At 47.2% G+C, this 142,540-nt stretch overlaps 4 protein-coding genes across 5 annotated transcripts; 2 read left to right on the top strand and 2 right to left on the bottom strand.

The window, feature by feature from the left end:
* Nucleotides 1–28,873: 28,873 nt before the first annotated feature.
* Nucleotides 28,874–29,773, top strand: TMEM119 (transmembrane protein 119). The gene has a single exon (XM_077834896.1). The coding sequence runs from the start codon at nt 28,874–28,876 to the stop codon at nt 29,771–29,773; it is 900 nt and encodes a 299-aa protein (XP_077691022.1).
* A 14,465-nt stretch (nt 29,774–44,238) lies between these two features.
* On the bottom strand, nt 44,239–49,031 carry ISCU (iron-sulfur cluster assembly enzyme). Its single transcript, XM_077835227.1, has 5 exons — nt 48,897–49,031; nt 47,640–47,753; nt 46,662–46,772; nt 45,803–45,881; nt 44,239–44,793 (listed from the first exon to the last, which is right to left on the bottom strand). The coding sequence occupies exons 1-5, from the start codon at nt 48,996–48,998 to the stop codon at nt 44,696–44,698; spliced, it is 504 nt and encodes a 167-aa protein (XP_077691353.1). The 5' UTR covers nt 48,999–49,031; the 3' UTR covers nt 44,239–44,695.
* A 2,215-nt stretch (nt 49,032–51,246) lies between these two features.
* Nucleotides 51,247–75,853, top strand: SART3 (spliceosome associated factor 3, U4/U6 recycling protein). 2 transcript variants are annotated; one of them, XM_077835513.1, is made up of 19 exons: nt 51,247–51,450; nt 53,952–54,078; nt 54,846–54,950; nt 58,463–58,647; nt 59,643–59,748; nt 60,735–60,859; nt 61,391–61,546; nt 62,494–62,632; nt 63,099–63,206; nt 64,561–64,638; nt 64,882–64,940; nt 65,704–65,813; nt 66,050–66,162; nt 66,644–66,720; nt 68,070–68,238; nt 70,157–70,617; nt 71,868–72,020; nt 73,915–74,102; nt 74,836–75,853. In XM_077835513.1, the coding sequence occupies exons 1-19, from the start codon at nt 51,262–51,264 to the stop codon at nt 75,014–75,016; spliced, it is 2,829 nt and encodes a 942-aa protein (XP_077691639.1). In that variant the 5' UTR covers nt 51,247–51,261; the 3' UTR covers nt 75,017–75,853. The 2 variants fall into 2 exon arrangements, with proteins under 2 accessions (XP_077691639.1, XP_077691640.1); XM_077835514.1 differs by lacking the exon at nt 73,915–74,102.
* A 442-nt stretch (nt 75,854–76,295) lies between these two features.
* On the bottom strand, nt 76,296–81,794 carry FICD (FIC domain protein adenylyltransferase). The gene is made up of 3 exons (XM_077835254.1): nt 81,734–81,794; nt 80,373–80,720; nt 76,296–79,312 (listed from the first exon to the last, which is right to left on the bottom strand). The coding sequence occupies exons 2-3, from the start codon at nt 80,704–80,706 to the stop codon at nt 78,237–78,239; spliced, it is 1,410 nt and encodes a 469-aa protein (XP_077691380.1). The 5' UTR covers nt 80,707–80,720; nt 81,734–81,794; the 3' UTR covers nt 76,296–78,236.
* Nucleotides 81,795–142,540: the final 60,746 nt, after the last annotated feature.

Below are 142,540 nucleotides of genomic sequence, written 5' to 3'. Positions count from 1 at the left end.
CACTTGATGGTTATGTGTTCTGTTCATTCCTTCTGGGGCACCTGGCATTGCCCACTGTCAGAAGACAGGATACTGGGCTAGATGGACCGTAGGTCTGACCCAGTCTGGCCATTCTTATGTTCTCCAGAGAAGTTGTGTAGGTGGCTAGAAGGCGTTCCAATCCAGCTGTCACTGCCCCTGGCTCGAGAGCTCTGAGTGCTGTTTCAAGTCTTAGATTGGTTTCTGCCTTCTGAGGGTCTGTCCAGGGCCCCCCTGAGTTTTACAAGCCAGCCAGATGGGGAAGGAATTGGCTCTTCTCCTTAAGGATAACATCAAAAGGGGGCCCTCCCTTGAGGGGACAATGCCAGAAAGAGGGGCAGATCTCAGAGGGTTGGTGTTTGGAGCAGCACCCAGGAGTGCTTCTCTGGCCAGCCCAGAGCTCCAGAATAGGGCAAACCCACGAGAAACAGGCCCTGCCTTCTGAGCTTGCTGATTTTCACCTCCTTCTGTGGCTTTGGAAATGGCCCAAAAAGAGTCCCTCGCGCCGTGTTTCTGGTCCCGCCAGCGCTGAGCGGGGAATGAAAAGCAAAGGGGAAAACGGGAAATTAGAGGCTAGGCCTGATGGCAGCTCTCACTGGTTCTAAATTAGCCCAGCTTGTTTGCACATCCCTTTTTACTCTCATTACCCCCCCCCGGGGCCGGCCTCTCTGCAGCCATGTGTTTCTGCCCCACATCTCCTCTTTGCATCGCTTGATCCCTTACCACGGCTTTGCCATTGCAGTTCTCTGTTGCAAAGCGAGCTCAGAGAACTACAGCATCCAGACCCTGGGCTCAGCTCGGCTCCCCGGCTGGCCCATTCCCCAGCTACTCTGGAGTCTCAAGCCCTGCCCTGGGGCTGCTCCAGAACACTGCTGGCTTTCCCAGTGGGGCCTTGTCCCCTCGATTTCCTGCTGATAGGGATGTGTGGGGAACTGGTGCTGAACAATCTGATCCTGCAAAGTGAGTCTCTGGCAGAGGATCAGACCGAGGAAGCTGCAGGAAACCCGGCCCCCGTGTGAAGCCACAGGGGAGCAGGAGCTGGTGGGAAAGAAACCCCCACATAACCCCACAGCTGGTCTGATTAGCAACGGGCAGCCCCTGTGCTGTGCGTGCGGAAAGCCCCCAGGGAGGCCGGGCGGGTGCTCCTGTGAACTGCCTGGCCTGTGCCACCCCCAGCGAACGGAGCAGGCTGCTGATAGTGCAGGAGGACATTTACCTGAACCGGAGACTGCTCAGCATGACAACAGGAGCTTCGCTAAGTCCCCTTTCCACGCCCAGGAACCTTCCTCACACCCAGGACTGTAGCCAGGAACTGGGCCCAGCCCCATCCCCAGCGTTAGGGCCGGGGGGGTTCAGCACTCACATAGGGGGGCCAGTCTCCCCAGCTCTGTGCCGGCCAAACCAGCGGCCGAACTCGCCGTGACTTCAGGCTATTCTAAATCCGGCCGGGAATGTGTATAGCTCCGGCCGTGGTGAGCCAAGTCCAGCCCGGCTGGGGCTCAGCAGAGGACATTAGTTGAGAGCCTGGGTGGGAAGACTGATCAACGGCCGTTGTGCGATCCAGCCTTGAGGCTGCCTCAGGGAACAGACCCGCGGTGTCCACCCGCTGGGATTTCTTGGGGAGTGGAGCTGGCCGGGGGCGTCTGTTTAAATTCCCACAACCGATTTTTACCCACTGCAGGAGGAGACAGGTGGGGATAAGACGTGATTCTCCGGGGCTTTTGTGGGGGGGCAGCTGCCAAAGGGTGGAGCTGTTGGCCATACTCTTGTTTCTAGCGGATCCTGCTGATGAATTGTTTGATCTTCGGATCACCGAGATCAGCCCTGGTGCGGATGTTGGGATAACAAGCTAGATAGCCCCAGAGTGCTGAAGTGGTGTAACTCCCAGGCCTCCAGCAACATCTCCTGTCCTCCCCTCTACCTGCAGCTTGCTCAGTGATTCCTTCCTGGGGCCTGCGTAGGTGCTGAGAGGGGCCTGGGATCCCGCCCCTCCTTCCTAAAGACATGTTATGGTGCCAGGCAATGCGCCCACCTGGTTTAGCCTGGGAGCGAGTGCGTGAGGCTGACTTAGTGGAAGCAAAGACCGTGATGGTCGAGAGTGCGGCAGTGTGCGGAGGGCAGATCATGTTGGGGGAGCGAAGAGAGCGGCCTCCGGCTGCAGATGGTGGCTCTGGTTCTCTGCCGCCGCTCAGAGCGATACAAACGCCCTGCTCACGTGCAGGGCCTCCAGCAAGCATCGTTCAGCCTGCCAGGCCTCTTTGGATGGGGCTTTAGGAAAGTCACTGAACTGACTTTGCTTTCCCAGTAAAGTCACCCAGCTTGTCAGCTGCAGAACCAAGAACGGAACTCGGGAGTCCTGGCTTCCAGCCCCCTGCCCTGGCTCAGAGCCCCTGCACTCCCTCCTTACAGTCGCGATGGTATGAAGGATCCTAGTCTCAGACTCCTGTTCTAAGCCCGGGAACCCTACGCTCCCCCTTAGGGTCAGGACAGTACCCAGAAGTCCTGAATCCCAGAGCCAGCTCTAACCCATAGTCCTCACTGGCGCCGCTTGCTCTGTTGGATTATTATTAAATATTTGGGATGAATGTAACATCAGGGAAAGGTGCTGGACTGACCCCTCCGTCAATAGCTCCCCCGCCTCTGCCAGCATTCCTGGGCCCGGAGGGGCCATGTTGAGCTTTCAGAGGGCAGCTTACTCTGCAGGCCCATCAGTCCTTGGCCTCTCAGCTGAAATTGCCAACAGGGGAATTTTTCTGGCGTGGCCACCTTTGCCTTGGGTCATGCACTGAGCTCATTTCACTCAGGCCCCCGATTAGGGAGAGTCACTGCTGACTTAAGCTGGGTTTGAACCGGCAATTTAACACCAAAGGGCTCTGTAGTCTACTATCCATTTCGTGGAGGTATCCTGTCCCGGCTGCCAGCCGGCGTGAGTGGACAATACCCAGCTGAGTGCTGCCTGGGTTCAGAGACCCTCACATTCCTCTAAGGAGTGTGTTAGAGGGAAAAGGCCATTTTGTGCTAGCCCCACACATCTGGTTGTCACTTTTTCTGCATTAGCCACATGGCCAGCAGCAGCATTCCTCAGGGTAATGTGTAAAAGCAACCAGTGCAAACTGTGATTTATGCAGGGAAAGTGACTGAGCTGGAGCCTCAGCTGGTATGAGTCCGGACGGTCAGTGGAACGACAGTGATTTCCATCAGCTGGTCCGGTGTTATTGTTTATACACATCCCCTGGGTGCACCTCTGTGGCCCAGTAGCTTCCCCTTTGTGGTGTCAGAGTATGGAGGGCATGTGACTTGAGCCTGGAGCAAGAGGCCGCTGTTCGCTCGGAGAGCCATGAGTAATACTCAGACGGTGACTGTCCAGCGTCATTCGGGGCGGTCTGAGCCCCCCTGGCCATGTTACTGCCGTGGACTATTGACGATGCAAGAGAAACATCCGTGAAATCCTCGGGCCAGATCCCCTGCTGGGGTCAGTTGGACTTCAGCTGGGTTCTGCTGATTGACACCCTACTCACGGAGTCGTCCATCCTTCCATCTTCACCCATTCTGTTGTAGGTGTTTTCATAGAGCCTTTCACTGGGGTGTCTCAGGGCTGCTGCCTAGGTGAGTTTTCGAAGCTGGTAGTGGGCATTTAGCAATGCAGCCGTATGGGCAGCTATCACCTGGGGGGCTTCTCTCGATGTTCCTAGAGCAACAGAGTCCTGATCTCAGCTGAGCCTTCAAGGTGCTAGTGGAATAGTAATAATTCTCTTTTAATACAGTAGCTGGCTCATGGTCAGGTCCATTTGTTCCCTGGAAAAATCAAGAACCAAACCAAGGGCAAACCGGGAGGACTGCAGAATGTCACTGGCTGATGGCCCATACCCAGCGATCCCAGCTCTACCAGGTTCAGATAATGGACTCTTTGTGCATGGGGAAAGGAATCTCTCTGTGCCCTGCAAATTACTTTTCTACCTTCAAGTAATTAAAAATCACATGCTACGAATATTCCATTGTGAGAGTCATGGATAGACGCCAGCGTTTGTTTCTGCCCCTTTATCGAAGGCTTTGGCTAGCGAAGAAGCAAGTTTCCAGATAACCCCCCTTGAATTCTTTCTGTAAGTCAAAGCAGCCTGAGTCCACCTCATACCCCCAATGCTATCTCCCTTTCACAAAGCACAGGACTCTGTTACTGTTTGCAGGAACACAGATAGTGGCAAGCCAGCTTCTAGACATAGAGAAATGCAAAGCTATTAATTATAATTTGCATTTTCAGCTGGGATTCATGGGTGTGTGCTATCAGCAATGCAAGGTAGTGATATGGCCTCCATCACTATCGCATCAGAACCCCATGCATGCTTTACCTTGTGCTATTATCCCCAGTTTATAGATGGGGAACTGAGGCACAGAGACTAAGGGACTTGCCTAAGTTCATACCAGGAAGTCAGTGGCAGAGGAAGAAATTGAACCCAGGTCTTTTGTGATCTTAGCTAGGGCCCTAACCACTGGACCATCCTTCCTCATATGCCTAGCTCACAGTTCTGTGTACAAATTCAGCCTGTCAGCTGCAGTGTGAGGTACGTAGGCAGGAAGCTGTTCTAGCCCTTCTACAAATGGGGCTCCCAAGGCACCATGAGTTGAGAAAATAGTCCAACGTGTCCACTGCAGAGGTAAGTGTGGAAGCCAGCAGGATGGCTCTTGTTTCTCTGTTGTACCCACCAGACCTAGTTCCCTCCCAAATACCTGGGACAGGAAACTCTGGCATGTGGCATCTCCTAGGGCTTCTCTCCGTGTCTCTGGGGCATCATTCTGCTGGCAGATGTTTGGTTCTATGGGGTTTTGCTCTGAGCTGGTTTTTGTGTTGTGTTGTTTATCTGCCAGGCAATAAGTATCTGAGCATCCACTTAGCACATGGGCTGAAAGGAAAGGCTTTGGAATGGCGGGATTGGGTTTTGAGTGCAGAAGAGTCCAAGAAATACTGCATGGGGGGTGGGGGGGAAGGTGTCTTTGTTCCAACATTACTTCCAGGAGATACAACTTCTGCTCCTACAAGCCTGACCTTGTCCTCTGCTAGCAGAGGAGACAACTAGCCCATAACTCTCTGATCTGGCAGGCGGCTACTTCTCTTACAGCTCCAGGGGTATGGTAAGGGGAAGAGGGAAAACGATACTGCTAGGTGGCTGAATGATAACACTGAGCATCTCCCAGAGCTTTGCACTGGCAGAGCCTCTCCTATCCAAGGATCTCAGAGCTCTTTATGGATAGCAGTTAATAACCCGCACAGCTCTGCTGTGAAGGACAGAGCTGAAACCTGAAATTCCCCTGTGTTTTGTAGGGCATTTCCCGCTTTGCAGGGTGAGTTCCACTGAATTACTAGTCAAAAGACCCTCCCTTCTGAAGGAGAGGGCTTTCTAAGATTCCAGGGCTGTGGGTAGTAAGTGTTTTTATCCCCATTTCACAGGGAGGGAAATTGAGGCACAGAGATTATTGAAGATGAAGGTCACACAGTACATGTGCTGGCCCTGTGATGAGCACACAGGAGGTCCTGTCCTCACACCTGTTCTTAGACCATGAGCACGTGCAACTTTCTCAGCTTCAGGTAAGGAAAGCACCATGTTTCGCTGCGCTGAGGCTGGTTTTGTTGCTCTCAGCTGTCCCTCATTCTACACCCAGGTTTATCTCCATCCCATAAAACCCTCCTGGCAACTTCCTGATACTGCAGACCCCCTAGAGCTCAGGCGACAGAAGATGCGGTTTATGCAAATCAAACTGATGTTGTTTGCGGCCTCCTGTCCTGGTCACTCACTTGTGCCCATCATTGAGGGCAGGGGTGGGCAAACTTTTTGGCCTGAGGTCCACATTGGGGTTCCGAAACTGTATGGAGGGCCAGGTAGGGAAGGCTGTGCCTCCCCAAACAGCCTGGCCCCCGCCCCCTCCCACTTCCTGCCCCCTGACTGCCCCCCTCAGAACCCCTCACCCATCCAACCCCCCCACTCCTTGTCCCCTGACCATCCCCTCCTGGGACTCCACCCCCATCCAACCTCCTTGTCCCCTGACCGCCCCCTCCTGGGACTCCACCCCCATCCAACCTCCCTGTCCCCTGACAGACCCCCCCGGAACCCCTTTCCCCTTATCCAATCCCCCTGCTCCCTGCCCCTTTACCATGCTGCTCAGAGCGACCAGGACTGGCTGCCATGCAGTCTAGGGCCCCAGGGCAAGCTGGCGGCTCTTGCAGCCCCGCTGCCCAGAGGCTGTGGGGGAGGGAGGACAGCGAGGGAGGGGCCGGGGGCTCAAGGGCCGGGCAGGACAGTCCCGCTGGCCGGATGTGGCCTGCGGGCCGTAGTTTGCCCACCTCTGGTTTAGGGCCTTTAGATGCTCACTGGGGCCTTGCTGGGATGGGGAAAGGGGGAAGAAGCCTGGGTAACGACGAGCTTTTATGAGCCTCCACAAAGAGTAAACTCTCTGCTACCCTTGGAACGAGAGCCTGAGTTTAGAAGCGTGGCATCGCCCTATTTGGCGTCGTTAATGACTCCTATGTTGTTTGCCAGCTTGGCGCGCAGAACAGAAGAATCTGAAAGCCTAACGCTGCCGAGCCAGTCGGCTCTCGTGAGCTCACTCGCTGTCTGCACTGTGCGTTTGTTAGCATTGGCTGGGCTGTGGTTTTTGTTAATAACCAGAAGCTTTTGAAACTGCAGCTTCCATAGAAATGTCGGCTGCAGGCCTGTAGCAAACAGCCCATGCTGCCTTCGGAACACGGGGCTTTTTCCAGTCGTGGAAAATCAGGGGGCTCTGGGCATTGTGCTGTATAGAGATAGTGAAAATGGCCTTGGCTGCTACTCAATCCTTCTGCCTACACGTTTCCGGGCTGGAGCATGTGGGCATGGAGAACGATTCTGTATTGTTATGAAATGGTTAGTTTGTTATTTCGATAGCGCCAGAGATAGGCCTGGCACTTTGCAAACACATTGGCAAGGGTGTTATGCTCCTTCTAGCTTACGGGCCATGTCCGATGAGGTGCTGGAGCTGAAGAATCTCAGGGTTTTGCAGGATCAGGCCCTAGATCAGACCTATAACGCAGGAGTTGAAGAGCAGACGTGAATGGGAGCAGCGGCGATGAATAATGGGAAGGGAAGGGAAAGGTGGCAGTGAGGTCAGTTTGTGCACAGGAATTAGGGGTGTGTGTGTGTGTACACACGTTCTTTATGCTATGCATTGGGCAGCAGTATAGGCAGCCTGTGGTGCACACAGCTTGGTAAGTTCTCCACGGAGCTCTGCAGTGAGCCGTGCCAGCAAACATCCACCGAGAAAAGCAAATGAGAAGCAGAGAGGGGCTGAAATTTGTAAAATTGCATGGTAGAGCTGAGCCTGGCTTGCAAAGGGACCCACGGAGCCCAGACAGCGGCAGGCACCCGCATTTCATCTGGGCTAAATTACAAAGCAGGAGTAGAACAGCAAGACCTGCCCAGTGTCGGAAAGCTGAGCCACCCCATCCCGCAAGCTAAAACGGCATCATAATGCCTGGGCTGCAGTGCCTCTGCGTGTGTCGTGTCCAGGCTGTCACGCATGGCTGCTGGGGGCTGACAGTTCGGCGGGACCTCGCCCGTATGCAGCAGAATCAATGTGCGGCTGCTGGGATCTGCTTCCAAGTGCCGAGTGGAGGAGGGGAAGTGTCTTAGAGGCCCCATGTGGGTAAATGAAACAAACTGATGATGATGTTGATGATAAAAGGGGACTCTCTGGGCTCTGTTGGGCACCCCCAGTCACAGCATCCTCTTCAGCGTGGTTTTGGCCTGCAAGGAAACTCCAGGGTCATTCTGGGTGACCTTGGGCCAGCGTCTTCCCACTCTCTGTAATGTGGTGATAATGACACTGATCTCCGTTGTAAAGCGCTTTGAGAGCTACTGATGAAAAGTGCTACAGAAGAGCTCCGGATTAGTATTTTCTTCTCCATACTCTACACCTGTTTAGTGCATATTCTATACAACGCACCGTGGGGTGCGCAGCCTGGCTGAGACCTCACTGGCTCCTGACAGCTGGGCCAGCAGACACAGAATGCATTTCCAATGGCACTAGCCCAGCTCGGTAAGCTAAGTTTGTACAGTTCAGGGCCAAAACAGCGAGCGAGTGGACGAGCCATGGAAAACACCCATGTCATAGAATCATAGACTATCAGGGTTGGAAGGGACCTTAGGAGGTTATCTAGTCCAACCCCCTGCTCAAAGCAGAACCAATCCCCAATTAAATCATCCCAGACAGGGCTTTGTCAAGCCGGGCCTTAAAAATCTCTAAGGATGGAGATTCCACTACCTCCCTAGATAACCCATTCCAGTGCTTCACCACCCTCTTAGTGAAATAGTGTTTCCTAATATCCAAACTAGACCTCCCCCACTGCAAACTGAGACCACAGCTCCTCGTCCTATCATCTGCCACCACTGAGAACAGCTGAGCTCCATCCTCTTTGGAACCCCCCTTCAGATAGTTGAAGGCTGCTATCAAATCTCCTCTCACTCTTCTCTTCTGCAGACTAAATAATCCCAGTTCCCTCAGTCTCTCCCTCATGTCCCCCACATGGAGGATGGAGGAGTTGGACACAGTGTCACACTTGTCTACTTTTACCTTTACAAGGTTTTTTTAATGGTCAGAAAACTGGTGGGGGAGTCAATGATATGGGACATGCCTTACAACAAAGAATATTTGACTCAAGCAGTGGAGAAATCGAGTTGTCAGAGGGACTGTCGAAGCCTTGGAGTTTTTGCAGATCTTACTGATGGGGAGGAAGGAGCCACTGGAGATTTCCCGCTGTCGTGCTTTGTGGCCCGGCTTCCCAGCATTCTTTGGGCGTGTGGTTTGGCTGGTTTGCATGTGGCATCAATATGGCATGTGTGCAGGCTGGCTAAGCATCTGGCCAGGCTGTTGTTGACGCTGCCCTGGCTGAAATGGTCCTTCAGCATTCAACACAGCTTCTCTTTATTAAAGACAGGAAAGAAGTGAACTTTAGTGGTAGGGAAAGGGCTCTGGGGGCTGGAATCTCCTAACTGTGGACTGGACAGCAGCAGCCCAATGAGCTTCCCCGCATATGCCTTTTCTTCCTGGAATTCGCAGCCTCATCTGGGTTGGAGCTTTGTCTCCCTGCCCTCAAGCAATCCCTCCGCCTCTGGGCTGAGCCCCATCTGGGCCGACTGGTGCTATCCTGAGAGAGGCCCAAGCTGCAAAATTCAGATCCAGATCCCTGTGCTGATTCCAAACCCTTTAATGGTCACGGGGGGCAGTCTGGGGAGTTTCAAATTCAGCCTCTTCTGACAACAGTGTGGTGTTTTTTTTGTTTTTGTTTTTTGTATTAGTTTTTTTTAAACCCCACAAATCGATCTTGCTTTTCTCCCTGCTTCTTTTTTGGGGCAGGGTGGAAGATGTCTTCTTTGTTTGAAGGTCTTTATTTGTCATTTATCTGATACCTCCTGTTCTGTTCCTATTGTAAAAGGTCTGGATCCCTAGGGAAGGGAAATGAAAATAAAGTTATTCCAAGGGATAGTGCATCCCGGTGAGCTCCGGGAGGTAGAAGCTGGGACACCTGTAGATTTGAGGCAAGGAGACTCTTTAGCTGTGAGAAGAGATGATGGATGGAGCATGACTGGCTCAGCAGAACCTAGTGATTGTTTCTAGATCAAACCTGGATGGTTCAACTGTAGGGCCCTTTCTCAGCCGTGCCCTGGCTCCTTGACCAGTTCAGATGTGTGTTTTAGTACTCGGAGATGTGTGTGCTCCACGATGCTTTGACGACTCAGTTGTATATTCAACTGCTTCAGATGCCTGGTTTGATGATCCTGCAGCATGTCGTGGATAGCGAGTTGATAGCTGTTTTGCCACCCAACCATCAAGAGCTCCATTAATAAACTACGAGGACTTCATTTTAGTGGCTGAAATTGTATGCAGCATATTAAGCTTCATTGCATCCGATGAAGTGAGCTGTAGCTCACGAAAGCTTGTGCTCAAATAAATTGATTAGTCTCTAAGGTGCCACAAGTCCTCCTTTTCTTTTTGCGAATACAGACTAACACGGCTGTTACTCTGAAAATTGCCTGAACTGTGTGCTTTATGGCAGTTGCTGAGTTTTAATATACTCCATTGGTCCAGCTGTTTGTGTGTCTCTCTTTTTTTTTTTTAACCCGAAACATTGTCCACACCAGAATGACCAACAAGGATTGGATAATCTACTACTTAATGGGCAAATGGTATAATCCTTACTCAGCCTAAACACCCATTGTAGTTTGCCTCAGGAAGGACCTCAGGATGTTGCCCTCAGTGAGTAACATGTACACCCCAAATAGTGGAAAATGCAACTTAACTTGCAACATACACAGCTTCACACAGGTGAGTGTGTAACTCCACCAAGCAGGAGTTAACGGGCTTCCAGCACTTGTTTTCCTTGTTCTATGTTAAAGGTAAAACCAAGAGAGTGAAGAAGCCAAATTAAAATTCATGCTGTAATGCCTGTCGATATAAAACCAACTCCGTTTGCGCAGAAAGGGAAAAATCTGCATCAAATCCCGAGAGAGAGAGAGAGCGAGACTGAGAGCCGTGCTTTCCAAGTGCAGTACGCTTTGGAAACCTCGTCAGCTCCAAATTCCAGGCAAGGATGTGGGAAGCTTGATTATGAAAGCACCTTTGTCAAAGTGGGAACTAGCAAAGAGTGCAGGTCAGTAGGTGAAATATGTAGCTTAATCAGCAAGTTATGGAAACAAGCACAAATCAGGTGCATGATGCAGCCCCTGTGCCTGGCAAAGAATGCAGCTTAGGGATAGCATAAGAAAATTCAGCTACTGAAACACTTTGCTCAGGCTGATAAGCATGCAAATACTCCACTGCTATGTTGTTCAGACAGCAAAACACACCGCTTGGATGATAAAGCATGGAATTTAGCTTAAAGGGACTTGCTCTTTGCTGCAGAAATATCTTGCTTTCTCCAGGGTGAGACCAAACAAAGGCGAGGCAAACAGCCTCCAGTGACCAGCCTGTGATTTTAAAGCCTGCCATGTCTACGTAGGGCTGGAGGTCCCTTTGGCTTGTCGCCCTCAAACCAGAGTCTTTCCAATTCTGTAGAATTGCACTGGGGTCACTTCACCTCTACTGACAGGGACACCACAGTCTTTTAAAAAATAATTTAAAAAAAACAGTTAGCTTTGCCGGTACAAGTCCCTCATGCCCAGCCTCTGAAGTCTAAAAGTCAGCTCTTCTTGGTATCAGAGTAGCAGACAAAGGCGGCTTTTGACTTTGGAGACTAAAGTGAAGAACAGCATGATTCCTGTTCTAAGGGACAAGGAGAATTCCCCTTGCTGACTGAGAACTGCCTTAGAAATCCCCGTCAGCAGAGGAGTGACAGCTTATTAGCAGGGCTGTTGAATAATCGCAGATAACTCATGTGATTAACGCAAAAAAAAATTAACTGAGATTAAAAAAATTAATCCAGATTAATTGCACTGTTAAACAAGAGAATACCAATTGAAATTTATTAAATATTTTTGGATGTTTTTCTACGTTTTCAAATATATTGATTTCTATTACAACACAATACAAAGTGTACAATGCTCACTTTCTATTATTTTTGATTACAAATATTTGCACTGTAAAAAAATGATAAACAAAAGAAATAGTATTTTTCAATTCACCTTATGCAAGTACTGTAGTGCAATCTCTATTGTGAATGTGTAATTTACAAATGTAGATTTTTTTGTTACATAACTGCACTCCAAAACAAAACAATGTAAAACTTTAGAGCCTACAAGTCCACTCAGTCCTACTTCTTGTTCAGCCAATAGCTCAGACAAACAAGTTTGTTTACATTTGCAGGAGATAATGCTGCCCACTTCTTGTTTACAAAGTCACCTGAAAGTGAGAACAGGCGTTTGCATGACACTGTTGTAACCAGTGTCGCAAGATATTTACGTGCCAGATGCACTTAAGATTCATATGTCCCTTCATGCTTCAACCATCATTCCAGAGGATATGCATCCATGCTGCTGCTGATCGTTAAAAAATAGTGTGTTAATTAAATTTGTGATTGAACTCTTTGGGGGAGACTTGTATGTCCGCTGCTCTGTTTTACCCACATTCTGCCATATATTTCATGCTATTCTCGGATGATGACCCAGCACATGTTGTTTGATTTACGAACACTGTCACTGCAGATTTGATAAAATGCAAAGAAGGTACCAATGTGAGATTTCTAAAAATAGCTACAGCACTTGACCCAAGGTTTAAGAATCTGAAGTGCCTTCCAAAATCTGAGAGGGAGGAGGTGTGGAGCATGCTTTGGAAGTCTTAAAAAAGCAACACTCCAATGCAGAAACTACAGAACCATAAAAAAAAAAAAACAAAGAAACCCCAACCTTCTGCTGGTGGCATCTGACTCAGATGATGAAAATGAACATGCATCGGTCCGCCCTGCTTTGGATTGTTATTGAGCAGAACCAGTCATCAGCATGGATGCATATCGTCTGGAATATCTTGCGACACTGGTTACAACAGTGCCATGTGAATGCCTGTTCTCACTTTCAGGTGACATTGTGAACAAGAAGCGGGCAGCATTGTCTCCTGCAAATGTAACCAAACTTGTTTGTCTGAGCGATTGGCTGAAGTAGGACTCAGTGGACTTGTAGGCTCCAAAGTTTTATATTTTATTTTTGAATGCAGTTATTTTTTGGTACATAATTTGACATTTGTAAATTCAACTTTCATGACAGAGATTGCGCTACAATACTCTTATTAGGTGAATTGAAAAATACTTTTTTTGGTTTTTTTTACAGTGCAAATATTTGTAATCAAAAATAAAGTGAGCACTGTGCACTTTGTATTCTGTGTGTAACTGAAATCAATATATTTGAAAATGTAGAAAATATCCAAAAATATTTAAATAAATGGTATTCTCTTGTTTAATTGCATGATTAATCCGGCTTAATTTTTTTAAATCGCTTGACAGCCCTACTTATTATAGTTAGAAATGATGGGTGACAGCCCTGCCTAAACATTTTGAATACAGAGAGCTGGCCACTTAATTCAGTCACTGGTGAATTTGATCCAAACCTCTGGACCCAAATAGTTTCTGCAATACAAATAGCGCAAATTTCACTCTTTGTTCTGATCACTTTCAGGAAGGGATTACAAGTTAGTTCTCAGTTGTAACCTAGATTAATTCTAGATCTAATGCCTAGAGAAAGTTGTTGCATTATTAACAAGCAAAGAGGACAGACTTCAGACTAAAAAGGAGCCAGGAGGAAGCCAGGGTGATAACATTCTGCAATGGAAATCTCTGCTGTTCAGACTTTACCAAAATTATAAGCTCAGTGCCCCAGGCTCTGAAGTTGATGGGAGCTTTTGCCTGTGGCAGCTGCAGGACCATCCAGTTGAGCTCCCTAGCCTCTGCCATGTACAGTACAAGCCATGACCTCCCTGTGCAGGCATAAAAGGATCAATGGTTTTATTTCTAAGCGGCTAGAAACAGACTTGGTTAGAATCAGAAGAACGGACTTGACTGGAGAAAGGGTAACGGCGCAGCAGACCAGAACTGGGAGGGCACACATTAAAAATATTTAGCACTTCTCTAGTGCCTTTCACAGGATCTTAAGCACTTTAGATCTATAAATTAAGTCTTGTAATGCTCCTGTGAAAGAGGTAGTTATTTTTGTCCCAATTTTATAAGGGGGAAACTGAGGCAGAGAGCGGTCACATGGCTTCCCCCAACGTATCATGGTAAATCCATGGCAGAACTAGGACTTGAAGCAAGATGTCTTGACTGTCAGTCCACGTCTTAGCCACAAGACCATCCTTTCCTTTCTTCCCGTGAGGGAATGCAACATTCACCAAACTGAAACTGGCATTCCTGTTCAGATGGGCTGGGATGGGAGCTGCTGTTCCCTGTCATCATGGTGTCACTCCAGTGTGTTTCAGGGTGGGTTGCTGTAGCACCCAGCTCCTCTCCATGCGTTTAGATCCTCACGCCAAAGGCAAGGGAGAGCGACCACCTTCAGAGATGGCCCTTTTCCAGGCTAGTTAAATGCTGAGGTTTTCTGTTCCTGAGGTGGTGTGTTTTTTTTTTTTTTTTTTTATTAAAGAAACTGACAACTCAGCTTCACCCAAAGCATCTCTGCCATCTGGAAAACTTTGCAGTAAGGACTGACCGAAACCACAGAACCTGTTCTCGTGTTGGGATTGGTCACTACGGGTTAATGATGGACCAGACCTGAATTATAACATCTCTCCAAGCGGTGCGTCGGGTGCAGGGCGGAATTAGTTGCTGTCTCTGGGGCTGCTGTCCGAGGTGTTGTCACAGAGGCACCCGGCAGCTCAGCCTGGAAATTGAGGACAGGCAGGAAGTCTCCCAACAGTGCCAGGTATCCCTGGAGCTCTAGCCAAGCTGACCCATTTCCCCATTCTATCCCAGATTCCTAACCATACATTTCTGGAAGCAGAGTCTTGAAATCTTTGGAGCGCAGCCAAATTAGTTCAGAGAAACAGAAGACTCTCCACAGCTCTCTTCCTTTTCCCCATCTTTCTTTCTCCTTCTCTGTTTTCCTGGAAGGGTTGGGCCTAGTGATTTGACGCACAGAAGAGCGTTCCCAGCAGCTGGGGTAAATTATGCTGCTGGATGCAATAATCGGACAACGCATAAGACTAATTATTTCTGAAAGAAATTAATTTGATTCAGTTTGGCAACATGGATGAAATCTGAAACCCAATGGCTTTCCTTTGAATTGCCCTGGGACCCAAGTATAGTACTGGAAAAATTCCAGCAGGGAGGGTCAAGGATCACAGGGCTCATATTTCCATCCCAAATCATCCTAGCAGTGCAATAAATGTCCCGGGTGCAATATTCTCACAACCTAGATCCCCTCAAGGAGGCATGTTCACTCCATTCCTTTGGGAAAACAAAAGGGGAATGAAGTGAAGAAAGTGTTTTTATCACAAGCTTTTTAGGGGGTTATTTAAACAATGCTGGGAAAAAGCTCAGAAATAAAATACCAAGTCGATGAACTCACCCAAGGACAGTTAATGTGTGTCCTAAACAGTTTCGCTCGTTCCAGTGAACCACGTACTTTTTCAATGTCCCATGCAATGTTATGGTCTTGTTTGGGGAAAAAGTGTTAGGAACCTACAATCACCCATTGTTAAAGCCCAAAGTAACCAGGGCACTTCTTAGCCTTACGCTATAACTGTCTCTTCTATTATAGCTGTAACTTTGTTCAGGTTGTGCCTAGTATTTACACACCCCAGGGTTTATTACTATTTTGGCTTTTTTATTCAGGGCTCAGTGACCTGAGCCTGAAGGCCTCGATGTGCCTTCATGACACAGCAGCCTGTTCAAAGCTAATAGGCGATCTGCCCAGATAAACTCCAGAACAGGAGTGAGGACACTCCAATTTCTAATAAATCCAGGGCTGCTTTCACTGAGTGTGCAAAATGTGCAAACACGTCAGTTTCACATGCACAATACCAGCATGTGTGGGGGCAAAATGACGTGGATTTTTTGCCCACTGATCCCAATGACGAATACAGGAAACACCCAGCTTGGATGAGCTTAGCTGAGAAGGATGCCACGGAGGGGCTGTGGGGAAAATACCCTTGGTCCGTATAAAAAGAGAGAGCATCATATGGGCCCCAATCTGTACCAGTTTTGCCAGTGGGGAGAGAAATGCATTCTTCTTAGTACAGGGTGCTTTCTGGCTCGAGCTTTTGGGAAATGGCCTCTCGGAAACAAGGAGTTCGGTGCCTGTTAAACTGTGTCATACAGGAGTGACTTTTCCAGCAATGCTTCCAGAAGAAATCCAGACACCCTTCCTCTTCATGAGTTTAACAGCGCTGCCTTGGGTTACGGCCAGGAAGGTAACTTTTTAACTCTTTATTTCTCCTTTGTGAGCCTTGCAAATCACTGGTTCTGAATGCAAGCCTGGCTCTGGAGAGCGATTCCCCTTCCCCCATGTTCTGTACCGCTCTGTCTCCATTGGGAGCAGCGCTGGGTGGCCTGCAGAACATCGAGCTAACTGGAGATACACTTTGCTGAACTCTGTCAGTGGCTCGATGCTAAACTCTTCTGCAGGTGATTGGCAAGTCCAACAGCAATGGGGAAACCAAAAGCAAGGGAAACGGACTGATGGAAGCAGCCCCAGGGTTAGCAGGTCAAAGGCTGACCTTTTGCTTCTGGAATTTTGGATCAAATCCACCCTTAGTTCTCAAGCCAGATGTCTGACCTCCGTTCGGTCTCTGTTAAGCAGTGGTTTAATTAGCAAGGGACCAGCTCCTGAGAGGGGTTTCACGGGGGCTGTATCCTGAAGAGCCTCCTGCTGGCAAACTTCTGTTGATTTCAGCAAGAGCGCGAGGGTGCACTGGGGCCTTTCCGGGGCTGCCCACCAGTTGCCCTGAGCCTGGCAGCCTCTTCTCCAGAGGCCTTGTGGAGGGCCCTAGAGGAGGCCAGAGCCACCCCTAGGGAGTGGGGAGCAGAGCAGCTACTTGCAGAGCCAATGGCTGGTGGGGGAGGATTGTGGGAAGCGTCCTGGGAGAGGAGTGGGGGGGTCCCCTGGAGGGAGGAAGCATGGAAGGAGTGCAAAGCATCTGCTGCTTCCAGGTAATGTTATAGAAGTATGGATGCCCAGAAGTGGCTGAGACTCTGAGCAGGCTAGCAAGGCCCAGATTTTGCCCAGTTGAGGGCTGCACTGGCAGCTTGCTGGGCACCCTCGGGGGTGGAGCGAACGTGCATCAAAAGGAGCAGTTGGCAGCCGGCCTCCCCTGGATTGCAGAGTGTCTGCCTGCAGAGGTGACCAGTCCCAGGGGCGCTTCTACCGTACGGGGCCACATGTGCTTCGGGGGCTGGGGAGATAGTAATACTGTACCTGGTTTTTAAAGCCATTGGTTTGCATGCAGGGGAACCAAGGGGGTGGATGGGAGAGCAGAGGGGGTGCATGTCCCCAGCATGCTGCTCTCCTTTCTCTGAGAACAGGTGCCCTGGCAGACGTGGGCTCCTCTAGGCCAGGACTGGGAGGAACGGAGGTGGGATGGTGACTAGAGCATGTGTTGGTTAAAATACCTCGCCTGCATGCTGGAGGTGACCTACCCCCTCTGAAGATAACCTCCCCTCAGCATTTTCTTGGGAGGGGGTTCCCCTCTGTATGGGGAGTCCTGTCCTGACAGTGGGGGCTCAGGAATGTCCAGCCACGAGGGACCACATGGGAGCATCATGCTGGGCACGTTCCTGGCCGCTGAGCTCTCCTTGCAGCTAGGGGACCCACGGGCAGCTCTCCTAATGTGCTTGGCTTTCTTGGGAGTATGTCAGAAAATCCATAGCCTTCTGCTGCTGGTATCTTGGCTGGAGCCAATTAGCCCACGTGGACAAGGTGAAGAACAGCTGTGAGGGATGGCCAGGCATGCCAAGCCAGGGTTTTATTCCTCCCCCCTCCCCACACTTTCCATCAGAGTATGTAATAAAGCCTTTGTTAGACCCTCCAGCCCCCATCGTCACCCCTAGAGTAGTTCAATAGTGGTGCTGTGAAGGGCGTTTGATTCCTGTTCTATCGTGGTGGTTAATGAAGGGGAACTACGAGCGAGAGAGATTTGCTGGAAGGAATTAAAGACAAAACTTTCCCCAGATTGCTTTTGTCTGGGGCTGCAGCTTTGATGGGGCTCGGGCTTTGCCTTTGACAGATCTCCAGTAAAGAACAAGCTCCTTGCCTCTGCCTGCTTCTCTGCCCGCCCCCCTAGCTCCCCCTTTGCAGATGTGGGAGTGAAAGCTCAGGGCTTCCGAAGATTGGAGGGAGCTGCCAGCAGGCGGGGGAGACACTGAGGGTCTCCCCCCCCCTTCTCTCCCTCCCTTGTCCCCACATGAAACCAGCCTAGCCTTAATGAAAACAAGCTGCTCCAATGCGATCCTAGCCAGTGAGCTCAAGGCTGCAGAGGAGGAGGGCTCCAGGCTGGGCTCAGATAGACACCGTCCCAAGGAGCCAGAAGAAACTGGGCTAGGAGTGCAGGACAAGCAAACTTTTCCCCTTTGCTTTTACATTCTTTCAGGCCCTGCAGACGGACACCCCCCCCCCACCCCCCGGCAGGAGGGTGCTGGGAGACTTTAACCTACAGCTGGTGAGTACATGCAATGCCCCCATCTTTCAGATCCTTCACTTCGCTTTACAATATTTAATCTACAAACAAAATTGCATTGGATTCCCCCCTCCCCCCAGCAACCTTCTCTTTTCCTTTTTTGAACTCCTCACTGCAGCACAGTCCTGGGCTGGTTTTATTGTTTGTTTCTTTGCCATAGATCTAGATATTTATTTTTCCCAGTGTGTTGATGTTAGGATTTCATGCTCATCTGTGAACCAAGTTGAGTGTGCTCAGCTAGACAGGCATGTTGGCGGAGTTCTGTTTGGAATAATTGTTCAGCATGGTGCATACATTTCATATTGGAGTTGCTTACAGAATACCAGTGAAAGACAAAGGGAGCCAGATGCTTCGCTTTGGACCCTTCCAAGAAGTTCTCAAGTGCCATTGAAATGAGCCGACTGAGCTTGCTGGGCAAAGCAGGGTGCCTGTGTGAGAGGCCAGATATGCATTTGCATGAAGGTAGCAGAACTCAGTGGGTTGTGGGGGGGGGGGGGGGAAAGGGGGTTGCCAAAAAGAGGAAAATTGCGTTAGATTTGCTTCCTTTGCTTTGCAGTTAAAAATCTCTGCTGTGGATCGAAGCAGGCATTTGCGGGGAGAGGAGTGTGCTGGGGGCTCAGGGGGAAATTTGGGGGGGGTACATTATGGTACTGGGGAGGAGTTTGGAAGTGGATACGATGGGACTCAGGGAGGGGCTTGGGGATATATAGGGTGTGATTGGACAGGAGTTTGGGGGCAATATGCTGGGGATTTGTGCAGGAGGGCTGGGGGAGGGAACGCACTCTGGCTTTTGGATGGGCAATGTGGCGGAGAAATGAGCTGCCTGGACAGCGGGCGCTCAGCGTTCCACGTCTCCGTTCTTTCTTGTAGTCCAAGGAACATGGCCCAAGCAGCGTGTGCTGAGGGGTACGACGGCTGGGTAGGACCGACCCACCTAACGGGGAGTAATTTGGGTGCAGGCAGGTTTTGGGTGGCAGGGGAAGAGAGTGAAAATTTGCAGCTTCCCCCTGTTCTCTTTTTGCCCAACCTGCACGTGGCAAACCGTTGAACAGAGTTGAACATTTTAAAGGTGGGGGGAAGAGAAGTGGGGCTTGGCCTTCTCTTTGCATTAAGCTTCAGTGGCTGAAACCTGCTGCGGCTCCCTTCATAGCTCAAGGCTACTAGATGGCTTCTTAATTTTGTTGAAGCCAGGAGGGCCAGAAAAGTCCCTGTCGGCTTTCTGTGCCGCCTTCTCACTGCTGCACCAACGGAAACTTTGGGGGGGGGAAGCCAACACTGAACTAAATAACACAGGGGGGAGGAAAACTTCACTGCAAACGGAGCTTACAACGTAATCTAAGTGGTACTGAAGCCATTCAGGGCTTCGGGTCTGCTGCAGCAAAACTGGCTCTGAGATGAATGTGGCGTCAATGCAGACTCCTGGTGAAGCCAGTGGGAGTTTTGCCTGAATAACGACTGCAGGCTGGAAGTATAATATCCCTTATCTTGGCGGAAGTGGGGCAAGCCATAAAGTTTAGCTCCAGATCTGAAGCTTCCCCGCCCCCCCCCCCCCGAATTTAGGGCGTGGGTGGCTTCATCATGTTGATCTGGGCCCAGGTCTAGTTCCTTAATTCCGTTTTTGTTCAGTGCTTTATAATGCTGTGTGAACGAAGGCTAAGTGGTAATCATGATTCGTCTCCTCATTTCTCCTGTTGGTCCGTGCTCGTGGCCTTTTTTGCTATGTAGTTAAGGGTCGCAATGCAGCTCCTGGGTCCAGGAGAAGAAGGTGGGGCTGGGGGACAAGGCGACTAAATGGGAGTTACAAAACAAACAAGTGTTCACAAAATAAACAAATCTGATTTAAAAAAATGCCAGTAATAGCAGGTAAGAAGGACCCTAGCGCCCCTGAGAGCGGCTGCTTGCTTTGCTGGTTGCCATGACTCTGGCCTTCATAACAAAACCCTGGCTCCTCTGGCTGACTTTGGAGAAGTTGGGATCTGGATTCAAAGTTTGCAGCTTGAGCTGGTCTCAAGCACGCACCTGGGTGACCACAGCATCAGGTGCTCCTTTCCTCCTTGCTAGCTGCAAGCCTCTTTGCAAAGATGGGAGAGGAGAGACTCTGGTCCTTTTTTCTGTGTTTGAATGGGAACCGGATTTCGGGGGGAGTTACTGTGGTGTGTTTTTAAAGTGCAGCTTCTGTTTTCTTTTAATTTTTTTCAAAATATGTTTTCTTTTGTTTAAAATCAGCTTTTTTTTAAAAAAGAAGACGAGGGTGGGGTGGGGGGCATTGAAACTGGGGATGGGCACACTGGGAATGGAGAGCAGCTAGGTCCTGGGGGTTCCCTGTGGGCTGACTGCTGGGGCAAGGAAGGCAGGGGACTCTCCTGCTGCTGCCCGTCTATGGAACGTGGACACGCTCCAGGGTGGCCGGGTGACTGTTCTTTGTAGCCCATCGCATGTAGAGAGGGAAAAATAGAACCGCTAATGGCTAAACTAACCCAGAGCAAGGCTGTTGGTTCTTTAGCTATTTCTCCGGCACCTCAAGATCTTTATCCTCAAAACACGCACCCCTGTGAGGGAGGACACTGCCTCAGTTTCCCCATCTGTAAAATAAAGCTAGAGAGTGGCCTAAGTTGGCACAAGAGATCTGGGAAATGAACCCTCATCTCCTGCGCCACGGGCCAGCACCCTAACCACAGGGCCATCTTTCCTCTGAGCTCTTTCACTGAGCCAGCTGGTGATCAATGGAGGTGAGTTCAGGCTTATAATTGCTTCTCCTTTAGGAGCGGGACAGTGGCGAGAGCTGGGTGAGGTGTTGGCTGAAAGCTGACTCGGCTGTGAGGATGCTAGATTACACCCTGCCTGACCACATGAGAGCTATGCAGATCTGGGTGGTGTGGGGGGAGTGACAACACAGCAGGGCTGAGGTGTGGATTGGCATGTCTGTTTGCATAGCTCTGTCTAGATTACACTGATCCCAGGTTAAATCCATCCCAGCAAAGAGAATGGGGGAGGATAACACAAAAGGGCTGAAACAATGGAGGGGAAACCCCTCCCTAAATTAATCAGCTAGCTGGGTTGGTCTAGATACACCTAGGTGCCCATCCTTGGGTCAATACTTGTGAGCATTTAGCTATCTGAGACCGCATGGTCTCAGCATTCCCTCCTGTCCTGACTAGGGGAGAGGTGAGATCAGAGGTGGAGTGTGCTCCCAGTCGGGGAGAAATACCTCTTCCTTGTGTAGTTTGCTTGAGGGAAGCTACAGGTGTCCATTCTGGTCTATCCGTGTCACTGATCATCCCTCGGTGGCTTGCGGCCCATGCTGCTTGGAGAGCAAGAAGCTGCCTGTGTCTTTCCTGTTGAGGGTTAAAGCTGGTTGCCTGGGAGGTGTGGGGACAGCAAATATGGACCTTGAAGTTGCCAAGCCAACTGTTTTACGCTGGTCCTGCCATCCCAGATCCTCCCATATGAACTGGCAGGGTGCAGTGACCCCCATGCAATTCGGGAGTGGGCAAAAGGGGAAATGCTGTTTGTTGCGATGACCTGCAGCAGGGTCAGGTCATGAAACAGCCTTGGCAGAACATGGAGATCTGAGGTCACACTCAACACATCTCGAGAGCTGTTCCTGCCTCCTGCAGGGTAATGCACATGCATCCCCGCTCACCAAGCACCACTGCCCATTGCCTGGTGAGCCAAAATATCTGGCTCTGTGATTGCAGGGAAATCCGGGTTTGCTGGCAGGGCAGGCGTCCCCCCCAGGCTAACCTTGCCTCTAGCATGAAGGGGCTAATCCCATTCAACAGCAGCTGGGAGAACTGAATGATTCTGCCAGTACAGCTCCTGCGCTATTGGCCAGGGAGGGCTCACACCCAGGATCGGGGTAGTGCAGACAAGGCTCCAGCAGCTTCTGGTGGCGGTTTTTGCCTTCTGCACCCATTTACCAACGAAAAGGCCGTTTGCACTCGTCACTCCGGTAATGGAACGGGGACCCACAACTCACTTCACACAGGCTTGTTCAAGGGCCAGCCGATGCGGCAGCATTTGGTTACTGTCTGTGCCCCGGTACCCGACGCCATCCCGTCCCTGTTGCACCACTTCTACTGATGTAATGCAGACATTCGACAGGGCAGCAAGGAAGCTGGGAAACGGCCTTTGTTATCGCTTTAATATACCCCCAGTGCCCACAGGGAAACATAACTTGTACAAAGAACTGCCAAAGGTCACGTGTAATGTCCTTCTCTGCTGGGCACAGCCCCGTTTCCTCCAGACAAATGAAAAAACATAAGTGCATCTTACATCTTATTTTACATCATTCCTGATGAAGAGTGTGGGGGCACTGGCAGCCTTTGTTCGTTGAACACGCCAGGTCTTCCTGTAATGCCTCTGTTCAAGCCACACGGGGTCAAGACAGCAAAAGTCACTGCTCTCATAGGCACCTGGCAAACATTACCCTCTTGTCCTCCACCGGATCAAAAGATGTAATATACTTAAGTGGTCCTGCTGGCAGTTTGTTTCACGGCTGCTGGTGTAAGTGCCGTCCGGGCTGTCTGAAATGCTGTTTGTAGCAAGGATCCTGGCAACTGAGGCATTGTAGGGGTGTCTGAGGATATTCTCCTGGCCCACTAGGTGCTAATCTGAAGTGTTGGTCATTGGGAGGGTCTTGATGGTGGAGCTGGTAGCGGGGAGCCTGCAAACATCTCTCTGTCCCTCTTAGGTACCAATCTGGGTTGTGCTGACCACAGTGCTCTGAAGAGCTGGGCAATCCTAAATGCATGAGAATCTCTCCTTCTAGCCCTGCAAAGCCTGCTAATTTAGGAGAGAGATTGAGTGTGGGGAGGGGAAACCTTTGTGTAAATTGTCCCTGTCCTTTAATGTGGATCAACTCAAAGAATCGGTGAAGCTCACGAACATAAGAACATAACAATGGCCATACTGGGTCAGACCAAAGGTCCATCCAGCCCAGTATCCTGTCTACCGACAGTGGCCAATGCCAGGTGCCCCAGAGGGAGTGACACAGGTTGACTAACTGGTAATGATCAAGTGATCTCTCTCCTGCCATCCATCTCCACCCCCTGACAAACAGAGGCTAGGGACACCATTCCTTACCCATCCTAGCTAAAAGCCATTAATGGACTTAACCTCTATGAATTTATCCAGTTCTCTTTTAAACCCTGTTATAGTCCTAGCCTTCACAACCTCCTCAGGCAAGGAGTTCCACAGGTTGACTGTGCACTCAGTGAAGAAGTTCCTTTTATTTGCTTTAAACCTGCTACCCATTAATTTCATTTGGTGGCCCCTAGTTCTTACATTATGGGAACAAATAAATAACTTTTCCTTATTCACTTTCTCCATACCACTCATGATTTTATAGACCTCTATCATATTCCCCCCTTAGTCTCCTCTTTTCCAAGCTGAAAAGTCCTAGCCTCTTTAATCTCTCCTCATATGGGACCCGTTCCAAACCCCTAATCATTTTAGTTGCCCTTTTCTGAACCTTTCCTAATGCCAGCTGAGATGAGGGGACCACATCTGTATGCAGTATTCAAGATGTGGGTGTACCATGGATTTGTATAAGGGCAATAAGATATTCTCCGTCTTATTCTCTATCCCTTTTTTAATGATTCCTAACGTCCTGTTTGCTTTTTTGACTGCTGCTGCACACTGCGTGGATGTCTTCAGAGAACTAGCCACGATGACTCCAAGCTTCCACTGGGTTCTTATTAAAGCAAACCAGCTCTCCTATGAGCTGTGTGAGTGATCTTGCAAGGAGCTGCAGGCAGAATCGCTTCCACTAATTCCATCCCAGGTTTGAAGCCTGGCATGCTCAGATGGAACAAATCACCCCGCCAGATTTCAGTAACGATCTAATAGGAAATGAGAACACTTCGCATTGGCTGGGGCGCCAATTGCAGCCAATTTGAAAAAGGCCATCTGCACAATTTTAGATTGGGAGGAGGTATCTGAAGTCCCATTTCTGCCCCTGGTAAAACTGAGAGCTTCTTCTCGTTGCCTGGAGTTTTGGCGGTCTGTGATCTGTCTTCCACCAATGAGTTATCTGAAGCTGACCATGCTTATATGTGCAGCTCACATCTTCCAGCACCCACGTTACACTCCGCTTAAAATTACTGCTGTGGTTTTGTCCGCCCTGTTTCTTTTGTTGCTCTTCTCATGCTTTCCAAACTCCCAGAAAGCCATGCTTCAAACCCAGAGCTACTCTGGAGTGGGCTCTGGCTCTCTATCGGCATGCAAGAGGTCACTCAGGCAGCAGTTCAACAAGCGCTTCCAGAAATGTGAGCTCTTAGCCCGAAAAGCTTCTGACTTGCTGTTTCTCCTAGCCCTAGAGCTGAAATGTGTTTTTCATACCCATTTGTGTAAAATGTAATAAATGATAGAATACGTGACGTGAGCTGGTTCGCTCCTAGTGGCCCCAGTTCAGGAAAACATCCCCATCCAGCGCAGCACAATTGAATTCAATGGGACTTAAGTGCATATTAAAGTTAAGCACGTGTTTAAGTGCTCTCCTGAATAGGTATGAACCTTAGCACGTGGCCTTGCAAACTTGAATGAACTACAGATGCAGTAGTGTCGCTAGCTAAGGGATGAGGGGCAGTGCAGCATCAGAAACTTGCCCTGGTACCTGTGCCGTGGATGTTCTCCGAGTGGTGCCATTCTGGGACTATTTACAGCAATAATGTTCGTGGGGAGTTCAATCATTGTCTGAATCTATTTCTAACCATGCATGAGGCTGATGATCATTGCACCATTGTTTACTAATTGTCAGAGCCATGTGTATAGCTAGAACAAAGTGTGGAACGGATCAGTGGAGCTGCACGTTTGCCCTTCTGCAGTTAAGTCTGTTCGAAGTTTCCATTGTCAATCTCAGGTTTCAGGAATTTATTAATCAGCCAAACTAATTTTGCTTGCGCCAGAATCTTGGCAGGCAGCACTCCCACCCCAGCAGTGCATTTATAAAGAACACTAAACTTAGGGGGGGAAATCGTTTCATCTGTTTTTCATCTGGTTTTCAAGTATGTCAGCGTAAAACAAATGGAATGTTGCACTTTACGATGTTTCTTTGCAATCACAAAAATGAAATCAAAGTTCAGGCTAGTTTTTCTTTAAGAAATGTAACTTGGCAAGTAACTCGGTGCCTAAAATAATCAACAGGCTTTTGTTATTTTGGAAATAAATGGCAAAAGCAATGCCATTAAACTTTTCAAAGGGGCTGCTTGGTCGCTATCGTGTCTGCTTTGAATAGGATAATGTATGCATCCTCCTTTTAATAGCAAATTTATTTAAGTAAATGCAGTTTTGTCTCAGACATGATTTAAAAGAAAACGCCCTAATTTTCACTCCATTGGGGTTTATTGAATAAATAACATTTTTAAAAATGTGTCTTTAATGGCTAGATCAGACTCCATCTCCATCAAAATGTTCTGATCTTATTGGTTCAGTATCCCTATAACCGATTTGATAGGTAAACAGATTGCAAAATTCTTGTATTGGTCATTTGCAAATATTCAGGAATTTCTGAGTGAAATTCCCTCTATTTTTGCTGCCTGTTGACGCACTGATTTCAGGTGAGCTTCTCTTACTAGATGTTCCATTCTATGCATCTGATGAAGTGAGCTGTAGTCCACGAAAGCTTATGCTCAAATAAATTTGTTAGTCTCTAAGGTGCCACAAGTCCTCCTTTTCTTTTCACAGAGTAAGGTGCTAGTCAGCAATGAGTAGGGGTAGCAGAATCGGATGCTCTCGGTGAAATACACTCCAGCATAATGCCCCTTGCAGATCTTAGATGAGCGCTCGGCTCTGTGCCAGGCCAAAGCGAACAGCTCTCCAACAGTGCATTGCAAATATTCAAAATGTGCAGCTTACTCCATGTTGGGTAAATGGTGTCCATGTTCCCTGATTGAAAGGTTTCTGAGCCAGCCAGGGCTGTGTGAACGCTGGAGTTTATTATTAATACATTATTAGTCATTGGCATTTGCTTGTGGCTCCTGATTCGATGATTGATGTGACCAGCCAACGCTGTGCAAGCTGCATATTGTGAATCTTGGATGTTGTTATTGAAAATTGTCCCGGGAAAGAGAGTCCTACGGCAGGGTGGGGTGGCAGTGCTCTGCGTGTGTGTGTGTGTTGTGGGGGTGGAGAGGGGAGTCCCTAAGGGGTTGCAGACCTGGCAATAAAAAGGGTGTTTCCTATTGAGCTGGGTTGCTGTAGGGTGCAGTGCTGCTCCCAGATTAAGATAAGGACCACTTAAAGACCTCTACGGTGGGTGATAAATCCAGTCTTTCGGTGCCATCCGCTGGTGGTCTGCCCAACCGTGTGTTCTGCCCAATTGTATGGCAAGAACAACCAGTCAAGCATACTTTAGTCTGGCAGCCTGGAGGTCGAGACACCCCTTATCAAGGCCTGTGAGCAAGGGGCTGTACCTGGAAGGGCGTGGCTGCTGCCACCAACAGTCGAGGGATTAGTTAAAGGGCTAAAACCATGGCTGGGCAGGTGTGCACTGGGCCCCCCCCCCCCCGACACACATTCACATCGCGCAGTGTGGCCCGCTCCCAACCCTGGCCACAGACAGCTCTCCCAGGGCCCGATCCTTTCAAGGCCCAGGGACCCCCAGAGTCCCTCAAGCTGCAAACGCACTACACAGGCTACTATTTAAAGAGCCCGGCCTCCTGGCTTCCCCATCTGGCTTCTGCTTGGTCAGGGAAGAACTGTAATCGACAGGGGAGCGCAGCGTACGCTTCTTCCCCATAAAAATAAGTAAGCGGGAATGATTTGTCAGTTTCCTGGGGTGTGCCTGTGTGTTATCTTTTGCAAATGCACTTTCTGTTGTGAGACATGCCCAGGCCCCACGGCGCTTAAAGTAATTTATTGCCAGGTCTGGTTTCCACCAGAAGTATCTTTATAGCTGCTAGAACGCACAGAGCTTCCCAGGGTCTAGTGCAAGCTGCACAGCATCAGCCTCCCAGCCCTTCCCCTCGTTAAAGGTGGGTTTGAGAAATAGCCCGGCACAAGCAAAGTCTGGTCGCTGGGAGTTCCAGGGGGTTGTAGCCTCCAGAACAGGGGCCTCATCAAGGAAGCAGGATACACTGTGTTTGGAGGTCTTGTGTCAAACCACTGCTTAAACTGTGCACCCTGTTTTCTGGTTGGCCTGGGAGGCTTCCTCCTAGCAGAGGTCCCCGTGGTTGGAAAACACGCGGGGCTGAGTTAATGCTGCAGTGGTGGTCTCCATTGCGAGATTCCTTGGGCGTGGCGGTGGTGATGCATCTTCTGACAGTTGCACCCTGCCACTGGCTGAATGTCGTTGCTCGTCAGTGAGGGGAGGAAACAGTGGCTGGGGAAGTTCCAGACAACTTGGTCAATGGGCTGAAGGGTGGAAGCCCAGCCCCGCTTTCTTGGAGGTGCAAATCGGAGCTGCGCTCCTGAAAATTGGCCCCAATCGTCTTCCCTACGGAAAAAGGAAGCAAAATGAAGTAGAGGGTTTGGAGCTTGTTGGGTAGGAGATTTTTGGATGCATGTCCACCCGTGTCATGGTTGTGTGGGAATGCACATGTACGAGGGGTGGGCGGGGGGTTGGTTCTCATAGTCTTCTCCCATCCCCAAACTGAGGAAACTGACCAGAGGGAGTCACTCCCTGCACCTCCCTTCCTCGGCATTCAGCGAGCTGCCTCCACAGTGCTCCTAGGCCGTGGTGAGCCACCGAAGGGACCAGGCTTAGGATCGGAACTCGGTTCTGGCGAGGGGCAGGTGTCCCATTGCCACGACTCGGCTGTGGCGTCTGTCATACGCAGTGTTTGCCCTTTATTGCTGGAGATTTCCTATGGGCAATACATCTATGCAACATGAATAATGAAAAGCTTGTGATGTAGCTAGCGGTGTAGAGGTCATTGGGGTGGGGGGGTTGAAATATCAACAGTAGCCATGTGCTTTCTGCAAGATCATGACAATTTCACTCAGGATGAGCAGGTGCTGAGGGCCCAGGGGCTGAGACGCACAGCTCTAGAAAGTGCCACTTCTTCCTCCTGCTTCTCTGTCCTCACCGTTTCCTGAAGCTCTGGCTGATGTTTAAAGCAATAATGTCCCGAGAGCTGCTTTTCCCACCCTTTCTCTGTAATTTATTATAGCGGTACCTGATAGCCATTCTATAGTTAAAGTTACGTTTTAATGTGGGTTGATCATGATTTATGAATTCCTGTTTCTCTCCGAAAGCCTGAGGCCAATCCATGTGAAATTTCACTCTGGGTCCTTTGAGTTTTCTGGCCAGGGTTTTCTTTGGTTTCTCATCATAAATGTTTAATAGAAAGTCTCTGAAATGGGGCTGTGGCTGAAATTTCTCCTTGGAAGCCCTCCTATGTCTTAAAGACCCATGCCCCCCAAATAAACCCCCCACCATACTCCAGCTACATAAAAACGTAGCAGAGGGATGAACCTACTGCGCCCCTCCCCCAAACTACCCACCCCCAATTAAAGCGTCAAAATAAACCTAGGAAATGAATACACCCGAATGGTTGCTGAGAAGCAGCCAGGGTGGCTACACAAGCAACCTACCTGGCACAAACCACAAAATCAAGGGCATGAAAAGTGAAGCTACCTGCCACGTGACACCCTTCATTCTTTTACCCAGAAGCACACGCCATACCATTGTCACAACTCCCAGGCACCGAGACCAGGTACTGGAACTTTGCCCAGGACAGATACTAACTTGTCCCTGTTTTCTCTCTCTGTTTTGTGGCAGATTCCGGTCTGGGAAATGGCTGCTTCAGCTATGGTCTGTGTGCTCCTTATGCTCATGACACCTCTGTGCACCACGCGATCGACACGCATCCAGGCGACTGTCCTGGATGATAACGGTGGGAGTGGAGACAATCCAGGTACCTCCATCCCCCCCTCTGCGAGCGTGAATTTGGGGGTGAGTCCTACATCCGGGACTATTGCTGTGAATTCTGTCAATGGCACCTTGACTTCAGTCAACATCTTCAATAGGATTGTGAATTTCTTTAAAGAGTACATGCTGCTAATCATTGTGGTGGGGTCCTTAGTTTTTGTGCTGCTCTTCATTATATGTGCCGCCGTCATCGTCCGGCAGAAACACAAGGCCTCTGCCTATTACCCATCATCATTTCCTAAGAAAAAGTACGTGGACCAGAATGACAGATCAGGGGGTGCCAAAGCTTTCAACGAAGTTCCTGAAAAGGCTCCTGAGACCCACCCGGAGGAGCCCGTGGACTCATCCAAGCAGCTGCAAGCTGATATTTTGGCTGCTGCCCAGAACTTGAAATCCCCAGCCAAGGTCTCCATGGCAAATGGAGATGGGACCAAAATAGAGGATAAGCCCCAAAAAGAACAGGAGGAAGGGACCAAAGTGGAGGACGACAGACAAACAGCTGAGTGCGTTTCCAAAGAACAGGTGGCTCCCCAGGAGAAAGCTGAACCAGCAAAAGAGATGCCAGCTCCAAGTTGCGCAGCAGAAACGGAGACCAAAGGAGAAGAACCTCCCTCCACTGAGGAAGTTCAGCAGGCCAATGAGTCCTCGCCAGAAGAGCCCAAAGAATGCCCCGTGGCTGCCGATCCCATCGTGCAAACCCCTGAAGGTGAGAAGCAAGATGTGTCTGTTCCGGCGGCTCCCGATACCAGTGTTGCCGGTGTCTAACACAGGAACTCGGGCGCTAGAAAAACGGACCTTCGTTCTTGAACAATGCTAAAGCAGCGGACAATCACCATTCATCAGCAGACCACGTTATTGATTTGGAAATTGATTCAACACGCGACAGACTATTTTTCTATTAAGTGGGCACAATAGATACCCCTGTCATTATACCAGCCATGGTGCTCAGCTGAATATCAAAACAGATTCGATTTAGTACACTGTATTTTACATTAACAGACCGTTCCGTTACTGTGTAATTGCTCAGTAGCTCTCACTTTCAGTAAGTACATATGCAGGGGTTAGAGGTGGGCGTGATCAGAATCCATGACCTAGCTTTCAGGGTGAGTGACAGATCCAGAATGAAATGTTGGGGCTTAAGCCTGTCTTGAATAGTGGCCTTTAATTATAGATGGTATGACCAGCCATTTATATGGCACAAATCCTACAGGTCCTTACCCAGGTATCTAGGGGAAATCAATGGGAGTTTTGCCTGAATAAAAACTGTGTGAGCATCTATGGATTTGAACTCTACTTGGTGGGAAATCTAGGGCTTTTATCCATTAGGGTCAACATATAGTTCCAGAAGAATTTCCAGGCAATTCTTTGTTCTCTGTAAAATAAGCTGTTGCTGGCTTTCTTGCAAATGTTATTTTTCTAATTCATTTTTATACTATTCGATGGAGGACTTTGGGTGGAAAAGAAATTGTGTGTGTGGAGTGAGTGACTCTAGATGGGATTTTTGGATCTCACCCTCTCGACTAGTCTGAAAAGAGGGGGGTGCTTCATACAAGGGGCAACTGGACCATGTAATTCCATCTAGTGTGAAGAATCTTGTTTTCAAACATAACTTCAGACTTTTTGTCTGGCATCGTAAAGGCTTTACCAATATTTATGACCTTCTGTGATATTTTTTTCCCCAAACATCCTGATCTTCAAAGAACTATAAGATGGAACCTGCAGCTCTTTGTAGACTTCCACAACTGATAGACTTTTACAGTTGTTTTCTTTGGCCTCCATATTTTGTTGCAGTGTATAATAATAATAATTAAGAATAGATTAAAAAGAGTAAGCTTCTTTATATCCACTGATTAACTGTTCCATAAAGATGTTAATATGACTCAAAGAAATATATTTTACTCAGGGTTTCCATTTAAAAAAACAACACAATCATAACAACTTGACTAAAGATACTAGGTAATGGAGGGCGGAGAAAGCGAAATCTAATGCTAAGAAGTTAGCGTTTAATTTTTATGCCAACATTCCACTGATTTCTTAAACAAGAAAATTCCTGTTTGCAATTTTATTTGTTTTTTTTCTTACCTCCCTTTTCTACCATTATTAATAAAGAAATTTTCTATGCAGATTTGTTTTGTTTCTGTGGCCTTGAAGATGAGGAGGGTGACTTGTTAGTCTGGTAATTGTATGTTTGTTTTATGGGGCTGCTAAGAGCCCTTGTCATGCTGTCTGGAGTAGTTCACAACCATGAGTGCCTACCTCAGGGCGGACGGTCAGAAACAGGGCAGACACCTCCACTGGCAGTATGTTCTGTAGTGAAATTTCACCAAGCCAGTAAAGCGCTCCAGTCGTACACATGACAGTCCTACCAGGGAGTCGCAGACCGTTCCCTTAGACTCTCCAGTCTATCTTGCCACCCAGGCACGCCGGACTTAGTGACAAATAGAACAGGAGGACTTGTGGCACCTTAGAGACTAACAAATTTTTTTGAGCATGAGCTTTCATGAGCTACAGCTCACTGCATCGGATGCATTCAGTGGAAAATACAGGGGGAGATTTATATACATAGAGAACATGAAACAATGGGTGTTACCATACACACTGTAAGGAGAGCGATCAGGTAAGGCGAGCATTACCAGCAGGAGAGAGGAAACAAACAAAAAAACCAAACAACCTTTTGTAGTGATAATCAAGGTGGGCCATTTCCAGCAGTTGACAAGAATGTGTGAGGAACGGGGGGGGGGGGGTGTGTGTGTGTGTGTGTGTGTGTGTGTGTGTGTGTGTGTGTGTGTGGGAATAAACATGGGGAAATAGTTTTACTTTGTGTAATGACACATCCACTCCCAGTCTTTATTCAAGCCTAATTGGTCACTTACACCAAAAATCACTAAATATTCAGATTGCTTCCAGTCCCAGGAGACCAGTCACTTACCCAGACCAATTGGTACCCTAGATCTTACACCAAAGACAACAAGCCAATCCTGTAATAAACTATCTAAAGGGTTACTAACTAGGAAAAAGAAATGAGAGTTTTTTACAGGTTAAAGTAGCAAACATATACACAAAGGAGTTACCATCTAAGGTTCCTAAAGATGACAGAGACATGGTAATCTGTCAATTCAAAATGTCTTTCAGGACAGACCCATGGGTAACCCCAGGGGTTCTCTGCCTTAGTTCAATATCTCTGGCCCTGTGAGAGTTCAAACAGTATAGAGAGGAAAAATCTTCATGTCAACTATTTTTATGTCCCTCTTCCGGCAGTCAGATCAATAGGACAAGGCCTTCTGCACATACTTCTCCATGGGTGGATGGGGCAATTAACAAAGTTTTTGTTTTATGATGGGGGGAAAGGGGTAATTCCCATTCCTGGATTCACAAGTGCAGAGCAAACATTTTCAAAGTTATAAATCAAAACCAACATATTTCCTTATAGCGTGGAATATAGGCATTACAAGTGAGATTAATGCATGCAGCAATTTACACACATTTCATAGAGTCTAAATACTTTCTCATAAGACTAACACCTATTTTGAACAAAACTAATCTAGAGGTGAGCTGGTTTGGTTTCCAGCTATGAGTTTGCCAGTTCTTAGCTAATGCCTATGCCCTTGGCCAGAGCTGGCACTTGGTTTACTAGTGTCACAGTCCCAACCAAGAGCAAGGCTCAAGATTTTGTGCATACATTGCATACAAATATATGCCTGGCTACACCACATCAGGCAATCTGCCTACCAACTGCCACCCCACCCATCCCTTGTGATTCATTATCTGTCCAGCTCTCCTAGACATCCTAAATAGTAGCAAACAATTTTAGTGGCGACTTCTGCTTAAACCTCAGAATGTCTCAGTGCCACGTCTGGAAAAAGCCGCCTTAAATATGTTTCTCCCTTGGGATTAAAACAGGAAATAGCTGGCATAGCTCTGGCCATAGGAAAGAGCTGAGTGGGAACAGCTGAAAGGCCTTAGGACTGATTTCCTTTGCTTTTAGCCTGGTTCTCTGCAGGCTAGTAATGCTGGAGGGCAAGGGGAGCGTGAATGGGGATTAGTCACTGCAGTAAGACAGGACTCGTTCCTGGAAGACGACAGGTTTCAGAGGAGCAGCCGTGTTAGTCTGTATTCGCAAAAAGAACAGGAGGACTTATGGCACCTTAGAGAGATTTTCAAATGGATTTCTCTCTATTTCAGTCCCGGTGTCGCTGCAGCAGCTGCCCAATTAAAGAGTGAGCCAGCAAGGCTGAGATAAAGGGTACAAGCAAATCAGCACTTTTTCTACTCTCCAGATTTTGGGCGATGTTCTGCTCTCCATTTCACCTGTGTGAATCCCCCACTGGCTTCGCTGGTATGAGGGATTCACAGCTGTAGAACAGCAGAGATTGGCCCTTGGCACGTTTATTGTGTTCCTGGGGGACCCCTGCGGTCAGGGCCCCCTCTCAGCCCACACCTACAGCCTCCTTCACCTGCAGTTTTGCTGCAACCACTCCTGACCTGATGATCCAACTCCCTGATCCTACAGTGAGCTATGAATGGGGAGAGCATGGCAGGACTGGACCTTAAGGGCTCAGGCCCAGATCCTCAGAGGTATTTCCATAGGTTAGGCTTCCATAGGTTAGGGGATCTGGGCCTCAGGCTCTACCCCAGGGCCAAGCATTCCACCAGCTGATGTCAAACGTTCAGAGCTGGATCCAAACACCTCCCTTTCTGGTTTGCAGGAGTATCTGGAGCTGGGGCTTTCTTTGGCCTCGCTGCAGAGATGGAAATCAGCAAGGATGTCTGGAGCTGGATTCAAAACATACAGAGTTTGGAGTGTCTTGGAGTACCCTGTCAGCTGGAGTATGGTGTAAATCTCAGAGGAAGGATAAGGGAAGGGGAAATTTATTGAGGGTTGTACCCCTAAGTGTAGTGGATGAAATGAATAAAACCTTGGATGGAAAGATCAGGATGAACTCCATGGACAGTGGGATCATCTCTCAAGTGAAGAAGAGGGGGAGCTCCGATGCTTTGAATGTCTGAACTAGATTGCACAGATCCCTGGAGAGTAAGGGACATCCCGAGTTCCCACCCTCTCTCCAGGAGGTGGGCTAGATGGGATGTAATAAGCCTCTTCCACCTCTAATTACTATAGTCTTCAGCTGTGGACAATAATGAATGCAAATAAGACCTCAGCAGAGCTGGTCAAGGGGGCAAAACAAGAACATAATCCACACCTGAGCCCAGCAGTTCCTGCTCTATCCAAAGCATGTGTGTGTAGCTGGAAGGCAACTGCAATCTTTGTCACATGGAAAAGCACAAAAGAGGTAGGGGATATTCATGAGTCAACTAAGGTGTTATAAATACAGGGGAGTTTTTTAAAGTCCTTTTAGCTCTGCAAAGAAGTAGCTCCTTACTAAACCCTGGAGTCTTAACCAAGCTGTTGCAAAACTCAGAAGCTCCCCTGGTTGGCCCCTCGCTAGGAGAGTGTGGGGTGGGGGCAGCGTATGAGGGGTGGACACATCTGTGAATGTGTGTAGGTATGGGGGAAGTGCATGCTGGCACGTGGGCCATGTGTACATGCCTGTGTGTGAGGCTGTGCCTGTAGGTAGGCACGTTTGCGGGGGCACGCACAAACCTTTCCCGTTGTTCCTCCTTGCTGGATTGAACCATCGCATCAGAACCTCTCTCCCAGCTGGGATGACATGGCTTTCTGAAGCGTTCCCTTGGCTTTAAACATTCCCTGTCACACCTGTGGTTTAAATAGAGCCATTCTGAAGCAATTGTGGTCACTTTAATAAACAGCTGCAACACAATAAAATTAATAGTCAAAATGCTCTTAATACACCTCCTGTGTGCCCGGCCAATGGAACCAGAACAGGGCCACTTCCACACGCTCCCTCCACTGACCCACCTTCCCTGCCTCTCTACATTCTCTGTGTTTTATTCCAAGGCCTTTGCTACAACTCGGAGTTCTCCCCCACCATTCAACGCTCAGTTCTGCCATAGGCCTCGCTCCTTTCAGTGCATTTCTATCATTAGTTTACAGTCGCTTCCCCTCTAATATGGGAGCGCTCAGACTCTCCCCTCCAGTGACCCTAAACCTGGTCTCGGTTTAGTGACCTGATTACCCCACTCCCACAATTCTTTGTGGTCAGATCCCACAACAATTTGCACCCATAACCTACAATCCTTTTCACCTGCTTGGTTCTGAATGTGTGAGGAGTGAGTGGGAGATGGATTTTGGGTGAGGCTGGCAGAATGCTGGGAGTTTGGATTGAGGGAGGGTTAGATGTGGGTCTTGGGTGTTATAAGCCACTAGCTGATTTATTTATTTTTTGTCCAGGGGGGATTTGGGCTGTGACCCCCTGGACGCTGGTGACCTAGACAAGAGAGGGAAAAGCTGGCTTTAAGCAATTTGAACCCTTCACAATAGAAAGCACACTCCAGCATCAAATGCTATGAGGCAATACGTGCGCGTGAGAGAAGGAAAGGATTGGAACCTGTGCCCAGGGCATGGTGTTCGATCTTGTAGAAATGATCAAAGGCTGATGACACATCAAGGGGGACCAGATAAATTGCAAAGAAACCCAGCAGCCCTTTGCACATAAAGTGCCTCTTTTTTTTTTTTTGTTGTTTTTTGTTTTAATTAACCAGTTACCTTGAGGAAATCTGGCAGTACAGAATGCAGTTCAGTTCCATATATCAGCTCACTGCTTTGATGACACAGAGTGGAAGTGAAAGATGAAACATTTGCTAATGGACACAGCATATAAACAAGGTCTGGCAAAACGCAACGGAGCTGCACTCAGCTTTTCGGTAAGTTTTATGTGCTCTGGGATACGGATTAACGGCCATTGCTCGATATTTGTGTGTGGTTTCCCCCTGCGTTGGAACTGGAGGGCTTTGATAAATGCGTTGAGACAAGGCTTAGTTTCACTGTAACCCCGGCTAGTGCCTTTGCATCTTGCACCTCTCTGCAATTCATACAGCACCCGTCTTCAGTAAGGGCCTGTTCCTTCTCCTACTAAAGTAAATGGCAAAATTCTACGGCACACTACGTGTAAAACTAGCAACCCAAACCCCTTCTTCAGAACCAGATTCCATATAATTCCAGTAGTGGAAGAATCCCAGGAGATTCAGAGCTTAGATGATTATCCGAACCTTCAGAGGATCCACCAGGTTTCACAGGGCTGTGTCCTCATAAAATCCTTCTCCCTTCCTACCTGGTGGTTTCCCTCTCCATCGTCTTTGCTGGATGGACCTACTATCCCTTTCAGTGGCTAGAGGGGTCCACTAGATGGGTTGGTGACCCCCAAATTCCTGGACCTTGTAGGTATGGGGCAAGATAAACAGCCCTCTCCATGATGCACAGAAATGAATAGAGAGCCCCCATCAGTCACAGTCAGGTTTGATGAATCCAGCACCAGTCACTCAAGTTCATGCATACCTGGTTCCTAACAAGCACAAGGCATATGCTTCCGGTTATAATATAGATAGCGGCTAAAAATGACCCTAAATCCCACAGTGCAAACATACAAACAAAACTACTCAGGATCCACCTTTCTGCTAAATTTTGTTTGGAGAGAGGAAGTTTTTTAAAGGGATAGCAGTCAACAATGAAAAGTGGGGCTGCAAAGCAAAAATCTGAGCCAGGGACCAATTTCAAAGACTTTCTTTTAAAAAATGTATGAAGAGAAACCAAACTGAAAACTCCTCAGAAACGCCAAAGGGGATAAAAACTAACCCTATGTGAAATTCCACACCAGTGTCCTCCTGCTGCCAGAGAGAAGCAGGCATTTATGCTCCATTTTAGAACACAACCCAAACTATGGAGTCACGATCAGAATAATGCTGTGCCTACATAACAACTGAACCAGAGGAAGGACAGGCCCCTTCAGGGTGGGTAAAGGAGCTCTCAGCAGGGTGTTTTAAACCATCTGCCAGAGCTTTAGGAAACTGTCAGGACAGAGACTCAGAAGGAAGAAGTCCCAGCACTGCTAATACGTCCCATCTACACGGCTAGCTGCCTCACTGCTACACTGCCCACAAGAAATCTCCAATGATAAGGGGCAAATGTTGCGTACGACAGACACCACAGCAGAGTCGTGGCAATGGGACACCTGCCCCTGACCAGAACTGAGTTTGATTCTAAGCCCAGTCCCTTCTGCGAGTCACCACGGGTTAGGAGCACTGTGGAGGCAGCTCGTTGAATGCTGAAGGAAGGAGGTGCAGGGAGCAGTGAGTGACTCCCTCTGGCCAAAGCTTGTGTATGCTCAGTTAGAGGAGGCTTGGCCTGACCCAGGACTTTGCAGGGCATTGGCAGGAGAGTGAAGGGGAGAATGAACAAACGTGGGATCTCTAGACACATATCATGCTTCCTTCACTAGGCCCAAGTTCTGGAGGCTACAGAGACTTTTAGCTCAGAATCTCTTTGCTTTTGTGGGTTTATTTCTTAGAAGGGATTTACATTTATTATTATTATTATTATTATTGTCAGGAGGGTTTTATAATACTGCAAACCCCAACCGTTCAAATATCATGAGTCAGGCACCCCTGAGGCACACAATACTAACTGGGCTTTTTAAATTGCCTTCTGGTTTTCAAACCTTTATGGTGCACTTGCTTCATGATTATGAAGCTCTTCTCTGCAACCTCGCGGGCTAGAATCTTGACTTTGAAAAAAATGAAACTGAGATTCTCATGATTCCAGCAACTGGGGATTTAAGCAAAACACCAATTATTACACAGCTGGAGATAAAACCGTGCGAGGTGACAGCGCCAGATCCTCTTGCAATGGGAACTACGTTTTGACTTGCAGGTGATGCTGTCACTAGACCCTGAGAAGTGACCTGCTCTGTAGTATCTGTAAAGACTTTTCTGTTGGAAACTGGAGCTAGCAATGAATTATTTCAAGTGCTGCAGGGCCCATGCGCATCTCACACCTGCAACCGGTCTTTTAAAATACAACACAGGTGCAGTGCTGTCAGCTCTTGCGATTTCTACGCCAGTCATGCGATGCAGGCTGGTAATTCAGTCTCCTCTGATTGGCTGCTTTTCCCAATTCCCCGCCTCCTCGGAAAGAGCAACCAATCATAGCTGCTGCCAGTCTCTACCCCGCCTGCGAGCAATGTGGACAGGACATTTCCTCTGGCCCTTCCCCTGCCTCCCTGCAACACCCAGACTGGGAAGGTGGGGAGGGGGATAAAGAGCCCCAAGAGCTAGAAGGGGAGCAGAGGTGGAGGGAAAGGGTCAGACTCGATGGGAAACTGGGAGCAGAATGGGGCATGGTCAGTTGGGGCTGAGAGCGCCTGCAACAGGGGCCAGAATCACCATGATACATTGGGGAGTGTTGTCACATACAAGGGGGGAAGGGGCCAGCTGGTCCTGGGGAGGGGAAGTGAGGGGACCTGTAACTACGGCACTGGGCCTGAAAGTGCTCCATCGTCCCCAGCCCGTTCCCGTCCCCAAACCTGCACCGAACTGACTTGCTAAGGTCACAGGGAAACTCACGCAGGGATGGATGGTAGGGGAAACACCTTTGGGCTGTCTGTACCGTGAATGCAACAGGGGGATGGGGGATTTGCTGAGCCTGCTTCAGAGTTTTGCCCCTACCCCCAAGGCAGCCTCAGTTGATAGCATGAAGGTGCTTGAAAATGTCTGTATGCTGGCTCCCAGCTTCCCTTACATGTGTTCGAGGGTGAAGCCTGCATGTTGCTATTCCAGTCCCCTGCAGTGCGATCCCTGCGTGTGCTGCCATGCCGAGGGGGAGCCATGGACACACCTGCTGGAGCACCTCTGCCAGCCGGTATAAATGGGATTGGCCCAGTTGTGCTGCCAACGGATGGTGCCCCACAGAATTAATTGGAGCCGATTTGGAGATTATCCTCATGGGTCTGGCCTGCCCCTGTGGGTGGGGTGAAGACAGCTCTTTCCTCCCAGAGCGTAGGTTGGGATCCTCAGCATTCAAACTTTGGACATCAGCCCCGTTCAGCTTTAAGGTGTTGCTCAACTGAGCTGAGGAAAGTACTGCCCCTGGGCCGGCTTAGGGCACTCACCCCCCAGAGCTGGTTGCACTTGGGAGACTGGGAGGAGAGGGCAGGACTAACGTTGGGGGTTGGAGGGACAGGCAGATGGCAGATCTGGGGGAGAGGCGAATTGATGTGGGGCAGAATTGACCTTGGGGCCTGGAGGAGAGTCAGATGTGGGGCATGGGGGCAAATTTAAATGGTGACTGCGGGGATGGTATTGATGTATAGGAGACGAATTGATCTGTTGGGCTTGGTGCGGGGAGGCAGAATTGATGTAGTGGGCTGGGTGTGTGTAGGGGATAGCATTGCCAACTCTGACTGAAGCTATTCTGGGAGACTCCCCCCCCCCCCCCACATGACGTAATGTCATTTTCTTAAAATCTCCTATGAAAATCTCTTGGATTGCTTTCACTAGTCAATCACCAGAAGATCGATGCTGATTCTGGGAGGCTCCAGGCCAATCCTGGAGGGTTGGCAATCCTATTGGGAGAACTGATGTGGGGGGCTGGGGACCAGAATTGACACTGGGGTGAGAACTGATGTGGGTGAAGGGCGGGTAAGGGGCTAGGGGGCAGAATTGATGTTGGGGGGAGAAGTGATGAGTGGAAGAATGGGGGCTGAGGGCAGAATAATGTGGAGAACTGAGGCAGGGAAAGAACCAATATTAGGGGTGTGAGGGCAGCAGAATTATTTGCTGGGCTGGGGGATGGGCAGATGTGGGGGTAGGAGGCATACAATTAATTGGAATTTTGGGGTAAGCTGGATGCTCTGTGCCGTCAGGCAGCACTAGGAGCTCCCGAAGCAGGGGCCAAAATCCCCGTTCCCCGTAGATTTGGAAGAGTTGACGATGCAGATTGTCAGTCACACACATAGTGCGGGTGGTGGACGGCAGGGGGAGTTAAATAATCAAAAAGCAGGCTGAAAAACTCAACAGAACATTTAAACATTTGATTTTTTTGGAGCCAATTTTATGAATTTGGGGATGACGCACGATTTCTGAACAGCTGGGGCTGCCAATACTGCACACCCACCCCAAAAACCTGCCAAATAATTCCCATGTGCTTATTTCATAGGGAGGTCGGGAAAAGTGAATCAACAGAAGGGCTCAGGGAAGCCATGTGGCAGTGTTTGCTATGATACTCCATTGGCTACAGCTTTCTTCAGCCACACGCTGCAAACCACTGCACCAAGCGGAAGCCAGAGGGGGAAGCCAGGAGGCCAGGCTGTTTAAATAGTGTGTGCGGTGCATTTGCAGCTTGAGAGACTCTGGAGGTCCCTGCCCCCTCAAAGGAACAGGCCCTGGGAGAGCTGTCTGTGGCCAGGCCCTGGCTGTGCCACGCAGAGGTACAACCGACTGTGTCTGGGTGGGAGGGACCCCAGTGCACACCCTGCCAGCGCTAACATAGCCCAGCCAGGGGCCCAGCCACTATAAGTGCTGGAACTAGAGATGCTGAGGGTGGTGCTGCACCTCCTGGCTTGAAGCAGTAATAACCCAAATACATGGTTTCCACCCTTCAGGACCCTATAAAAATTGTTCCAGCATCACTGATATCCAGGCTAGCAGAGGCAGGCCACACCCCTCCCATGCCGGAGCCATGGGTGGGCTCGGTGTGGAGCCCCCACATGCTGGAATCCTGCACATGCCTCCCTCATGTGGGCAGGACCAGTGGTGCAGACTCTGACCTAGTCAACACCAGCCTACTGGAGCTGGGGTGGGTTGGGTGGATCTTGCCTCCTAGGGTCCTCCCTCTAAGCGACTTTCTCTCCCGTTTTCCCCCGTGAAAAGCCTCAGCCCCTGCAGGACTAAAGGGCCAGCACCTTCTTCTGCATTAGACCGGAGAAGGAAAGGCCCAATGCCCCGCTCTCTTCCTACGGAAAGGAGGGAATGTGTAATATTTGATACTAAAGCCCACCTTTTTCTTGATGTAACGCTGCCGATAGACCAGTGGTTCCCAAACTGGGATTTGCCAGAAAAAATTCACTGATGGCCAGAGGACCCCGGGCATTGGAGACAGCAGGTGGGACCTGGTTGCAGGGCAGACAGCCCAAGCCCCAGGGAGAGTGGGGCAGGGGAGTTGGGACTAGCAGCCTGAGCCCTATCGTCAGCGGGGGAGCTGCCCGCCCGAACCCCGGGGCTCTGCATGGGGCTCGCAGCCTGAGCCCCAGGGAGAGCGGGGTTGGACAACCTGAGCCCAGACGGTCAGCGGGACCTGCAGCCCGAGCTCAGTTGACTGGAGCGGTCAATGGGGTCCAGCAGCAGGAGCCCCACAGAGTGTGGAGTGAATTTAAACTTAAATCCCTGGAAATATTCATTTTAGGAGGGGGTTCATGAGATTTCACAATTTAGCGAAAGGGGTTAGCAGGCTGTTAAAGTTTGGGAATCACTGCTATAGACAAACATATTGTTCCCCTCCTAACACAGGCTTACAAAGTGGATGGAGTAACACCAGCTTCCAGTACTCAAAACTCATGAGACAAGACCCCACCAAACAAGGAGTTATTAATGTGTTTTTAATTTGCCTTTTTCAGATGGGAGGGAACCAGAACTTCCTTCCTGTGAAAAATTTTGCATTTCTAAATCTGAATGAAAAGTTAGAAACTCAACATCTTCTGAGGGAAGGAAACTTTTTAAAAAAACTAACAAACAACCCCAAAGGACATTTCTGGAAAAATGTCAGGTGCCATGTCAACAGCCAGCCAGCAAACCCTAGAGCCCAGGGCTGGGCTGGCCAGTTTCACGGCCCCATCTGTTGGCCCAGGGTGCAGGGCAGCCTGCAGACGGAGGCAGCTGGGGAACTGGTCTGCCCACTTCCCCACCAGGTGGGAGAGTCCTAGGTAACCACCAGCCCACCACCCAGAGGCTGAGAAGCCTGGGAGTCCCCATTCCCAAGCTCCCAACCAGGTGGGCTGCTGCAGAGCCTCTGCAACCTTAATTCAGCCTCCTTGTGCTGACGCATGATGATACATTTTACTACACGATCACAGACTTTTTTCCCCTACAAGCTCCTTGCCTCATTCAGTGCATGGGATGGATGGTGCTCACTTAATGAGCATCTATTCAATATTTTGTTGGTCAGGGTGCGGCCTCATGCTTTACTTACTGCTCACTGTTCCCACCCTGCTCTGCAGAGAGAATCAACTTTCTTATGGGCTTTCCTACAGCCTCATCACTCTAGTAGTTGAGTGCTTTGCAAATACAAATTTATTGTCACAACACTCTGTAAGAGGGGGCGTTGTCCCAATTTTACAGTAGGGGAACAGAGGCAAAAAGGATAAAGTTAAAAGTATCTGCTAATTTTGAGTGTCCAGTGTGAGTTACCTAGGACTTGAGTGATAATGTAATTAGGCTGTAACGCCTATGGGGGATGAATTAAGATTCTATAGGCAACTTTAACTCTGGCATTTCCTCTCTTTTGATTGGTGGACTTTGCAACATTAATGTAGTTGTTTTACATGTAATAGATTTCTAGGAGTTGGGGTTTTAAAACAATACAAGATCTAGTTGAGCAGATCTCTAATACCAGTGAGCAGGAATTCTATAATTAGGTGTCACTCTGAAAATGAAGACTTGCAGGTGATGAAACAGCACCTTCTATAAGTTTCTGGACTAGTTACGCTGAAGCTCTATGGTATCCTACAAGATGAACAGTGCTATCTAATGCAAGTTAAAAGCCTATCAAAAAGTGCATCTTTGCCAGTGAGTTTGTTTTAGAAGAGGAAAGATGTTCCCATTTTGTAGAGATTGTATAATATAGCTATATGTTGTACACTGCATAAGATCATTCTCCCAGCCCATTGCTAAGCCTTTCAAAATACTGCTCTCCCCTTGCTCTATTATAGTCTCCCCTCCTGCTCCCAGCTGCTCTCTCTCATTTGCTATCAAAATGTCAACTCCTGTCCCCTTTGCCCACTTGTTAAGTTTTCCAAACAAGCACCTTCATGCTTTCTTCCATACTGGCCCTTGTGTGTGGGAACAACTCCCTGTAAACCTCCACACAAGTACTTCATTCTTCAACTCCCTCCTCAGCCATAATGCCTATATAAAAAAAAAAAACCGCTCAACTCACCGGTACCACTGCAAATCATGTTGACCACTACTGTCTCACTGTTTGCTTGTTTCCCCCTAACTATATCCCTTTGTTGTCCATCCAATACTTTGCGGGCAAAACTGAAGTTTGTACAGAGCCTAGCAAAATGGGGTCCTGGGTCCCATTGTAATAAACAAATAGTTAATGTAGGATCCCTTCCTGTATCCAGTATGAAAGGCAGCATTAAGGAACTCACCGCATGCAAGCCAGTTTTACACAAACGGACATTGTACTGTGGCCACGGATACCAGCAGGAGACACTCATTGTGTATATAGCAAAGTCAAGACTTTACAAACTAGACTGCTTTTCCTCCATCAGATTTTCATCCAAGAAGGAAGGTGCAAAGGGGTAAGGTGGCTAGCTTTCCATTTGAGAGTCAGAAGCTATGAAAGTCCTAGATAGTCTGTATCCGCAAAAAGAAAAGGAGTACTTGTGGCACCTTAGAGACTAACAAATTTGTTAGTCTCTAAGGTGCCACAAGTACTCCTTTTCTTTTTGCAGATACAGACTAACACGGCTGCTACTCTGAAACCTAGATAGTTAAGTGTTTTCTTGAAGTCAGTTGTAGTACCCTGTTTCTGAAACCTGTCGGTTTCAATTGGACTTTATCAAGCCCTTTGAGAACTTTAATGATAGGAAATGGAAACAATATGGAGAGTTCTGTTTATTCCCTACATTTAGATCAGGAAACATTATAGGCTAGAAGCAACAGCCCTATGATCCCAAACAAGAATGTCTCACAAACTCAGACATGAATCCACATTAATAGGAGGGACCCAAACTTGGTAGTGACCTAGTGTTGAAAGGTCCACCTCTGTCACATTTGGTACCCCTTATTTAAACTACTGCATAGGCTGATGGTGAAAGTGGTACTTGAGCTGGAAAATCAGTATATTGTACCTGCCTATTCTTAACAGCTCATGAACATACTGCCTTCTAGTGGCCATTACCTGCTCTTTCAATTTAGTTTTCAGTTGTTAAATGCTATAGGATGAAACAGGGGTGTTTTTAAAGTAGCCTCTAAACAGATATGTTCCAAGTTTTGAAATGCTAGGAACCGAATTGCAGGGTGGATGCATATGAATGCCCCGAAGAGTCAGAATGAAATGGACTTCCAACACAACTGTACCCAACAGGAATTGTCATAGATTGTTTACGCAGGAAATTGCAGATCAGTTTTATTGCATATGCGGTACATAGTATATTAAATATTTAGATCAAGGCAAAACACTTTCCAATATAACCCATCTCTATACAAAACTTTAAGCAAAACTATACATTTAGTTTATGCATTTTAGCCCTTCCAACATTTGAAATCCCAGGATTTTCATTGCTGAAAACTCAACTGTCACACTCAAAACTCTGTCTCCCTCACCTGTACACTTATTTCAGCAGAGATGACTTCATATTAAGCTCAAAATTCCAGTAATTAGAGCACCACAACGGTGGCTTAATACACGTGGAACAGTGAACGTTGTGCGTCTCTTATGTGCGTATCTTACAGCTTCATTTAGTACTGCACTGGTTCTCATCTCTAACATCTCAACTAATTGCACTGTAAATTTAAGTGGAATGAAAGCAAGCTTTACAGTCTCACACAGTTTTAGGCTTTGGCTGCTTTCTTCTCTGGCTCTTCTTTCTTAGGATTCTGTTTCAACTTGTAATCTGCCAGAGCAGCCTTGATTGCATCTTCAGCTAGCACTGAAAAGCAAAAGAGAGAACAAGCACTTTGAAACCTGTTTGTAAGTGTGGGGGGGAGGGGTGGAATGATCCACTTTCTTAAAAAAATTTTTTTTTGGGGGGGAGGGGGTCAGATACACTGTAAGACTATACAGCAGGGACACTAGTACAATAGAGAAGGCTAGATCTTCTTGCAGGTCACAACTGAGATACATGAGAAGTGTTTCTACAGCGAAGCTTGCCCTGGCTCCTGCCTGCACTATTCCCTAGCTGAGGAAATGCTCTTCATTTTCTGAGGAATTAACTGAAGTTTTAGACAGACACTCCCCTTTCCCCCATTTGCCAACCAACTGCACATGTATCTCATTCAACAAACTTAATCTGTGTTATGTTCCTTTCAAGGGAGCCAACAAAGGAGTTTTTTTTAAAACAGAGCCTATGCCATCTTTTCTGCTTTGCCATACCAGCATCAGAAATGTCAACTCTGGTAGTCATTTGTTTCTGAACTTACACTTACATTGAGGGGGAAGGGGTACTGAATGTTTTAAGTCCATGACTAATATTTTGGAGAAAGGAAAACTGGTCAGACAAGACTCCTTCTGATTAAAGGCTCAGGTTTCAATTCTGGCTCTTTGATGTTACTTCACTAGTTCTCTAGTCACCAGAGACTCCTCTAGATGAAAGAGCTGGTTTCTAATGTAAAAATAAAAGCAGAATGTCTTCTAGGCCTTCATGGAACATCCTAAAGCAGCCAAACTCTGATTTGTTTCTTTTGCAGGTCACCTTTAAAAAGAGATCATTAGAACTGGGCACTTGACTTGGGAGAACTTATGGCAGACTCAAAAGACAAGTAACACTATGTACATCCTGATGCACCCATGTAAGTCCTCTGCAAATACCTAGAAACCTCAATAATAAGAGCTAGAGTCAAATTGCAGTAAGTTGTACCATGTTTCCGGGCTTTGTCAGACAACATAGATTTTTAGAATAGTTCAGTGTTTAAACAACCTGTATTTAACTTGTGACTTACTAGAACAGTGTAGTTTAACTGGAGGAAGGCAGAGTTCTTTAGCAATATCAGTATTTCTGATCTTCAAGGCTTCATCAACCTGAAATTTATAAACCTGTTAATATAAGATTGACTGCTTGTCACCAAACACCCAACCATCTGAGGTAGTGTACATACTCCACAGATTTGTGAAAGGGGTGTTTTGAGGACTAGCCTTCAGGATGGGGGTTCAAAGAAATGTAGGAATAATTATTTCGTTATACTCCATGATAGTGCAGAAGTATTTTAAAGGATGGTGTATAAACAAATTGACACAACCACTCCTGTCAACATCTTTCCCATTCTCCTTCCATCCCAAAATACCAGATTTAGGGAGAAGGTTTTCAAATGAACAGTCGCAGATGACCCAAGTCAAGGCACGCACAGTGTTCTAGGCTGTGACCCTACAAGGAACCTATATTGGCAGTTTGTGCATTTACATCTGTACAGCACTGTGTGTATAAGACTGACAACTTGATGTTTTAGACTGATGGGAAAAGGATAGGTAGAAACCTAAATCTCACAAGAGCTTCTTATTTGTTGGAAGAAGTCATGGTGCTCGTGCGGAAGAGAATATACATAAATGTAAGCCATAGCCATTCTGAAGCTACCCAAGCTAGCTACCCAAGCAAGATCTGCCTTTCCAGAAATGGAACTTAATCTCCCTCATTCTAGAAAAAAATTCACACTAGGTAAAATGTAAACTCCATACTATGATTTTCAGACTACTGTTCCACATATGGTCTCTGATAACGGATGGTGTAGCATTAATAGCAACCTCTAGAAACTGCTGCCAGCTCCTGTGTAATATGCTCTTTCATAGATGTGAAGTCAGTTTTACCGTTTTTCCTTTAATCCATTCTGTGGCCAATGAGCTTGAGGCAATTGCTGATCCACAGCCAAATGTTTTGAATCTTGCATCAATAATTTTTCCATTTTTATCCACTTCAACCTGCAAGAGTTTCAATGATGTCAGTTCTGTTTATATCACATTCTTGTACTCATAACACTGAAGAGGACTCAACTGGATAATGGTTTAATTTGAGCCTAGTCATGTAGAAGTCAGGGGCAAGATTCCCTTCTCATTTCTGTCCAGTGAAGCAGGATAGATAGGGCCTATGACTGAGGCAAGGAATATTGTAAAACATTTACGTTTTAGTTCTAGAAATAGGAAGTCATTTTACTAATGGTTTAAGCCTGCCATTACTGGTAGTCTTCAGATAACATAATCCACTTAAAATCTACTTAATTGCAAAAGGCAAGTTAAAAGCAGTCTGCAGGTCTGACACCTGCCCCTGAACCCTTCTTTTATTCTTTGTGGTTTTACCAGAACATTTTCCTTTTTTAACTTTTTCCCCCTGCCTTATGTTGTGTGAAGAACCCACAAAAACAACAATGGGGAAAAACGACAATACCGGGGAAACGGTGAACATTCACGAAGTGCTATCAGATGCATAAACAAGACAGAAACCTCTCTTTAGCAGAAGGTACCACTTGTAATACCATTAGATAAGAATTCTCTGACAGAAGTGTCATGTTTAGGTGGCTTCCATTTAAGACTAACAAGCTCATATTCCATAGCTTTCCATTTTGTAATGTTACTTTGTCTCATCAGCTATTCTTTCTTGCAAACAACTTATGACTGTCAACATAATTAGTGTGGTCAATTCATAATATTAATTATACTAGAATTCTCTCTCAGTGACTAGAGCTATAAATATATACAGCTTAACTTCAAGTCACTAGATAGCAAAATAAGCATTTTATTTTTTAGCCACACAGAAATAAGCAGGACATTGTTATGTATTTGAAAGCTCACCTGTAGTTTCATCACATCTCCACAGGCAGGAGCGCCCACTAATCCAGTGCCAACGTTCTTTGCACTCTTATCAAGAGAGCCCACGTTTCTAGGATTCTCATAGTGATCCACCACCTACAAGGGAATTTTATCTGCAATGACTATTGTGTCTAGGGTCCCGGCTGGGAAAGTACTCATACAGTCCGCGTGGTTTAAAACATGCATCAGTCAAAGCCCAGCGCATGACCAGATATGCAGCTGATAACCCCCACAGCTGACCCAGGCTCAAGGACAGGGGCTCTCAACCAGTGCATGGGGGGTTCGTAAGCACCCTTGTCCCCCAACAGCCAGACCCTCTTCTTGCCTCCCACCCGCATGGTCCCCATACAACTCCCAGGATCCCAACCCCAGCCCCTTCCTCCCCCCAATCCCGCCCCCCCTTCCTCCTGCCCAATGCTGCTCCCACTCCCTTCCCCCAGTCCCGCCCCCTCATCCTCCCCCCAATGCTGCTCCCACTCCCTTTCCCCAGTTCCACCCCCTCCCTCCCGCCCAATGCTGCTCCCACTCCCTTCCCCCCAATCCCGCCACCTCTTCCTCCTGCCCAATGCTGCTCCCACTCCCTTCCTCCAGTCCCGCCCCCTTCTTCCTCCTGCCCAATGCTGCTCCCACTCCCTTCCCCCAGTCCCGCCCACCCAATGCTGCTCCCACTCCCTTCCCCCCAGTCCCGCCCCCTTTCTCTCCCCAATGCTGCTCCCACTGCCTTCTCCCCAGTCCCAGCCCCCTTTCTCTCCCCAATGCTGCTCCCACTGCCTTCTCCCCAGTCCCACCCCCCTTCCTCCCGCCCAATGCTGCTCCCACTCCCTTCCCCCCAGTCCCACCCCCCTTCCTCCCGCCCAATGCTGCTCCCACTCCCTTCCCCCCAGTCCCGCCCCCTTCCTCCCCCCCAATGCTGCTCCCACTCCCTTCCCCCCAGTCCCGCCCCCTTCCTCCCCCCCAATGCTGCTCCCACTCCCTTCCCCCCAGTCCCGCCCCCTTCCTCCCCCCCAATGCTGCTCCCACTCCCTTCCCCCCAGTCCCGCCCAATGCTGCTCCCACTCCCTTCCCCCCAGTCCCGCCCCCTTCCTCCCGCCCAATGCTGCTCCCAGCCCCCTTCCCCCCAGTCCCGCCCCCTTCCTCCCCCCCATGCTGCTCCCACTCCCTTCCCCCCAGTCCCGCCCCCCCATGCTGCTCCCACTCCCTCCGCCCAGTCCCGCCCCAATGCTGTCCCCCCTGCCCGACCTTCTTGTGATACCCCGCGGGGGGGCCCGCCAGCCCCATGGGCCCGGGTCTCAGCAGAGCAGCGGCAGCGGCCCGGCCCCCCGTCGCCCACAGCGCCGCCATCTTCTCGTCACGGGGCAGCACAAGACGCCCCCCCCCCGCGCACTGTTAGGCGAGCGTTACATCACGCCCCTGCCCCCACGTGACCCGACACGGGCGCTGGCACCGCCCCCTGGCCTCGTTGTGCCGCGCGGGGCCGGGGTTCGCAGCCCGGGGCCGGGGTTCGCAGCCCGGGGCCGGGGACGTGGCCCCTCCACCTCGGCTCAGGGCCTGGCTGCCCCCGGGGGGTGGGGGGGTTCGAGCCGTGCACGACCCCCCCCCCCAAAGCCTGCACCAGATAAACCCAGGCACCAGCCGAGGGCTCTGCAGGGGCCCCCCCCGGCTGACCGCGCCGTACCCGCCTGGCCAGCGCCCTCCAGACACCCGCGTCCATCTGCGGGTCGTCCGCCACCCCATCGAGCCATGTGTTCGTGCCCCCCAGGCTTGAGTACTACGGCGGTTCACAGTCGCCTCAGTCCGCCAGAGAGCGATGCATGTGGGGAGACCTGGTCTCCTGATTGTAGCGGGACGGTCCCGGTTTTGGGGGGGGGCGTTGTCTTACATGGGTGCCTATTGCCCTCCGCCCCGTATCCCGACTTTTCACACTTGCTGCCTGGTCACCCTAGACGCATGTAACTTAGGGCTGTATTTGGCGGCTAGAGGACTATATTTAGGACTGAGGCCGCAAACCCTGCAAAAGCTGCAGTGGGTACACGTGCTAACATTTATCCGGTGCCTGTTTTTGGCACTGCCTCCCCGGTGACTTCAGAGCTCACTTCTGTCTCTGTCCTACTGTTCAGAGCCCTCTACAGGACTCACCCTAACAGCTGCCTGACAGAGGATTGCCTCTCATGCTGTTTAGCCCAAGCCTGAGTTTGTCCCCCCTGAATTTGCTTTAAAGGGTTGCAGTTTGACACCTAGCTAGTGATGATTCACTCTCAGAAAGCTTTCAGAGTAGCAGCCGTGTTAGTCTGTATTCGCGAAAAGAAAAAGAGGACTAGTGGCACCTTCGAGACGAACCAATTTATTTGAGCGTAAGCTTTCGTGAGCTACAGCTCACTTCATCCGATGCATTCAGTGGAAAATACAGTGAGATTTATATACACACAGAACATGAAAAAATGGGTGTTATCATGCACACTGTAAGGAGAGCGATCACTTAAGATGAGCTATTATCAGCAGGAGAAGGAGGGGAGAAAACCTTTTGTAGTGATAATCAAGGTGGGCCATTTCCAGCAGTTCCAACAGGAACGTCCGAGGAGCAGAAAGCTAAATGCAATAGCTCGCTTGCTGGTCTGTTTTGACTGTTACTTGCTGTCTCATTTGGCTTCGGTGGGAGTGAGTGCAAACAGCGGCCTCAAGCTTTTTGATGAATTAATGTTCCCATTCCCAACATCTCTAGGACCGTGCTATCATATGATGCATTACTATTGTATCCGTTTTTTAGACAGCATCCTGAACACCCGTGGTTGGACAGGACGGGGAGAGCTTCGCAAATAGTTATTATTTTATTTTCTTGTGCAGCGTCCCCAGCCAGGGGCCAAGTGGGCTAGGGGGAGCTTTGCAAACACAGTAAACATGACTACATTTAATTGCCATGCCGTGACGCCAGTGTTGCAGCTGCGGGAACTTTATAAATACCAAAAAAAAAAAAAAAAAAAAAAAAAAGAGGACTCGTGGCATCTTAGAGACAAACACATTTTTTTGAGCATGCTCCAAAAAATGTGTTAGTCTCCAAGGTGCCACAAGCCCTCCTTGTCTTTCAGCGAATACAGACGAACAGGGCTGCTACTCTGAGACCTGGCTTTATAAATACAGTAATGAGTATTTAATTCCCTGTGCAGGGGCCGCGCGCCATGGTACCCGTACAGGGTTTACTCCATTTTCAGTTATTACAATGAACTCCGCAGCGGACGCAGCACCAGGACCGGACCCACTTGCTATGGACCGAGCTGTTCAGAAAGCCCAACCAACCTCTAGCGCCTGTTGCCACGCACAACATGGCGGCCGAGCCTGGGTCCTTCCCCTCTCGCCAAGCTATGGGGACCTTCCCTAAGGCCCCAACGTGCTCAGGGCCCGAGGCCGCTACACAGGTGCCTGTAGGAGCACGTGCACGAGCAGGCCGTGAATGCCTACTCGGAAACGGCCGTTGCCGCGGAGCTGTGTGGAGCGAGCTCCTGGCAAGTGTTCGCTCTGGTCTACGGGGGCGGTTCGGTCAGGCGCGCCAGCGGCAGCCCCACTGCTTGGCCGAGCTCGGCAGGCTGCGCAACTGAGGTAGCTGCACAAGATGGCGGCGGCGGCCGGGGCCGAGGAGGCGGCGGCGGCGGTGGCGGTAGCGGCGGAGGAAGAGCGGCGGCGGGAGGGGGCTCGCGAGTCGGAGGGGGAGTGCGGGGACGAGGGCGACTCGGACTCCTCGGCGGACGGCGAGGATGAGGAGAAGGAGAACGAGGCCGAGATCCAGCGGCTGGAGGAGCAGGTAGGGGGCGGGGAGCAGCGTGTGTCCCTCCAGCCCCGCGCGGAGCCTCCCTCAGCGGGTCCCGTCCCCGGGTCTCCCGGTCGGGCCCCCAGGGCCCCGCGCACAGAGGCTTGCCGCGGCCGTCGGGATCACGGGGGGCGGGGGGCCCGCGCTCTCTCTTCCGCGGCTGAGGCGCTAAGGAGGCGGCGGGGCCAGGTTCGGGGTGCGCGGGAGGGAGCCCCTCGTTCCCGGCCCGCCGCCCGGGGGGCCTGGCGCGTGTAACATCGTGCCCGGGGGCGGGTCCGGGCACTGCGACGCGGGGCGGGGGGGGTTCCCCCCTTGCCCGGGGCGGGAGCTGCGCCCGCCCCTCTGGCATCTGCTCCCGGCTCTCCCGGAGGACCATTGGCGCTGCACGGCCGCTCCTGGGCTTGGAAGGGTTTAGGTGGAAACAGCGTCCGCAGCTCCAGGTCTCCGTGCCACGTGCTCGCTGAGCAGGCGGTCCGGGGCTGCGGCGTTGCTGCCAGGCTTTCAGCCCCTCTGGGACGGGGGGGGGAGCCTGGCTCCCGAGGGCCGGCTGCCACCTCGCCCGCCGCTCTGCGGCCCCCATCGCCGTGGTGTCCAGGCGGGGGGCTCGTCAGTATTGTCAACGAGAAAAGACACTTTCTGTAATGTACATAAACTGGTAGTATCATTTGTCGCTCTAGTTGTCTTCATCTGTAAGGATCTTTAGGGCAGGGACTGTCTGTGTGTGTATCTATCTATCTATCTATCTATCTATCTATCTATACACACACACACACACACACACACACACACACAACAGTGTCCTTGCATGTTGTGGGTGCTACTGGGCTACAAATGATTAATGAAGTATAGATATCTCTATAGAGCAAATGAATAAATATGTGAGGGAGTCTTTATTATAGTCCCTCATTAAATATTGGGGCATAGTTAGCATGTGAAGACAGTGTGGGATTTTTGTGAACCAGTGGACTAGGAATGTGGTACTATTGATGGGTGCATTTGTGGAAGAAAGTGAGTGTACTGGATTACACTTTTAGGCGTGGGGAATTCTTTCATGTATATCCATTTTGTAGGGTTAGTCCAGGATTGTATAACTCTGCTGTCTGTTTGAAATGATTTCTTAATCCTTTGCGTTTATATATAGTTTCAAATTCTTTGATCATACCCTGGAACTGCTTTCAAAAAACCAACTTTCAAATTCCAAGTTTTATAATCATGAAATGTATGTAAATTACACTGTTCCTAATCTTGTCTATTAATTTGAGAATTGAAATGTGTACCTTCTTTGGGCATCTTGCTACAGAGCCCTTTCAGTTGGAGAGACACTCAGTATTTCTACAAAAGTGTGCTAATTGCTCTGAGTTTCAGAGTGGTAATTATGAAAATGTTATACCTGTGTAAAGGAGACCTACTATTGTGTAATCCTTCAGCAATTTAATTGCTATGGCAAGCTATATGCTAACTTCAGAGGGTTTTCTTTATGCACTGATTACTGAAATAGTTGATGGCTGCGGCCACGAGCAGCACTTTTTGAGGACTGGTATAGTTTGAGAGCATGACTGTCTGGTGCTGAAATGGACTGCAAGGTGGACCCTACAGTAACAAGGCTAGGAATTTTTCTGAGCTTGAGAAAAGGGAGGCAGAACCTTAATGAGAAGAGAACTTCAGTCTTCTGACAGCTCAGAACTAGTGTATCTTGTAGATGAGAACTGCGTTTGTTGGCTATTTCCAGTTACTGTAGCGGAAGCTGAAACTCCTTAGGTTTTTATATTAGTTTACTAGAGCAAATTCTTAGTTTTTTTAAACAATGTTATTGAAAAGTGGAGATTAACCCAGTTTGGATACATACCATCATTTTTACCATTGAAATGATGACTTGGTCAATATGCTCAACTAACCTCTGCTCAGTGAGGCTTGCAGGCATTCGCTTATTATGCTTATCACCTGAGGATCCACACTATTAAACAGTGGTTTCTTGCTCTGAGAGCCTAATTCAATCATCTGTATCAGGTTTATAAAGAATACTTCTGACATTTTCTGACATCTGAATACTTCTGTTATATGTATATATTTCCTTTTGTGCCCTGAATGCGTTTTACAAATGATAACGAATGCACTACCCCATGAGGGACAGTGGAAGGTATGTATTGTATTCATCTCACATGAACAGACTGAGGCTATGTCTACACTACCATTTAGGTCGGTATAATGTATGTTGCTCAGGGATGTGAATAAACCACCTCCTGAGCGACGACCTAAGCACCAGCTGATGCTGCTCGTTGCAGGTGGATTAATTAAATTGATGGAGAGCTCTCTTCTGTTGGCTGAGAGCGGCTGCGTTGCTGTAAGATCTCTAGTATAGCCATAACCTGAGACGCTGAAGTTCATGGAGTCGATGGCACAGTGCAAAATAGAACTCTGGAGTTCTGTATTCTAGTTTCCTGCCCCAGCTGCTAGATATACTCTGTCTTACATTTCTTTAAATCTCATTTTTAAAGCTTTCCATCAATGCATTTGACTATAACTGTCACTTGGACCTGATAAAACTGCTCCGCCAGGAAGGAGAGCTGGTAAAGCTTAGAAGAGCCCGCCAGAAGATGAGTGAACTCTTTCCACTTACTGAAGGTACAGGATAATTTCAGTGTTATCCTTGTGAACCCCCTCCCCCGTTTTTAGCAGCTAAACTGGACATTTTGTAAAATATTTGCATTGAATTTTAACATGAAGTCCATGAGACCAAATCAGACATCTTTGGGGATTACTGTTATGTGGATGATTCTGGCTATAATGTCCAGTGTTGAGCGTACAAACTCCTGCCAAAAGGTTAATATTTTGTAAACGTCTGAAAATGATGCTGTTTAAAGTTGCAGATAGCCCTTGAGCCAGAAGTTTTTTATTTATTTATTGATGGTACAGACAGCAGCTGAGTAAGCTTCCCTACACTGCCTAGCTGATGTGCCTTGGCCCTGACATGGAAGGATCTGTTCCAGAAGAGAGGGGGAGAACAGTCTCTGTGGCTATTCAGTGATTGGTATCGGCAGTGTGTTCAGAAGGGTATCGTTTGTGCTGGTGATCCCTTGTGCTATGGACCATTGTTCACCGCGAATTGAACCTGACACCAATTATACTCTTTTCAAATAGGCATCATGGTAACATTCTGCCTTCACAAATAGAAATTTGCCTATATATTTGGTGCCATGGTGGTAAAAATTGGCCAAAGCTTTAGTGAAATTAACTGTAGCTAACTGTAAAGGTTAAAAAAAAGTGTAACAAAAAAAATCACATTTTCAAACAATTCTGTTTAGTGATGCCAGGTTAAACTAATTTCTTATCTTTTGGACTCTCTTGAATATTCTTGGTAATGTACCTCTAAAGTTCCTGCTGTTTTACAGAAATTTGGCTTGACTGGTTGAAGGATGAGATAAGAATGGCTTCTGAAAGTACCGATCGCGAGAAGGTTTATGAGCTGTTTGAGAGAGCTGTGAAAGACTATATCTGTAAGTTGCAAACACTTCCTACAAAATAAACATTTGTAGCTTTGCATTCAAATCATTGCTTTCTTTTTTCCTAAGAAGGTCTTTTCTTATGGTTAATACTGAAACTGGATCAGAAGTATTAGTATGAAAAATACTCCCCCAAAGCTTTTTTTGGATCTGTGAGGAAAAGAATAGCTGTTTAAAGGTAGGTTTCAGAGTATTAGCTGTGTTAGTGTGTATCCGCAAAAGGAACAGGAGTACTTGTGGTACCTTAGAGACTAACAAATTTATTTGAGCATAAGCTTTTGTGAGCTACAGCTCACTTCATCGCTGTAGCTCACGAAAGCTTATGCTGAAATAAATTTGTTAGTCTCTAAGGTGCCACAAGTATTCCTGTTCTTTTTGTTTAAAAGTAATAACTCACAATCTGTTGGTGACATATAGTTGGAGATTTCAAGTTTGTGCAAATTGGAGAGAAGTCGTTGAATGATTCAGATAGATTGTATCATTTCATTTATTTCAGCGGGCAGCAGATGGTGAACACTACATTTTCTGCTTTTGTATCATGCTGTTACCTGATGAGGAGTATTTCCCTAAAGCTATTGAATCCTGTATCCCATAGTGAATTCTTCTATTCTTGTGTTTAGAAAGTGTTTTTAAAAGGCTTATTTTCAGTGCCTTGCATTTTTTCTGTAGCCCTTATTTTGTTAGTTCTTGCTGTCTTTAATGTATTTCATTGTGCCCACTGTCCATGAAAGCTTTTTCAGAGTGGGTTGCCATTATTACCACAAAGACACCATCCTTTATTAACCAACCTGCTAAGTACCTCAGCCAGCCTACACTTTACAGCGCTGGACCATGGGGACTCTCATTAAAGAGAGACAAATATCTGGTACTTGTTTACACCTGTTCACCAGGCGATGGCTGCTGCTAAATACCTAATTATTGCGCTGAACAACCAGGTTCGCTTAATGTATTATGGTGGTGGAGCTAGCTGTGAAATGAATTGGCAGATATTATGGAGGTATCAGTAGTGGCTTCATAGTTAATTCTTCAGATCTGCAGGCAAAGCCACTCTTGAACATCTAAAAACCATGTAAAAAGGAATTATTCCCTCACCTGTCATGATTGAATTGATCTCCAAGAAAAGTGACGGAATTGCTCACCCAGCGCTTCTTATCTCCATTTCCAACAGACCATTACTTTTTGTTTTTCTTTATTTTTTTACACTGTTTTATGATAGTTTGATTAGAGCAATAAAAATAAACACTCAAAGCTAAAGGGAAAGAGAGTGTGCTAGTTTTCTAATTTGCAATGGCATGTGGGGGAGTGGGATGTATGGGACTTGGGAGATGAATGGCCCATTGAGTTTTGTTGTGGAGCTAGGAACATAGTGGAGGGCTATAGAGTCACATGGGAGCTCTGGTGCTCCACCGTGCTGTCTGGCTCTGCTTTGCAGCTCTTCTGCCAACTTCTTTGTCCTTTCTTGCTCGTCTCTGCTGTCCCTATCAATGTCCAGCTCATCTTCCTTCCCACCCTTCCCTGAATGCATTAAGAGTTTGGAGTTTTCATAAACATTACAGAATAGAGCAGGTTGGAAAATGGATTTTCCATTCCATGAAAATTTTTTGAGCTGTCTAAAGTGTTTTTGTCTTGATTCGGGACAAAAAGCCAATTTTTTTTTTTTTTGGCTAAATGAAGTTCTGAAAAAAGCTTTGTTTTGGGACATTTGGAGTGTTTTATTTTGATTCCATCCATACTTTGTATATATTTTAATATGAATAAAGTACATTTAAAAACAAAATCAAAACATTCCATTCTAAACGTGTTTTTCCAGTTTTGTTTAGAAACAAAATTTGCCAATCTATCCAATTTTGCAGAATAATTGGTTTTCCCGAAACAGCATTTTCTGACGGAAACCTGTTTTCATAGAATTTTTTTGACCACCTGTTACAGAAAATCTTTGCATCCACCATTTTCAGCCTGATATACTTTACTTTACTTTACACATACCGGTATGGAACTACTTGCAGAACGACATACAGAGAAACTTAAGAAATCCAAACAAACCCACTACTCGTTGAAAGACATGAGTGTAATAGTTAACATGGCTGGCATTTAAGGATGCCTGTTGGTAGGTCAGATAGAAATATGTTAACTATGGGAAGGAGGAGGTACAGAAGTTGAGGTTGCAGGGGAACTGGTGAGTGGATTACACTTAGGGTTTTGAGTGACTTGCTTTTTAGGGTATGTGATGAAAAGTTATGCAGTCTCATATCCTTCACTCTCTATACCTTGCCCATTGCCAGGGCATCCGTGCCCTTAATTGGCAGAGAAATTAGAATAATGGAAGTGTCGGGCTGGAAGGGACCTCAAAAAATCAAGTCCGGCCCCCTTTGCTGAGGCTGGACCAGGTATACTAGACCATTCCTGATGGGTGTTTGTCCAGTCTGTTTTTATAAACCTCCAATGATGGGGTTTCTACAACATCCCTTGGAAGCCTGTTCCAGAGATCAGCTACCCTTATAGCTAGAAAGTTTTTCCTTATATCTAACCTAAATCTCCCTTGTTGCAGATTAAGCCCATCATTTCTTGTCCTACGTTCGTTGGACAGGGAGAACAACTGATCATCATCCTCTTTATAAGAGATCTTAATATGAGGCTTCAGCAGTGCTGAGTGGGACTGTTACCTCCCCTGTCTTACATATGACCATCCTGTTAATATACCCTAGAATATTAGCCTTTTTTGCAATTGCATCACTTTTTTGACTCATTCAATTTATGATCTGCTATGACCCCCAGATCCTTTTCTGCAAAACTACCACTTATCCTGTTATTCCCTGTTGTGTAATTGTGCGTTTGATTTTTCTTCCTATGTGAAATAATTTGCACTTGTTTTTTATTAAATTTCATCTTGTTGATTTCAGACCATTTCTCTAATTTGTCAGGATTGTTTTGAATTCTAATCCTGGCCTTCAAAATGCTTGCAACCCCTCCCAGCTTGATGTCATCTGAAGATTTTATAAACATACTCTCTGCTCCATTATCCAAGTCATTAATGAAACTGTTGAATAGTACTGAACCCAGGACGGACTCCTGTGGGACCTCACTAGATACACCCTCCCAGTTTGACAGCAAAGCATTGATAACTTCTTTGAGAACAGTTTTTCAACCGGTTGTGCACCTGCCTTATAGTAATTTCATCTAGACCACATTTCCCTGATTTGTTTATGAGGATGTCATGTGGGACTGCGTCAAAAGCCTTACTAAAATAAAGATATTGTCTATTGCTGCTCCCCTATCCACTAGGACAGTAACCCAGTCAAATTGTATTGGGGCAAGAGTGCATCATGAAATAATATTTTAGTTTCTCTTTTTCTTTGTTCAAGTGTAGGGTGCAAGGAAAGTATATTGTTAGTATATATTAGATGCTGTGTATATGCTATAAACACTAGATGATTTGGGAAGTAGAAGGGAGACTTTTTTCCCTAGGAGAAGACTTTACTTCATTGTTTCTGATGACTTTTGTTTAGGTCCTGAAATCTGGCTGGAGTATGCTCAGTATTCGATTGGTGGCATTGGTCAGGAAGGCGGGATTGAGAAAGTTCGCTCAATTTTCGAAAGAGCGCTGACTGCAGTCGGCTTACATGTGACAAAAGGAACAGCAATCTGGGAAGCTTACCGTGAGTTTGAAAATGCCATCTTGGAAACAGTACAGGTAATGTTCAGATTTTTCTGTTATCTCAGGAGTGAGCAATTGGTGCTGTCAGTTCCAATAGGCTTCTCAACAATCAATGCATCTGTTCCATTGCTGTGGAGTGGTGTCATTTGTGATGCACGCAGTGAGGAACCTCAGTCCAGATATTAGTTTCCTTCCTGCTTTTGCATTGGCTTGGCACTCAGAAAAATAGCTTTAAATTAAACCAAATATTTCATTATTAAACACTTGTTTTTTTCTCAGTAAATATTTATCAACAAAACTCACCCATATTTGTTTTCTGTCTTTGGAGATTTTCTACCTTTCCTCAGAATTCTTTCATTTTCTTCTTCTATGTGAATGAGTGTTGGATTCCAGACAAAATTTCCAGAGCATATTTTCTCTTTGAAATATGCAAGCACAAAGCCTAAAAAAATAGTCCCACAACCTGGCCGATAACATTACAACTCCTGTTTCTTGGTATTTTACAAAATAAGACATTGAAGGAGCCACTTTCAGAATGCTAATAACTATTTAAATAGGGGTAATTGGAGATCATGGTATTAAGGAATCCAGTCTTTAGTCAGGGTTGTTAGGGTACCTGGAAGTCTTAAAGCATACATTTTGTGTATGAACTTCAGGGATTTATTAAATTAGGTTAGAAACTGTCTTGCAGTTACTGACTTTGGGCTTGTGAATTGCTATTATCACATGTCACTGTCTTCATCAAGAACTGTAATAGGCTTGTTGTGATCTTAAACATAATTTACAAATGTATGTACATCTCAGTTCTTGGTGAGAAATGCTACTTGCATGCCTTAAACCTCCAGACTGAGCAGCTTTCCTGTTGTGAGCTTGTACAGCTCTGTCACATGAGCCGCTTGTTTTCCATGTCTGCTTTTTAAAGATTGTCATTTGGATCTGAGGTCTGTCATGTAAAATTGCACTTGGGTTTATTGTTTATCAACCCAGGACACAAGGGAGTTGGGTAATGCTCAGTATGTCTTTGTTTGTAGCCAGCTGCTGGCAGTATTCCCTCCCCTGAACAGCAGCAGACACTCTGTGCACAGCTTGAGAAGATCCACACGTTGTTTAGGCGCCAGCTGGGGATCCCGCTGCTAGGTAAGAGTCTATGAACTTGAGAAGACTGCATTAATAAGGCTATAAGTCCTCCTTTGAGTTGGGCAATGATTATGCCACTGAGTTCTCCTTTCGGTCATGCCACAGAAAATACTGCTGCAAGGGTTGTGTATTTTTGAAGTGATAAGTCATGGATGTGTCATTCTGAGGGCTTCAGAGACTTTCTGTGCCTCTGCTTTGTTTGGAAATATTTTGCTTACTAATTGATAACTTGATTTTGCAACTCTTAAGGAAATAGATATTGCCAAAAATCTTTTAGTGCTTTACATACTTTGGTGTAATGTGTCTTACAATTTAAACTAGGAACTTTTAAACAGAAGACAGTAAGGCATGAAAATGCCATGGCTATAGGCATGGTATAAGAGTAGATCTGGGTGGGAAATGGTTTTCTTGTCCCACTAAAGCTTTTGAGATTTCAGCCATTTTTTTTCCATTCCCCATCAGGATAAAACCGAGACCTCCTGAGGTTTTTCCAGGGGGAAAAAATATAAAAGAAGAGCCTACACCCCAAACTAGCCAATAGCCTGCTGGTTAGGGCGCACACCATTATCTTAGCTTTTGGTGTTTTCCCCCTAATGCCCAATAAGGTTGCCAGCTCCATCATGCTTTCACTTTCCTCTGTGTCCCCTTCCTTTAAGAGTCTAACCAAACCCAGATAAACACAGTTCTCTCACTTTTTTTTTTGACTTGCACGTGAAAACGATTTGGCTTGTTCTCTCTCTTCCCTAAAGCCTTAGAGTAACCCTGCTGTGTTTTTGTTCAAAACCATTGACGTTTTAAAAACAGTTCGTCTTGAGTTTGAATTAGATTGTACTATGTAGGAACCGTTACCTCAGCCCTTTAACCAAGTGGCCAAGCTATAGAACTCAGTATACAAACATGACAGCATCAAAACTCATGATGCTGAGTTCAGATTACTTAGTAAAATAATTGTTTCAGTTACTTTGGTTCTTGGTATATATTAATAGACATGGAAACCACATATGCTGAATATGAAGAATGGTCAGAGGATCCTATACCCGAAGCAGTAATAAAGAACTACAAGAAAGCACTGCAGCAGATGGAAAAGAATAAACCATATGAAGAGGCACTGGTAACTATTTTAACCATGTGTTGTGAGACTAAGCAACCTGATTTTTCTAAACAACCTCAGAAGTAAACCAGTGACTTTGAAAACCCTTTTCAGCAGTAAGCAACATAGAGGGAACTTTCCAGTTGTCTGAATTATTATTATTATAGACACTGTTGAGAATTTTGTAGCAGCTTGAAATAGTACTGTCTATACAGTGACTCCTACATCAAGAATCATTCTACAGTATCCCTGTGGTGCCCATTAGAATTCTTGTTAGTTTTCCAGACCTTCCAGACATTTTGACCTCTTAGGGATAGAAGTGTATATTTGAACCTTCCCAGAGCCTGACCTGTATTCAGAGATTGGTGAAAATCAAAGGCCATAATCCAGGTCCACTGCTTAGAGTTCTCCCAGATCTGCTGATGTTTTTGGGGCTAAACTCTTGTTCTTCAGAATATTGTTCTTGGCCTGTAAAATGCTGTTTTGATTCAAGGTTGATCTGTGTATCTTCCTGACTCTGTTTCCTTTTTGTACTCCATATTTGTGTTCTAGTTGGTTGCTGAAACACCAAAGCTAGCAGAATATCAAGCCTATATTGACTTTGAGATGAAAGCAGGGGATCCAGCTCGCATTCAGTTAATCTATGAGCGTGCTCTGGCTGAGAACTGCCTTGTGCCTGATCTGTGGGCACGTTACAATCAGTATCTGGTAAGGAAAGCAAAAGAATATTATCTTTACCCTATTTTGTAGCCATACGTGTCTCCTCAGACTCAGTGTTGGATTCTGCCTCAGTTTCCCCACTTTCATGTAAGCAGTCAGGCCAACTAATCAGACAGCTGTGACAGGTGACCAGATGTCCTGATTTTATAGGGACAGTCCTGATATTTGGGACTTTGTCTTACGTAGGTGCCTATTCTCCCCCCGCCCCGGTCCTGATTTTTCACACTTGCTATTTAGTCATCCTAAACTGTGTCAATTAAGTTTTCACCAGTATCTCTCTCCTTTTTCTCAGGGATGCATTTATTGTTCAAACACAGACACACTGACATTGATCAGAACAGGTAAATTGGGTCCTGCTCTCTGGTCGATCCCAATGTGTTTTGTGTGTGGATGGGAAGGCGGTTAGAGCCAACACCCAAGTAAGAGCCCAGGTGAACTCTGCAGTGAGGACATACCTATACTGAGCTGCTTCCTAGTCTCCTATCTTACCTCCTGGAAAGTATCGAGTTAGGTGCAGATGCTATACCTAGGTCCCTTAAAGGGGCTGTCTTATGCTGTGATGCTAAATTATTTTTTCTTTCTTGCGCTCTAAGCGACTAAGAGGTTATTGGGGATTCATTCAGTGCTTTTATTGACATCTGTCTCAGTACATCTGGTAGCATAGCAGAATGGGTTAATTGCTTGTGGTTTGTGCCCATTGAAAGTGGGACTAATATGCTACACTGTCACAGGGTGTAACATCTCCTCTCCCTTTTGAGGTGGTCAACTTGAAACTACAATTCTCAAAATTTATCTGAAATCAAAACCTGCTTTTTTTTTTTTGAAGGCAGCTTTTTTTTTTTTTTCGTAATGTACATGTCTGTGTTGGGGGCCTGTCTAATGAGAGGAGCAGTGGGCTGTTTTGCATCTTTTAATTAATCGTGTGGTTATTTTAGGACCGGCAGTTGAAAGTGAAAGAATTGGTGCTCTCAGCACATGATCGAGCTGTTAGGAATTGTCCCTGGACTGTCGGGCTGTGGAATCGGTATCTTTTAGCAATGGAGAGGCACAGAGTTGATCATCAGATTGTTTCTGGTAACAAAATACTGCTGTCATTAGTTATTTACCCTGTACAGAGCTAGCTTCCAAAGTGTTTGGACCAGGATGTTTTCTTGTAGACGAATGATGATGTGCATAGTATTGAACAAGGAATGGAACCCATTCTGAAATATCACTAGAACTAGGTTGGATTAATGGAAACACAGTGGAACCATTTTACAGTAAAGTCTTTTTCCTGCAACAATTTCACGTTTAAGCAGAGGTTTCATTATAACCATAATTGCACATTACTGAGTTGAAACAAATTTGCAGTTTTCATACTAATTTGCCAAATCAGAATATATTATATACAGGTTCCACTGCATCATTCAGTTTTTTGAAGTGTAACTTTTGATTCATAAAACCACAGAAATAGCTCCCTCCCATCCCCCAATCTAGTAATTCCAGTTATTGGCAAAGGGAACAAAAGCAAATACATGTTTGGTTTTATTTTTCTCCCTAGAAAACTTTGAAAAGGCTCTGAATGCTGGTTTTATTCAGGCTACGGATTATGTAGAGATCTGGCAGGCATATCTTGATTATCTAAGAAGAAGGGTGGATTTTACACAAGGTAACTATATATAAACTTATGAGAATAACTCTCCTTAGTTTAGAGACTAACAAATTTATTTGAGCATAAGCTTTCATGAGCTACAGCTCACTTCATCGGATGCATTCAGTGGAAAATACAGTGGGGAGATTTATATACATAGAGAACATGAAACAGTGGGTGTTACCATACACACTATAGCGAGAGTGATCAGGTAAGGTGAGCTATTACCAGCAAGCGGGGGGAGGGCGGGAAGAGAAACCTTTTGTAGTGATAATCAAGGTGGGCCATTTCCAGCAGTTGACAAGAACGTCTGAGGAAGGGGGGTGGGGGGGAAATAAACATGGGAAATAGTTGTACTTTGTGTAATGACCCATCCACTCAGTCTTTATTCAAGCCTAAGTTAATTGTAAAAAGAAAAGGAGTACTTGTGGCACCTTAGAGACTAACCAATTTATTTGAGCATGAGCTTTCGTGAGCTACAGCTCACTTCATCGGATGCATACCGTGGAAACTGCAGCAGACTTTATATACACACAGAGAATATAAAACAATACCTCCTCCCACCCCACTGTCCTGCTGGTAATAGCTTATCTAAAGTGATCACCAACTTAGTCTCTAAGGTGCCACAAGTACTCCTTTTCTTTTTGCGAATACAGACTAACACGGCTGTTACTCTGAAACCTAAGTTAATTGTATCCAGTTTGCAAATTCCCCCTGCTCTCCTGCTGGTAATAGCTCACCTTAAGTGATCACTCTCGTTACAGTGTGTATGGTAACACCCATTGTTTCATGTTCTCTATGTATATAAATCTCCCCACTGTATTTTCCACTGAATGCATCCGATGAAGTGAGCTGTAGCTCACGAAAGCTTATGCTCAAATAAATTTGTTAGTCTCTAAGGTGCCACAAGTACTCCTTTTTGCGAATACAGACTAACACGGCTGCTACTCTAAAACCTCTCCTTAGTTTAAATTCTCTGCTCTGTCTTGCCTTTAGAAATGGCAATATACTCTTCTTAAAGAGCCTCTAATAATTGTGTTTAAGATGTTGTTAATTGTGGAGGAAATAGTCATTTGGTATTTGTTAAAACACAACTTGTACAGTTCACTAAATCAGTTCTCAGATGGAGAATAGATTGTCCCAAAATTCTTTCTCTATTTTTGATCTCATGTGGCTCTATTTGTCCTTTTAAACTCCATATGCAATGACTTCTGCTGAAGTGACAAATGCTTTTTGAAAAAAAACAAACAATTTTGATAGGTGAAAGTGGATTTCTTCTTTACGCTGGACATTCGTGAAGAAACCATAGTAGGCTAAAGGAAATGGAAATCATTATTTTAAGGTGCAGATACATTTCTCTGTTTTTCTAAAGACTCAAGTAAAGAACTAGAAGAGCTGAGGTCTGCATTTGCACGTGCAGTGGAATATTTAAAACAAGAAGTGGAAGAACGTAAGTCAGAGCTTTGAAATATTCTCATTCTTTTCATTCCAAAATGGCTTCTTTTCTATTCTGTGTGTGTTACGTTGAGGCTGAGGTATATTCATTTTCTGATAATGTTCTAAGCTTGGACCACAAATGTGGTAAATCTGTAATGCAAGTCTTTTGCTATAGTGTTACAAATACTTTGCTTGTGAATCACTGCTTTTAAACATGTGTCAAACAACTCTGCTTTTTTTTTTTTTTAATCTGAAGGTTTTAGTGAAAGTGGGGATCCATCCTGCACTATAATGCAGAACTGGGCAAGGATTGAGGTAATATTTTCTTCAATCAGTTGTATTTAAATTGTGTTTATAGAGGTGTACATACTCCTTCCTCTGAACCATTGGGCCCTTGTGTCAGTGTTCTGTATAGCTGAGGCTTTCTCCCTGTTCCACCACAACCACTCCAAACTGATCAACCACTCATGGTGTACCTGAAGGCATGAGTTCAAAGACCCTTGAGTAGGCAGCAGTCTGATTCAGATTAGAAACAAGACTCATGGTATCTGTTCCTTGCTTTGCCACAATCTTGTTCAACATTGGATAAGTCGCCTCTCTTTCATTTTTTTACACGTATAAAAGGGGATATATGCCTAACTTGCACAGATATTATAATCACAACATGCTTTGGTTTCCTCAAAGGTGCTAATGAAGATCATTTCAGTAGTACTGGCTGTAAAACTTTCCTATTTAAATAGGGCATCTGTTGTATCTATAAATATGAAGAAAGATGTTTTAATGTCTCATTATTTTTAAAGGTGTTCAGTCACAATATCTGAAATTAAAGACATTCAGAAATATTTAAATAAGATGTTATATAATGTATAAACTGAAATATGTCTGGCAACCAGCGGTCAACATTGGGATGAGAAGAGCTCTAACTGTGGAGAAGTTAGCTTTCGATAGCAATAGTTTATTCTGACATTTCTTGCATGTCACTTAAAAGGTTTGCAAAGTGTGATAAATGTGCCTTTCTGGTTTCCTCTGTGTGGGTGATTCTTACTTATATTGAATTTTTTTAATGTTGCCTTTTTAGGCTCGCCTGTGTAACAATATGCAGAAGGCCAGAGAGCTCTGGGACAGCATTATGACTAAAGGGAATGCCAAATATGCCAATATGTGGTTAGAATACTATAACTTGGAACGGTAAGGACTTGGCTTAATGAAGCAATGATTTAATTTCTGCCTCAGTTTCTCCATTTGCAAGATGGGTCCAATGTGGTTCACTGGGTCATGTTTGTTTGATGTTTAAGTGCTTTTGAGATCTTCTAGGGAAAGCTGCTGTAGAATCGCTAAGTTTTATAATAATGGGTTATGCATGTTATCTGGGAGTGAAAGCAGCAAATATAATTGCTCCTTATTGTCACATTTCCCCAATTCAGGGCCCATGGAGATACCCAGCACTGTAGGAAGGCCTTGCATCGAGCTGTGCAGTGTACAAGTGACTACCCAGAGCATGTCTGTGAGGTGCTGCTATCTCTTGAGAGGATAGAAGGTAACTTCTGTAGCCCGCTATCGTGTCACTTTCTTGGTTTATTAAGTCCAAAGTTATTGCCCAGCGGAACTCCTGTGTCGTGAACTCTAAGTTAGTGAGGCTGTGCTTCTGGTGAAGTAGAATGGTAGTCCTGAATTGTTCTGGTACACAGTGCATTTTCTCAAGAAACCTCTACTTTCAGGGAAGTTCTGGGCAGGAAAAATTCTTTACTGGGTTCTGATCCAGAGCCCATTGAAGTCGATGGGATTCTTTCAGTTGACTTCAGTGCACTTTGCATCACACCCTATAAAAGGCTTCCATTGAATTTGATTTTATTCTAATCCTTTTAAAGAGCACTACGTAGATTAGGACTTTGTTTTTGCATTGTGTCTAATGATAGGTAATATTGAGGGATATTTCTAAAAGTTTCTTTTTCTTTAGTAAACATGTTTTTTTCCCCCAAATTATGGGAAGAGTAAAAATCATTTTTTGTATCCTATAGGCACTTTAGAAGACTGGGATGCAGCTGTTCAAAAAACGGAAAATAGACTAGCTCGAGTTAATGAACAAAGAGTAAAGGTCAGAATTTCTTTATATGAACTATCCGAGAAGTCAGTAGGAAACTGTTATTCCAAGGTCATCTTTACAGGAGTGTTTTGACTTAAGCTTCTTCTGTCAAGCCCCACAGATGATCTTGAAATATCTTCAAGACTAAGGCCTTGTCTACACTGGCAAGTTGCTGCTCAGAAAAGCAGCTTTCTGCTGTGTTACTCCTGAGGTGTACACACTGCCAAGCCACTAGTGCGCAGAAACTCCTCAGTTGCAGTGTTACAAAAAACCACTTAAAGCGCAGAGGCTCCAGCGCTGTATTGGCAGTGTAAACACATTACAGCACAGAAAGCAATCAGCTGGCCTCCGGAAGTGTCCCATAATCCCTCACATGTCCACTGTGCTCATTGTTTTGAATTCAGCTGCCCTGGAGACATGCTCCTCTCCCCTTTCAAAGCACTGTTTCTGACAGCCCTTGCATGCTGTGCTGATCTGCTCTGGGACACAAAGCAAACCTTTAATGTGGAATGCTCCTGCTGTTGAACACAGAGGCAGATGTGTGTATGAGAGAGAGAGAGAGAGAGAGAGAGAGAGAGACAGATTGCTGTGCAGAGAGCTGGAGAGGGAGATGGGGCGGGGGTTGATGTCGGGGTTTCCCGCTCCCTCAGGACTAGTTGCTTCCCACCACTGACTGACTGAACTTACAAGACAGCATGCTGACACAGTCTCTGTCCCCCAAAACACACTGTCTCTCCCCCGCCCCCCACTCTGCCCTCCGCCTTCAGTTGAAAAGCAGTTGTCAATGTAGTAGAATGCCCATGGAGCAATGGGATTGGGAAACCTGCGATCATCATGTGATGCTGTGCCTGCCCTATAAGGCATTGCAAACCCTTCCCAAAGCACCCTGCGGCCAGTTGCACGGTGGGATACCTACCACAGTGCACTGCTCTCTGCCATTGCAAGAGCTGCTAATGTGGATGCACTCCACTGTCACGAGCACAGTGTGGACATGCAGCAGCGGTTTAATTCCAGTGCTTTAATAAAAGTGGTATAACTTGTTGTGCAGAAATTTGCTAGTGTAGACCTATCCTAAAAATTGCTAACTTCCTAGTGTATTGATGTAACTAGTTTCTTCTGTAGCGGACGTCTAGTTGATCCTTATGAAGAGGTAAAATTAACATGACAATTAAAACTATGGAAATGACCAACTAAAATCTATGTGTTAAGTGATCCTCCCGCTTGGGCTGTGTGTATAAAGCTTAGGGGACGAATCTATATCTCATTGCTATAGATACAAGCAACATACTTCTAAAAAGAAGTGCCTCAGAAAAAATCTGCTTAGGTTTGCAGTGACTGACAAAACTCCTCAATGTTTCCAGGCTGCTGAGAAGGAAGCTGCTCTTGTGAAGCAGGAAGAAGAAAAAGCTGAACAACGAAAGCAGGCTCGGGCTGAGAAAAAAGCTTCCAAAAAGGCTAAAAAAATGAAACCTGGAGACAAACGCAAAGTAGAAGATGACGACGATGGAGAGTGGGGGCAAGAGGAGGAAGGTATAAACTGTAGCTTAACATTTTTCACCACTTAAGACAGCAGGACTTTTAGTTGCCTTTCTGCAGTCAGCACAGGTCAAGGAAGTCTTGTTGGGGTCTCCTTGTAGCTGTGTGTTCCAAAGGGATCTTAATTTATCTCCACCTGTCAATCACAAAACTGCCTCTGTTGCATTTTTTGGTCATCAGTGATCATAAAATGAAATAGTGAGTGAAGACTTAAATTACCTTAATAATTGAAATAAGTTTAAAAGAATGCTCATTAGATACGTCTCCTGGCTTACACAATTATTTCATTGCATATAAACATAAATTGAATGAGGTGGCAAAGTTTCCAGATGATACTAAACTGCTCAAGATAGTTAAGACCAAAGCAGACTGTGAAGAACTTCAAAAAAACCTCACAAAACTAAGTGATTGGGCAACAAAATGGCAAATGAAATTTAATGTGGATAAATGTAAAGTAATGCACATTGGAAAAAATAACCCCAACTATACATACCGTGTGATGGGGGCAAATTTAGCTACAGCTAATCAGGAGAAAGATCTTGGAGTCACTGTGGATAGTTCTCTGAAGACATCCATGCAGTGTGCAGCGACAGTCAAAAAAGCAAACGGGATGTTAGGAATCATTAAAAAAGGGATAGAGAATAAGATGGAGAATATCTTATTGCCCTTTTATAAATCCATGGTACACCCACATCTTGAATAGTGTGTATGCATGTGGTCCCCTCATCTCAAAAAAGATATACTGGCATTAGAAAAGGTTCAGAAAAGGGTAACTAAAATAATTAGGGGTTTGGAACGGTTCAGAAAAGGGTAACTAAAATGATTAGGGGTTTGGAACGGGTCCCATATGAGGAGAGATTAAAGAGGCTAGGACTTTTCAGCTTGGAAAAGAGGAGACTAAGGGGGGATATGATAGAGGTCTATAAAATCATGAGTGGTGTGGAGAAAGTGAATAAGGAAAAGTTATTTACTTGTTCCCATAATATAAGAACTGGAGCCACCAAATGAAATTAACGGGTAACAGGTTTAAAACAAATAAAAGGAAGTTCTTCACACAGCGGACAGTCAACCTGTGGAACTCCTTGCCTGAGGAGGTTGTGACGGCTAGGACAATAGCAGGGTTTAAAAGAGAACTGGATAAATTCATAGAGGTTAAGTCCATTAATGGCTTTTAGCTAGGATGGGTAAGGAACGGTGTCCCTAGCCTCTGTTTGTCAGGGGGTGGAGATGGATGGCAGGAGAGAGATCACTTGATCATTACCCGTTAGGTTCACTCCCTCTGGGAAACCTGGCATTGGCCACTGTCGGTAGACAGGATACTGGACTGGATGGACCTTTGGTCTGACCCATTCTTACGTATTATCTAAACCCCAATTAGCTGAAATCTCCCTATTTTCCCCCTGACTCTATGTATGTCCTCCAAGCTATTCAAACAATATGCATTTTCCTGTATTTATAACAGCATCTCAGAAGGTTGAAACAAAAGTTTCTCGTGGAATGTCCCCCAGAGGGAGGAACATGCACACAGCCTTACTCAGGCTGGTTTGAGAAGACTGCTCATTTTTGGAAAGAATGCTATTACCCACTTGTTTGTGGGGAGGGAAAAACACCTGATCATGCATATAGTTACAATGTGTGAGATGAGATAGGAAGTGGAAAAATTTGCCTGCTAACCTTGTTTCCCTTCAAAGCCTTCACTGTCCTAGGCATGCAGTCCTTATCTCTCCAACTCGAAAAGGATTGCTCTTCTTTGTGTTAGGATTTTATTTTGCACCTGCAGTTCCAGGTGCTGAGCACTTCCCTAGATCAGGCTGTTAGAGAAAGGCAGCCTTTCCCTTAATATATATGTAAATAAAACCCTGCTGTTTGCTAGAACATCTAGGTCATTTAAAGCTTTTGTTTCACTAAACAGCAGAGCAGCCCAGCAAGAGACACAAGGGTGATGGTGACAGTACGCATGCTGAAGAAGAGGTGGAAGATATGGAGATAGAAACTGGCCTGTTTGGGAGAAGTACACCTGCGAGACCAGCTGTTTCCTCTAAACAAAAGGAAAAGGCACCTGCAAGCCGAAAAGAAGCTCCCAGAGTTCTCCATGACAGTGCTAAAGATAATGTCACCGTTTTTGTCAGCAATCTTTCTTATAGCATGGCAGACCCTGAAGTGAAACTGAAAGAGCTCTTTGAGAGCTGTGGGGAGGTGGTGGAAATCCGTCCCATATTTTCTAACAGGGGGACTTTCCGGGGCTACTGCTATGTAGAATTTATCGATGAAAAATCAGCTCTACAGGCCCTGGGATTGGATCGCAGGATTGTGGAGGGGAGGCCAATGTTTGTTTCTCCCTGTGTTGACAAGAACAAGAATCCAGATTTTAAGGTACACTGCTTCTTAATCATTCAATAAATAACCTTATTGATGAGATTGTATAGGAAAACTAGCAGCATGTCTAGTCTCCAGTAATCTTCCAAGTGATCAACCCTGCGCTAACCTCTTCATACTAGCAATCCAGAATTTACGTTGAGAAATATCTGCACTAGATACGCTTGGTGCATGTCGGTGACATTTTTTGACACAATAGATTATCAATAAATAGCTTGATTGGTACCTTAGTGCAGTGGTTCTCAACCTTTTCTGTACTCTCCTGTTACTACAGGAAAAAAAATCACTCCTCTTCCCTCTCCCCCGCCCACCCTTTGCAATTTAGCCATAAATAAGGGAGGGTAATTGTGCTGCCTTGTTGATTGAGAAACCCACACTGTGATCTCTTTGGATGGTGCTAGATAAAGTGAAAGGCACTTGACTGGTTGAGCCTCCAAAGCGTTTGAAGCCCTTCAGAATTCTTGCATCTTTTCAGGTAGCTGAGCCACATGCTAGAGCTGACTTCTGCAGTGATCAGTGTATCTCTGACTGTCTACATTTGAATAAATCCTCCATCATTTGTGTACTCAGTGTAGTAACGGTACTTCTCAAAAAGCTCCCAGCTGTATATTTTTCAAATAATCTGTAATATGCTTTTCAAGAGGCTGCAGCTAGTGCTAGGTACATAACTAGTAATACAGGGAAAGGTTTGCGCCAAATACGGCAGAAGTAACCATTTGCAGGTATTGTATATAGTGAACTTTTATCCACTCATGATCCCAAAGTGCAGTGTTTGTGAAGCACATCAGCACTTCAATTGACAGCCGTGGAAGTATAGTCACTATCCTTAAAGTCTTGCTAATGTTTCTGTGTTAGATGCAGAGGGGGTGTGTACGCGCACGCAACTTGCGACGCTAGCTAGATATCATATATTATTTTAACACTCAAAATATAGCATGAAGACACAGTTAGGGAAGCTATTCCTGAACTTGGAGCAGACCTATACTATTGTAGAGACTCATTGGGGTGAAACCTTCGCTTGCTTAGAGCTCAGACTGAATTCTTAGAAGTGCGTACCTGTTAGTGGTGGTGTTGTGGTGCCTAAGAGCTCCAAGCAGGACAGAGGCCCTATTGTGTTAAGTGCTGTTATAAGACTCAACCCCCGTCTCATACTGATATTTAATAGTCTGAAATTATGGCGTAAACTGGACATAGGTTCTCTGAATGTCTGCAACTGGACAGGAATTAATGTCCCTTTTTTACCCCAGGTGTTCAGGTACAGCACTGCACTAGAGAAGCATAAACTATTTATTTCTGGTTTGCCATTTTCCTGCACTAAAGAAGAGCTGGAGGAGATGTGTAAAGCACATGGAAATGTGAAAGACATTAGGCTAGTCACTAATCGAGCTGGGAAACCTAAGGTAAGTGTCCAGCACCCATGTTAATCTAATGTTAACGTTAATCTAAATTTTAAAATAAACTTCAAAAGGAATCTCTTGGATATTTTGGGTCCAAAAGATAGATTTTTGTGTTTAAAATCAAACAAGGGAGTTGGAATGTTTTCACAAGCTATTCTTAATCCAAAACCAGATTTATATCTTTTGCGGTATCTGTAACCCAAACTTTTCAGCATTGTGTTAGTGCATGAGCACCAAAAAGTGAAACTGAGTCAGTCTGTCTTGTCCAAATTAAGTGAAATGCAAAAAGTATGGGTATAAATAGGAGAAAAAGATGTTCTGTAGAACTTTCAATTTTAGTAATAGGCACTGGTAGTCTGTGAAAAATATGTATTTTTTAAACTGATCTCACCTGACAGTATCCTTCTGATATAAGTATATGGAAATACAGCTGTGATCATAACTAGTTTTAAAACTACTTCAGTTGTTTTTAATTCTTTGACTCTAGTGATCTCAATATGTCTTCCAGCAATGGATGTGGCAGTAAGGAATTAGCCACCTCATCTCATGACAGATTTTGTTAGATTTACACCTGTATAAAATTAAGGACATTCATTAAATCAGCTGCTGTTCCCTGAAAATGTTGCCCTTCCACATTTTACTCAAATAGACATGATTAAGTGGTAGTCACTCTAACAGCTGTCGTCCTGCTAATCATGTGTAAGTTGCGTGTACTAAGAGCTTGCAGATCCATTTTAAAGCAATATAACCTTTCAAAAATGGTTCCCACTGTAGGTCTTGTAATCGATGCTCTCCACATGCTTCACTTAGCCTGAAATAGTATGTTCAGAGCTTGGCTTGAGCTGGGATTCCTACTTAAAAGCCATAGAATTTATTAAATCATTCATAGCTTAAACAAGGTCACATTTAAAACTGGATATATTTTTATGGTCCAGAATGATGTGTCTTCAGAGATTATCCAGCCTTAAGAGTGCATACAAACTATGGGGCCCGAAGAGCAACGGTAACGCAATTAGAAGGGCATAGTTTTGCACTTCGTGAAGTCGCTGCCAGTATCACTGGCCTGCTGTGCAGTGACAGCTGCTAGAAATCTCCTGTGTTGTGTGGGAGGAAGTGCCTCCATGCAGCCTCTCCTTATCCATGTTTAATTTGAAATGAGTGGGGAAACTCTCACCCACGTGGACCATCAGCAGTGTGGTTAGCAGCTGCTGTACAGTGAAACCTGAAGAGCGAACCATTGCCTTTGGGGAATGCTTTGTTACTGATGACTTAAAAGTATTCCCATGTGGTCTGTGGGACAAATTTCTCCAATCCTTCAGAGACCACTTCTACCATTCAGTGTTGATGATGTTGCCTAAAATATATTGGCTGCTCTTGAAACTAAAGTAACTGCTTATGCCATAGGGTAATGGATGTTTTAACCTAGTAAAGAATTGCAGCAGATTCCAGGTGGATCTTGCCCTTGTAGCTGCTAGATGATGCTGCATAGACTCTCACTAACTTTCACTGGGCTAACCTGTAAATCTGATGATTCTTTCCAACCCTATGGTCTCAGCCTGGTTTCAGATACTCGAGAGCTGCAGTGAGGTCTCACCATGAAGACCGCATTCTGTGGTGTAGCGCTTGAGTGACTGTTTACCTACTTGCTAATGTACAAAATACATTTTCAATTAAAAGGGGTCTCATGAGGAGCAGGTAGCAAACTCTGGTCTCTAAACAGCCATATAGCTTTGAATTTTTCAGCACACCTGCAGTTTCACTGTGAAGTGTGGGACTTCATCTCAGCCGTATGTCATGTCTATAACCTACCATTGTCACTTCAGTCATCTCAGTTGAGTAAGTTCTGTGCAGAAGCTGTCATGCAGAAAATATACACACTTACTTAATTTGTCTTCAGGGCCTGGCCTATGTAGAGTACGAAAATGAAGCGCAGGCCTCGCAGGCTGTATTGAAAATGGATGGCCTGACAATTAAGGAAAATGTCATCAAGGTGGCAATCAGTAATCCACCTCTCCGAAAATTCCCAGACAAACCTGAGACAGGGAGAACCTCACAGTCTATGGTACCACGACAGATTTATGGAGCGTAAGTATTCATGGCATGTATTGCTTGTGGATGCTTAGAAAACATCAGGTCTGCAACACAGGGATACTTAGGAACCGCACCAAGGACAGGTGAGGATAATGTTTGAAAGGTGCTATAGAAGTGCCTTACTGTTATGGTTTAGGGAGTGGCGAATTCACAGGGTTGGTAATGGGATGTAGACACTTCCCACTTCTAGATTGCTAGTTCAAATCCAGCCCAGCCCAGTGCAGCAGTGACTGAAAGGTACCATGGTGTTGATGGCTGTTTTGATGATGATTTCTGATGTGAACATTTGAGCATAAAACTGGCCTGAATTATCTGCTATTGGCAGTCTTGGCAGATTGGCTAGGGTTTGAAATGGGTAGGAAGGCAGAGCTCTCCTTTCATCTTGCAAAGGTACTCCCACAGATACGGGTTTAAGGCACGCTAGTAGACCAGGGTTGTGCTGCTGCTGTGTATCTGTTCAGTGGATAAACAGGAGATTTCGGTCTCCAGGGCTGTCAGGGTTGGTGCCTTTTGCCAGCACTAAAATACACTTTTTCAAATGGCAACAAAATGAAAGCAACATAAACACTGCATTGCCTGTTAATAAGCGAGAAAGGAACAGTAGTTAAATGGGTGTTCCTTGTGGCAAACAAACCTTTGTTTCTTTCCTCTTGATTCAAATTAATGTACCAAAACCACCCCCTCAAAACTACTTAATATTCTCAAACATGCCTTTTGGTTTTTTTAGACGGGGGAAGGGCAGAACTCAGCTCTCAATGGTGCCTCGTGCATTACAGCGCCAGAGCAATCTTGTGACAAAGGCCGAGAATGGGATGGTCCAGAATTCACCAGCAACTTCATCTGCATCCACTGAGGAGCCTAAAAAGATGTCCAATGCTGATTTTGCCAGGATGCTACTGGAAAAGTGAGCAAGAGTAAAATGAGAAATGCCTTTTTGGAAGCCATGTTGTGTCCTTATTTATGCTAGCAAGAGAAACAGCCAATCACACTCATGTGTAAATACTTCTCTGGACTGTTGCGTTCACTGAGATCCAGAACGGGGCTGTACAAATCCAGTTGTTTTATTTTTCTCTGAGAGCAAAAAGGTATGTTTCTTGTTCCGGTAAAATGGCTTTAAATGATTCCTCATATTGAGGGTAATGGGGGGGAAATCTTCACTTTACAGATTGGGTACAAGATGAAGTTTTATGGAGTATTCTTTTTTACTTTTTTAAAGAATGAGATGGTTGAGTAAAAGCTTAATGCTGTGATTTAGAGCCCCACTGGTCACAAGGGTTTGGTTGGTGATGGTAAACAGCCTCTGTGGCAACATACAACCCATCTTACACACACACACAGACTTATTTCAGAAGTCCTGGGCCCGTACACCTCCTTCCATTTAAAAAGTTCATATGACAGATGCTAGTAACTTCACCACAATGGCCTATTTTAATATTGAGAGGGGAGGGAATTCTATAAAAATGTATTCAATGGATGTTCCGCTCGAGTTGCTCTGGTTTTATATTGTGTATTTGTAAATGACATTCAAACTATTATTTTTAAGCTTCATAAACAATATTAGAGCTGGTACCTTTGTTTCATGTAAAAGCTGTATATGGTACTGCGGACCATTTTACCTTTTGTTTGCTAAATGACTATTCCATGGCTTGACAGTTGCTTTCTGTATGGTTTGCTGCTTGAATTTTGTTTTGTACACAATGTGAAGTGCGAGTTATTGCTTTATTAAACTAAAGTTCTCAAAGGTTTTTTAAAATACTGTCGCTTTTGTTTAGATGTGGTGTCTGAATTGCGTACGGTAGCAGTATATTGATACCTAGCTTTTCTCACAAGATCTTCATTTACTGTACATTTTAGTAAAGCTTTTGATACTGTCCCACATGACCTTCTCATAAATAAACTAGGGATATGCAACCTAGATGGAGCTACTATAAGGTGGGTGCAAAACTGGTTAGAAAACTATTCCCAGAGAGTAGTTATCAGTGGCTCAGTCATGCTGCAAGAGCATAATGAGTGGAGTCAGGAATTCTTGCTGTAACTAAGCACAATAATCCACATCTGCCTGAATGGAAAAAAAAAAAGTAACAACTGGTAATGACATCTAGCACACAAATTTCGCGGAACCAGGCTCTACTATGTAAAATTTAGTGTATTAAACTTGTGCTAAGTGATATTATCCCAAAACAAAGATTTACATAGTAAAATACTTTATTAATCTGTTACTAAAATAACATTTTCCACAAAGTGCAGAATCCATATACACATCTTATACTAAAATAAGCATACTTTTAAAAACAATTCCCATTGTTTACTGTCCCAGGCAGTGATGTTTAGTGCATTGAGTCATGATACATGACATGAACATGAGCTAGCACGTACGAACAGCAACACCATATCTTGATACTTTATTGGTCTCCTGATTTTATTATGAAACTTGCTATTAAATGGGATTCATGCCAGGCCTCTAGTGAGAAATACTTGTCAGAGGGTGGGGGAAATTATTGTGTATAGTAAACAAGGCAGCATAACAATTACAAGCTGCTACTTGTGACTTCAGAAATGGAGTGGCTGATACCAGTCAGTTAATGAGCTATGGAAAGATCTTACTGCATTCTCAGATTCAGGATGCTGCTGTAGGTAATCCAACTAGGATGCATTGGGCTGTTATATTTTCAGTTTGCTACAGTTTTTTGTCATACTATCACCTAACTAGCAGGGAAGGGGTCTGAGGAGCTACTGTCATGAGCTTCAAATGCATTTTTATCAAAGCAAGAGCACATGGCAGCATACTGACATTGTTTCATTAGATATTGCCAATTTAAGCATTTACAAACAGTAACTGGACTCTAGCATTAGAATGCAAGAAACAGATGTGCTTCTGAGTATTTGCAAAATTACAGCATCAGAAAGGCCCTCTCCATACTGTTGAGATGACATATATAGCTCAACCACATTAGCAGTCAGGAAATCTAGAAATTGTTAAAGCCATCAGTCAGGGCTAGTAGCCTCTTGTATCAGTTGAGGCTGAAAATGCATTAACTGGGATGTAGAGTATCTAGTATTCAAATTTGCTATCTCTACTGAAATGGTGGGGTTGGATCTTGAATCCTATCATGTATAGGAACACGTACTTCCCAGGGTTTTGCAGAAGCTAACTGTTTTCAAACACGTAACTGGAGTGTTCATTGCAAGAGGCACTTTCTATGGCATGACAACTTCTGCTGACAGAATTAGGTAAGCTGTTATCCTTACTAAGCTGCAGGAGGCAGTATAGGGTCCTTACACACAATGTAAGAAATCAACTTGCAATCCAGTTGAATTAAATTTGGACAGATGGGTTGTTCAGTTGCTCCTCAATCCCCTGGACAGTGGTCTCAAACCAACTTTAAACCTTTTCCCCCCCAGTTGCTGCATAAAACTCACCCAAATAGAGGGAACTGACACCATACAAAGTATGGCTGCACATACAAAGTTTGAAAAAACAAAACAAGCCCTAATTTTAGATGTTACCTTTAACAAAAATAGATTAGCTACCAAAAGAGCAGTATGGCACATGAGCAATGGGGCGAGGGCGGAAAGGAGATCTCTAGCCTTTGGACAATTGTAAAATAATCCCACTAACGAGCTTTTAAATAAAGTGCTACAACACTGGCTGAAGGGGTTTTTGTTGGAAAGCAAAATAAGGCAATGGTAGCAATACAATAAAATACCTTGTGACTTTTAGAAAGGGTGCTTGTGCCTTCCCTGTACAATACAAATTAAGATACACATGGCATCAAGGCAATTACAAGGTGTTGGCTTTAGGAAGCCATCCCATATAGGATTGTAGGAAGTAATTCAATAAGTTTTACTACAGCTTGGATCCCACTTGCAAAGTGGCCTCACTTTGGATTTCTCTCTCCTTTCCCCTCCAGTAACACAAGCTGGACCTAGTGCACATTCAACACTAATGCTTCACAGTTTAGCTTGGCATAAGGATAATGGATATAAAAAAGTATATTAATTTACTAAACATTAAATAAATGAAATGCTAAGAGTGATTTTCTCCTCTTGTGGAGTTGTTTCTCAACAGGAATGTTGAGTAGCTTTGTTACTCCACACATTCGTTTTGTCATTGGATCGTCATAACATTCAAGTTTTGACTGGAATAGTTTGCTTGTATCTAGCAGTGCTGCCATCAGCCTCAGGTAAACCAACTGAATATTCTGTTGTGGCAATAAGCAGCATATCTAACGTGGTCTCAGTACATTTTGCAATGAAACGTATGAAAGGTCTCACATCTCCTTCATTGGCTGCTTCTAAGACATGATAATACTCCGCCCTTTGCTCCTTACGGATTGTGATGGGTGGATAGCCTGCCTGCATTAGTATGAGATTCATTAACAGGCGTGAGGTCCTTCCATTGCCATCTACAAATGGGTGTATATATACCAGTTTGTAATGGGCTAAGGCCCCAAATTCCACAGGGTGTAAGCTCATGGCATCTTCGGAGTTGATCCACTGTACAAACTCCTGCATCTGTTTCTCAACATCTTGAGGATGGGGTGGGATATGATGTCCTACAAACACCTGGGTAGTCCGAAACCTCCCAGCTTCCACGGGGTCTACATAGCCCAGCACTCTCCTGTGTATCTCCAAAATGTCGCTGATGGTTACAGTGCCTATTCGGGATACCAGTGTGGTATTTACGTATTTCATAGCAGCATGCATACCGATGACTTCATTCTGCTCCACGAGACTTTTCCCAGGAACAGCATACCTGGTCTCAATGATATGCCGTATTTCAGAGAGTGTTAATGTATTCCCTTCAATGGCAACGGTGTGATAAATATGGTGGTAATAAGACTCTTCCATCACTCGACGCAGGGCTGAATTGCCTTTGGGGATTGACATCACTTTTTTAACTTTGCTGTCAATAATGCTAAAGTATCTCTGGTCTATCTCTTCAACCAGGGGCAGAGTTCGGTCCCGATTGATCAGAGCTTTTTCATGACAAGGAGAAATGGTCAGTGCTTTGGAGTACAAGTAGTCTGCTTGAATGATGTCTTTCTCCTCTTCAGAAAAGATGCCAAACTCATTCAGAGCATCCACGTAATCTGGATTCATTTTGAGGGCATACATGAAGAGTTTATGGGCTTTCTCACGCTTCCCCTGCCGTTTCATTTCAAGGGCTTGATTCAAAGCTGCTTTGGCTTCTAATTTGATTTCTGAAATGCACAACAACAGTACTTAGACACCACAGCGATGGGTACTAAGAGTGTTCCTTTAATACATATTAAAATGAAATTAATCAAGCCAAGAGCTATATAAAGAATTCATGTTCCAGACTTTACTGTGGGTTGCAAATACCAGAAACTCAGGCCAGGCCCACCCTACAGTGTAGATGCACTTACACTAGCAAAACTGCACTGTAGCAGGAATAGCTTCTTTCACTTGGGAAGGTGAGTGGGCTGGAATACTGGAAGAAACAGAGTTTTGCTGACAAACTCCATTCACACTTGGAGGGCTTTGCCACTACAGTATACTGCTCCAGCTGTACCAGCAAAGCCTTCCAAGGGTACACCTGACCTTAGCCTAAAGAGAAAGGTAGGTAGATCAGGACCAGCCCTGCCTGCACAGCTTGCTGGTGGAGAAGGCCTCTTGCTCCAACTACATACAACTAGCTATTACAATCAGATGACTGGTCTTGCCTAGGATCCAGTTTTCAGAAATGGCAGATGGTTCATACGATGCATGTAGTCAGTTATGCAAGGTAGGTAATGGGATCAGTATGAAGAAGCATTTCTGCAGTTTCTTTATTGAAATATTTAATACCTTTCTAGTGCACTACAATGGCAGTCCAAAATACTGTGTTCAAGATCCTGAAATTTTCATGAAGCTTCACTGGAACAGAGAAAAAGTGGGAAGAACCTCTGAAAGGACCAACAGGGCTAGTAAAATACCAGCACACACTCCTTTCGTGGTTCAAATCAATGCATGCTAGCCCAGTTATGGACTACACATCAGGAGTCTTAGCTTTTATTTTCAGCTTTGCTACTGACTTGTGTGACCTAGGTTTAATTCTTCTGTAAAACGGGGACAACTTCTCTCACTTGCCAGGGTGTTGTGGGGGTTTATTAACGTTTGTAGAGTGCTTGGAGACCCTTGGATAAGGACTCTCTACAAATGCAGAGAGTTACACAGTCAGTCACGCAGTAACCTGTGTCTGCAGCACATGCTCCCACAACATTTCCCTAGTCTCTCAAGTGCAGAAAGCCCATTTCTTACCTGGGGAGGGTTTGGATTTCAGCACCAGCAGCTCTAATCCACTTGAAGTCACGCTGAGTCCAGTTGTCTGCCCTGTGTGCCTGGTAATCCCTACATAGCCTACTCCCAATTTAGTTTTCAGGAAGGAGAGTCCTTTGAGCACTGCCTGACACTGCTCTTCTACCGCAGCCAGTGGGAGCAACAGCACCAACAGAGAGCCCACCAGGAGCATTAGCACTGCTGCCCATCTGACACGCAGCCACAGACTCATCCATTTCAGCTCAGGATCCACCACCACAGCCATCGACAAGAGATTCATCTGGCCCCAGGGGTGGGCACAAAGAGCATCTCTCATGGGCCGGGCCAGACCTGGGAACAGGAATTGCGTTAGCACAGGAGCTGTAGCCATGCCGGTATGATGCAGCAGCGAAGGCCGCGGTCTGGGACTCATGAGAACGGGGCTCTATTCCTGGCTCTAACACCAACCTGCTGGGCGATCTGGGCAAGTCACTAGCCCTCTAGGGTGCTGCTGTTTCCCACCCCACCTGGGTCTGTCTTATCTGCTCTGGCTGTGAGCTCCTGGGGGCAAGGCCCCCCAACCAGACCCCCAACGCAAATATCAAGAGAAGGGCTCCAGGGTGGGGATGGGCCATGTACGGCGTGCCACTCATCCCCGGGCTGCAAGATCCCAGGGGGTGGCCTGACTGGGGACCTGGGGCAGCAAAGCACCCAGCGACTCTGTGGTGCACCTGGCCCCAGCAGCCTGCTCCCCACAGGGCTCCCTGCAGGCAGCTGGGTGGTGCCTGGCCTCGGGGCGCCCCCCGGCTGGGGTCCCCCCTCGGAGCGCCGCCTGCTGGAGCCCCCCCCGGACCTCGGGGCGCCCCCCGGCTGGGTCCCGTGTCCCCCCCCCCGGGGCGCCCCCCTCCTGGGGCCGCGTCCTCCGGCTGGGTCCCGTGTCCCCCCCCCGGGCCTCGGGGCGTCCCCCTGCTGGGGCCCGTGTCCCCCCCCCTCGGGGCGTCCCCCTGCTGGGGCCCGTGTCCCCCCCTCGGACCTCGGGGCGCCCCCCTCCTGGGGCCCCGCCCCCCCGCTGGGTCCCGTGTCCCCGCCTCGGGGCGCCCCCCGGCTGGGTCCCGTGTCCCCCCCTCGGACCTCGGGGCGCCCCCCTCCTGGGGCCCGTGTCCCCCCCTCGGACCTCGGGGCGCCCCCCTCCTGGGGCCCCGCTGGGTCCCGTGTCCCCCCCCCCGGGCCTCGGGGCGCCCCTCTGCTGGGGCCCGTCCCCCTCGGGGCGCCCCCTCCCGGACCCCCCCGCTCCTCTGGCCTCATGGCCCGCCCACTGTCCCCAGAGCTCAGCCCGCGCCCCCCGGGGCTTCCCGAGGCCTCACCTGGCGGCCACCCCACACACGCCGGCTGCCGGCTACCGTCCCCACCCGCGCCAGACAGGTCTCCGCGCTCCGCCCTGCCCCGCCCCCGATCACCACCATTGGCTGGTCCGCCCCCGGCCTCTCCTTCTCATTGGCCTTCCGGCCTATCCGTCTCCCCTCGCCCCGCCCCCTCTTCCGGCCGTGTTTCCCGTTCAGCTCCACGTCTCCGGCGCCGGAGAGGCTCGTGGAGAGCAGCGATAGGCGGGGCGCTCACGCCAGTCTGAGCGCTAGCAGCCAATGAGAAGGCCGTTCGATCGTGAAGGGCGGGAGCTTCTATTTAAAAGCCAGGGGGCCGCCCAGCTGCCTGGGGCTGGGTGTTGAGGGGGTAGCCCATCAGTGTTGGGTAGGCAGCCGCTGCCTTTAGGGGCCTGTTTCCAAGCTGCTGTCTGCATCCCCCTGGGGCTAGAAATCTGTGGGGAAATGAATGCCCAGGTTCTTCCTTCATCCTGGGACTCCAGGAGCTGGAGCTTCAGATAAGCCCTTCCTGGGGTGCTCAGGGCTGATGGGCGGGAGGGGGTGTAGTGCTGCATGCTGGAGCCGCTTGGACATGTGTGGGGATGGAGTTACCAGAGCCCTGGGCCTCTCCTGCTGCGACAGGGTCTCCTGAGCTGTTCTCTGGCTCTGTGGCTGGCCGAAGGGCCTGGGGTGACTTGATTACGGGAGTGGCTGCTTAGGGAACAAAAATTTGACGAAGGGTTCTCTGCTCTCGCAGCGAAAAATACAATGGGATCTCAGGGCTGCAAGCTGAAGCTAGACAAATTCAGACTGGGAATAAGGTGTGAAGTTTTAGCAGGGAGAGTAATTAACTAATGGAACAATTGACCAAGGGTTGTGGTGGATTTTTCATCACTGGCAATTTTAAAATCAAGATCTGCTCTAGGGATCATTGTGGGGCAGGTCTCTGGCCTGGGTTATCAATAGTCCCTTTTGGCCTTGGAATCTATAAAGGCCTCGCAGCAGTGTCCTGCAGTGACCTTTTTAGAGCATCTATTGGCACCTGCAATGCACAGCCCACTGCCACTAAACAAACTCCTGCAGAGGGGTGTGATACACCACAGGTGAGGGAGCAAGGAAGTGCTAGGCTCGGTCCTTGTTACCATCTCTGCCACAGAAAGGTTATGGGCCACAACAGAACCGTTGGAGTCTCCTGAGCTGTAAAATGGGGTTAATTACGTGCATCTCAAGTGTTTTTTAATGCTCTTTACAAGAACGAAGTATCCTAGCAAAGCAGAAGAAAAGCCTTGGACTGCTGGCAATGCGCAGGCTGCTAGTCTCATTTGAAAAACTTCCCTACTTGTCTCATTCACCGTTTTCCTTGCTGCCCCTTATGGCTGGAACTCCCTTCCCCCATCACAGTGCCTCACAGACGTTAAAGCATTTGCCTTCACAACAAACCCAGTGTGGTAGGGAAGGGTTGTTTCCCCTTGTTACAGATGGGGAACTGAGGCAGAGAGTGTGACTTCACTCCCGGGTCACGCCGGGGTGCGGTGGCGGAATCAGGAAGATAATTTAGATCTGAGTTTTCTGTCAGTGCCAGAAGCATAAGTCCAGTTCCTCCATTATTGTACTTGGAGCCCAAGTAATGGTCCAAGACACCACTTTTTCCCCACGCAGCTGAAGAAGTGGGGTTTTGGCCCATGAAAGTTTATGCTCAAATAAATCTATTAATTTTTAAGGTGCCACCAGACTCCTTGTTGCTTTTGTCGATACAGACTAACATGGCTACCCCCTGATACTTGCAACCTTTTTCAAGGACATTGTGTGGTGTTTTCTCTTTGGGTGATAAGCTGGGGAGAAGGGGGGATACAGTGCTGCCTTCTGTGTCCTGAATATTACCAAACAAACAATAAACACTTAAGTAAAAGCATTATTAACAGGGAAATCTACTCTTAGCAGGAGGTAATGATTTACACACATGACCTGGATTCTGGGCTATTTTTCACCTGTCTTCCACTGCTCCAGAGCTGCGCTGACCCTGCTCAGCTGCAGCTCAGAGCTAGGCCACTGCTGTCCTCCTAAGGATTCCAGGGAGGGCAGAGCTCTCTGGTGTTGACATTATACGGAGGTGGGTGCTCATAGAAAGTCTACCCACTTCTTTTTGGTTCGTTTTAGATCAGAAATATGAAATGCAGTATCCACATTCTCAGTACTGGGACTTCTCCATGTGCTTTTTGACTTATTGGGATTGACAAAAGAAGCTTGATCAGCTCAATCAGATCTGCATCCCTAAAGGTAGCCTGACAGCATCTCAGCTTGGACACTGCTCAGCATCAAACTGAGCCCAAGGCAATCCCTACAGCAGGAAATTACCATGTAGTCTATTAATTTTGAACATGCCAATGTCCTTTATGACAAAATGTGGAGGAACAAGTTTGGAACAATCAAATAGCCTTTGAGAGATCAGTGAAACATTTCTTCAAAGAAGCTGTAATACAAACACCAAATGCATTGTCCTTAATTCCGTTGCACTCAAACCTAACTGGGGAATTAATGATTGAGGATTAGAAAACAATTGCACCTCAGTACATGCTGTATTTTTTTTTAAATTCAGACAGTTCCATGCTACATTCTAAGAAGCACATTTATAATCTGTCATTGGTGATCCAGTTAGATTTGATCTAATGGTACGAGCACATCACCAGTAGCCAGGAATGCTTGGGATCTATTCTTGGCTTTGATATCAACTTCTTTGAAAAGTGCTCCTTTTGTGACTCAGTTGCCATATGTGTAATACAGGGATGAAAATACCGACCCATCCCTCAACAGTGTGGTGAGGGTTAATTAGTCAGTGTTTCATAAAGTGCTGTGTACATGCCAAGTATAATGACAAATCCATGGCAGCTTAAGGACTGCAGTTGTTGATAGGTTGCACACCATCATTATTCACAGCTTCACAAGGGGTAGCAGAGAAAGAATTCCAGAAGCCCAGGCCACTGTGACATGAACTAAAGGAGGATCACCATTAGCACTATAGGGCCTAAGATGCTTCTGAACTGTTCTGATTCGGAGGCCCATGATACACCCATGCACGCTCTCCAGTTCATTAAAAATAACATTACACTTCATTGTCTAGGGCTGTATGTTTGTACATTTATGTAGCCCAGAGGTTACTTTCCTTGCCGTGCCCTTTACTCGGGTTCTCTAGACAGGAAGTAGCCAAAAGTGCGTCTGAACGTTTCACCATTGACTCCCATGATGACTCTGTTGCTCACGTCATGATGGTCATATAATTACAGATGCGTAGACTAGAAGCATTAAGACCATGTCCCATTAACAGAATTGCAAAGGCTTGATCATTATTATCATAGGCACCAATGGAGTTTTACATGGTGGAGCATTTTGTTCCTTCATCCCTGTCTCAGTACCATGCTCATCTGTTTATCCAACAGAGAAAATGTCCTTTGCAGTCACTAGATGGCAGTAATTCATTCTGCTTTTCTTCTCCCTGTAAGAAAATATTGCAATTTTTTTCCCCTTTGGACTCAGTCTGCGTTTCTGCATTTAGATGCAGTGAGCATGAAAAACAGAGTTTAAGGCTGAGAAGGGCACCAGAATGGCCTTGGGGACTGTTAGCATTGGCTGAAAGTTGCCTTGATGCTGTTTGCAATGAGCATATTCGAAATCTCTTCCTGATGAGCCGTCCTTGTTATATTGTATCTGTTAGCAGCGTGTGCGGTTTTGCCACTAGAATCAATTTTGTGATGGTGTTAATCTTTCATAACCTGTATCAGGAACTAAAGCAGCCATCTCTTACAGGCTCTCCTGGGCATCACACTTTTATTATGTGGTGTCGAAGGAAATTAAATCTTTGCAAAAATGGAGGAAATGATGCCCCTTGAATTTCTCAGTGTTGCAGAGGGTGAAATCAGGCCTGGAGGCTTTGGAGAGCTAGGATGCAGCCCAGTGCTAGGGTGAAGGGGATTTCAAACTTGCAGGCAAAGTCATTCAAAACTGTCCAGAATACTATGATCCATGTCAGAATAACACTTGGGAAAAAACACTTTTTCTTGGCAAGAATCCAGCGGCCAGAGACACCATTGACTGCAGTTAGAGACCTACATACCAAAGCTAAGTCATGTGATTTTGAACAGTTAGAAGATGGTCTAAGGAGAGACCAAATTATCTGTGGTATGTAGCTGATGACCAGGTCAGAGGAAGGTTATTGTGAGAAATGGAATAGATATCACAAAGTACAGTGAATATTTGGCAGGCTAGTGAAGACGGTGCTTCCCAGATAAAAGCATTAGCAAGCAGTGAAACATTTGAAGTGCCTTGATATGCAAGACAGGACAAAGGTAAATAAAAGGCAGAGGCCAGATTCGTTGGCTGTACATGGAGACATTTACAACACAATGCAAAGACACCCAGTACCAGGGGTGCTGTGCTTTGCATGCAATGAAAGCAACAATTTTGACAAAGTGTGTTGCTCCAAATACAAATGCCAAAGAAATCAAAAGCAAAAAACATGCATGCATATGTGGCTAGAGAACAAAGCTCTGATGAGGATGAGACAGAAACAGAGGCCTTTGTTGGCTCCCTTAATAAATGCCCAAAGCAAGGTTTTGTAGCAGATTGTTTTGTAACACTGGGAATAAATGGACAAAAAGGGAACTTGAAAAGCCCTTCTGGAGCTGCATGCTGTGTAATCACATCACACATGTACAGAATCTTCAGCGACGTCTAATTTTAACATCGGGAAGCTGGGCTTGTTTCACCTAGCAGGTTCCAAGTGACAAGCCACACTGGAACATCTAAGGATAGATCCCGCTCAGCAGAGCTTGAGAGAGTGGGACAGGAAGTCCCAGGTGGGGTGGAAGAGACTCCCTTTATTTCTTGTGCTTGCTGTCTGCCCGGTTTGCCGGTTGGCTGCAGGCTGCTGCTGGTTTGGCAAGTGCTCAAAAAGCAATAAGACACAAAGGGTATGTCCTACACTGCACACTAACCCCAGGTTCTGACTCAGGTTTGAACCCAAGCTCCTCTTCCATCCACCTACACATCAGTCGGACTCAGGTCAACAAGCATCTGGACCCTGGGTTTCAGGGTCCTGGTAGTGGGGTGGGTCAGAGCCCAAGTCCTGCTATGGCTCAGGCCCCAGCCCTGGCATTCCACAGTGTTGGCACGATACAGCTCGGGTTGCAGACCCTGGTCGCAGGGTCTCCTCGTGCAGTGTGGAGGCGTTAGCACGGCCGTGAGACCCGGATCCTGCAATTGGAAACCCAGGCTTACAAGGCAGTGTGGACACGCAAGTTCAGGCTTGGAATCACTGAGTCCACAACCCTGGGTCCCACCGACTTGGGTTTACACTGCAGTGTAGACGTACCCAAAGGGGCATGAAAAGTCTAATCTGATTCAAACCCTTGACAGATGGAACTTTGCGTGGGGAGAAGCACCATTGAGATGTCAGTGTTTTGCCTGACAGCCGGACCTTGTGTTTGAGTGAAAGACCCTCTTCACCCTCAGGAATTTGTTTTGAAGTAAAAAATGTTAAAATTTCAGAACTTGCTTTGCTCAGGAAGTGCCCCAATTCTGTTAGCTTCCCAGGGTCAGAAAGTGGGTGTTCTCAGACATGGTACATGGCTCCCCCGAAATGTTTGGGTTTGACAAATGCTTTTGCCCAGCATTTCGCGACGGCATTCGTCGTCACTTTCGTGCGGCTCAGAAAACTAGGTCACTGGGGACTCTGCATCCAACGGGCCTTAACAGAACGAACTACCAAGTGACTTTCCCTGAGCATTTGGTTCTGGGCTGTCCTTGAAACTAGTGCAGAACTGCTGACTGTATAATAACTAGACATTTTGGACGGACTGTCACATATACTTGACTAATGTGATTCCATGCCAGGCAATTTGGAAATATATTAATCCTGCGAGCTACCTTTAGTGCTGATGATTTGCATGTCAATAAAGGTACGGAAATTGCCTTCACCAATTTCCTTTCTAAGGGCTCTGATCCTGGGAAGAGCTGAACACCCACAGCTCCTATTAACTTAATCAAGTCCAAGAGGTGATCAGCACCTTGTGGGATGAGCAGGTTCGTAGAGATAGAGACTCAGACTCTTACTCACTTTCCCCCCATTGCTGACTGTGGTAGTTTGACCGAGTGAGGAGGGTTTGGCTGTTAATGTAGAAAGCTGGTGCTCATTCACAATGATTCCACATCAGACCCTCTGAAGCCCATGGATCAGAGACAGCCTGTGGCAGAAAGAGGTTTGGATGCTGCTGGTGAAAGAGACTAGCAGACTGTCACCCAAAGGAGCTTCAGACTCTGGCACTGCTTGCTGCATGGATTTGCCAGTCTGTCTTGGCAGAGACCAGTCTCCTCCGGTACCAGCAAACGGTTTGCTGTGCACCCAGGGTGTTTACACAATGGGTCTTACAGTAGCAACTAAAGGCTCTCCCTGAGGGTTGGAGAGTCATTGTGCATGGTGCAGTGCAAACCGATCAAAGGGTCCCTGCCCCAGCATGCACGCCATCTAGGCTCATGACAAGAGGGCGAAGAAAGAAGCAACTGAGACGGGAGGAAAAGATCGGCGTAAAACTAGCACTGTTTGCATGCTCATCTGGCCGTTAGCTGAGGCCTTGGCAGCTGGCAGTGCTTGGCAGGCGTCACAGCAGTGGAGAGTCCCAGGACAACATGGTGGTGGCTGTACAGACTTTGACAGGCAGTTTTTCCTACTCATACAGCAATACAGCGGGCTCGACTTACTCCAGGGTTGAAGTTAGTCCCTTTACACGGACGTGGTTTCAGCCAGAGGGAGGGGGACAAATGCTGCATTTGTACGGCATGGAGCAGCTCTCACTCTCACGCCTTGTGTACCAGTAGAGCTTCCTGGAGCTCCAGGGAGATGCTCCCAATTTTAACCCAGCATGAGATCAGAATCGGGCCCATGAGATTCATCCCATGCTGGCCAATCTCCAGGTGACAAGGACAGGAGCAGAGAGCTCCTTCTACATCTGAGCCGAAGGAGTCGGCTCTAATCCAGATTCAATCTGCCTCCTCCCCTGATCCCTCCTCAGGGTGGACTATTCCCAGCTCTGATTAATATCAGAGACTGTGGATTGTATTTTATTAATTTGTGAGGGTTTTGGCATCTGGAGAATGGGGCCCTCTTTGTTTCAAAGGGAGCTATTTCTCTGCTTCAGCAGGGACTGTCCCTCTCCTTTCCCTCTGGGAAGTTTGTGTCAATTTCAAAGGGTCTTCCCCCAACATTTGGAAATTCTGACTTTCTGGTTGTTGTAGATTTCCACTCAGAGCCTGGTGCACTGGGGTTCCCGGCAGGCTGGGGGGCCCAGCGACAGGGAGGGATGGAGCTGAAATGATTGAACCTGTTAGGCCTGGCAGCACGGAGGCAGCTACTTAATGGGGTGGGGTCTAGAGCTGCCGGCTGGATCGGAAAGGCGTTTGGAGCACCAAAAAAAGAAAAACAAATGGTGTCTGTTGAAGGTATGATCCTTGGTCCCCATAGCAACCGTGAAAAATGGAAATGAGCAAGGATGCTGCGGAGAAAAGCAGATCCCCCCACCCTTGTTCTCTCCCTGTTATTCTAATGGGGGTGGGGGGGGGGAAATAAGCAAACACACAGTCCAATGTCAGTCCAAGGGGTGAGTTCATAGGCTCAGCCCACTGGGACTCTCTAAAGAAAAACTATGGTGGAGATCAAAGGCTTTGGGTGTTGCTCCCAGCACCCCTGTACTCTTAGAAGGCAGTTAGGACCGGTGATTGACAGCCGGGGACACAACGGCCTCTCTCCAGTGAGCACGCTCAGTAGCACTGCAGGCTTTCCCCCCCTGCCGGCTTTCCCCAGCCTAGCTCTGGAGGGCCCGCCGTGAAGGGCTGGTCCGCCCGCATGCCCATTCTGTCCTTGGCCTCTCTGCTGAGATGGCTGAAAAGTGGCCACTGAATGGCAGCTTGCTGCAGTGCAGGCCAGATGCCCCATATCATTTCACTCTGAGCCCCGAGCAGCCTTCCAGACTGCTACCAAACAGCCTCTGGCAACGGCTGCTGGTCACCGTTCTGGCTGGGGCGCGTCCCGGGTCGCCGGGAGCTCTGTAATCAAAGACCCCCAAGGCTTCATGGTGAAATGGGAAACTGCTGGTTTCATGGCTCCTGTCTGCCCTGCCCAGAGATAAACACAGCACTGGGCTGGCCCAGCCCTAGCGGGAATTCACTCCAGCGCCAAGCACCCCGTAGGCTCCAACCAGATAATAAATGGGAACAATCCTTGCCTTCTACACTCCACTTGCCTTCCTATCTCCTGTCCTCACTCACCTCAGTGTCTCGTGCCTTCCTCCGCCATGCCTATTAACACCCTGGCTTCTCTTCTCACCCATTACATGTTGAATGTGTGTATGTGGAGGAACATACAGGCCCATGCTAAAGAACCTGGCTAAGCTCTCCAGGGCAGGGCCATCTCTCAGGGTGCCGGGGCTCTAGGTTCTAGCATGGTAACCGTAGCACAGCCAGGGATATGCAGGGAGATGCCTTCAGGGCATTCCAGGCTGTGAGGTGAAAGGCTGAATCGGGGAGTGCCATACCAAATTGCAATCAGCTGATCCCCCGGGGCCTGAATTCCCACATGTTGCTCCCATTTTACACTGGTGTCCCTCCACCCCAGGGTGCATGTCACAGTTTATACTGGCGCAATGAGTGGTTTGCATCAGCTCAGTTACACGGGGGCTTGGACCCCCAATGTAGACAAGGCCTCAAGCCCTTAGACTGCGGGTGCCAGCGTAACCAGCTGGTCTGTGTTGTGTGTTCCCCTGGGTGCCCGGCCTGATCCACAAGGGGTGCAAGTCTATTATGTGCCAGGGACGCTGCTTCTTTAGCTCATGTTGTAGATATTCCCCATTTCAGTCCCTGCTGTTGGCCACATGGTCATCCTTGCTCCAGGACGTTGCTAAGGCCCAAGATTCCCCATGGCCCCACACCTTCATCTGGACAGCACAGATATCCAGAGTTACCATGGTTCATGGTCACCCACACTTGGGAGGCTCGATGAAAGCCCAGGCCTCAGGGTTTAAGACAATCTCTGGCTATTAGGAATTAGCTGGAGACTTAAGGTGGATCTGCCCAATGCCAGGTTGCTCCTGACTCTCTGTGAAGCATCTGGCGGTGGTCCCTGCCCAAGACAAGATATTGGGCGAGCCGGAGCGCAGCTCCATTGGAATGGCAATGCCCACTTTTTCTGTGTCATGCCAGCATGCTTGGGGCAGATCAGGATTGTATCTGAGTACTCGCCACTTCGTTCCCCTCTTTCTAAATCTTGGGATCTGGGGGGATACACAGTGCAGACAAGGCCTTTCCCAACCCTGCTGGGTGTATATCCCACCACAGTCATGCACATGCTGTCAGAGAGCCATATCCCACCACATATGCTATCAGTCGCTCTGCAGCCCCCATCCCTTTCATCAGCAGCCACCAGGGCCTCGATTATTGTTGGTTTGCTTGGGATGCACTGGGACTTACTCAGGAGGTTTTTAATTTTTTTAAAGTTCTGACATTTCAGAATCCTGACTCCTCAATCTTTTGATCACCTTGGGCTGCTTGCCAATGCTCTTGTTAATCCGGCCCTCCCACCCCACGAGCGCTGCTTGATAATGGGAAACTTCCATAAACACGGTGTTTAAAAGCCATTTAAACATCAAAATCCCAGTGAAGTGAAACTGACACTCTGGAGCTTAAAACCGAATAAAGCGTCACTCACTCTGATGTGGGCGGAGGAAGCATTGATGAAGATAGGCCCTGGTGTTTGGGAAAAGACTCTCTTGTGGCCAGAGGATCCCGTTATACCCGGATGTATTGTAGTCCAGCAGCATGGGGAGGGTCGGCAGAGTCAATGGAACGATGCTGATTTGCACCTGGTGAGAATCCAGCCCTGTGTCTGCAAACTCTATGGGACTGGCTTCCCTGCTGCCATGACCCCAAACCTTGAGGAAGTTGGTGGCAGTCCTGGGAATGCAGGTTCTGGGCTGGAGTTAGTAAAGTGAATTGGGGCCCTTTTCTGATGAAAGTCTTACTCTAATGGCAAAGCATGATTCGAGTTGCATTTGTAGGGTAACACCCGATCAGCTGTCATTTTACTCCCAGTCCATTCAGTCCAGTTTTACTCTTCTGTCCGTTTCAGTGTCAAAAGGTAAAAGAGGTCCTGGAAGGTGCTCAGGTTTGGGAAGCTGGAATATTCACCTGGCTTTTATCTTCCCTGCTAAACAGTTTTAAAAACTGTTTACATTGACCCCATGAGCCGCAAAGCATCTCAGCAGCTGGTCCCATTTAAATGGAGATCTGACCTCATGCCAATGAGAGCAGGTACCCCAGGAGGCTCTTCCACTGTTTCCTCAGCAGCCACATCTGGGCATAAATAAGTTTGCATTTGGCTTCCACCTCTGATGTGGTAATTTCTACTTCCATTAGCCACTGTCCCACTGTCCCCAAGCTCCTCATTACCCTTACTAAAAACCAAGGCAAAGTATTCATTTAGGTGTTGGGCCCTGTCTAGATTATCTTTAATCTCCATCCCCTCTTCAGTGTTTAGGGATCCCACTTCTTCTTTCCTTGTTTTCTTTTTATTTATATGGCTAAAGAAGCTTTTACTGTTGGATTTACTTTCCATTGCGAGGTCCAACTTTGCTTGGCTTTTGGCAGTTCTCACTTTATCCCTACACTTTCTGACCTCCAAGAGGAAGCTTTCCTTGCTGATTCAGCCCTTCTTCCATTTCCTTGTAGGCTTTCTGCTTTCACTTAATAACTGGTCGGTGATACTTATTCATCCAATTTGGCCTACAACACTTCCCTATGAGTTTTCCCCCTTGCTTGGGATGCAGACAAGTTTCTGCAACTTTGACTTAAATTAAATCCAAGCCTCCTCCACATTCACATTCTGTCCACAATGAGGTATTTTACCCAGGGATTTAAAGCAAACACCACAGAGATATAGGCAGTTACACAGCAGAGCAGAGGGACGCACCTCTGCTCATATACACACGTCAAGCCTGGAAGCCAAAGGGATTGTCAACGCCTGCTTTGATGTCTTAGCTCTAAGAAGCGACTCTGTTGGAGCGTTATTATTATCACCTGCTCCTTCCTAGCAAATTTGTTCTGAGCATCTTCTCACCACGCTGTTTGTGTGTGTCTCTCTCTGTGAGTCTCTTCAGTTGTGAAATGGCTTGCAGCCTGTGGCAGGTGGACTGCTGCTGCTGTCTGTTCCTTCCCATACGGCCGCTTTTTCCCACGCTCTCGCTGGTCGGCTAAAAACACAGTTTGCCTCTGTACCGTTCCTGGCTAATGATCCGCTCAACCACGTGAATCTTCACCATGTTCTACGCGGTGCTGACTGCTTAGCCCTGCACCTGGCTTGGTTCCTGAAACCAGTTAGGCCCACATGGCATTTTGCTGTGTGGACAAGCATCCTAGCCGTGCTGCAGATTGAGAGAATGCTTTCATAGAATCATAGAATCATAGAATATCAGGGTTGGAAGGGACCCCTGAAGGTCATCTAGTCCAACCCCCTGCTCGAAGCAGGACCAATTCCCAGTTAAATCATCCCAGCCAGGGCTTTGTCAAGCCTGACCTTAAAAACTTCCAAGGAAGGAGATTCCACCACCTCCCTAGGCAACGCATTCCAGTGTTTCACCACCCTCTTAGTGAAAAAGTTTTTCCTAATATCTAATCTAAACCTCCCCCACTGCAACTTGAGGCCATTACTCCTCGTTCTGTCATCTGCTACCATTGAGAACAGTCTAGAGCCATCCTCTTTGGAACCCCCTTTCAGGTAGTTGAAAGCAGCTATCAAATCCCCCCTCATTCTTCTCTTCTGCAGGCTAAACAATCCCAGCTCCCTCAGCCTCTCCTCATAAGTCATGTGTTCTAGACCCCTAATCATTTTTGTTGCCCTTCGCTGGACTCTCTCCAATTTATCCACATCCTTCTTGTAGTGTGGGGCCCAAAACTGGACACAGTACTCCAGATGAGGCCTCACCAATGTCGAATAGAGGGGGACGATCACGTCCCTCGATCTGCTCGCTATGCCCCTACGTATACATCCCAAAATGCCATTGGCCTTCTTGGCAACAAGGGCACACTGCTGACTCATATCCAGCTTCTCGTCCACTGTCACCCCTAGGTCCTTTTCCGCAGAACTGCTGCCTAGCCATTCGGTCCCTAGTCTGTAGCGGTGCATTGGATTCTTCCGTCCTAAGTGCAGGACCCTGCACTTATCCTTATTGAACCTCATCAGATTTCTTTTGGCCCAATCCTCCAATTTGTCTAGGTCCTTCTGTATCCTATCCCTCCCCTCCAGCATATCTACCACTCCTCCCAGTTTAGTATCGTCCGCAAATTTGCTGAGAGTGCAATCCACACCATCCTCCAGATCATTTATGAAGATATTGAACAAAACCGGCCCCAGGACCGACCCCTGGGGCACTCCACTTGACACCGGCTGCCAACTAGACATGGAGCCATTGATCACTACCCGTTGAGCCCGACAATCTAGCCAGCTTTCTACCCACCTTATAGTGCATTCATCCAGCCCATACTTCCTTAACTTGCTGACAAGAATACTGTGGGAGACCGTGTCAAAAGCTTTGCTAAAGTCAAGAAACAATACATCCACTGCTTTCCCTTCATCCACAGAACCAGTAATCTCATGATAAAAGGCGATTAGATTAGTCAGGCATGACCTTCCCTTGGTGAATCCATGCTGGCTCTTCCTGATCACTTTCCTCTCATGCAAGTACTTCAAGATTGATTCTTTGAGGACCTGCTCCATGATTTTTCCAGGGACTGAGGTGAGGCTGACTGGCCTGTAGTTCCCAGGATCCTCCTTCTTCCCTTTTTTAAAGATTGGCACTACATTAGCCTTTTTCCAGTCATCCGGGACTTCCCCGGTTCGCCACGAGTTTTCAAAGATAATGGCCAATGGCTCTGCAATCACAGCCGCCAATTCCTTCAGCACTCTCGGATGCAACTCGTCCGGCCCCATGGACTTGTGCACGTCCAGCTTTTCTAAATAGTCCCTAACCACCTCTATCTCCACAGAGGGCTGGCCATCTCTTCCCCATTTTGTGATGCCCAGCGTAGCAGTCTGGGAGCTGACCTTGTTAGTGAAAACAGAGGCAAAAAAAGCATTGAGTACATTAGCTTTTTCCACATCCTCTGTCACTAGGTTGCCTCCCTCATTCAGTAAGGGTCCCACACTTTCCTTGGCTTTCTTCTTGTTGCCAACATACCTGAAGAAACCCTTCTTGTTACTCTTGACATCTCTCGCTAGCTGCAGCTCCAGGTGCGATTTGGCCCTCCTGATTTCATTCCTACATGCCCGAGCAATATTTTTATACTCTTCCCTGGTCATATGTCCAACCTTCCACTTCTTGTAAGCTTCTTTTTTATGTTTAAGATCCGCTAGGATTTCACCGTTAAGCCAAGCCGGTCGCCTGCCATATTTACTATTCTTTCGACTCATCGGGATGGTTTGTCCCTGTAACCTCAACAGGGATTCCTTGAAATACAGCCAGCTCTCCTGGACTCCTTTCCCCTTCAAGTTAGTCCCCCAGGGGATCCTGGCCATCCGTTCCCTGAGGGAGTCGAAGTCTGCTTTCCTGAAGTCCAGGGTCCGTATCCTGCTGCTTACCTTTCTTCCCTGCGTCAGGATCCTGAACTCAACCAACTCATGGTCACTGCCTCCCAGATTCCCATCCACTTTTGCTTCCCCCACTAATTCTACCTGGTTTGTGAGCAGCAGGTCAAGAAAAGCGCCCCCCCTAGTTGGCTCCTCTAGCACTTGCACCAGGAAATTGTCCCCTACGCTTTCCAAAAACTTCCTGGATTGTCTATGCACCGCAGTATTGCTCTCCCAGCAGATATCAGGAAAATTAAAGTCACCCATGAGAATCAGGGCATGCGATCTAGTAGCTTCCGTGAGCTGCCAGAAGAAAGCCTCATCTACCTCATCCCCCTGGTCCGGTGGTCTATAGCAGACTCCCACCACTACATCACTCTTGTTGCACACACTTCTAAACTTAATCCAGAGACACTCAGGTTTTTCTACAGTTTCGTACCGGAGCTCTGAGCAGTCATACTGCTCCCTTACATACAGTGCTACTCCCCCACCTTTTCTGCCCTGCCTGTCCTTCCTGAACAGTTTATAACCATCCATGACAGTACTCCAGTCATGTGAGTTATCCCACCAAGTCTCTGTTATTCCAATCACGTCATAGTTCCTTGACATTACCAGGACCTCCAGTTCTCCCTGCTTGTTTCCAAGGCTTTGTGCATTCGTATATAAGCACTTGAGATAACCTGTTGATCGCCCCTCATTCCCAGTATGAGGCAGGAGCCCTCCCCTCACAGACATTTCTGCCTGTGCTTCCTCCCGGTATCCCTCTTTCCCACTTACCTCAGGGCTTTGGTCTCCTTCCCCCGGTGAACCTAGTTTAAAGCCCTCCTCACTAGGTTAGCCAGCCTGCTGGCAAAGATGCTCTTCCCTCTCTTCGTAAGATGGAGCCCGTCTCTGCCCAGCACTCCTCCTTCATGGAACACCATCCCATGGTCAAAGAATCCAAAGCCTTCTCTCCGACACCACCTGCGTAGCCATTCGTTGACTTCCACGATTCGACGGTCCCTACCCAGGCCTTTTCCTTCCACGGGGAGGATGGACGAGAACACCACTTGCGCCTCAAACTCCTTTATCCTTCTTCCCAGAGCCACGTAGTCCGCAGTGATCCGCTCAAGGTCATTCTTGGCAGTATCATTGGTGCCCACGTGGAGAAGCAGGAAGGGGTAGCGATCCGAGGGCTTGATGAGTCTCGGCAGTCTCTCCGTCACATCGCGAATCTTAGCCCCCGGCAAGCAGCAGACTTCTCGGTTTTCCCGGTCAGGGCGGCAGATAGATGACTCAGTCCCCCGGAGGAGAGAGTCCCCGACCACCACCACCCGCCTTCTCCTCTTGGGAGTGGTGGTCGTGGAACCCCCAACCTCAGGACATCGCATCTCATGCCTTCCAACCAGCGGAGTCTCCTTCTGCTTTCTCGCCCCAGACATATCATCTGGTCCACTCTCCGCAACAGTACCTGTGGAGAGAACATGAAAGCGGTTAGTTACCTGTGTCTGTGTTACTGGAACCCGGACATTCCGCTTACCTCTTCTGGAGGTCACATGTTGCCAAGCTTCTTCACTGGCCTCTTGGCTCCTCTGTGCAACCTGCTCTATATCTTTAGAGCTTTGTGCCCCTAGAAGCCTATCCTGAGTTTTGTCTAGAAAATCCTCAGTTTCTCGTATGCAACGCAGGGTCGTTATCTGTTGCTCCAGACCTTCAATCTTCTCTTCCAATATGGAGACCAGCTTGCACTTTGTACAGACAAAGTCGCTTCTGTCCTGTGGAAGAAAGACAAACATGGCACATCCAGTGCAGGTCACAACAGCTGAACCCCCCCCTTCCATAGTACCTTCCTACTACGAGCTTCCTCAGAGCAGTATGCAAGACGTAAGCCTCACTGGGCTCACTCCAGGCGAACTCCCAGGCAAACTCCTGCTGTGAGCTGCTCTGCTGTCCCTGCTGCTCTTTGTTTCCTCAGACAGGGATTTTGTTTTCCTTGGAGGACCGGAAGAAACGCTGTGGAAACGTTGGAAGTTGTTGAGTGCCAGTCCCCTGGTGCAGAGCAAATGATTGCAGGCAGGAGTTACAGATTTTTACTCTGCGCGACATTTATAGAGTCATTCTGGTAAACCGGAGGCTTGACAAACGAGTTCATAAGCAGCCAGCGTTGCTGCATAATTCAGCACAGCTCCGCTGCTTACATCAGGGATTGGGGCCTCATATAGCTCTAATGTGTCACCTGACGCAGCCTGGTTACCGATGGCAATGAAAAGCGGAAGGATTCTTGATCTCGGTCAGGTCTAGTGTTCTTCTCCGTGTGTTTCACTCGGGAATGAAGCCACTGAGTGTGTCGCTCCACGTTGTACACCCCAGAGGTTGGGGTGAAGATGGGAAAGGAAGCGGACAGGTTGTGGATGGAGGCAGTGGGTTGGTGTAGTGTTGGGAACATCAGCTAGTGGGCCAAGAGAGTCCATCGTGACCACCTAGCTCATGCTCTGTTCTGGGGAAATGTGACCTCCCTGAGACCCGCTCAGCCAGCTGGGAGATTAAGGAAGGTGGGGCCATACAGAAACCTAGTAACTGTGGCTGAACTGGGATTCCTTGAACGTCAGGAATAAATAATGACCTAGTCCCGTATTTCCTTTGTTTGCAGATGTTGTATTGAAAAGGGTTTTGCTGGCATTGGATGTCTATGGTAAAGGCTAGGCATGCTTGCTAAAGTCCCAGAACAATAAACTCCTAATAAATGGACTTGCTGTATTTCTGTTCTTGTTTAGTTATTGCACCTAGTCTCCAGCAATTACAGAGCTGACAGCTGGCAAAGATTTGCATGGGGTGTGAAATTGAGTTCATTTTAATGTCTAATCTGCACAAAGCTCAAGTTTGGTTTCTAAAAGCCTCGTTTTGCCTCAGTGTTGCCGGCACATCTGCTTCTCGCCTTAGCCTCTCATTTCTAAAAGTTGATTTTCCCCATTTTTCTCTGGCATGAGCAATCAGTGCAGGAGATCTTTGCCGTGCCTCTTAAGTGGTTTAACGCCAGCACTTGGGAGTCTGTGGCGTTTGTAGGCAGAGTTTTGCCTACGGGAGGTTGTCGGCTGGTTCTCAGTGCTTGCCTCCCTTTGTGCTGGGCCCGCCGGAGGAGCGTTCTGCCATGAAACCCTCTTTAGGCCTTGTTATGACAGCACGTGCAGCGTTGCGTGCTGGGATTATGCAGCACCAGCAGCAAACTGGCTCCTTTCAGAGAACTCCTCTTTGGTCAGCTTCCCTCAGGTGTGCACCAGGTATTTCTAAGCCTGTCTTTGCCCTCAAAGGAGAAAGTTGGCTTCAGAAGTGGGTTACGTTATTTTGATTTACTTCCTCCTCTCTTTCGCTGCTTGTGAACCGCGCCGGGGACAGCAACCCCATATTTTATCCGCAGACTGGGGACAGAATGGGCAGCGGCCGGGGGCAGACATTCCTAATGGTGAAGTGCAGGGAACCCTAGAGTGGTGAGGTTCCCGCAGCTTCCAGCATTTTTACCACAGTCTTAATCAAACTACAGGATACTTTATGGAATGATTATTATTTTGTTTGCCGTAACATGGAGCGGCCCCAGTCAGGGCTCCAGGCTCTGCTGTAGTAGGCGCTGTGCTGCCATACAATAAAACTACTGTCTCTGTCCAGACAGCGTCCGGTCTCAGTAAAGCTTGCAAGCCGCAGGATGCTCTGTCATTCCGGTGCAGAATATCTCACACCTTACGCAAACCCTGGTGCCTCCCTGGCTAACAAGTATCCGAATCCATGTGGATGAGCTTCAGACGTGGCAGTACCCCGGTCACCCGTTGGTTTATTTGACATTAGGGAAGAAGAGCTCAGGGCTTCCATTCTGCACGGTGTTTTCAAAGGGCCCTCCATTGCACGGGCATGGTTCTGAGTGTGCAATCTCTTCTAGGCAGCTTTCCTGTGCTTCCTCCCTGTGAGTACAAATGGTAGGTCCGATGTGTGAAAATCCAGTTCTTCACACAAGAGGGGGTTGAGCGGGCCAGTTTGCTCACACTTGCCGTGTAGCATATGCACACCTTTGGTGCCCAGAAGACCAAACAAGCCCCATTCCAGGGACAAGATGGTGGGAGGGGAAGTATAAAGAATGGGGCAGCCGGTCAGAATCTTCACCCAAGCCTTGAATCTTCTTCAAGTGTCTAAAAAGCTCAGTGACTTTTTGTTGTTTCTCCCATTTTCACAGGCATTTTTATGTCCTCACTCCGTCAAGGAGTGCAAATATCAAAAGAGCACAGGAAAGGAGGTTCTCGCAATATTTTTGTCACAATGGAACCAAGAAACACCCCAAATCTCACCAGGAAGCCCATGGTCCTGGGGCATCCAACTCTGTCTTCAGACCGAAGCCCTCCTGTGAGTATCTAAACTTACCCAGTCAAACTCCTGAACATGTTGAAGTTCCTCCATCAGAAACATGGGCATGGCCTTGTATGGACCTGTAGAGAAGTGCAGATCTGGAGTCCCCCTTCCTCACGTACAGGTCCATGAAGACGAAAGGGTGGAATCCACCACAAATGACCGGTGCCCTCATTACACACAAAATCCACCAATATTTTGAAGCTGTGTGTCAGGGCAGATCTGAACAATGGGGGACCTAATGCAGAGGACACTTCAGTGCTGCTGGAGTGGGAGGGGTTAAATGTGACCCAGCAGATTCTTTCCGGCAACATGAATATTTAATGGCATGATTGTAATAAATACTAAATACTAAGAAGCTGTCCTTTTCTGGCATCTTTCACCAAGGATCTTAAAGGGCTGTACAGACCTTGATTAACAAAATCCCACAAACCTCCCAGTGAGGTAAGTACAGATTTTGCCTATTTTACAGATGGGGAAACTAAGGCATAGAGTGGTGCCATGACTTGCCCAAGGTCTCCCAGCAAAGCCAGTGGCAGAGCCAGGGATAGACTCTAGCCGTCTTGATCACCCTGCTCTAACCACTGCATGACTGTACTGCCTTGCTTTTGCAGAATGGAAGTGAGCCTAAAAACGTAAACATTGCCCGTGTCTGATTTGTGTCTGATTATAGCAAGAAACCAGAACTGGGGAGCAGTGATTTGAGGGGCAAGAGGGTGGAAATGAGACATGTCTCAGCACAAAGACTGTTATTCTTGACACAAACCGCACAACATTCTTGCATCTATCTAATGCTTTGGAATTCTGAGCCTGGCACATCTCCGCTGTCAGTCTAGCAGAGATAAAAACCTAGAACACATTGCTGCTTTCTCTAAACCGAGCCTGACCTCTCGGTGTTTGAAACTCAGTGCGGTGAAAGCAAAATCCATGATTAGCTGCCAAATGACAGGGGTTTTCAGACCATCTGGAATACAGGGTGATTTTCTGCTTTAAGTCCACTGTCTTCGTTCCGTTTAGCAGGAAGGACATTTCGAGACTAGACTAGGAATACACTAGCTGCCCAACTGAGAAGCAGAAGAAAGCTTTGCAGTGCATTATGAGCTTTCAGGAGCTGCGCTGGTTTACACCTGCTGGGGATCTGGCCTTTTGCATGGTGCTCCCCGTGAGGCTCAGTTTTGCTATGTCCATGGCAGCGTTGCTTTGTCTGCATGGGGAGTAGGGTCAGGACCTGAGCTTGGGCTCAACCTGCATGGTGCTGATATCCTCAGCTGCAACTGAAATCAAAGGCAGAGGAAGGAGCTCTGCACTCCCAGGGGTTACTCTCAGCACGCTGCAGGAAAGGCCTGGAAGGACCAAAGGGTTTGTGCCCTCTGGTTGCTGTGTGCTGGAATTGTTGATCTCAGCCCAGGGGCCTGCGTTGCACAAACACAGCATGGCCCTTCCCGGGCTGTCCGTCTCCGCAGAGAAGCCAAGGACTCCGAGGCTGAACTCCCTCGAGGGCAGCCCCTGCCGGTCAGGGATGATGCACAGAGCGGGGCAGAGCAGGGGACACTTGCGTGGACTGTGCGCATGCTGTGCCTTTTCGGGGGGAAAAGAGAACTCTGCTCTCTAACGATCCAATTCAATGCGACTCCTGTCGCGAGCACGAAATGCACTTCGCTTCACCATGGCGGTGTAGCTCCCCAGGCCCCAGTGCTGGGCAAGGGCCAAAGCTTGTCGTGCCAGACACTTAAAGCTGGGCAGGGCTCAATTCTGCACCAGACAGACGCATCTGGGCTTGCAGCAAATCAGCAGTGCACAATAATGCCAGTGAGTGTGGGCTGGTGCTAGCAATGGCTGGTGGATAGGACTGGGGGTGTTTCAGAGGAAGGTAAATCCTGGGCATGGAAGGCAAGCAAGTGGTGTCAGTTCCAACCCAAACTGGGCCATTCTTTCCCTGCACCAGGTGCTGTCTAGATCACCTTCGTGTTCTTTTTGCTGGCTTTTATTAGTGCAGCTGTTTGAAATACTCTGCTGTAAATAAACTCTCTGCTTGGCTGCATCTTCTTCCAAGAAATCAATTCAATTAAATTTAATTAAATTGAGGTGCAATATGGGAGCAAAAAGCAAAGGCATTTGCACGGCACCGTAAATCTCGGTGTCTAAAGAGTCGTAACGTGTCCCACATTTCTCTCCCTGCCCTCCCATTCCTCTGCTGAGAAGGGAAGCATCCAAACACAGATGCATCCTTTCTCTTCCTTTCCCTTTGCTTCTGCTCATCACCCTCTTCTACCCCGTCTCCAATCCTCCCCTCTCTTACTGAAAAAGAGAGTGCCAAGGCAAGTCTCACATGGCAACAAATCTGTGACCTCCTGGGAACCTCCTTCCTGTCACTCTGCTTCATGCCGCAGTGACACTAGAGATAGAAGTCACATCCTTCTGCTCCAAAACTCACAGGCCCCTGTCACTGGAACGAAAGGAGAATCTTCCTAAATGTCTAGCAGTGCAGCATCTCTGACACACACACTCGAGATGTTCTCATTCCACCTAGCAAAGAGGGAAGCAGCTATGTACACTTTGCCAGCTGATTGCAATCTCTTTTCCTCACTGCTGCTTCTAACGGCTCCTTGGCATGAGAAATGATCGGAGAGGTGCTCCCTTATATTTGCACCATTTCTGCTGCGTGCTCATTTACTTCTTGTCCTTTTCTGCCCCTTGGAGAGGGATACTTTTCTTTGCCGTCAGTTTCACTTCCCGGTTCCCATGCTGGTGCCTTTGGGTTCCCAAGGCTGCGAAGGAATGATTGAATTAAACAAACGTCGTGGTTTAATTGTATTTGATACAGTCAAGGAACCATTTAATCCAGAGTGAAATTCGCACCTTGTGCAAAGGGACAGCAGATCTCGGGTTGGCGGAAGCTTCCTAACAGTGTGTGTGTGTGTGTGTGTGTTGGGGGGGGCCCTGGAGCCCGAACTGTGGCCCACACTCTGCATTGCCCTTTGCCCTCGAGCCCCTAGCCTCTCACTGCCCCTTCTCCCTGATCCCCTGCCCCTGCACTGCCCCTTCCCCCCAAGACCCTACCCCCTGCTCATCCTTAGGGTGGATAAAAAGTGGAAGGCATAGCCCTCCCTCTTTTAAAAGTGGGGGGGGTCATGGACCCCCGGACCCACCCCTTCCAGCGCCCCTGACAGATCTAGGTATCATTGAAGTCCCGCAGGGATGAATTTTACTCATTAGAATCTGTAAATCCACCTCCTTTTGAACAAAAAAAATCCCTACATTTTGGCCCTACATGAGGCTCGTGTCCCAGGTTAAAGTCCTATCCAATCTTTTCTTTACACTGAGCCTATACTGCAGCCAGGCTGCTTGGGGTTATAATTCTTCCATCAAAACCCGAGTTTACTCCCTTTAACACCAGCACAGGCATGGAAACCTGTTGTTTCTTCTTCCTCTACAGCCTGGGGAGGTGGGTGGGTTGAGGAACTCAAAATTTTCCTCCCTTCTTCAGCAAGGAGAAAAAATCCATGATCTAAAGCAAACCAACCGACCTCATTTTGGGTTTTGAATTTCTGAGGCCCAAGCAGCAAACCACCAATGATTTCCGGTGACTCTGCTGAGCAGATTTATATTTCGCGAGTGACAGGGGACTGCCGCTCTGAAAGTGAGCTGCTCTCTGATGGATAACTGGGTCAGTGAAGGGTGCAATGATCTGTTGGCATGGAGCACTTCCACTGCCTGACAAACTGTAAATCAGAGCTGCTGGCATAGACCTCCCAGCCGGCTCAGTGGAATCGTGCTCATTTGTGTCCCAGCAGTTCAAATTCTAGTGCTGCCTTTCCTTATTGCTTTGGAAAGTGCTTCCTTCTGGACTACCGCACCTGTGTTCCGGTGTCAAACAAGCACTGAGCTTCCTTATTGCTTTCAAATGGGGTGTCTGAAGGGAATATGGCTTTTCAAAGGTGGAAGGTCTGGATCTTGCATATGTTTTCTCGTATTGATGCGAAATAGGCAGGTCTGCACCCCAGTGCAAAACTGAGTGGCCAAAGGCAAGACTTGGATGTCCTGTTAAGGTAACTACCTGAGCTGGAATGTTCCACCCCCAGTTCCCCCAAGGAAGGTGCATTTGGATCCATTTCCAGAGCAAACCCAGACCCCGGCAATGGACCGAGAGTGTATCTATCTGAGTGCCATGAATAATCACAGGCATGTACAGAGCAGAGCCTGGACAAGCCATTTGATGTAGCAGTCTGATCCGCCTGCACTCTGGGGGGAGCACCGTTCCCGTGCCGGTTCTTGTGACTGCTCAGGTGAATGCATTCTGGAACCTCTGCCACCTCCCCAGGGGGGTTTAGATTTTCTGGGTGACATTCCCCCTGGATGAAGGTCTATGCACCACTCAGACCCTCAAAATAGGCATCGGCGTGGTGCACCTTGTGCTTGGGAGAGGGGTGGCTTTCTCCCCCGATGTCTAACACAGGGCCTTGAGTTGCAAAGGGAAGACTCCCCTTGACTGCAAAGGAAGTTGGATTTGGCCCCAAATCTTTTCCTTCCTTTTGCTTGAGGCTCCTGCTCCTGCCCTCTGCTGAGGCTGTGCAGAGTTCCCTTCCTTCATTTCCATTGCCCCCAGAGGCTATTTTCTACTCAGATTCTGACCATGCTCCCTGGAATCCCTCTCGCAGCATTTGTGTGGTCTAGCTCCTGCATTCTGTCCTCTGAGTTCCCCGCCCCCATTTTATTTCCTGCCCCTTGCACTTTGCTTTCCCGTCTCACCGACGTTAGAAACGGACAAGACCTGGTAGGTCACCTAACGCATGGGTGCTTAGGGCACATTTCCAAGCGTCTCATCCGGCATTGTTTTAAACTCCCCGAGCAATGAGGTTTCCTTTGGGAGACCCCAATCTAATACATTTTAGTGCCCAGAAGCTTTTCCGAGTATTCAGCCTAAATTTCTCCTTATCACTAGGGCTGTCATGCGATTAAAAAAATTAATTGCAATTAATCGTGCTGTTAAACAACAACAGAATACCATTTATTTTAAATATTTTTGGATGTTTATTACATTTTCAAATCTATTGATTTCAATTACAACACAGAATACAAAGTGCACAGTGCTCACTTTATATTTCTTTTTGATTACAAATATTTGCACTGTAAAAAACAAAATTTATTTTTCATTTCACCTCATACAAGTACTGTAGTACAATCTCTTTATCATGAAAGTTGAACTTAAAAATGTAGAATTATGTACAAAAAAACTGCATTCAAAAATAAAACAATGTAAAACTTTAGAGCCCACAAGTCCACACAGTCCTACTTCTTGGTCAGCCAATCGCTCAGACAAGCAAGGTTTGGTTTACAATTTTCAGGAGATAATGCTGCCTGCTTCTTGTTTACATTGTCACCTGAAAGTGAGAACAGATGTTCTCATAGCTCTGCTGTAGCTGGCGTTGCAAGATATTTACATGCCAGATGTGCTAAAGATTCCTATGCCTCTTCATGTTTCAACCACCATTCCAGAGGACATGCTTCCATGCTGATGACGAGTTCTGCTTGATAATGATCCAAAGCAGTGCGGACTGACGCATGTTCAGTTTCATCATCCGAGTCAGATGCCACTAGCAGTTTCTTTTTTGGTGGTTGGGTTCTGTAGTTTCCGCATCAGAGCATTGCTCTTTTAAGACTTCTAAAAGCAAACTCCACACCTCATCCCTCTCAGATTTTGGACTGCACTTCAGATTTTTAAACCTTGGGTCGAGTGCTGTAGTTATTTTTAGAAATCTCACATCGGTAGGTGTGTTTTGTCAAATCTGCTGTGAAAGTGTTCTTAAAATGAACATGTGCTGGGTCATCATGTGCGGCTGCTGTAAGATGAAAGATATGCAGAATGCGGGTAAAACAGAGCAGGAGACATAAAATTCTCCCCCCAAGGAGTACAGTCACAAATTTAATTGCCACATTATTTTTTTAATGAGCAGCATCAGCATGGAAGCATGTCCTCTGGAATGGTGGCCGAAGCATGGAAGGGGCATATGAATGTTTAGCATATGTGGCATGTAAATATCTTGCAACGCTGGCTACAGAAGTGCCATGCGGACGCCTGTTCTCACTTTCAGGTGACATTGTAAATAAGAAGCAGGAGGCAGTTTCTCCTGTAAATGTAAAGAAACTTATTTGTCTTAGCGATTGGCAGAATAAGAAGTAGGACTGAGTGGACTTGTAGGCTCTAAAGTTTTACTCTGTTTTGTTTTTGAGTGCAGTTATGTAACCAAAAAAAATCTGCATTTGTAAGTTATGCTTTCACGATGAAGAGATTGCACTACAGTACTTGTATGAGGTGAACTGAAAAATACTATTTCTTTTGTTTATCATTTTTACAGTGCAAATATTTGTAATAAAAATAATAATGTAAAGTGAGCAGTGTGCACATTGTATTCTTATGTTGTAATTGAAATCAATATTGAAAATGTAGAAAAACATCCAAAAATATTTCATACATTTCAATTGGTATTCTATTGTTATAAATGCGATTAATTGCCATTCATTTTTTTGAGTTAATTGTGTGAGTTAACTGCGATTAATTGACAGCCCTACTTATAACATTTCATCCCATTACTTCTAGTTATTCTCCCGCCGGCTCTGCTAAACAACTCTTCTCCTTCCGTGGGGTTTGCATCTTGGATAGTTGCATCTTGCATATTTGTCAAGTCTGATCATGTCTCCCACAAGTGATCCTGTGGTTGACTTTTCACCAAGTTATAACTTTCTTGAAAGGTGGGGCCCAGAACCGGACACAGAATTCTAGGCCATATCCCCCCTCGGGATGGAGGAAGAAATTGACTATCTCCCTAAAGACCAAGCACGGTGAAAACCAAGTTTTAAAATTGCAGTACGTCTGGCCCAGTTCCTGGCCAAGTCTACTGCCACTTGTACACTACATTCACAGTACAAAGCAGCCCTCGTGCCAGGAGAGCCAGCGAGGGTTAGCCCACCTTATCCTCACGCGGCACAGAGATGGGGTCTCTTGTCAGTCCCTCTCCTGGGATAGGGGTTGCTGGCCAGGGAAGGTGAGGCTGGAGTTTCTCTGCACTCTGCTGTCTCCTAGCTGTTGTGTTGGCCCATTGGGGCTGCTGGCGCTGACTGCTCTAATTTAGATCAGATGGACACAAACAGCCCAAGATACGGAACACAAAGATGGCTTAAAGCCAACTTTGCACCCATCCTGAGCTGTGCAGTGTGTTTCTTGGCTGCAGCCAGGGATCTGGGCCTAGTGCCCATCGGACCAACACGGGAGGCATTGGCATTAGAGTAACATATCCAACTGGAACTCTGCCTTCCCCCCCGTCACTGGGACCATTGCCTCAGTTCTAGCACAATGAGCTAAAACCTGCTTGGTGTGCACTCAGAAATCCTCTGACGGTGAGGCTAAAAGTAGCGCCATTCTGCAGTAATTTATGGAAGGCGCGAGCGATTTCTCATTGTAGTTTTGTATTAGGTGTGTAGAGTTTTACGTACTATAAAATTGGATGTATTATTGTAAATCTCAGTTTGGCTGAGACTGGTACAAAGGGTGCTGTTAAATATAAATAAAATGCAATGATTATTTTGCAAGCATGGCTTTCATTTCTCTCTAATTTCCTGGCAAAGAAATTCCTTTTAGGGCGAAAGAAGAGGCTCTCCTCAACAAGAATTCTATAGACTTATGGATAAACTCAATAGTTTCATTTGGGGATGTGCTCTTCTTGGCTTCCTGTTGTATAGTGCTGCTGTGTCCATCCCAGAGGTGGCTGCACTTCAGTGGTGGATGGAACCATTATTCTGAAAAGTTCTGCGCTACCTTCCAGAATGAAGGGCTATAGAAACGTCAGGTAGGCCGCAGAGAATGGGGTGTGTGTGTATGTGTGTATAAGAGAGTGAGTATGTGAGAAAGGGGGCACTGGAGAGCCCAGACAGATGCATACCACAAAAAGCTAAAAAGTGAGAGGTTGAGTCCACCTTTCGGGGATTTTACTCTGTGGTTGTAGGGCAGGTGACTATCCCAATGCTGATGCCCCAGAGGGGCTCCATTTGCCTGGTGGAGGGAGTGAGAAGACCCAAGCAGCTGAGTAGACACACTTCTTTTCTTTTCCAAGCAGGTGGCGGTGGTGGAATTTACCGAAGTAGCGTGACTGAGCAAAGCGACAGCTGTGTACTTTCTGGCTATGCCAAGTTTCAGATAGACACTGAAATGAACTGGACATGAAAGTGCCAGGGTCCATGGTGTCCTTGGCAGTGAGATGCAGGCTGCAGAGACCCCATCTCTGTGCCATGCAAAAATATATGGCATTTGGTGTGGGTTGGGGGGTTACTGCACCCTCCAGGCAGGCGACACCTACATTAAAATTCTCCCCGTTCTAACTCCGCACTAATTATGCCGGCTGCCTGTATTTATGAGACCGTAATGTCTTGAGAACACAAGCTGCTGAAGCCAGTGATTGATTGATGCCTTGTTGTGCCCTTGAAAAGAGCTCTCCAGCTGAGCTGAGCAAACTCTGTGCATTTCTCTGTGCTAATGGGCTGCCCCTTTCTATAGGGACAGTTCTGTTTCCTTCAGAGACTCCTTGATGAGCCACAGAGCTGCTGCCGGGGGGGGACGACAGTCACAGGCCTCTGAGCACCATCCGTGGTTCTGCAGGAGGGGGCAGTGTGTTACACTGGGGGAAGAGTCCCGAGGGAGATCGGAGAAGCGGCTTTGCTGGAGTCACTTAAATCGAAGCTCATGATTCAGAACGGCAGCTCCAGCCCTGTGCATCGAGAGCAGGGGAGACATGGGCAGCCCCTTCAGGCACCATGCTGCCATGGGCTGGGGCCCCCTCAGGCTGTGGAGGGGCCCCAGAATGAATCAGTACAGCTCCCAGCTCCTTGATTTCCACTGTGGCATGAGGTTCTGCAAGCCCTGCTCCCTGAATCCCTGTGGCACCCCAGAAGAAGGGCTGAGGGAGAGGGCAGGTTTTGGGGGGAAGGCTCCTTCCAGCACAGATCCGCAAGGGCCAATCTCATTCGCTTTTGTCCCTTTAAATATAGAGCATCCCCTGATGTCCATCCCCTTATGAGGCGGGAGGGGTGGAGTTTCAGACTCCACCCTCAGGGGAGTGGGGCAGGACTCAGCACCCGCTCAGCCGTGACAATGGCACTGGATTTCAGTCTTCCTCTGGGACCATGAAGTCCAGCCACAGCCCTTGGGTAGCTTTGGAGTTTGGGCCAGGATAACACCCCTGGCGAACAGCAGCACCCAGAGGACCTCTCAAGCTGGTATGCCAAGGGGACAGGAGGGCTCATGTTCCCAGTGAATGGTTGGGCCATACATTTTAGACTGGAGGCTGATCAGAGTTGGGACATCTTAGTGTAAAGTGTGGTGTAAGTTTATGGCCACATAGATGAATGTATGTTCATGTAAGCGGATATCCGTCCATACGTTTGTGGCCATAACCCAGGAGTTTTAAAAACACAATAACAACCAAACAGAAGTGGGCGACTGGTGATTTTTAAAGCACTGACATCTTCTATCTGATTAGCCACCCATGGCAAATCTCATACAGCCGCCTTACACCAGGGCACGGGATCTTCAATCCTCACTCATGCAAGGTGACAGTTCTGTGCAAGGACTGTGGAATCAACCCCATTGCCTTTTGTGGGGTGGGAAGTCTAATGCAAGATGCATGTCTGTGTCTATAAAATGCCCTGTCACTGGGTGTATATCCTAGCTGTAAGGCACTGGAAGTATTAACTTGTACACACATTGTAATCTGCTATGAATTTCAAAGAGATTGCCAAGGTAATAGCATTACTAGATGAATGGGAGGAATAGGCCAGTGTTATTTGCTAACATTATTTTTGACTCTAACAAGCTTTTAATCTAGATAGGGCCAAATAATCCACAGAAATCCCTATATTCCCCTTCAAGTCCAATAGAAGCAAAATTATTTGCTGTTCCTTAATGATAACTTCTTTCTAATCCTCCCCAACTTTTCCGCAGCATGAAGAGCTATGGTTATTGAACTGGGGAGATGAAACCTAGTTGCCTTGAAATATTTATGGATTTCAGTGAATTTTATCAGACCAGCAAGAAGAGCTTTACCCTGGGGCCTGTGTATGTAGCAAGTCCATTTTCATCCTTGCTTTTGTATGAAAGGTGCATGATGACAGTGGTTTAAACAGGGTGCTCAGAGAGGGTCAACACTTTATTGATTTGGGAGTATTGTTTCTCATTTTTAGGCCTGCATTTCAAGCAGCTTCTCTGACATGGGCCTCAAGAGAGACACACGTTTTTCTGTGACCTTCCAGAACCTGTAGGTTGTACGTTTTTACCTTTGACCTAGATGCAGGAATTTTCAGGGGTGAAATCTATGGCCTGTGTTATGCAGGGTGAGAGACTAGATGATCATAACGGTTCCTTCAGGCCTTAAAATCTATTGTTATTGTTTATTAAACCTTAGCTGAAACATTGCCCTGTGCCATGTTCATTGCACGTGTTCTGTCCCTATCCCTTCATTTCTCCAGCGTGGTCTGGTTCGGTCTGGCTGAGGCTGTGGCAGGGCTTCGGACGTGGTTAAGTCCCCGCTACGCTATGTCCAGGTTGAACGGAGGTGCCTGGGGCCCTTGATGTGGTCGTTCTTGTGAAGAACACAACTGGGCTGCAACCATGTTTTAACATGGGGGGCTGAAGGACTTGTGGTTACAGCTTCTCAGCATTGGAATATGTCCTCTGAGGTGCATCCACCATGGGAAAATTCATAAGCACCATTGCAACTCCACTGGGGACAGTAGCAGATAGGGTGGGCAGAGTACAGGTGATTTTACCTATGTGTCACCTGCCCCAATGGCTGCTTGGTGTCTATGGAGACACTTCCTAGTGGGTGGGTTCCCACGCCGCCCGAACCTCAGCTGTGAGTGGCCTGCTTGTTGGCAGATTCAGCAGGGACAGGGGTGGTCTAACCACAGGCCTGGGAGCCAGGAATGGGTTGTTTTAACGCTAGCTGCGACCCTGCTTCTTTGTGTGGCTTTAAGCCAATGACTTAACCTTTCTGCCTCTGTTTTCTGGTCTGTAAAAGGAGGCTGATAACATTTACTTGCGGGGTTTGGGAATGGCCGTGAATGTCTGTAAAGCACAGCGAAGGTGACAGCTCCTCTCTCAGTACTAAGTGCAGTTCCTCGGAGAGGCCAAGGAATGAGTCCTGGAGACCTGACTTCACCTGCCCTTGGAGAGGGGTTATTCCAGTTTGGAGGGGGAGGCACATTGGTGGGGGCTAATGCGTGGGGAGGGGGCTTCCTTCTCCAGGGCTCTCAGCATGACACTTCTTAGTGGAGCAACATTCCTCTGGAAGACCCTGAGATGCTTCAGTTTAATTGTGGCTGTTAGAGAAGGAAAAACCCTGGGGAACAGTCCAATCTATACCTTGCCCCTTGGCCAGTAACCAGCCCCTGAGCCGGGGGTGCAACAGAGTCGGTGCTCTAGCTTGCTCCCGTGTGGACTGCGGGGCCGTAAGGGGTGTGGGTTCTGGGTTGGGTAAAACAGGCCCACTGAATTTCTGTCTCTCTCAATCAGCAACGGGCCTGGCTACTTCACGTCTGAGATCCAGGGATGGAGCCAAGCCTAATACTCTTCCTTACGCAAGTGAAGAATGGAAATGGTTCGATGTGTCCTGACGTTTCTAAGCCTGTTGTTCGCCCGTTATTGTGGCCTCTAGCAATGCCCTGCTCCTCTACAGTGTGTCCCACCCTCTCACTGAGTTAATCCGGCCTGTTTAGAAAGATTGGGTCATCCAATCAGGGAGCATGTGCCATATGACTTATGTGATCCACAGGGCAATGAGACTATCAAATTTGTCGCTGGCGAGAACTCAAATTAGTCGTCGCAGCGAAAAGTTCACGGGCTGCAATTGGTTTGCACGAAACATGTATCGGAGGGTTGCTGACAGCAAATTGGCTGGGGAAAGTCAGAGGGCTGGCTCCTCCGCTGGTGTAAATCAACAAAGCACCGGTGGCGTCGTGCCCGCTTACGCCAGCTGAGAATCTTGCAAGGAGGAGAGAGGGTGACCTTTGCTGAGCGAATTGTTCACGGGGCCCTACTGCTGGGAAAAGTGTGCAGTGTTTCAGAGGCCCACAGGGGGTCACTGCTGCTCACAGAAATCCAATTCACAGCACCGGCCGATCCACAGCCATCAGCGTGGTGAGGCTGCTTAGCATCCTTCTTAGGATGTACTCTGAGCTAAATCCACCTGGAGACAGAGGGCCTCGTTAACCTGTGATATGGTGATTACTGAGTTAGCAGGAAGCACCGTCACATGGTTATTATATCGAAATGGCCAGTGACTCTATATCTTTGCCTAATTGAGTTAAAATAATATTTACTATGCAGCTGAGAATTTGAGGGCGTGGGGGACCATATGCATTAGCAGTTCGGACTGGGTGGAAATGGACCCAATGGAACCAGCCAGATTGCAGAGCTTTACGTAATGTATGGGTGTTGAAACCACCACATGTTTAATTACTCTGGCTTTTTACATTTCCACCTCCCCAGCAGCGAGGGTGTGTCCGGAACGCCACGCTATCTAGTGGAATTCCTTCTGCAGGACAGGGCGTCCCGATCAGCTCCTCGTGACTGGCTGAGATCTTTCCAGCATAAAATACAAGAGCATAAAATACAATGAGTCGAGTTCATGAGACCTGATGCACATGAACTAGAAATCCCAATCCAGCCTGTGACTGGCGTAGGGTTGTCTGAGAACAGGCGAGGGCGTGCGTGCGGAGAGACTCAGCTTTGCTTCCCTCGTCAGCCTAATGGTAAGCTATCGGAAGTCCATTTTCTGAAGGGCGCGAGAGAGCGAGAGCAATAGAGCTAGATAATCTGTACCCCGTTCATAGCTGATTTCCAATGGCTTCATTTCCATATTAAAATCAACAAGAAGTTCCAAACAAATCCGCGTTTTCCGTAATTCTAATAATAATTTCCAAGTCAGTTCTCAGACTAATTAGCTTTAAGTATCACTGCAATTTGTCTCTCCTTTGTGCCGAGCACAGTATCATTAACTGCGAAGTGGAAGGAGAAACGCGCTATGAGGGGAAAACACATACATTTCCTGCCACCCCCACACATCCCAGCACAACCAGCCTAAATGCCTTGGAGAGGCAATGGAAAATAGGCACTTCTGAGAGTCTAATACCTCCCCGTGTTCCCTCCTCTCCAATCAGGGAAGAAACAGCAGCGCTTAGGTTGTTGCGATCAAAGCATTTCCTAAGGACTTTGCATAACCGATATGCAACATGTAGGTAGAACCACAGAATGTTAATGCCAGGCCATGGCTCTTCTGTGTGGCTGGGGTCTGGGTCTGGCTGCACTGCAATAAAACGCCGGTGGCTGGCCCAGATCGGCTGACTCAGCCTCGTGGGGCTATAGAATTGCAGTGTAGACTTCCCGGTTGGGGCCTGAACATCCACACTGCAATTTTATAGCCCCACACCCGAGCCCCGAGTCAGCGGCCTGGGCCAGCTGCGGGTGCATTATTTCAGTGGTAGCCATCCCCTCTGAGAGTAAACACTCCATGGCAGGAGAAAATAACCAACAGGATTTTTCTAGCACCACTGTGCATTTAACCCTCTCATTGCTGGCTTCCGAGTATCCATGTGCCAGGAAGTATCAGCCTTTTACTCTCCAGGCTGTTGCTTTTCTCAAGCCCTGGTGATGCCCGATGCCCTTCACCACCCTTACCCCAGTGGGGAAAGGCACAAACTCTCTACTAGGTAGTAAAGTTACCTAGTAAGCTTTACTGCCGCCTCTTGGCTCTGGCTTTGCTCTCTGTGTGACCCTTCTTGCAATGGCTGATCTTTCCCTTTGTCACCATGTACCTTCCTTGTACCTAGCTCAGTCCTGTGGGCTGGAGCTGACCTTGCTACTGTTTCCTTTCCAGCCCTGGGAGTAAGTAAGCACAGTCTTGGTTAGTGAGGGCTCTTATCTAAAGATCTTAAAGCGCTTTATAAAGTAGGGTAAATATGATTCTCATTTCGCAGGTGGGAAAACTGAAATGCAGAGTAGGAAAGTGACGTGTCCAAGGAGACAGAGCAAGACCCTGCCAGAGCTGGGAATTGAGCCCAGGAGTCCAGGTTCTGATCCCGTCTGCACCCAGAGCATCTCAGAGAAATGTCTGAAAGGTCAGGTGACTGTGTGCAGAACGACATAACTGACTGCTCCTAGGTGAACGGCATTGGGATGGTTTGCTATCGAGGATTTTCACCTTGCAATATTGACTGCGCTGACCAGTGAAGGCTTTGTTCAGAGGCACCGCTCCATGCCGAATCCTGTGCATTATTCAGAAAGGCTAGAGGGAATTCATCCAGCAGCAAAGAGGGACTCGTGCTACCTCTTCCCATTTCAAGGACCTTCTGCTGTTTGCGGCATGCCAGTGTCTCCATCATCAATATCATTCTAATGCAAAAGTGTTTGACAGCTGCATTCGCAGCAGGCATTAGGGAAATGTCCCTGCGTCGATTAGATTACCTGCTTTCCCCCACGGTGCTGGGAAAATGGAGCTCAGTCCTCTTGGGGGCCATCCCTTCTCTCGTCCTCTGCATAGCTTAAGTCATTGCTGGATCAGAATATGAGTTTTCAGCGCGGCTGCTGCTAAAATGCGTTAGCCAGGGAGAATCTCATTAGAGCCTGGACTGTCAGGAGACAGCGAACAGAGGAATGCAATTTAGCACTGTAGCTTCTCATTAAAAAGGCTCTGGCTTTGGAAGGGGCATTCGTCCCTACGCAGATGGCACAGACAGAAAAGGGGGGAGGGTGTCAGAGCCCCATCACTCACTGCCAGTAGTGGGGGGCGAACCTGGACCTATGTCTGCCTGGTTACCCCTCTTCCTGCCTATAAGAGCCAGACAAGGCGGGTGTGGTAATATCTTCTATTGGACCAATTCCTGTTGGTGGAAGGGACGAGCTTTCTTGCTTAACAGAGCCTCGGGTCTTCCCCAGATCTTCCTGAAGAAGAGGTTGGGGAAGTCGAAAGCTTTTCTCTCTCCCCAACAGAAGTTGGTCCAATAAAAGATATTTCCTCCCCTGCCTCGTCTCTGATATCCTGGGACTGAAATGGCTACAACAGTGCTGCAAACAGCATATACGTGCCAGTCTCATTCCTTTGTGAAGACACGTCAGGGCCAAGACAGGAGCTTTCCAGAGACTTGACAGATGTACACTCCACCCTCCTTGGTGCCACAGATGATGGGTATATGTGTCACCCTCCTTAATGCTGTGATGTGATTGGGCATATGTGTCACCCTTCCTGGCACTGCTGCGTGCTGGAGTACACGTCACTTACTCGGGTGCCGTGGTGTGATGGGCATACGCGTCACCTAGTCTGGTGCCGTGGCCTGATGGGCGTACGCGTCACCTTTGCCGGTGCCGTGGCGTGATGGGCGTACGCGTCACCTAGTCTGGTGCCGTGGCGTGATGGGCGTACGCGTCACCTAGTCTGGTGCTGTGGCGTGATGGGCGTACGCGTCACCTTTGCCGGTGCCGTGGCGTGATGGGCATATGGATCTCCTGCCCCGGTGCTGTGCTGCAGAGCTCTGGCTCCTTTTACTTTACCCTAGGAGGTTTGGGGTGAGCATTTCCTCGGTCCCCTCTTGTTTAACACAAGGTGCCGGTTCGGTGGTTTCCTGCTTGGCCAGGTCTCTGGCGGCTGCAGCGGCAGCTAGATGGTGGGAGCTGTTCAAGTGGGAAGCTGTCTTTGGTGCTGAGCAGAGACCCTAGCCTGGCCCTGCTCCTGGGACTGTCGCCCTGGCTCTTGGTGCAATGGAGCTTCGGAGTGGGGGGTCGCGACTATGGGGTGAGCAGCGTGATAGAACTGGCTAGTGGTGTTGCACTAGCCCGGGGGACGGCTGAGGGGCTAGGCTCAGACGGAGGGGTGGGCTTGGGGGGAATGGATTCTGCTCCCGCTGGCTGCATGGTGAATAGAGAGTGATATGGAGCCTCTGCCCCTCACCGCTCTGCTGTGCAGGCTGCTGCTGCCACAGAAGCAACATGGGTACATTGGGGCCCTTGCGCTGAGTTCTAACCTGCAGGAACCTACCTCCATGTCACCATCCTGCCTTCGGTGTGCTGGGAGGGGCCAGGCTGAGAACTGGGGCACTCATGGCAGGGATGTTCAGAGATGGCTGACTGCCTTTGCCTGGCATCTCCTGGTTGGGCATCGTGGTGGTGTCTGCAGCTGGGTGGGGCTATAGGGTCATGGGGAGTGGAGGAAAGTGTGATGCACTGCGTAGCAAAGAAACAGGGCTGGATTGGCCTTGATAATTCCCTTCCTGCATTGGCAAAGCCCTCTGCACCCAGGGAGGGCTCAACCCTGGTGGGGGCAGCTTTGGAAGGGGAGCTCTGCTGGAGCCAGGTGTGGCTGTGATGCCCTGCTGTGACTTTTATAATAAATGCCAAGGGGCCGTGAACTTTTCTGATCTTGAACAAGGGCTCACCAAACTGAAGAGGCTGGAGGAACACTGCCTTGGCCAATGCAGGCTGAAGTTGACCCAGTGGGGAAGGGAAGGGTGTGTGTGACTGAGTGAAAGGTCTCCCACCTCTGTGAGCTGGAAGAGGATGGCTAACCTGGCTACAGCAGCCTGGCATTGCCCTGGACTTTCCTGGGGCCCGTAGATCCAAATCAGAAAATGAAGCTCCATTGGGCAGCTGATCTCATCTCTGGCTAGCTGCATAAACAGAAAGAAAACTGAAGCAGGAGGAAAAAATCCAGTAGATCTAGTGGGTTAGGGCCCAAGACTCCTGGGTCCTCCTTCCATGTCTGTTGCTGTCACGCTCTGTCACCTTGGAAGTCCTTTAGGGCTCGGTGTTTTCCCTTCTGTGAAATAGGTAGAATGGGACTTATCTCCCAGGAGGGCTGTGGGGCTCAGCCAATGTATACAAATTGCACTGGGACATCTTTGGCTGAATGGGGCCAGAGAATTGTGAAGAGTGAGGCTGATTTTATTATTGGGGCTCTGAAGGCCGATGCCGAGCTTTTCCTTCCCCTTTAGTTCTTATGAAACCTGTGTAACAAAGGGCGAAGATCTGGGCCCGAAGTAGTGGCGATTGGGTTTCAGGTGATGTTGCGTTTCCACGACCCAGCACGGCTTGGCTTTTGCAGTCGCCGCGGAACATCCTGGGCACTTGCGCTGGGATTTCCTGCGCCGCCCTGCAGCTCGTTCCATCAGAGCCTTGGGGTTTCTGAAAACCACGGGCACGAGTTCATTGAAAACCCAGTCTCAAAGCCCCGCATGCATCAGCGTTGCTAGGGGAGAGGTCTCCACACAGGTCAAGCTGTGTATTCGCTTGCAATTAATCCAGAATTAATTCTGCAGCAGGGCCGGGGAGGGCTCTATAGGAACAGGACCCCTGAGGGTTTTTGATCAAGCTAATATCTGCCCTTTTGAGGGGGATAAAAAGCTGCCCGTTGTCCACAGAGCTTTGGGAAAGGCAGGATCCAGGCCTGAGCCCTCTGCTCTGGGCCCCTTGTTCCCAGACCGCAGCAGAATCTCTCTCCGCCTCTCAGGTGGATGGGCCCTCTCTTTCCTCTGGCAAGATAAAGAAAGTTGCGTTGATCCCACACAAAGTTCTCGACGTCCCGGTTTCCATGGCAGCACAGACGATGCGTCAGCACTTCCCACGCTGTTCTGGAAAATAACCCCCCTCGGAAGGGAGCCCGGTGAGCCTGCCGACGTGCTGCTTCATGGCGCCCCGTGGCGCAGAGCCGGGGGAGCCTGTCGCCCAGAGCGGCAGCTAGGGCAGGGTCTCGCGTTGCCGGGAGGCGACTCGCCGGCTCTGTCTGCCCACGGTGCGGCCTAGCTACGCCTGCGCTCTACAGACAGCACGGTTACGTGAATTTCGTGCTGGATCAACGTGTTCGTGAAGAGAACTAGGGCATCGCAGCAAACTTCCTCGGCTCGGATCCTGGTGCCGCACCCTGGGCCCCACGACCCACTTGGCTCTGCTGCGACTGGCCTCCAGGGGGCTGCCCCGGGAGCGCTGGGGGCTGATGGAGATTGCGACCCAACGAAAGGCACGTCAGGCTGTAGGGAGGGCTATAGGCAGGCTCAGTAAAGGTGTTTTTCACTTCAGGTGGTTTCTGGTGCACAGCTCATACTGTGCAGGACTCAGAAAGGTGCTTTGGGGCCAGGGGGTGGACACCAGTGGCGCTGGGCCCCCTCCCTTGCTCATTTCCCACAGCTGAGAGGGGCCGACAACCTTGTGTCTCGGCCAAGCTGGGTTGGATTCACCCTTGGGAGCTCGAGGAGTAGGGCCTGATAGGTCATTCCCCATCCTCCCAGCTCCCAGATTTTAACACTGTCCTTGAACCGGGTCAGTAGGGCCCCTGTCCAATTCCTTCTCGGATCTTTTCCCTTCAGTGTTTGTTCCTGGGACCTTGGAGGATCTTTCCCAGGGCCTGTCCGCTCAGTGCTTGCCACGGCAGCCGCCACTGAGAGTGGGAGACACGTATTACTAAAAACTCAGGCAGGGCAGGTGGCTGCCGGAGTTGTGCCTATGTATGTACCCTTGTGTTTCGGCACAGGCATACCGGATCCCCCCTTTCTGTCACCTGGCCGGCCCATTCGCCGGCCCAGCCGCCTGTCTAAATCCAACAGTCAGAAGGCACTGACGGGATGGAGACCGTAAACCAACACCCTGCAGCCTCTGTGCCAGGATTCCAGAGCCAGCCGCAAGCTCCGGACAGCCCCCCCGATGTACAGTGCCAGCCTGCCAAACTCTGGGGCTTTGCGGAAGCTTATTGGAAGTCTATAGCAAAATGATGAAGGGGAAAGTGCGTCTGGCTGGCGAGAGTCTTCCTCCAACCCGCTGTGACTCTTTCACCTGCTCTGGGTTTTTCTGGTCCCCGTCTTCCTCTCTGCCCCCGACACTCTCAGCAAAGCACCCGGCATGTCCCACGTTCTGCAGATAGAGGATGAGTTTTGCAAGCATGGCAAATTTACAGGGCATCTGTCCATATTTGGCACAGTTACCTGCTAACTAGCCAGCTAGTGTAGGGGATGGCCTGCATTTCCTGCATTGGGTCCTCTCTGTGTGCATGAGAGGTCTATTAGCACTAAGTATTAACAAAGTAATAACCCTCTTCTACATGATGCCCTTAAAATCCCTTGCTCTCCTTCCCCCACTCACTGCCAGATTTCCCTGCCCTTCTCCCTGACCAGGGATGGGGAATCTTCTCTGGGTAAAAGAAGAGTCGGCCCAAACCCTTCACCCAAGTTTTAACTTGTATTGACTCCCCCTCCCCTCCCTGTTCTCACCAAACTGGTTTTGAGGTTTGAAAAAGTCCCTTTCCCTTTTTTTATACCCACAGCCCCACACTCCCCAATGCTTCAGTGCCTCTGGGTTTGGACAGGGCACAGATGCATTTGTGCTCCTGGAGTTTCCTGGTGCTCAGGATACACTGGAGCGGCCAGGAGAGAGTCTGATGGGATTCATTTCTCCATGCTTGTCTGGGACTGTCTAAGCTGGAGCTCTCTCCAGTTCTGCACCAACGAGACATGCCTATGGCTCTCCCAGAGCTGGTAGTAAATTGTCTGGCTGCTCTGCAGAGGTGGCATAGGTGGCATGGCTGTCTGTGAGTTCTTTAGCGCTAGCCTGTGCTCTATCAGCCTTTAGTCAGGTCACAGTTTACTCAGCACTGGAGGAGAGAATGGAAAGGAGAGCAGGGCCTTGATGACATTGGTCAGTACCCATGGAGTGATCCCTCCAGGCAGCAGAGGAGGATCTGTTCCTGCGTTTAGATGGTGCTTGGCAGTATGTGGATTCATGAAAGAAAAGTGAAAGCGACCCGCCCAGGTTCCCTGTATAGTCCCAGCGGACTGTCCCACCGAAGTGCAGAACTTAACAGAGCAAATAGTGGGTAACAAATTAGATTCAGAAACTTTTTTCACTCCTTGCATAGTGTTACTTACTGTGCATGCTTAAACAGCTGCTGGGTTCCTTCCTGGAGATAGTGGATTTGAGCCCTATGTAATGTGCTAGACCCAGACCAGTTGGGTACAGCAGAGTAGCCATATTGGGATCCAGGAAGTGGGCAGGCTTCTGCTATAGGATCCCCCCCAGCCTAAGCGGGGTGTGTGGGGGGGTCCATAGGACCTGGAAGCCAAATAATTACCGGCTACTGGATTAACAGTTTTCTGTTCCCTGACCGACCAGAGCAGGGACTGCTCCAGGCTAATGAGAACACCTGACTCCAATTAACCTGCAAAGAGCCAGGTGAGGCCATTAAGCTACTGTGACCACCTGACTCTAATTAAGGCCCCTCTGATACTATAAAAGGGATCACTCCCGTCAGGCAGAGGAGAGCTAGGGAGCCTGAGGAGAGGAAGTGCAGCTGAAGGGCTGGTTAATGAAGATACCCTCAAGTCATTGTTAAGTGGGGAGAAATAGGAGAGCTGTGGGGCAGTGGCTCAGGGAAATGTAGCAACTCTGGCAGTGAAAGGTTGGCTGCCAACAGATGCTACCATTAGGGTCCCTGGGCTGGACCCCACCCCCCCCCCGCCCAACCTACCACTACAAAAACACCTCCTGGGGCGGGGGAAACAGGCCTTTCAGGACAGGAGACTAAACTGTTTTGGCATAAGGCTGTAGGAGCAGCAGAGACTGGGAATTCTCTCTCCAACCTCCATTGCTGGCTTATGATGACAAGGGCTCAGTAGACTGTATCCCTGGCCCTAGAGAGAAGGGCTATGTGCAGGGTTGCAGTGAGCCTCTGAAGCTAGCATAAACCGCCTGGAAGCACGGGACCCACAGGGATGAGGTCGGAGCTCTGCCACAGTAAAATAAAATCCAAAACAATGTACTGATAAATGATTCCATCTGTAGAGTTGGTAATATCACTGGGAGTCACCAGGAGGCACTGCTACGGACAGTCTTATGAATTCTGTTTAACTGTCTGTATAGTCAGGTAGATCTTTGAGAAATGCTTGCTGTCTGTTGCAGTGCAGTCCTTTTAAAGAGATGAGCATAAAGACTGTGAATCTCTCTGGCTGAAATAATCTATTAGGTACAGAGCTGCTGCCCACAGGTTCTACCTATGGAAGCAAACAGACCATTACCACTCCTGCTGCACCCTCTAAAGGCTTGATAAAGCCCTGTATTAAGTGACCCATTTAACCCAAAGATCAGCCATCTGTGCTGCACTAATCCTTACTCAGGACAGAGCCTTGTTTTACAATCCAGCTCTCAGTGTTGCACTGACAGAGATTTTTGCAGTTTGCATCATCATATTTATACATATTTAATAACCGCTTTCCAAGACAGTGAAAGGAAGGGAGCAATCTGGACTGACTTGGTTTGTAGCTTTTATGAACTTCAGATTTTATAATCTAAAAACATTATTGTCCCATGTTCCCTTCATGCAAAATCCTGCCATGCAACGCCTAACTGCAATTCACAAGCTTTGGTGTCCTTGTCCGATTTTAACTATTTATTGCAACTCTTAAACTTTCACAGACCAGAGCAGAAATTGCAAGGAGACAGTTTGCCAATGCCTAAAGCCCTAGATTGAAATAAGTTGGTATTTTAGGAGTCTACTGCAGCTAATACAGAAGTTGGTCCCTGGATAAGTATGATTTTTGGATTACAATAAAAGCCACATCACATCAAGGCTTTTAGTAGCTTTATTTTATAGCGGTTATTAAAGACAGAAGTAAGTTGCAAAGGGATGGGCTCCAGAGTGAACTGGCAAATACAGAACCCAACACATCAATTAAAATGAAACATGTTTTGCGTCTCTGAAAACCATCTTTCAAAAGAGCCTGACCTTATTATTTTCAGTCTGATGTTGTTTTCTGCCTAAGTAATGTTGGAGAAATGTCTTGAATAGCTTCCTAATTCACAACAGTCCCAAAGGCATAACATACAGGAGGAATTAGATTAACACTCATGAAAAATAAATTACAGGCTGAGTGCTTGTTAGATAATTTTGAATTAATTTATTGATCTGAGGCTGGAGTGTTAGAAAATGACGGGGGAATAACTGATGGCATTTCAAAATACCCAAAATTCTTTTACTGAATAAACAAGGAAATCAAGTAGCAAGTTTTGGGAGACCTGTTTGATCTGAGCAGCTTGTAATGATAAATGGAAGGGTAAAGTCATTAGGTCAAGGCTGAATGAATGCAGGGAGATAACATCAAGGAACATGAGCATTATGCATAATGGATCAAGCCCTGAGGTGAGGCCTGAGAAATTTTTCACATGTGAACAATTGAACCCCTCTCACTTTAACTTAGCATGGTGATGACCTTTTTTTTTATCTTACACTTAGTAGCAAAAGAGGCAATTAAAAAACCAAACTGATGATGCTGATTAAACAACTTGTCATTTAATGTTAATCAAGAAAATATATCAGACATTTTAATACTAGGTACCGATAACATTAAAAAACAGGTGAAACTTTAAAGGTGCACTTACTGTGGTCAGTTCTGGAAGAGAAGCTGTGTTCTTTGCATTCCTCTTGCATCAAAGTCTTGCAATGCTTTCAATGGCCACATCATGGTGGATGCTCACCAGTGCCAGCCCTGGTAGGTGTCTCCATCACGGTGCAGCACTTCAAATGCCTCAAACTGCTGAAAGTGAACAAAGTGAAGCTGTGAACGCTGGTGTGGCAGGGAGTACTCTTTAGACATTGTGGATGTTGGGCAGAGCATAACAGTGTCCTCTGATACAACACTACTGCTTTCGGCAGTCCTGGAATGCCCCCAGAGCCCTGCATCGGCCATATCTAGACTTAGCAGAATGGTCTCATTCTTTGTCTCATTCCACGTGGCTGGGGTCAGCATGGTTAGCTTGTTGGGCGGGAGATGCTGGGATTTCAGTCAAAGAACTACATGATCATTCAGCTGGGCAGTTAAGCCATCTGAAAGTGGGATGACTAGTGCCAGCATTCCTGGGGTGTCGAAGCTGGGGCATTCGATCTCTGGGTTTGCAGTCTAGCTATACGAAGCATTAAGATAGTTGTTTCCACTCTCACAGCTAGTGCCTGGGCATCTCCCCTATAGATTATTATAGGTGCAGCTTACTGTTTTGTCCTCAAGTGGTGACATCAAACTGCTGGCTTGTTGGCTGGCTTTCATGAGGTGACGAGGTGGGTTCTGAAGAGCATTGCTCAGTGGAGTAACATACTGCTGTATTGGCAAACAATACTACAGACCAGAAAGTCAAATGACTTCATTGATCTGGCTAGGCAGGCAGCTGTGTCACACCTGTGGTCTGTGCAGGTCTGTAGCTGATCCACAGTGGGAAACAAAAATGTTCATAATTGGCAATGACAATGGAGAGGCGTGCCTCATGCTGAGACCGGCGGGTATAAGGAAACTCCTGTAGATGCTGCTTGGTGTCACTTTCATCCAAAAAACACTGCATCTGTTTTGGAGAGGCACTCACAAAAGACCCTATCTCCTGAACAGCGTTCAGTGTATTGTGAACCAAAGTGATGCTTGTGGGGTATGTAATTGTGAGGTTCAGCAAGTTTGTTTAAGTTTCTTGTGTGGTGTTTGTATTGTTTGTGGTTCCCAGGCAGCCTTGTATTCCAAGTCTCTGTAGTACTCAGTTTTACCTGCTGTATATTGCAGTGTATTTGTTTGTAAGCTGCCTGTCCTGTTTTGAGCAAAAGCTGTTGAGAAACAGGGGCTGAATTAGGGGAAAAAAAAACAATCTCTGACTTCTAGAGGAAGAGATGGCTTCCACTGAGTTTAATTGAAACAAGTCAGAGCTAATTCCAGTCCTCTCTGTTTCCACATAGCTTCGCCCAGCAGGGCTCCTTGGCAGGATCTTAGGGGACATGTACTGCGCGTTAATGTCTGTGTGCAGCACTGTCAAGATGCTAAGGGCTGAGTCCAAAGTGGCAGTGTTTTAGTCTGCATTCCTTAGACAAAGCTTCCACTGGGAGTTTGCTTGAACAAGGAGAAGAGGGATCAGATCCTTTTTGTCATCACCAGAACACACTCTCATTGGTGGTCCACAGCCCTGTTTTTTAACTGCTGGGGAAGCAACAACCTTATACAAATGATCCCTTTCCTTTATAAGCTTGGATACCATAGCAGAGAACAGCAATTGGAATGATACTGTGGCATTGTCTAAATTAATATTTGCTGCAGTGAGTATTTTCTTGGTGAAAATTGAATTTAAAAACTATAGTGAGCAAAAAACTCATAGCAAGCCCTTTTATCTGCATCCTTCCATTTCTGGTCAAGAATACCTCTGAGCAGCCTTTCATTTTCTCAGTCTTGTTCCATATAAGAAATTACTGACTGGATAATTTCTGTGAGCATTTCTTGGCCTGTAGATAGTTTCTGATCTCCATTTGTACTCTGAAGCCTCATGTTCTCCACCCCACCTGAGCAGAGAAAAGGGGATGGGACTTGGTCCCACCCTGCTTGGTGACCATTACAAAGTGGGCCAGAGAAGGCAGTCCCTAGAATCAGGTTTCCAAAAAAATAGTCAAGCTCATGAGGTCAGAATTCACTTTCCGTGAATACTCTCTAATAATTGCTTAAAATTCACTGTTTCATTCCTGCCAGGAGACATGTTCAACAAAGTATTCAAGGCAAGTGCATGGCATGATATATGGAATCACAGACCTTAAAGAGGAAGTCTTTATTAAAGAAAACAGCTGCATCCACAAACAAAGATTTCCACACAGCTTGAGTTCCAGCTTTGTCTCCTTTGTTTACCACGGACCACACCCTGTCTGGAATTCTGTACAGCACACAGACATCTAGTGACTAAATAATATATGGCAAGTAAACGATATTACAGAAAAAGGGTGCAAACATAGGCAATACAAATTTCAATTTGTATTTGACCAAATACTTGTGGAGACTGTTAAAGGAACTTGCCATTTGGCTCATTTTTACAATCATCTCCTACTCCAACTGCAAGTTTTGTGTTCCTCCTTGGAGTGCTTATGCATTATCTTGGACTATTGCTAGGAAACAAGTTTGCTGGGAGAGCCAGAAACTTGGTAAACTTCTGCAGTGTAACGTGAAGCTTCTGTTCCCCCCCACCCAGGGCTGAAAGCAAATATATCCCAGGAACACAGTCCATTTAAAACAAAGGCTCTCAGAACCTCTCTGCTGGCAGCTGCCTGGCTTTCTGTAGTTACTTGATAACGTGATGGCTAGTGCAGTAGGCACAAATACCCAAAAATAAATGAGGGCACCATTGACTTGGACTCTAGGTTGATCTGGTTTGGAGGACAAAATGGTGCACAGCCCATTTGGAGTAAATTAGACTTTTTTTTTAATGTAATGCACAATTTACAGTAGTGGGCCTGTATAAATAAAGTGCAGCCAGTAAGAAGATATTTATCACGTAGCACATTCCGCAGTGGTTTATTTTCCTTATATTCTGCCAAGCGTGAGCAATTTCTCACCACATCTGCAGTCCCAAGTCTGATCATTCCCTGTGCTGATTAGATTTAGGTTCTAGCGTGTGTGTATGGGGAGGTTCTGTCTCGCTCACTGCAGTCAATACCTTCTTCCCATATCTCAAGGTGCTGCCGTCCGTCCATCCTCGGTGGCAACGTGACGTCCTGAATGCCTGCAGATTCGTCACTATGCACAGCATTGGACTTTGGGGACCTGCTGAGATATTCCACAGTGGCATGTCTCTCAAGCAATTTCACACCATCACTTGGCATTCAGCTCCTACTCAGACACAACCCAGAATCCTTAGCTGCAGAGGCACTGTGACGGAAGGAGAGCTGATATGTAAGAATGTTATGACTATTGTAGGAACTGCTGCACAAGAATCTCAGACCACTGATACGTCACCTAGTTACTGAGAGAGACTGTTAACTTATACTGGGGTAGCAGAAAGTTTATTCCATAGGCAGAACGCTTGAATTCAATGGGGGCTGTCTGAAGAGCAAAGGGAGTGGCAACACAATGACTTCCCAGATCAGACCATATAAGTACATTACTTGAAAGACAATGGACCAAGCTACTGGCTTCAAAGATCCTATCTCCAACCTAATTTGGTCAGAACTGTAGTTACCAGATCAAAGGGCTACAGACAGTTAAAAAGTGTCTTGGTTCCTGTGAAGGGTTTCTATGGCACCTTAGAGACTAACCAATTTATTTGAGCATAAGCTTTCGTGAGCTACAGCTCAGTTCATGAGACACCAGGGTTTGTCACTTGTTAGCAGCTGCCTAGGCAGCTGCTAACAAACTATGGAAGGAGTCTGAAGGCCTTGGCCCTTCCCAGCCGCAGGGGATGGTAAGCCTTAGGGAAAAGCAGGCATGTGTATCAGCTGGTGTATTGTTTTTAAGATTTATTTTCTCTGAAATGTTTGTTCTGAATAAGTGATACTTTTGCTTTCAGGAGGCGGTTTGGTCTCTGGTTACCACTGTCATTGCTTTGGAGGGACCAGAATTGCAGGGTCTGGACATAAGTCAGAAGTGGTGAGGTGGTCATGGCTGATACATGGAGCCTGTGTGATTCCATCCCACATGAGAGATGACAGCCTGAGGCCGAGAGGGGTGGTCTCGGAGAGACCAGGACGGATCAGAGATGCAGTTCACCTGGTAACTGTGCCAGGTACCAGGGCAACGAACATGGTATAAATAGCTAGCTAGATCCTTTGCACTGATTCCAGGAACTTGACAGGAGGCTCTAAGGCACCACAGGGCTTGTAAAGAGGCAGCAAAGGGTCGGCAGCAGCGTTGGTTTGAAAGCTCTGAGCACAAATGGCAGGGTGTCTCCATTTCAGCAGCAGAGGGAAAAGAGGGAATCGGAGCAGGTTGCTGGTTTCTGGCTTGGGGATTATGGCAAGAGGTGAATGGCGTGTTCCCAAGGAAATGCAAAGCTAGCTGATACCCAGCTGTTTTCCCTCCGTTAACCCACTGTGTGTTGGCACACGTGACAGTGGAGCTCGGAAGGGGCTCATTTTCCAGAAACACTTGCTGAATGTCGCCAATTGTTCGGTGGAAAATGGGCATCCTCTCCAAAGAGAGAGAGAGAGGGCAGCTGTTCCTGACCGTAACCCAGTGGGACCCGCGCCCCTTCCTGACTGGAATCCCAAGCTAGCCTTTCAGTGCTGTCCCTCAAAACCTGTGCTGATCTCAGTGACCTCTCCAACCCAGCTGCACATGTCCCAGCCTGACTAGTGTGCTTGGGTCTGTTATAAACTCCACAGGCTTGGGGTTTCCTGGTGATATTTTCACACGGTGGGGTCAAATTCTCCATAGAACTCCATTGACTTCAGCATACTGCAACAATTCCCACCTGCAGAAAATTTGCCCCATGGTCTGTTTTTTACCTTGCTGGGTGTAATGCTCCCCCTAGTGGGCTCAGGGGGGAAATTGGCCTAGATACACATGAGCATGATGGGTTTGGTGATTGTGGGGTACCCTGGCTATAAGCCCCTATCCCCCTCCTCCTGGACTCATCCCAGACAATTGGGTTGGTGTCCCATGGAGGTTGGAGCGGTATCAATTGCTTGGGGTCTTCGGTCCCCATACTACACTTCTCTTTCGCCGCTCTTTCTGACAATGATGTGTCTTTGGGAGTGGGTAGCATTAGTCAGGTGGGCAGCAGCCCTGAACAGAAGTAGCAGAGCCATTTTACAGAATATAAATTAGGACCATAAAGCAGTGGCTTAGTTGAAATGTGCTGTGTAGTCTAAAGAGCGTGAAATAGCGTGATGTAGTAGTTGGCAACATCAGTGTAGGAAGGAACAAAGGTTACCAGAGTGATTATCTGCTAGCACTTAAAGAGATTAGGATGTGCAAGAGAAGGGGTGGGGGCAGCTTTCTGAGATGCCGTCCTGAACCCAGGTGCAACTGACAAGAAAATAAAATAAAAATGGGTTCATCTTTTTATATTGCAGAGTCTGCTACATAACGCAGGCTGGGAAAACCCTGCCTGTAGGCACAGCAGTCAAAGGTCAGAGCTCTTGGAGCAGGGGGGGACTTCATGGCTTAGGGTTGTGTGGGAATGAGAGACAAAGCCTTTTATTTCTAAGTCAAACACGCGGAGGAATTTGACAAAAGCAGGCTGAATCTTTTCCCTCTAGCTCCCTGCTTCCATTCTGCCCCTAAGGTGTAGGGGTGTGTGTGTGTGTGTGGGGGGGGGAGCTGGATTGCGAAGGTTGCTGGGACAGGATCCAAACCTTTTAATCTCTATCACTATTTTGCCCATATTAACATCAATGTTTTTTCCCCTAAGATATTTGGAGATCCCTGATTCTGCAAAGCACTTAAACACATGCTGAATGGGGACCCTGCCCCCCCATGTCCCAGCTACTCCTGCTGTTCAGTGCACCCATTCCTTTTACAAGCCATTGCGAAAAGAATCTTCCTCCAAACATGAACAAATCCTTTTTCCCCTGAACTCTCCCCCTGAACAGCTCTGCTAGCTTTGTCCATTTGCTAGAATTTTATTAATTTACACAAATGAGCTCAATTAACACAACCCATTTATTAAAGCAAATTAGCTCACTTAACTCCTCCATGTACAATGAGCTCCTCCATCGTTTTAAAGAAATGTGCCTAAAGTTTCTCTCTGAACAGTGTCCATAGACGTTTTTCCCCCTCCCCTTTTCCCTGGAAGAAAGGCCTGAACGTTGTTCTGCAAAAGACAGAGCTGGCACAGCGGTTGCTAAGAATTCATGCTCTTCCTAGGCAGCAGAAATAAATTTTTGTGAAGGAAAATGGTGGAGAAATATTTCCATGCCAAGCTACTGTCTATAAATTCAGGGGCTGGCAAACAGAGCGGCATGTTTGTAGCCTTCAGATGCGATAGTCGGGGCATAATTCTGTTGGCAGCTCGGCCAAAATACTAGAAGTCGGAAGAAATGTTGGTAAGGCACCGAAACAATGTCTGGGTCAACGCAGCCCGGGGCTTTGGAAAAACCATCCACAGAGCGAGAAGAAACCACATTCTGCATCTCATGTAATTAACAAGCACAGGATGGATTTAAGATTTTTGCAATCGGCAAACAATCTAGAGACTCAGGTGAAGATTTTCAAAGCTACGTTTGGCAGACTGGTACCTAACTGTTGACTTTCAATGGGAGTTAGCAGCCTAACTGCTCTCTGAAAAGCTCCCCCTAGAGCTGGTTGAAATATTTTGGTCAAAAAATATTCCTGACGAAATCTGGAGTCTCATCAAAATCAACGGGTTTTGGGGGAAAATATCAATTTTGACCAAGTTTTCCAGTTTTTTTTCCCCCCAATGGGACAATTCTCAAAGGAACATTTTGCTGTGATTGGAAAATGTCAAAAATGTTCCTTTTGACACTTACAAATTACAATGTTTTTGAGAACATTTTTGTTCTGTGAACATTTTTGATATTTTGAAAAACAAATATGGGAATTTCCCTTGGGCTGGAAATCCTGTTTTTTCAAACAGCTCTACTAAAAACCAAATGTTGTTCGCTGGGAAATGCAGAAAGAATTTCGATTAAAGAAAACACCAGGGAGTTTCCCAGTTTGCTTATGGACAGTTTGAAAAGAGGGAAAGAGATAAAATTTAGGGAATAAACTATGCATGAAGAATTTTTTGCCCTGTGCTGTCTTAGAGAGGGAGCCTTTGAAGACACCATAGATATATTTCTTAAGGCTGAAATTCACTCCAGGTAGAGGGCCAGTGCAGGATCTACAGAGCATTTAAGCCCTCAGGTTGGTTCATTGGTCGATCACATTTATAATGCCCCCATGACCCTATAGCTGCGTGCCTCACAAACATGAATGAATTTATCTTTGTAATGCTCCAGTGAGGCATGGATGGATTGTTATCCCCATTTTACAGATTCAGGTTGGGGGAAACGGAAACTCACCGGAAGTGACTCACCCAAAAAGTCTGCAGCAGGGCTGGGAAATGAACCTCGGTCTCATGAGCTCCAATGTAGTGCTTCGACTTCTAGACCTTCTTTCCTCCCTGCTGCTTTTCCTGTTCCAGTTTCTTTGGAAACCACAACCCACTATGTTCCCTGTCAAATGGGCATCAGTGACTGCTGATCCTGATGGTTTGCAGGTGTCTTAAAATTACATAGACCCTGCAGTTGGCAGCTCTCCAGACTGGTGCACGCAGAGCAGCATGTGGGTGGGGTGGCTTTGTTAGCCAAATGAACCCTTCTAGTTGTGTTAGCTTGTGATTGAAGTTGCATTTAAAGCAACCACCTTGAATGCCACATCAAGTATTTTAAGATCTTTCCCTCAGGTTGCAGCTACACTGCAACGCAAGCCCAGAGTTAGCAGAACTCGAGTTAGCAGATCCTGAGCCTTAGGAGCTACACTCATTTGTAATCCCAGGTTAGGAATTGTTGAATACTGGGCCCCAACCTGGGGCTCCAGTGTCTACATTGCACAAGTACCTCCCCCCACTCCACTGAATCCAACCACCATATCCCAGACTTCCTCGCGCCCTCCTGAAATGTGGCCACTCTATCCCTTTGTTCATGGTGCAGTGTGCTGAAAACTTGACGGTCCACGAAACTTGACTGTCCAGAGGACAAAGCAAGTCAGCCCTTGGGATTGTCGGATACTTTTGGCTGACTCCCAGAGCACAAGTCCAGTGGGGCTGCGTCTACATTGGAAAGCAACAGGGCTTGAACCCTGGGTCCCGGCGTGACTCAAGCTTTGACCCTGCACCTGCATGGGGTCCTAGGACTCTGGGTCCAAGCCCTTGGGTTAGCATGATTTGTGTAATGACAGAAGGGGGATTAGGCTTGATCCTGAGTTCAAACTCTAGTTTTACACTGCAGTTCAGATATGCCCTATGGGTCCCAGAGCCCAGGCTCCAGTCTGAGCCAGGACATCTACACTGCAATTTTGTAGCCCAGCAGCCCTTGCGAACCCAGGTCAGCTGACATGGGCCAGCCAATGGTGTTTCATTGCAGTGTAGACATACCCTGAGGAACCGAGCCTAGAATTACATCTTAATGCGTTCCCCCACTGCCCATCAAATGTGGAGCAAAATTACAATCCTGCAGGTCTTGGCTGTGACGAGGATCTCTGCCAGAATTCTGAGCTCTGTGCTCATTGGCAGTGGTTCATCCCAACAGCCAGCCATGCACTTAGCAGCTGCATGGGATCTTTAAAAATGTCATCTTCTCTCTGAGCTTCTCTTCCAGGGTCAGGAGGCCAAGTTATCGTCTCTGCTTGCCACTGAAGACTGGACATCAGAGTTCAGAAACTTTTTTTTTTTTTTTTTGGATTATCCTATTTGAGAGTCTGGTGGCAAGTTAGAAAAACAACTTGTTTAATTTGAGAGGGGCTAATTTAAATACACAGGCAAGCTAGACTAAGTGGGAGCCACGCATGCCCCCAGCTAATTCCACTTGTGCGGAGCAAACCATTGTTCATAGAAATTGACCCCGACAAATCCCTGGCAGGCTATTAATTGATAGCATGCTTGACCAATGGAACAAAAGTTAGGAGTATTACATCATCAGAATATATTGCTATTATCTGATCAATAATCTGGAGGGCAGGAGGCTGCCATCCACTGAGGCTTGATATCTGATTAACCCTTTCATGGGTGTCACATGCACCATATAATTCAGTCCATTGATTAGACCATCTAGGTGTCCTCGCCCTTGTATGCAAGGACAAGCACAACCTGCCACTGTGCATAAGATTTATCAGACAGGAAAAGATTTATGACCACGGGGATGATGATGTCTGCCCTATGGTGGCCAGGCACTATAATGGTCGTAGACAATTTATGGAGGCTGGACTTACTGCACATCATTGCAGCCAAGGCTCAAACTGGGACCTCCAGGAGTCAAACACAGGGCAGTAGAATTGCAGCAAGAAAACAGACTAGTGTGAATAGAAACATGGCTAAGAAGAAAGTGCTGAGTAAGCAAGCAAAATACTCACAAGAAAAAGTGAAATGACTGGAGTTCATTTGCCCAGCATTAGAAACTCAAAAATAGCTGATGACACCAAAGATCACTCAGTCGGTACCTTTTCCAGTTAAAATGGGCCAATGTCAGAGCAAAAGTGGGACCATTTTTAGCAGATGGCGTTTCACGATTTAAACTTTAACATTTGAATTTGTGCACATTTTTGATGCAAAAATAGCCATTTTTTGTTGCATTTGGTGGAAAAGCAAAATTTGAGGGGTGCATGAGCAGCAGGAATGAAACTGCAATAGTTCAGGGGTGAACTTCATGGAATAACTTTCACCAGGTCAACACCGCTCTAGTGTGACAAGCTAGCACGCTAAAGCAACATATGTTGCTGCCTAGATGCTGTGGCAACGGGTGATTTGGAAACAGACTGATCTCAGTGGAGACTGCATCACTGAATGAAGAGGATGCGTGGGCAGTGGATGAACACCAGGGCAGTGGAGTTAATGAAAACATTCACTAGGAGACTCCAAAGGATGCTGAAGGTCTGTAAAAAGCTTAGAAATGAAAACAAGTCATGGAGACTGAATGATCCACGCCCCTAGGGAGGGGGGTATGTTCAGGACAGACGTGTGAGGATCATTAGCAGCTGATATAATGGGGAAACTTGTCCTTCTATTTCCTGTACTAACAGGGTACTGTGAGTAAACATGGGATTTAACTCTCCAGTGGCTGATAATCTGGCACTTTTCACCAGCATTAAATTCACTCACCAGATCCATCCATGTGACTTCAGACATCCGGGTAGCCACAGATTGTGCTTGCTTATTGTGAGCTTGGGGAAAAACACTTTCAAGAATGGAGCAGGCTTCTTCAAGCCACCTGACTCCTTTGCAGCTTTGTGTTGCCTTTGTGATACTTGGCTGCCCTGGGGGAGTGAAGCACCTTTGGGAACTGATTTCCCCACTGCTTTGCACCGAGTGTCACCAATTACCTCTTTGCAAAGTGAGGGTCAAGTGGATGTAAAACGTTGCCATAAGTGTGAGCAAATGGAGAGGTCATGGTTTGCCGTTTTTTAGCACTGATTCTGTGCTGATGGCAGTGACTTCATGAGGTGCATTACAGGCATAGATCAACCCAGTGAATTTGCAAAATGCTAGTGTTTCTGCAGGAAAAATTCCACGTTTAGATTAAAGAATTTGTCAAAGTTTAATAACGAATGGAAGACTTGGGGCTCTTCTTTTAACAAATTAGCTCATCAACCGTATCCCTAATTTATCTAATATTAAGCAGTCCTATTAATTAAACAAGAATGTGGGTTTTAATTTACCTTGCAAAATCGCACATTTAATTGATAAATGAGTCATTTAAACAGTTATTGTGAAAGTTTCCAAAACATGTAGGAACCAGAGAATTGCAGGGAATTAATATTAGAGTCTGCTAATCGAGAAACACTTATACAAGGAAATCGAGCTGCCATTCTTATGTCCTTGTTCCTCTCGCTCTGTCTCTTCTGATCAGCCTGGTTGAGACAGAATTAGAGAATAGTGGGATGGGTATTTTGTTTGTAACAAAGCTACTGCATATTGTAAGTCATTTAGAAACACATTTTCCATGGCAGTCATTGATCCTCAGCTAGCCCAGATGCTACCTTGTGTTAATTGATTCCTCTGAATCTGCCCATGCTCTATTTTAAAGTTCTTGCATGGAATTTATTTAATGAATTGATTTGTTGTGGGCTGGTTTTGGCCCACATCTTAGAAGCAGTTGTTTATTTTCACTCACTTGGCGTGGTTTGCTTTTCAGTGGGCACAGGGCAGTTAAAAAATGAATGAACCCTGAGTTCATTTTATTTGTCTTCTGGTTGCTGCACTCGGGTTGGATTTTCTAGCTTTTTTTCTACAACCATCGGGGCTTGAAAGGTCCTTGTTTTAAAATGAAAGCAGAGATTCTCTCACGGGCACGTGAAAAGGGGCTTTAAGAAAAACAACAAATGTTGCAAAACTTGGTGGTTAAAATTGTGGAAGCGGTGCCCCTGCAAGCTCAGTATAGTACTTCTGTAAAAGCATGGCGCCTTTCTCAGCCAGCCACACGTCGGGTCAGGTCTCCTGTTCAGCTCAGAAGGAAATCTTCAGTGCCCGTGTGATGCTGCTCCCCAGCGGGAGGGCTGTGTATGTTGACTCATTCTGAGACCCTGACTCAGTTACTCCGACTGAATAAAAATCCCATTGGAGTCAGGGGGCCAAATCTTAAGAGCCCGAGTCACTTCATACCCTGATTTTGCATGCACAGACTCCCCTTAAAGTCACTCAAGGCCCAAGAGATGGCACAGGGGGAGGTTTGCATGAGGATGGACTGAGTAAAGATATCAGGATTTGAACGATCTCCGGAATTAGCTCCTAAATACCTTTGGAGGATCTGAAATTTAGCTAATTGGCGACAATATCGCAGTCATGGCCTGCCCTGCAGATCAGTAGCATTTCCCCCTTATTTTTTGCCAGTGCCTCTTCCTTTTCAAGGATTGACACAGCACTGGCCCCTGCCTGAAGACACTGACCCATACCCGAACATGGAATGGGGTCTGATCTCATACAACTATTAGCTCCTTTCCCCCTAAATACTATTAGCGTGGTGTTTTCCATGGATCACAAATTATTGTGTGGAGGTTCTTCACCAGCTATTCCACGGTGATCTCCTGGGCTTGTTGAGAATTTAATAACTGTAACCAGTGAAAAGCTGCTGGACTGTTCATATTCTGTATGAGACAGATCTGAGCTTGTGGGGGCTAGGGGAGTCTCTGAATTAAAGTTTCCTGCCAATACTATAAGGCGGAAGATGGAATTGAATGCTCTTCTCAAGCTGACTTTGTCTTAGGATGGCAATCTGGATGGCAGCTGCTGTGTCCTGTGCCATAGGGCTGGGGGCTTATTTGGGCTAATGTTTAGAGCCGGCTGCTGGGTGTCTGGAATTCCTCAGTTCTTTTCCCCAGCTCTGCCACTGACTAGCTGTGTGATGTTGAACAAGGCACATGGCTTCTCTGTGCAGTCACTCATCCGTGCAATGGGAACTCAGCAGTGGGGAAAATCCAGTTAAGCAGGCTCACAGCAGTAGCCAGAGCCAGCCCCTTACAACATGCAATGAGAATACAAGAGGCACAGGGAGGGTCAGAACCCAAACAACTGACATGGGATGTTAGAGGGCTGACGAGGGGAAAGGCACAGCTAGCTCACCCCTTCCTTACTACCTGTGTTCCTATTCCTCTATGTGTTGCACTTCCCGTGAACTTTCATCCAGGGGGCTCAAAGTGCATTAGACACATTCAATAATTGAGCTTCATGAGGCCCCTTTGGAGGCAGGTATTTTTACCTCCATTTTCCAGATGGGGACATGTAGGGTATGTCTATACTGCAGTGACGAAACTGCATCACAGAGAAAGAGCGTGCTCACCCGAGGTCACACGGGGAGTCAGTGGCAGAACTGGACCTGGATCCCTACACCTGTGCTATGCAGGAGCTCAGACCAGATCATCCAATGGTCTCATCTTGCCTTAATCTCGCTGAACCCAGGTGTCTTGTGCTCCCTGAGACACCTTCTCGGAGGTGTTGCTTGAATTCAGGAACAGGTCTACCCTGCACTGTGTATGTAACATGCCAGACGTTCAGGACTGACCTCGGACACTGTTTTGCCAAGAGCAGGGAGTGAGTGTGGAGACCAGGCCTTTCGTGTCCCAGTGCGATGCTGGATGCAGATCAGTAGCAGAATAACGTAACCTCTGGTGTGGGCCACAGAGCATCTGCATTGGCTTCAAGTTGCTTGAAGGCTATAGCTAGCTCAGCGCATAGAGGCTCCCAGAGTTCAGCAGAGCTTGCAAAAGGCAATCACTTGTATCTGGCTCGGGGCTTCTCTTGCTAGGTCCGCTCCGCTCTGATGGCTTTTTCTCCCCGAATGTGTCGGGCCGCTTTGGGGAGCGCAGTGCAGTATGACTAAAATCCCTTATGGAGCTCTCGCCTCTGCTGAACACCATAAAGGGCTGAGGTTGCTTTCTGCCCGGGCCTCCGACAGCATTATTAAGGGCACCTATGGGTACACTTGCTAAAAGACTGAGTGGAGATGGGCCCATCTTGCAATGTTTGGGTTCAGAATCTGGGTCCCCAGGGTTTTTCTGGTGGTGGCCAGAGCAGAGGTGGTCGGGAGCGATGAAGTGGATCTGTTGCCCCAGTTTGGCGCACTGTAAGAAACGAAGCTGAGTTGCAAACTCTGAATCTAGACCCGGAGCCAAATTTCCCGAAAACTCAGGAGTTTAGACTGAACATCCCCTTTCAGGTCTATCTCTAGTGGTGATGACGGCTGCATGGACCTACAATATGTCATCATAATGGCACCACTCAGGCAGCCTTTGAGAGGAGAGAGAATGAGTTTCACTGGAATGCGTTAAAATGATGAGCAGATTTCAGGGGTCATGTGAGAACCAGGACTTCTGGGTCCTATTACTGGCTCTGTCATTCACTTGCACTGTGACCTTGGCTAGGTCATTTAACCTCCCATGTCTCAGTTTCCTCATCTCTAAATTATAGCGACCTCCCACACAGAGGAGTGGTGGTGCTTAATTAACTCGTGTTTTTAGAGTGCCTTGGATGGAATGCACTGTAGAAGCCCCAGATGTTGTTTATGAATGGAAAAGTCAACGTCAGGAGCAAGGGAATTCCAAAGGGAGTGGTGGATTGTCCATCTCTCAAAGTCTTCAGATCACAGTGCCATTCTGGAAGAGCTGCTTTCACCCAGCACACATCATTGGGCTCAGTGCACGGATGATGGGGTGACATTCTACAGCCTGTGATATACAAGGTTCAGATTAGATGCCCTTAAAATCTGTGGCTATTTCCTTCCAGTCTGAAAGGCTCTAATCCAATCTGGAAAGGATTAAAAAGAAAGAAAAAAGAAAAGGAGTACTTGTGGCACCTTAGAGACTAACCAATTTATTTTAGCATGAGCTTTCGTGAGCTACAGCTCACTTCATCAGATACATACCGTGGAAACTGCAGCAGACTTTATATATACACAGAGAATATGAAACAATACCTCCTCCCACCCCACTGTCCTGCTGGTAATAGCTTATCTAAAGTAATCGTCAGGTTAGGCCATTTCCAGCACAAATCCAGGTTTTCTCACCCTCCACCCCCCCACACAAATTCACTCTCCTGCTGGTGATAGCCCATCCAAAGTGACAACTCTTTACACAATGTGCATGATAATGAAGTTAGGCCATTTCCTGCACAAATCCAGGTTCTCTCACTCCCTCACCCCCCTCCAAAAACCCACCCCCATACACACACAGACTCACTCTCCTGCTGGTAATAGCTCGTCCAAACTGACCACTCTCCAAGTTTAAATCCAAGTTAAACCAGAACATCTGGGGGGGGGGGGAGGAAAAAACAAGAGGAAATAGGCTACCTTGCATAATGACTTAGCCACTCCCAGTCTCTATTTAAGCCTAAATTAATAGTATCCAATTATAAATTATAAATTATAAATACTATTAATTTAGGCTTAAATAGAGACTGGGAGTGGCTAAGTCATTATGCAAGGTAGCCTATTTCCTCTTGTTTTTTCCTCCCCCCCCCCCCAGATGTTCTGGTTTAACTTGGATTTAAACTTGGAGAGTGGTCAGTTTGGACGAGCTATTACCAGCAGGAGAGTGAGTCTGTGTGTGTATGGGGGTGGGTTTTTGGAGGGGGGTGAGGGAGTGAGAGAACCTGGATTTGTGCAGGAAATGGCTTAACTTCATTATCATGCACATTGTGTAAAGAGTTGTCACTTTGGATGGGCTATCACCAGCGGGAGAGTGAATTTGTGTGGGGGGGTGGAGGGTGAGAAAACCTGGATTTGTGCTGGAAATGGCCTAACCTGACGATTACTTTAGATAAGCTATTACCAGCAGGACAGTGGGGTGGGAGGAGGTATTGTTTCATATTCTCTGTGTATATATAAAGTCTGCTGCAGTTTCCACGGTATGTATCTGATGAAGTGAGCTGTAGCTCACGAAAGCTCATGCTAAAATAAATGGGTTAGTCTCTAAGGTGCCACAAGTACTCCTTTTCTTTTTGCGAATACAGACTAACACGGCTGTTACTCTGAAACCTAAAAGAAAGAAAGAAACTGAACTTCCTTGACAGATTTAAAGGTTTCCAAACTGTGCTGTAAGAGGGTCAAACCTAATAGATGCTGGGGACAGCATTAATAGACAGTCAACCCTTTGTGGAGCAGCTGTAAAGCACTCAAGGAATAAGGTGTAACCCCCAACAAAGCATTACTTTGCTCTAAGGTATTATTGCTCTGTCATTTCTCCTTCAAGGCGGCTTCAAAAGACTTGCTACAGTTTGTGTTCACTGCAGGCAATAAAAGCCCTTTGTGCAGCACCCTGTGGCCAGTCTGCCCATTTGGCTGTCATTTCTTCTTCTGCTTTAAGGGCAAAAGAAATAAAAAGGTCACTTAACATTCAAATGATCTCTGCATGGAATTAATTGTTCATGCAGAACCTGCTCGTGAATAAGTGCCAGGAAGATAAGGTCAGGCCAGGAGTTAGGTAGGAATTAGATACTTTGAGCATTATTCAGATCTTTTGTAAGGGGGTGGAAGTCCTCTGAAATCAGTGGAGTTGGATCTGTTTTCTCTAGATCTGAGTTGGAACATAAGGCACTCGGGTATCATGGTTGAAGGGGATATAAATGTCCGGAGAGATAGACACTGTGGGTATGAGGCTAGCTAGATCTGTCCCTTCGTGGCCAACAGGAGAAGGGCAGTCACAGAACAGTTATAACCTTGCCCTCTACTAATACTAAAATGCTGAGTGCCATACTGCCTTCTTTTCACATCAACATCCTCCTGCCCTCCCCAACCCTCCCACCGCTTTGGCTTTGGAGCTGGCATTAAATATCAGAGGGAAGAAAAGAGAAAGGTTGAGATCATGAAAGATCCAATTTTGTTTTGGCTTACATCAGGGGACTTCAGCCACGTTAGCTGCTTGCCTGAGAATCCAAGGTTTGCTGTATAAAAGTAGAGCAGTTTGCAGCTGCCTTCATGTTTGCTACTGGTCCCAGCCTGGCTGCTGAGCTCTAAGATGTAGTTGAGAATGCGGGGACCTGTGGTCTTTGGGATCTGCACCACTGTGTTGATGATGAGAATATCTGCAGATCTCCATGCCTCAAGTGGCCTATGGGATGCGTTTTGTCCATCCCTGTCCTAAATACTCATAATCCTGTGTTGTTCAATGGCTGGGGCAGGCAGCTCTGAACTCTGATGCAGCCATGAAATAGCTGGTTGTGCTCAGAGAGTGGTTCCCAGAGGGTAGCCATGTGATCTCAGTGGAACCTTCTGCTGGTGAATGAAAGATACTGAGACTGAAGTGGTGGGAGGGCAGTAGGGTCTATGCGGGGCTCTATACCAGGCAGCCCATGGCATATAAATGTTTGAGAGTGGCTGTGTTAAGGAATTGCAACCCCAGGCACTGAAGAGTTAATCTTCTAATCCTTCAAGAAAGCCTGGCAAAGAGAAGAGATGTTCCCAGTACAGGGTTTTTTAAAAGGCTGCAGAGGTTGGTGAATTATAAAACTGCAGACATGGTGTGACACTAAGCATCCCTGTGTTCACACCCTACACATGACTGTAATGATTGTTGTACAAAATATGCCTGGTGAGGTATCTTTTGAAGACTAATTCTTGTGTGATGTATGTATGTGGTGGGTATTAAGCATTGTGGATATATGCTAGAATTATGACTAAAGTGTGTTTAAACTACGCATGTTGTGGGGGAGTTGTTAAACCGCTCTAGCCTAAACAAAGGAACAGGTGTTTACCTCCATTTAACAGGACCATCAAGACAGCAGGGGGAGGAGATGGCAGGAAACAGAGGAATTTGCATGTCAGCAAACACCAGCGCAGGAAGAAAGAGCATGGAGTTTCCTTTAGCACCAGACATGTTGCCTTCCTCACAGCTTGAATAAAGACAGGTTTCAGAGTAACAGCCGTGTTAGTCTGTATTCGCAAAAAGAAAAGGAGGACTTGTGGCACCTTAGAGACTAACCAATTTATTTGAGCATGAGCTTTCGTGAGCTACAGCTCACTTCATCAGATGCATACCGTGGAAAGTCCACGGTATGCATCTGATGAAGTGAGCTGTAGCTCACGAAAGCTCATGCTCAAATAAATTGGTTAGTCTCTAAGGTGCCACAAGTCCTCCTTTTCTTTCAGCTTGAATAAAGTTTACTTTGAGGGGTAACCTTCTGAAGAATCCATTTCAAAGGTTTACTGGTCTATAAAGATGGGGGGGACCTCAAGTGATAAACAATTGAATCAACTGATTGGATACAATATTACTGTATGATCAAAGTGTATAAGGTGAAGTCTTTTCTGAATGCTCATGACATACTGGTGATTAACATCATTGTGAAATGTCTGTACAAACTCGATATGAGGAAATCTGAATACTCAATTATATTATGTTTAAAGTCTGTGGCCAAACAAGGAGAAACAGGGTCCCTTCCAGACAGGAGAGAAGGCAGCTATGTACTGGTCTCATAGGTAGATTAAATACAGTGGAATCAAAACAATGGAAGCTCCACTTGCGTACAGAGGGACAGGAAGCGTACAGGAAGGGAAGAACAGCATAGGGGGTGTCCTGCCTTTTGGAACAAAGTCATTAAACTTCAGGGGCTATAAGCAAGGACAGAAGCCATCTTTGGCATCCATCACTAGACAGACACAAGAGAACAGAGCTCTTGCAAGCTGAGAAAGATGGGTCCTTTAACCCCGGGGTTGGGGAGAGGTTGAAATCTGTAGAAACTGAATATAGGTGAGAAACCATCTTGAACCAAGCCTGTGTCTTGGTAGATCCCTGTTTTCACTTTCATTTGCTTGTAACCCTTTCTAACTTTATTCCTTTTACTCGGCTTCACTTAGCCTATGTCCTATTGTTAATAAATTTGTTTTACTATTAATCTCAATCACAAGTGCTGTGTTTGAATTAAAGTGAGTGTTAACTCCAGCTAATGTGGCAAGCTGGTCAAAAACAGGGCAGACATCCCAAATTGGCGATGTGTTCTATAATTAGATTTCACCAAACCAGTAACTACTGTGAACTCCTGGATCACTATAACAGTCTTACCATGGAGTCAGAGATAGTCTCCTGAGGGTCTCCAGTCTACCTTGCCACCCAGACAAACTGGACTTAGTGATAAATAGTCACTTACACCAAAAATCACACCACATTCAGGTTGCTTCCAGTCTGAAGAGACCTGTCACTTACCCCAGATCAATTGGTACCCTAGATCTTACACCAAAGACAATGCCTGTAGCCAATCCTGTAATAAACTATCTAAAAGTTTATTAGGAAAAAGAAATAAGAGTTATTTACAGGTTAAAGCAGGCAAACATATACACACATCTAAATCCTAAGAGTGACAGAGTTGTCCTGATCTGTCAGTTCAAAGTGTCTTTCAGAGCAGAACCAGGAGGCAGCTCCTGGGGATCTCTGGCTTTAGTTTAGAGTCACTGCTCTTCAGAGTTCTAACAGCCAAAAAGATGCAGTTTCTTCTTCTCAGGGATTTTTATTCCTTTCCCATCAAGAGGATGGGACAAGTTCATATGCATGTTTCCTCTTCATCGATGGGGGTAGTAATCAGTAAAGTCTGATGGTCTGTCTGGTATCTATGGGCCTTTTTTTGTTGGGCAGAAGAGGACACCACCTCTGGCAAACTGGTATTTCACACTTGGGAATGCTTCTCTCCTGCCTGGTGGGGTTTACAGTTTCAGAGCAAACATTTTTACAAACACTTAAATATTACCTGATAAAGTGGCATATAGATAAGTGAGATTAATGCATGCATCAGCATACAACAATTTCATAGACTCTCAACCCTAAAGACATTCTTATAAGACTAGTACCTATTTTGAGCAAAACTAACGTCCAGGTGACCTGGTCTGGTCTCCAGCTAGGAGTTTGTCGGTTCTTAGCTAATGTCTGCAGGCCGGGCAAGAGCTGGCATCTGGCCTGCCAGCGTCACAGACGCGAATCACTGGCTCTCAGTGTATAAGAGCGTTCATGTGCTGGAACAACTGGGGCTAATGTAGAAGCTTGTGTTGCTAACTCGTCTCAGTCCTGGAACGTTATACAGTCTCCAGCCTTTTCTGCCTCCAGGGTGTGATTATCTCAACCTAATCACATGTCTTAAGGCTATTATCACATTTCTTTCAGTTTTATATAGAGATAAATTAAGGAAATTACTTTGATCACCGGAAACTGCCGTTTTACTTGAGTGTTTTAAACTCTGCTGTCCCCCAGGGATTAACCTGCACTTTAGAAGGCTGAGCAGAATGCATCTGCAGTCAGAGCTCCATTGAGAAATCAGGACTGGACTGGTTCTATGGTGTGGACTAGCTGGGCTAAGACCAGCAGTTGCTTTCTCCCATAGCCTGCAGAACAGAGGTCAGATGGTGCCAGGGATCAGTCCCCGCTGACGTGGGGTGGATTGCAGAACAGCCAAATGGAAGCTTTAGTAATTATTCCTTTGGGGTGAAACTCACCCTGGTGGAGATAGCCAGTACACGGCTTTGTGCGCCACTTCAGTCCACTTCTGCCCCATTTTGTAGAGTTCAATGCTGCATAAGCCTCATGCTAGCCCTCTGCACAGGGATGAATGCCACCCAAAGGCATTTTTTTTAGAGCATGTAGAGCAAAATGAATCCCTGATATAACTTACTGGGTCTGTGGAGTTACATCTGGGATGGATATGGCCTATAAGCTACTAGATTGTGAACTCTGAGGGGCAGGGACCCTGGCTCCTGTGTGTTTGTCCAATACTTAGCACAATGGGCCTGACTGGGGTCTCTAGACACAGCAACCACAATAGTCTGCCCATAGCCAGTTAAAAACATGGCTACCACCACTGC

The sequence above is a fragment of the Eretmochelys imbricata genome, chromosome 15 (assembly GCF_965152235.1).
Source record: "Eretmochelys imbricata isolate rEreImb1 chromosome 15, rEreImb1.hap1, whole genome shotgun sequence".
Classification (NCBI taxonomy): domain Eukaryota; kingdom Metazoa; phylum Chordata; order Testudines; family Cheloniidae; genus Eretmochelys; species Eretmochelys imbricata.
The sequence above is the reverse complement of the archived record's forward strand: the minus strand, read 5'-3'. Positions and strand labels throughout refer to the sequence as shown.

Bases quoted from the DNA above. Each gene is read 5' to 3' on its own strand.
- TMEM119 (XM_077834896.1), top strand. From the start codon at position 28,874: ATGGCTGCTTCAGCTATGGTCTGTGTGCTCCTTATGCTCATGACACCT.
- SART3 (XM_077835513.1), top strand. From the start codon at position 51,262: ATGGCGGCGGCGGCCGGGGCCGAGGAGGCGGCGGCGGCGGTGGCGGTA. The intron at 51,451-53,951 runs GTAGGGGGCGGG...TCATTTTTAAAG, and splicing joins TCCAGCGGCTGGAGGAGCAG to CTTTCCATCAATGCATTTGA. The intron at 74,103-74,835 runs GTAAGTATTCAT...TGGTTTTTTTAG, and splicing joins CCACGACAGATTTATGGAGC to ACGGGGGAAGGGCAGAACTC.
- ISCU (XM_077835227.1), bottom strand. From the start codon at position 48,998: ATGGCGGCGCTGTGGGCGACGGGGGGCCGGGCCGCTGCCGCTGCTCTG. The intron at 47,754-48,896 runs GTCGGGCAGGGG...ATTCCCTTGTAG, and splicing joins CCGCGGGGTATCACAAGAAG to GTGGTGGATCACTATGAGAA. The intron at 45,882-46,661 runs GTAAAACTGACT...TATAAATTTCAG, and splicing joins AATGGATTAAAGGAAAAACG to GTTGATGAAGCCTTGAAGAT.
- FICD (XM_077835254.1), bottom strand. From the start codon at position 80,706: ATGAGAGATGCTCTTTGTGCCCACCCCTGGGGCCAGATGAATCTCTTG. The intron at 79,313-80,372 runs GTAAGAAATGGG...TGTGCATTTCAG, and splicing joins GAAATCCAAACCCTCCCCAG to AAATCAAATTAGAAGCCAAA.